This window comes from Macrosteles quadrilineatus, unplaced genomic scaffold (genome assembly GCF_028750875.1).
Source record: "Macrosteles quadrilineatus isolate MER2022 unplaced genomic scaffold, UCM_ALF_1.0 Scaffold_10__1_contigs__length_6754688, whole genome shotgun sequence".
NCBI lineage: Eukaryota > Metazoa > Arthropoda > Insecta > Hemiptera > Cicadellidae > Macrosteles > Macrosteles quadrilineatus.
The window spans coordinates 5,166,817-5,289,018 of NW_026542603.1; the positions used below are offsets into that span (position 1 = coordinate 5,166,817).

The following is a 122,202-nucleotide window of genomic DNA, read 5'->3' on the forward strand; positions in this document are numbered from 1 at the left end:
TTGAGTTGTCATGTATTTCGTAAATTAAAATTTAACTTCTTAAATTATAACCATGGGATTCATTTTAAATGGGTTTTATACTTCTTAAAATACTGTTTCCACAAATTACAGGAGTTTTTAACGATTTGCTCAGAATGTTCATACAACAACTATTCACTGGATATTTAAAAAAATATAATAACCAATAAGTTCAAACCAAATTAAGGACAATAAAAATCTTATTTTTTCCACTTGAGACTCTGATACAATTACACTATTGATTTTGTAGGATTATGTTTATAGCATTGTTATAATTATAAATTAAAACTTCAATTGCGTGAAAACTTTCAAATATCCACTAGATCTCGATGTAATGAAATAATTACAAACCAATACCCGTTGCTCGAAATCAAGGAACCAAAAAACGTATCTCTAACTATCCATTTTATCATACCAACCATTAGACCTTTCAATTGTGAATGACTAGTTAAAAATGTTTACCATTTTCAGAGTTCCTTTGAGAGTACCTACTTCAATGCTAGTTTTTATTTAAGATGTGTAAAGCTCAAACGTATTATCTTACTACGACTATTTTTGAGGGGGGTTGGTGTAACATTATGGATTAGCCAATACAATACTATACAATACTATTTTGCATGTGTATTTTATCCTTAAAAGTACAAAACTTGTATTTTTCCCAACATAATTTATGCACACCTTTTTCATTTTTGTATGTTTTTGTGACATCAATAAAACAAGCCTCCGCTGTGTCAATGTCCGGCAGTATTGAGTCGGTGACTATTTTACAGCCCACTCTGTGAACAAAATAAATTGTTAAATTAATTTGTAGACTACATAAATAAACACCACTTGCCAGGTTTTCCAAATACTTCCACTATTATAGTTATCGCATAGCTTGTATTGAGGGAGTTATCATATATAATGAAATTTCTCATGTAGGAGACCAAGGTGTCCTTTTTATACAGGTTGTCACGCAAGTAAACGGCCAAACTCCGGGAAATGGCCCTGAGGGTCGATAAATAGAGAAACCCAAAATAATTTGTTTTCATAATCACTTCGTTAACTATATTACCGCCATTTTCTGTTGTTTTCATACACAGATTTTATATTTACATTCTTTCAACATCTCTTTATGAACTCAGTACGTAAGTTTAAGTAGAACAGACCGAGTTGAAAAACCTAAATTAATCCGATTCCAAAATTGTAAAAATTGTCCCATTTCATTTTTATAATTTAATTTACTAGAAAATGTCAAGAACACTGTTATTAGCATTTTGAATGTTCTATCAAACGTGACCAAGTAAAAAGTCCCTCGCTAAATCACTATCATCGTGTCTTAGTCAACTACAATCGCATAAGGTTGAAATGAAATTTGTTATATGTAGGTTATCTTACCCATACTGAGTTGGTCGCAGTTTCATAAACTGTTTTTCACCCCCAGGATCTTCCTTCATATGCAGAAGCTCTCCGTTGAGCGTAGCGTAAACCATCGCCGTGTCGAACATCTGACCAATGTTTCCTTGGCGGACAGCTTCGACTGACGTAGGTCCACAGATTGACTTTCCTGTAACTACAATGAAAAGGTTTTGTCTCTAGTTTCTAGCACGGAATATTTTTTCCACATATTATTTCAGGCTAGGAGTGGGTCGTGGCATTATCACTTAGATAAAATCCATTGGTGATTGGCGGGATTTGAACCCTGAGTGTTGGGGACTAAAGTCCCGCACTCTACCACTACACCAGCTCGCTCCCCACATATGAAACTGAAAATGTTTACATTTACTTTACTCGCTTCAACAATTTGTCACTACCATCGAGTGAAGTAAATTATTATGCCTTATATTATACATCATCAGGTCCAAAACGCAAAGCTGCTTTAGTTCCTTGAAGGGAAGCAATTTTGGCGCATCTGGTGACATTTCCATAAACTGCATGACGTTGAGGATCTGATCAAGCCTGAAGAGCTGACTAAAATTCGATACGGTTTGTCACACAGTACGATACGTTGTTCACTCATCACCCTGTATAGCTGGCTGCCTTTTATAGTCAGTGGTCGTACATAACTTGATATTTTGATAATGCACTTCTGATTACGAGATAGAACATGTAACTACACAGGATCGTTTGACTGAAGAACAGGTTAAACAAGTCTTTACTTTGCTTACTTTAACCACCTAGAGGTTATTTTATCACACAATTAATTATTCAACGTGTTTCATACTGGGGAACAAAAATGCTTCCAAACCTCAAACATGCCTTCATGTGTATGAAATAAAAATACAGTAGCTTACTTAAATTTCAACAATAGTATATCATGTTCGCTCACCATTAGGATCTATCACCTGCCAGCCATTATGACCTTCCGTCAGGTCAGGTCTGGCCATCCACGCTTCCACCCACACATGGAAGCCCCAGGGGAGATTGTTACTTAGGGGTTGGTCTAACCATTCCCCCTCATCACTCACGTATCTCACTAGAGTCAGAGATCCGTGGGCAGAGATGTAGCTAGTGACTGGTCGACTAGGGATACCAAGGGCTCTAAACACTGAAATGTGGAGGGTTTGTCTTTCAGTTACTAAAACAATAGTCCACAAATCTGCAAGAAAGTGACATTTGCTGTGCAATGAGAAATAAGGAATAAGTTTCTCATTTATAGAGTGTGATTCTTACAGTGTGATTTGGGGATGTTAGGTGTTGTCGTATATTCGGAACATCTTTGTTATTTGTCTTTGTTGATGACCGATCGTTGTTCACTGTTGTTCATTGTTGGAGACAGACCAATGATCGTTTTCTTTAAGTCACACCTCAGGATCTTTGAGATCCAGTGATATATCATTGAGTGAACATATCAGAATTGCAATATGCCTAAGACTTATGGTGGTGTATTAGCTAACTTATTTAATCTGAGGTTTGGGTTAAAGAATTTTTCAGATTAGGTTTCTTTAGTGGCGGTTTCAAGAAGGGGCTAAAGCCCCTTCCCCCATTAAAACCTGCAAAAATAAAGGTAACCAAAACTTTTCTACCTAAAAATGGAGGTTATTGGATACGGTTCTACACGTTTAAAATGCCTTTATAAAATCAACCTAACTGAATTAATATGGCAAATTCTCCATGGGAGGACTCCGATACCCCCTATTTTCCTGGTGAGGGTAGAGGTAGGTCTTAGAACCGCCACTGAGTTTAATGAATATTTAGGAGGAAGGGTCATCGTTTTTACATAACTGATTAGATGGATTTATTTACTTTAGATACCTGTGACTGCCACTGATGAACAAACCCAGGTTTGACCAAAGTGCGACGTGTCCGTCTCCTTCAACCATCTCTCCAAAACTGCCACGGAACCGGTGCACGCTGCCGAGCTTCTACTTGACACGCTCGACGTCTGCTTCTCAATCTTAGCTCTCAACTGAAAATTTAAAACAATAGAATATATCCCCGCCGCAGCAAACCTGCAGACTAAGTGAATTTACATTTTCCTGTTAAAATTTGTTTAAATATTCCCTTTTAATGTTTTATTAATTCGCTATTCAATAAAATTGTGTTTTATGGGGACTTACTTCTGTTTGTAAACAAAAGCAGAATCTATTCACTATACAACCTTAGAAGTCGAAATGAAAACACATTTCAATATGTTTACAAGTAAGTCCCAACGATTAGTCTAACCAACAACTGGAAATGTTTACAGCCAGAAAGTAATCTTCTGTTTGTAATAAAAAAGGGGATTGTAACATTCAAGATTTTACGGTTGTAAACCCAAAGCTGTTTTGGTTAGGCTTGTTGTTCTTTTTCAGACGAATTTGCTAATAAACTTTACTAGGACTTTAAATCTCCAACTGAGCCGGGATTAAAACCAAAATTACACTTAAAATTTCGTTGTTGATTAGTGAACAGCCATCTCTTTTGACATACCTTATTATAAATTCAAAATATTAATAACTATAAAAACCATCCAGACGAAATAGATAATTATTGGTTATTATGTTATGTTTAACTCAAATTAAATAAACTACAAAACTTTAGAATAAATATTTTAAACACATAATATATACGAATTCAAATGTATTGTTTGTTTGTATTATGCTAATATTTATCAATACATGTTTCAATATATTGTAAATTGTTACAACACAATTCGAGTATTGTCTATATAATCTTGGGCTTGGGTAGGTTTATGGATATTAGGGGAATGACAAGGGCCTCATTGAACCCAAACCTAGAGATAAAACAATTTTATGTGATGCAACAAAGTGATTTCATTTTTTTAAATAAACTTTTAAATGTTTCTTTTGTTTCGATGGATTTTAAACTAGTTTTTTACTTATATAAAATCATCATCCTGAATTTGCTTACAGTAATGGTTTATAAGACTTTGGTCTAAAAGGTTCTTTTGAAGAACTTTAATACGTTTGTTTTGTTATAGAGATCATTCATTGATTATATTTAACTTTTGTCAATTAAATACATTTTTTGAAATAAATAAATTCATTTGCTCTACGTCAGATAGAAGACAAGAACAGGGGTTGAATCGTTCCCTTACAAAAAACGTAATGAATAAAATGGCTTAGACAAATACAAATTTAAAAAAAAATATTTGTGCGTAGCATATAACCCAAAGTCTCCTTTTGTGTTGTTATGATTTTAATTCCGATTGTAAAACAACTGTTTGTAGAATATAACCTTGAAAGTACGTAGTACAATTTTTCCAGCATATTCCTATTTAAATCAAATTCAAATTACCTCCATATACTCACGAGCGTAATAATAACATCACTATCAAAGCGTCGGTGCCACTTACGAACCATACGCAGCTAATAACTGGGCCACGTGACCTGTTTCTTATTTCAATTCCTCAGAATCATCCAGATATTTTATTTTAATAATCATTGGTCCTAAAAATAAATTTCGCTTCGACTCTCTTACACTTCTCACCGCAGTACCAATGGCCCTTGCTACTTCCACGACATTTCCTCTCCTGGAGTGCTCCAAGGACGACTCCTCCAGCAGCAGCATGGCTACTGGAAGGACGACATCGTCGTACTGTCCGAACACCCAGGGGTGGGCTATAGGGTGACGATGGGTCCCGGTCCAAACCCTGCCATAGTCGCTAGAAACAAACTGTTCCCTGGCATCCCCGTCCAGAAACACTCCATCATCTGGGAAAAGGAAATATAATAAAATGGTGTAAATAGTTGTTTAATTAAAGTTGTGTATTCTCATTGACATTGTTAACCAATGGTGTTATACTGTACACCGAATTCCAAATCCTATGTCAGAGCTGTGGCCAATTTTGGAATAAAATGGTTGAGTTTTAATTTGGTCTTTGTGGTTGTACGTGATTGGTATTGTGATCATTTTTTTGTAAGGGAACGGTCCAGACCCTGGTCCAATCTAACGTTGAACTTTTGTTAGATCATCATTGATAGCCCAACGACATCTGGTATCTGGGTCAGGTAACGATATCGCCTAGCATCGAACCAACAAACTTTAGATTTTAAGGTGAGCACTATATACACTCGGATATCCAGACGGTTGAGACACCTGCAGATTGCTCTGATGAATACTGTGAATACGCCAATATTTAACGAAGCCAAACCTAAAGGACAACACATTGTAAATGAACTGTAGTCAATTTTAAGTCATATAATATTACAGTAACAAAAACTAAAGGTGGGAATATAGTAGTAGTACACTCTGTGACTCGATAATCATTCAAATTATAATTTTTTACTTGGTTGAGCTGGACTATATAGATGGAACTTCGACTTTTTAAGTCAATGATAGTACAATAGGCCTATGTATTAGATAAATACTAAATATTATATTACAAACATGCATGAAAATCTGTTTGCTAGTTAGTTAGAAATTCTACCTGGACACCAAGGATTGAAGAGGATGTAGATATATTTCTCTATGTTAAACTCTTTGGTTTCAGAACGAGTAGTGTCTACTTTGGAGGTGACAATATTGCAATGCCAAATTCCAACAGGACACTTCACTGGGATCCTTACCTTGAATAAAAATTGTATTATAAGGTCATATTAAAAATTATTAAATTTAATAATGAAAACAATGAACCGTCTGAAAGTTTTCAAAACTAGATTAAAGAAAGTAATTTGATTGTGATATTTCGCAAACAAGTAAGCAAGAGAGAGAGAGAGAGATTAAACCATGATGATTCTATGAAAGATTTCAAATATACTGCAAAACAAGTTAACTATTCTGTCATAGGTAAGGTTGAAAAATGGAGAGAACCTAAATTGCTTGCAAATTAGAAATATAAAACTGCACTGTTGTTTAATATGTATAACCTACGTCTGGGACAGTATAATTTGCTAAATAAATCTTTTGGAAGTAAATTATTTATTGAATCTATCTATTATTTATTATATTAAGCTGAAAATTTGTTAACCAGCCAACTATCAGTTCAGTGAATGAAAAATAGAAAGCAAAATTTTTAACTTATAACGTTACTGGTTAAGTTTTTAATCATTTTACGTCTTTTAATCTATCTATTAGAGGTGGTGTCTGTCTGGGCAACTGTCACGACTAAAATACTAAACCGATACAGCCAAAATTAAGCACAAAGATGGTCCACATATCTAGGAATGCCCTAGGCCTATTCACTTCCCTGAGTTCCTCTCGGGCTACGCCCCTTGGATTTCCAAAGTTTTGAGGTGAGGTTTTGAAAAGTAAATATTAATTGGTCTCCATGGAAGCTTGGGCAAATAATGAACAATGTTTGCCTTTCCGATGACATTAAAATGTAGGTAATCAATTAGCACTGCCAAATGCTCATTTCAGAAAGCTGATCCAAGGAAATTAAACATATTTCACACAGCAATGTGGTGGGATTATTTAATCTAAAACTTTATTATAGATTATGACTATTCTAAATCTATTTCAATGATAATGAAACTGATTTTTCTTCCCGTTGCTAGTAATATTTCAAATTGAATTTAGGGATGAAATAAATAACGAAATACCTGGAAAATGGTGACGTTTGAGTCCTGCCGATGAACTCGGGCATCCCATGAGGATTTATTGGCAGCTACTTCCGGTTTGGAAGAAACCGAGATCACGTGCCGCGTCCCACAGATGATTTCCGGTCTTGGTCCTTAATAGAAAAGTTACACTTTATTTCATGTCGAGTTTGGATTTATAGAATGTAGTTCTCTGCTGTAATTGTTAAATTGTATCTAAGAAATCTTAAAGAATAACCTTACGCTAAATGATTTTAAACCTGATTACGTTGTTTCTAATCAGTTATAATTAGGTCTAGCCTGAAGTAAAGAAAGGTTCTGGACCAAAGCCTAGCGTCCTAGCATGTGAAGGTATAGGACTTGAGTAATATTAGAAGTGTTTTAAGTAATACTGTTAATATACAGTTAATACTGTTCGATGAAATGGCGACCATACATAGTAGGTATTTTAAGCCAAGTATGAATGGAGATGAGTGTGGGATGAGTGGCGCGATCTTGTAGTCTTGTTAGTGACTAATTGAGACGGAGTGCGACTAAATCTTCCTTACCTAGTTCAAAGACGAAGCTCACCATGTCCTTCGCCGTGTCCAAGGGACGACAGAACCTCACCGCTAGATAGAAGGGTAGGCCGCGACGCAGCACGGGGACGCCCGGGAGGTCGGCGACGATGAGGAAGCGGTCAGTATGATGAGCCGCAGCGTTGTCCAGAGCGTAAAGATCTGTCACCTCTATGGTCAGGGTTCCATCGTCGTGAACTAAATGAGTAAACATACTATGAATGCGTCCAACTCACGTTTTAGTTTTGTTTGGGAGATTGCAGTAGGTCTACTTAAACAACCAATTAAACGTATGCTTTGTTAGATCAGCTGTGTCTAATGTTTATAAAACATGTGGCTTTACAGTATATTATTCGTAGGGAAAACGAGATGAAGGATCACTGCTTGTCAAACCCTAGTTTTGAAAGATAAATCGTGAACCGGAGTTCAACAATGGATAAATTATTATGTATCATTTATCCATTATTAAGCTGTATCCATTTATTATGTATCCATTTGGTAATTGATAGATTAATTAACTGTCACAAATACAACTCGTGAATAGTAGTTTTATGTGAAAAGTTGGTAAGTAGATCGTGGTAGGAAGTATATAATTTCCAAAGTATCACAAATTTTAAAATGTATGGACTTCAAGTTCATTGATAAAATTGACTAACTACATACATAATACTATATACATTACTATATACATAAAAAAAATATATTCAGACCCGAAACAAGCGTGACGTGAAAAAAGTCGTTTTCTTCGGGGTAAGTTTCAAACATGACGCAATTAAGCATTTGAATGAAATTATCAATACTCAAGATTACAAGATACTCAAGATAACTGTTATCAAAGTTTAACTTTTTTAAATCATATATACAGTATAGATTTTTCTACAGATCACAACCAGTATGCTTGGTTTAGAGATTTGCTTCTATGCAATATCATGAACTTCTTTAATACAAGGCCGCAGCAAGCAAAAAGTGGCAACGCTGGAGTCCCGGCCTACCGAAACAGCTGTTGCACTAGTTTATAATGGAACGTCTGTGCCGTGTTGATGTAAACGCCTTGTATAGAATTAGCTATGACAATATTGTACTTCAATAATTAGCCTTGGAATAGAGATTGTTTCCTAATGATTTGCAACAACATGACTACCTTCAACATGTGACAACTTGTCATTTCTTCTTCTTCTCTCGTAGTCCAAGACGAGCTTAGCTTTCATTTTCAGGTGATATTTAGTCATCCCATCTCCTGTGTGTTGTTCTTCCATCATACACCTGGCTGTGAACATATTATACCTCGGAGTATTAAATAATAAATCATTGGACATAAAACATGGAAGGGTTTCTTGTGTTTAATTCCTTTTTTTATTGTATAGGAACCTTGTGGGGTTGTCAGATTCGTAGATACTAAAGGGGTTTAATATTAAATAAGAAACGCACCAGATGGGACATATATTGTGCAATAGAAAATGTTTTGATAAAAAAAACATGGGTCTTCGTAGTTGTATAATTTGTATATATATATAACGATATATCACTAAATAGACGTTACATATACATCTGAAAGGTTTAAAGATTTTAAATAAATAGGTGATCTACTATAATGCCACTTTGGCCAAAATCCGTTACATGCCCACAACGAAAGGCAAGACCAACCTTATTATTTTTTTTCCAATTTCACTTCTAAAATCTTAAATAATGAGCATTAAATTTTGTTGTACTTTTGTTATTTCTGTTAACTTAACTTTTTAATCATACAAATAGTTCAGTATTGCTTAGACAGCTAGAATTGAATACAACCTAATTTAAATAATTTTAAGTTGTTTATGATATACACCTTTTTCAGACTGTTGAAAAACGTCCATCATCACGATTTTGGTACAGTACCGGTAGTAAATTATAATCTCAAAAATAAATATTTCTTGAAAATAAACTGTTCTTCCTTTTTTATTGTAAATTGTTGTTATCCGCCTTGAAATACGATACGTATTAGTGTACGATATATAGTTGGAATAGTATAACCATAACCTACAGTTATGTGAGCATAGTCCCAAGCCATGATATATGCGATGGTACATCCGGTTAAACTGTGTTGCGCTCCTCAGCTTCCGTGTGTATTGTTTGGATGTGATACATAACCTAATATCAACAGATTATTGATACAGTATTTCACTAGGCCTTTGGTTAGTATCATCATCAAATCACAGCTTATACAACCCTAATATAGGATATTTTAGTAATTTGTATACCATTCGTAGCCCGTGTATTACTTAGTGTTACAAAAAAGTGTCATTTCTGTGCAGGTAAAATCCAAGTCAAGCGTTTGTGAGACGTTAATGCACAAAACGTTTGCCTTCTTAGTAATTTCATTTCATTTCAAAATTATAAATTTTTCGTTTTATTGAGTTTAAAATAATATTTCTCTTAAGAATACTAACTCATGATAAATTAGGTACCGTAGACCTCCTGACTCTATAACGTAATGTAACAATTTTTCTTTTAGAGGTATGTTTTATGAGTATTTAACCGCAGAACACGAAATTGAATAAGCAAACTCTAAGCGTAAACTAATACTAAAGTAGGACGTTTCTGGCGTGGCACGTTATTTCTAATTCCATACTGTATTGAAATTTATATGTTTTCAAAATAGTCTCTCTGGCCTTAAACGAGTTTTGTGTTTCTCTATTATGAAGTCTGATTACTTTTGTGGAACAAACATAATAATCAATTTGTTCACGTTTGTTTGCGGGGAATATTATGTTTAGCCATTGATATGAGACATAACCCATGATTAAATTGTAAAACTTAATTTTATATTGGCTAGCTTTATTTTTACTGATTGTAATCATCCATCTCTATTAGAGATCAATGATTGTAATTTGTAGTACGTTATTGATTTGTGCGTGGTTCACTAAAGCTATTTCCTTGAATCCTGAATTTTTCCAATCATTCTAGTATCCATCTAAATTATGCTTAAGCTTATTTTTCCAACATATTTTCATACGAAAAATAAATTACTAATAAGCCTACGACAACGTGTATATACGCAAAAACATGATAAACATAAAAAATAGTATTTTAAATCGATGGAGTTTACTGTAATCTTTATTATTTATTTAGCAGTATACACTGTTAATGCATGAAGTACCGTTACGGTACAGCATTAAACTTCAAACAGAACTTGCAGAATGCATAGTCAATGTTATCATTTATCAGTTCGAATGAAAACTGGTAGTGTTTTATTGCTGATTAATTGTTAAGCTTTAAAGTTAGAATTTAGTGAGCCCTAAGTTATGATATTGAATTTGAAATGTGCAAGTACATTTAGACGTATTCGGTATTCCCACGAATACTAGAAGTATTCGTGCGTATTTATAACATCTGAAGCCTGTTTGACGCGTGTTTCATGTATTTTACGTTTGAATGCGTTGATGTCAACGTAAACAGATATATTTATCTCCTTTATAAGATGTATTTTACTTGTTACTTTTTATATAATACAAAGGGAAATAATGGTACTCTATGCAAGCAGGATAGTTATGTTTGGTTGTACTAATCTAAAGGGTCATACAACAGTAAGGATGAATACAAAGGTTCGTTAAATTTTGTCGAGTTAGTTTTAAAATCTGTGAAATAATAATAAATAAACTTTAATACGCATTCAACATAAATTCAACGAGATGTTGCGGATGTGCCTACAAATTATCATAAACTGTTTCAAAATGAATCTAACGGGGTGTAAACATATTCCCTTAGAAATTAACGGTTTATCGTCCTTATGGGTCATCTAAGGACAGTTTAAAGAATAACCAAACAATTCCTGTAGTAGGGTCTCTTCGCAGTCTCAAGAACAGTTGATTAATTGTGTAAATATACCTTATGGTTGCCAATTTCTTTTAAAATATTGATGTGAGCCAATGAGCCCGATCTGTTTCTGATGATGTAGCTTTTGACATGTGGCGAAGTGTACACCAGACTCACATAAACATTCTTCGAGAACCTGGCAAAAAGATAAATCAACATAAATCTAGTTTGATTTTTGTAGACGGCGTCTTGTTGTTTATTGTTTGTTCCAATATTAGTCCTGTCCGGTTAGGTAGCACGGTGTGTTTTGTTGTTTGACAACTGTTTTGAGCTATTTAGTATTTACAGCTTTAAAACTATAAACCAATCTGTTTTTAAGTTATTTCGCATACTCTGATATTAGCGCCAAATGGAAGAACACAGATACTATCCCTAAAATATTAGAGTAATATGTGTAGTCTACATCAGCGTACTTACACGAAACGCACGTAAACACTTCTAAATTAACAATGTAATGACAGATCTTACATTTTACAAAGTCAATGGTACAATTCAAACACATTTAGTTAACATACAAATTTTGATCCGGTGAACATTCAAACGGCACGAACCCTCAAATTTTACCAACCTGAACAAGGCTTCAAATTCATCAATTGGATGGAAGTCCACTAGCACTTCTGACAAAATGAGATTCCAAATTACGTCACGACCAAATCAAACAAGCTCTTACCTCGGTATACCTGTTCCTGCGTCACTCGCAAACTACGTTGAACAAGACACAGAGGTGTCTGGCATCAACGCAAGGATGGGGATGTCACGGCTGAAGAACTCCTGTGTCATCTGATACTGCATTGTTGCGATTCTGCACTTGACAAGCAGAGATTACATGCAATAGTAGGCCTAGCGTTTGCTGAGTATAAACATTGACTTTGGATAATGGATGTGATGTAGCTTTCTCGCCCTATTGTAAGATGTGAAACCTGTTTATAAGCGTGAAGCGAATTTCCCTAGGGAAGAAGCTGTTATCGTAGGTGGCGCGCAAGAAGTAGATCCTGGGACGGTTTACTTCCCCCAGACGCCACAAACACTATTTCATGAAATTTGTATAATTTTTATATACAGGGTGTTGAAAATGTCTGGAACCAACATTATATCTGGTGAGTGGTTAAAGAAAAACAACTGATATTTTGTGTACTGATATACTATGGTTTTACCTATCTTTTGGTGCCTTATGAAATTTTTTACCACTTATAGGGAACGTCCTGTGGAGGATGCAGTAAAAAGCTTTAATGGAAGCCTATAGTAAATGATACATCATTTTAAAGGCCATTTTTTTCTGAGTAAGGAGCCACAAGTTTCATCTCAAAAGGACCACCCTAGCAAAAATGGCGACTGTTTGAAGTTTTTGAAAATAATTGAAAGCTTAATTGGTATTTCTGTTAAAAATAAGTTTAGTAAAACGCCATTTTCGCTAGGATGGCCCTTTTGAGATGAAACTTGTGGCTCCTTACTCAGAAAAAAATTGCCTTTAAAATTATGTATCATTTAACATAGGCTTCCATTAAAACTTTTTACTGCTTCCTCCACAGGACGTTCCCTATAAGTGGGTTTTTAAATTTCAAACAGTCGCCATTTTTGCTAGGGTAGTCCTTTTGAGATGAAACTTGTGGCTCTTAACTCAGAAAAAAATGACCTTTAAAATGATGTATCATTTACCATAGGCTTCCATTAAAACTTTTTACTGCATCCTCCACAGGACGTTCCCTATAAGTGGTAAAAAATTTCATAAGGCACCAAAAGGTAGGTAAAACCATAGTATATCCGTACACAAAATATCAGTTGTTTTTCTTTAACCACTCACCAGATATAATGTTGGTTCCAGACATTTTCAACACCCTGTATGTCCATGAACATGATAACTAGAGTTAATTTGGTCAGATTCTGATCAAAATGGCATGAGCATTTAGGGTTGGATATGAGATCGTGAACCAGCAAGATCGGGTAGAATTATTGGTTACAGGAAAAATTATAATAACAGTAGTCCATATATTTAAAGTTACTATCTTATTCTTATGGATAAAAAGTGAACTGTTATAGTATGCATGTTTACTGATATATTTGACCACATTTGGCAAATTAATTTATTTCATACTGTACGTTTATTCTGTTTATTTTTCACTGCAGGCTTTCTGGCGTCACTGAATTCAACTATTTATCATCAAGTTTGTATTTTACTTTTTACTATTTCATTGGCTGAATATGTATGTTTATTTTGTATAAACATCAGATTGCTTGAACTAATTCAATCTAATGGCACTAATGGTGGTAGTGTTGTATAATTAGATGAACCTATACAAGATTAAATTTTTAATGATTACAACAAATTTGCATACACGTTTATTTTAATATTTGAAAACATTGTCCCCCAGTCAAAGTTTGTTATTTTTTAAATTTTTTAAAGGACCAACGATTAAGATCAGTTGGATTAGTTTTTCATCATCAAAAGATGTTAAAAACTTGTATCGAGATATAGTCAGTAAACTACAGACCACATGGTGATCACTAGCCAGAAAGTTATATGACAATTGTATATAGTAATCTATATAATTTTTACCAGTAGTTTATAGTAGGGCCTACTAAAAAGCTACATAAGGTTGTATCCGTAGTATCATTAGAATGCATAGTCCTATTTGTAATTGATTAGTAGGCTACACAGCCATAACAATATTTTATATTTTTTACCTTCTTACATTCTAGATGGAAATAAGTTACAGAAAAACAATCATTTTTAAATGTATTCTTTTGTGTTCATAATACAAACAAAACTGTAGTTGTAGATTGTTTTGTGTAATAGTAACTCGAGGAGAAGTAACTTTGCTAGTATTCAGTTGGGAACGGAGCTCCTATAAATTGTTAAACACGTGCATATTTCCAGCTTGAATGTTTGATGCTTTGTCACGTCACGTCACTGTCGCTCCCGGGATAAGGAGGTGAGTTACAAGATGTCGGATGAATAGATCAGTGATACCAACTTTGAGCGGCAAACTTCCCAGCCAAGCATTTGTGAGGACTTGAGATATATTTTGACTCGAAACAAATTTTGCATTCGCGAATGTCTTGCAAGACCTATAACATCCACGACCACTTATCTGGCTTTTTCGTTATAGAGAACCAAGGGAAAATAAAGCTGTTTTGACAACGTGTATGACTTTGGCATTTGTTAAATTTGGTTTGGATGTGTAAATTAACATTTATTTGATGGCGTTTAGGCACCAGTCTGATCAGAGCATTCTCATTTTCTAAGCGAAGAGATATTCTAACCCCTAAACATATTTGTTTTGTTTAGCCTACTTTAAACTGTTTTTTGTATTCGAAAGTTATTTTTCTATTATCCACATATAATAACAAATTTCTACCTTTTTAACCGACTTCCCCACTACCAACAAAAGGGGGAGGTTCTCAATTTGTCTGTGGCGATGTTTTTTTTCTATGTATGTTCACCAATTTCTCTGTCATTCTTTTACCGATCAGCGTGGTTCCACCACCAAAATAACCAGGAGAGTTTCTATTTGGTACCATATATAGCATTATGTTTAAGAAAAATATTTGTTTGGTGAAAAATGCTGAAAACCTCAAATATTCAACATTTATTTAGTTTATATTTTTGCAGAGAAGGCAAATAATAATAATAACATTCCTACAGCTGTTAGTTAAAACCGTTTAAATGAAGCTACAGACAGTTTCTTCATGAAACAGTTGCTTCATATTGATAAATAAACTATTTCTTGCCATGGAGCCTAAAAGTTACATTGAAAATATGCTTTTTGTTTTGGTTCCTATAAAAAAGGTTTTTAAACGTTTGACCTGATTTGTGTATGATTCTGTTTTGAGTATTGAATGTTCTGACTTATAAAAACATAGTGAATAGCTGTATGATATTGACAATTTAAGGTGTATTGTGAAAACCAACGCATTCGTAAAATAGGTCCAAATATAAATTAGATGCAATTATTCCTTAAACGACGTAAGAGGTGTAGGATTGCATAATCGTCAATCGTCTTAAGTGTTAAATATTTAAATTACTAAACATGCATTTGAAGATGTGGAATGTTTATTAATATTCTTCACTGTCAATAATATTATGCCTGGTTCGGAAATGGGAAGCTGATTTGAAATTTCGACTACATCTTGAGCAAACAAAACTACCTAAGACAAGCCCCTTACACCACTTTTAGCTGAACCAATCTTTCATATACGTATTTTTCAAAGGTAATATACGTTATAACAACCAATTTTCTACTTTTAAGAGATCTTTTAGTAGTGCTGGTGGCTGAGGAATAACTTTCTTATTGTTCCAAAAGGCTTGAGACCTTACTGCATTAGTTTTATAATGTAGAAGTACACCAATTTCAGGAAACGATGATATCTGGCATTTCGATGTCTCTAGGAAAGACATTTAGTTTTTCATTGGGCCTAATGTAATAGGGAACTCTTTGTTTTTTTGTTTTTTAAGGAAAATCCAAAAATGTTAATTTTTATACCCATTGATTATTTAACCTGAACAGGTGACTCAAGCAGTTTAAAAATAATGATTGTTCTGTGGCACTTTTGATTGTTTCAAACAGTTTTGCTTATCAAAAAACTTCAAGTAATTAATATATAACAAATTATACAGTCACTAAAAATCATGAAATAATTTATTTTTGTAAAAAATACAACCGACTTCAAATGCTCTAAAAAGAATGAAATAATTTCAATAAAGTAAACTTTTGTATTATTCAAGCTCACGTATTTCAAGTTGGCACGGCTCTAACTGCAAATACGAATAAAATAAAAGATATTGAGAGTGTATTTTGAAAATCTATAAATTGTAGCTGGATAGCATAAATATATAAAAATACCCCCGCCGCAGCAAACCTGCAGACTAAGCGAATTTCCATTTGCCTGATTGGATTTACACTAAAATGTCTCCTTAAAAATATCACATTTATTCCCTATTTAAATCGAATCAGTTTAACACATACTTAGGTTTGCTGCAACAGGGAGGGTTAAAGTGTTTTTATGTAAAATGTTAATAGTTAGTAAGAAATAAAAACATTTTCCAAATTTGGGCAAAATATGTTAATAAATAAGCAAACTACAACAGTTTACTTATCCTCCATAAGAATAACATGGGAATTTTAAATTTACAATTTTTTTGAATTTTCTCCGTAACCATTAGGCGCATTATAACGCTTCAATATACTAAATTATATGTTTTTTTAAGCTCTACAAAATAGTTTGGAAAGAAATTGCAAAAATTTAAGTTTTTTGGGTCAAAAATGGGAAAACCCCATTTTTACCCCATAAAAGCCCCCATTAACCCCCGTTCCCATGGCCCGATCATGCTGGTTCGCGAACTCGTTCGAATAAACGTAGGTTTACACGTTTGTACCAAATTTCATCAAAATCGGATCATTTTTGCTCGAGTTATCGCGCTAACGGACACATATATATATATATAAATATATATATAAATATATATATATATATATATATATATATGAATTTGAACGGTTGCTGTTTTTGGCCTCTAGGGACCTCAAAACGAAAAAAAAAATCGGTCCCGGGTCCAGGTCTTACCATGAGTACTACGGTAATAGCTTATTCCCTATATGGGAAATTCGCTAAAACATACTGAACTGTTTTGTTTATATAATCAAAGGAAGTATTTTCTTGTATTTTATGTTTACTTCAGAATGATTGCATAGTGAAAATAGCACACACAATGACACAAATGTTCTATATGAATAGGAAAATAATTTATTTTGATATTATGATAGGGAAAAGAAGCTAGTTTAAAATTAAAACGTTACTTTTCCAAGTTAGAAACATGTAAATACATTAATCTTTTTAAAGATATTCGTTAATACCACTATAAGATTATAATTACCTTTAGTTATAGATAGTCATCTGCAATGTGGACATCCTCTTTAAATTTTGTATAAAAAATCATCATAGAGCCGCGCCGACTTAAAATACGTGAGCTTGACTAATACAAAAGTTTACTTTATTGAAATTATTTCATTCTTTTTAGAGCATTTGAAGTCGGTTGTATAATTTACAAAAATAAATTATTGTGCAATACATTTGTTTAATTAAAACAATCTAGTTTTTACTGTTTAAGTTTTGGTTTCACAACACTCCAAGATGTAAATGGCCTCCAGTCGGAACCTATACCAACTTGGACAGTGGAAGAACGTGTGTCTTTAAACAGCAAATACGGTCTCAATAATTTCTTGGACACGACGTTTAACTTCCTATTTTTTGTCGGTCGAATTCAGCAGGTAGGCTAGTCCATATATTCATTAGTCAGTTTGGAATAACCAGCTTCAGGGTACAAAGAGTGAAACTGTCTTGCATTGTGGTTTTTATTGTGGTTTACCATGCATATGTTGCGTTATCATTGTGGCATGCAAGTTTCAAGTTTTTACTGGAAACAAAAAGATGTTTCACCATTATTCAAGACCACTTCAAGACAGTTTCTAGGTCTATAGCTAAATTATTGTCATAATCTGAATACAATTTTACGGTATTTACAAATGCAGAAAAGAACACTCATCTGGCCTACCACTAAAGTTTGTTAGTTGTTGGTGGCAAAGAGAGGTTGATTGAATAGCTTTTTTGACTGGATCTGCTAGTAATTGTACAGCCGTGGTCATAGTTGTTGATAAACACTGGTGAACTGTCGGTTCATTATCATTCAGCCACTTTACGACTTTACTCTCAGATTCTCTCTCCTCTCTTTTAGATATTAAGCGTTGGTCTAGCTCTTACCTCAGATCCGCAGACTTGACTACCATTTGCCGATAGTGATTTCATGGAAGCCCTTATTTCCAGCATTTGTTTACGTCGCTCTAGCTCCCTCTCATCTCTCAGCCGTTGTCGCTCCGCATTTCCTTCTCCAGCCGTTTTCGCTCCATTTCCTTCTCCAGCTCCAGCCATTGTCGCTCCATTTCCTTCTTCTCCATCAGTCTTTCCAGCTCGTTTTCTTAATTTTATCGTTCCAGTTTTTGTATTTCCTCCACATTTTCACGTTCTATACCCATTTGTTTCCCGTTGCTTGATATTGCGGATTTACTTGTTTTCCTTGAACTAATAGAAGTAATGCTGGTTTAACTCAATGATATTCATTGAGTGTCATTGTTTCCATTTATATAAACTTTCTTTGATTATTTGTCAGTATCATTATTTTCATTCTGATCAGGGGTATACTTTTCTGGAGGTTTAAATTTTTATTACTTTTTCTGTAAGACATGGTCCTTTTTTGTTTCAGCACAAAATTTAAGTTGTCAATTAATTATCCTAGTCAAATAAAAAGTCATTTTTTCAGTACAACATGTCATAAGTTACTTTATTTACCATTTTGTTTAACAATATTCAAAAACATGTGATACCTTTACAAATGATTTATACAACAAAAAAATTAATCAATAAACATACATAATTAGTCATTAACAACGTTCCCCACTCGTTGCGGAACGATGCTTTCGACCCTTCTCCCTAAGGAAGATGGTGACCTCTAGTGGTGTCAGACCTAAGCCTTTTACGACGTGCATAACCCGGTCTAATTTCAGTTGGTCAAATTAAATGTTGCTTATAGAGATGAGCCCTAGTGGAAGAGATCAATATATATCAATACAAAAATTGTATATTGATACGTATTGATACGTATGTGTATTTGGGCCAATACACATCAATACACAAAACACATCAATACACATCAATACATATCAATACAAGTAAATAGGATCCGAGTCATTAGCTTAATTGAAAATAATTTGTAGCTTGTTAAAAAACAATTTTTAATTTGTATCAACACATTAAATCACATCTACTATGCACTAAAAATAAAATAAAAATGAAAAAGTAATAAAATTCTTGGCAAAAGTCTCCTGACCATCCCGAGATTTGAACCTGAGACTCCAGCATGGTAGCCAATTGACTAAGCCATTACGCCACGCACACTTCATGTCTGTCTAAGTAATGATAGCGAGAAGCTGTGTTAGGCCTCATAATTTAACTTAAAAAAGATTTTTCAATGGCATTTGTGTCATTTCAAGCATGTATCTATGCTTTAACATGTTTCAAAACTGTTTTATTACCAGTTCAAACTGATTTCTTGCTACTTGGGTGATGTGAATAGTGTCAATACAATTTATTTTTATTGATTTCTAGAAATAAGGAATTCAATAATGAATTTGTAAGTGAATTTTATCCCTAACAATAACCCATTAAGAAAGAAATTGTTAAAAGTTGTCGAAAGCTGTATTACAATTGTTGTATAACAATTTTAAATCATTTTGATTTAAACTTCATACTACAACAATGTTGATATAAGATTGAAACAATTTTAAAAAAGTTTAACAATAAGTTTTTTGCAGTTGAAAAATAGTAGTTTACGCAACGATTGCGTTAAGTGAGTCTTTACGACACGAGTAGAAAATTTAAGGCACGAGCCTTGGCTCGTGCCTTAAAAACTTCTACGAGTGTCGTAAAGACTAATAACGCGAGTTGCGTACACTACTTTACCTACGACGGTTTTTTAATTACTATCAATCTGGATTTAATTACAGGGTGGGGCAGGGAAATATCCCTACTTTTAAGATGGTACTGTGAGTAGTGGGGGTGTGCTGGAGGAATGGGGTTAGGCTCAAATGAAGCTTTTGTTTTGGGAATTTCTAAAAATATCACTATCAGTAGTAGATATGGCTTGTTCGAGTGACCAATGTGCTTTTTCACTCGAGATGTATTTTTTTCAAAATTCTGTCTATTGTTGCTGTGCAGCTACCATTGGCTGTCGGGTTATCGGGTGGCCTGTCGCAAAGCTGTTACAATTTGGTGTGGGTGAATTACTTTCGTGTATGTGGTGGTGTATTGCGAAGTTTATTTGGAACTCAAAGAACGGTCCGGAGTCCTGAAAACATTGACCTTGTCAGAAGATCGATTTTGAAGTCTCCTCGAAGTTCTCCTTGTAAGCATGCATCCGCGCTGGCGTTGTCTAATCGTACTGTGCCTCGTATTCTCCATGAGGACTTACACCTCCATCTATACAAGAGGGTAGTTGTCATGAACTCACACAAAGGGACTGGCAACAACGAATGCAGTCATGTGAAATCTTAATTGCGGGACTACCTCATGCTGCTCGGGTTTTGTTTAGTGACGAGGCACACTTCCATTTTCCTGGAGCGGGTAAATAAGCAGAATGTGCTCTATTGGAGTGATGCTAAGCCTAGGATAGTTCAAGGGAAGACCCTAGATGCCTTGAAGGATGCAATTCACCTTGAATGTTGCCTCTTTCCACAACAAATGCTTCACAAAGTTATAATGAACTCCAGAACCAGAATACAGTAATGCATTTAAGATTAGGGACACAACTTGCAGGATATGCTGTTTAAAACCAAGTAAAGTTATATTAAAATAAACTCCCAGATGTAACCTTTTAATCTCAATAAAAAGTTTGGCTCTAACATTTTTGGTTGTCTTTTAATTTACCTTTAAAATTAGGGATACTTCCCTGCCCCACCCTGTACTAACAATCACTAATGATAACTTTTTAGAGAGGTTATGTTTTCGTGTATTGTCATTGCCACTGAAAGTGATGCAACGACTTGTTGTAATCAGGTGATTTCCTGTAATTACGTGTTTGTTAAACTTCGTTAAATATTACATTGCTAGCAGCATTCTTACCATAAATAATATTGTATCAGGTACAATTCGGCAAATATTACATTTATTTTTGGACTTCCACCAACTTAATTAAGAATACGCGAGTATCAACATGAACAAGTCGGGCCAACAATTAAATTGGTCAACTGATCAGCTGATCAGCTGATTAGTTGACGTTCGCAGCACTACAATTTTGATTCTTTTCTCTCAATACTTGAACCTCATTGGTCCGTTACCTGTGTGGATATGAGAAAACTATGCGGATATGAAATGAAACTATGCGGATATGAAAGTAAACAGCTGTAAAGTGAAACTTTTCAATTCTAAGAACTGGACTGAAATGTCTACTTTAAAAAACGGTCGTAGGTAATAGTATATTACGTTACTAGTCCTGAAAATAAGTGTTTACCGGACGAGTGTGGTCGTTCCCGTGCGAGACGAAGTCGAGTACGGGATTACCATACGAGTCCGGTACACACATTTTGGACGAGTTACGTACGATAGTTTACGCCATATACTACTAAATCCGTACAAATCCTTATTTCCACCAACTAAAGGACTAAAAATCACTAGTCATAACCTCCAAGAGAGGTTATGTTTTTGTTTATAACTACTCACTGCCACCTAAGTACAGTATAATCAGCTGATTGGTGTCCGGCAAAACTCATTGCAGCACAGTAGTACGCAATGAAACCCCATTTGAATAAGCTGGCGGCAAACAGCTGTTTTCTGGACTAATTCCTTGCGTGGAAAGTTCGTCAAAATAATGTAGTGTGGCGTAAAATAAGTTTCAATACGAGCTGTAACTGTTTTACAACAATTTTAAAATTGTTTTACAATCAGTTTTTTGAAGTTTAAGAAAATTAGTTTTAATACAAGTTGTAACTGTTTTACCACAATTTTAAAATGATATATTTTTAAATTATATTGAGTTTTAGGTACCTCAGCTAACGTCTATGACCTAAAACTAGAGTTTTTCCTTTTTTCAAAAAATAACATTTTTATTACCGGTACTGTTTATTTAACCACTTTACATTGATATTTTGTATAATCCATAATGCTCATATGTGATACATTTTAGAGATATTTTGAAATTTATTTACCCGTATTGATGTCTATTGATTTATATTTACATCTAACATATTTAAAAAATATTCTCTATTGATATCAATGAACGATTTGTTTGCTCTAATGATCTATATTGATATATTTTATGTTTATAGATGTCTAGTGATATGTATTGACTAAGTTTTCAGTGATGTCTATTTGTTTGTATTTACTTGTAATGATATCCATGAACATCTATTGATATCACTAAGCATCTAGTGATATCAATAGATTTTTTCTATTGATTTCTATTGATGTCTTCCACTAGGGAGGGCTGTGACGTGATAGGTGTACACAACTAAAACGGTCCTCTCCGGCATATCGAATTTAAAAAGGCTGACTTAGGCACTTATTGACAGCGTTTCACAGATCTAGGCCGAGGGTCAAATCTTGCGTGCCACTGGAAGTGACATCCATAATCTGCGGCCTATCTTTATTTTTGTACACAGTGAATCTGCAGCACAGATATAAATGAGCCTCAACGCTGGAACGCAGAATGCATACAACACACCGCCCATCTCGCTGAGTTTCAGACATTCTTGACATATCTATATAGCTTAACAAGAAGCACGACTCTGTGGCCGAAATAGTTGTTGCTCTTCCACTCAAAATGTTTGTTCAAAATGGTTGTTGTTCATGACTGCTCTTTGTGATATCACGTTAATTGTTTACCTCATTCTTTTCCAAATCTTTACTGCCGGGAGTGGATCCAACTTTTTAAACAGTTTCCCGGCAGTACCTAGAAAACAAAGAGGTCTGACGACGGCATATCTCGGTCACCTTACCATTGCTGATCAGCATCAAACCCTTCCCATGGAGATTTAAATCTCCTTTGGACAGGCTGGTGTTGTACCTAGAAATCACACAAATAGGTTATGAAAATTTTAGTTGATAAAATTTCTTAGATTGTGGGATTATTAGCGGCGGCATGGGTTCAGGATCAAATTTCAGGGTAAATGATGGTTCGGAAACAGCCAGGAACTGGTATAACCTCAGGGACACAACACCCACCCCAGCCCTTCTAGACCCAACCTACGTTTGGGTTTACGTTTCGACGACGAGTGACCGAAGGGAACGTATATATGGGCGTCGATACGAGAAGACCGATCTCTCCAACCATGTCGCACTTCCTGATCATGGACCGAAGTTGCTAAGCTCCTCACGACTCACTTAGAGTATCCTTCGGCAATGCAAAGCAAGACATGCGTCAACCGATACTCATCAACATTGGCGCTATACCAGGGAGGGACTCTTAGCTATGAGCATCGGGTCACCCATGCTCATGGTTTAACCTTTTACGACAGACCGGAAAAAAGATTGGAAAAGAGACAAACCTATTCTAACCCGGGGAACTGCCACGGCCGCCTTTAACTACAGGCCGCGGCCTTCGAACTGGCAACGTCGCAAGTGGTGTTGTAACAGCTGTTTTTGTTTGGAAGCAGCTAATGGTATTTGTGTATTTACGAAAGATTGGTTACTGGACTATGACAATATTGACTCTGCTTAAAAATTTACAGAGATATAGATTTTAGTTCATATTGTTTCCATTTTCAATTCTGTGGGTTTTATTTTCAATATTTTAATAAATTTATGTTCATAAATTTAAATTTAAATCAATAAAGTGCGAATTAATGAGCTGATGTCACCTGTCTGCCATGTTATCTTATGGGACGTCTGTCGCTGAACAACACCACTTGCGACGTTGCCAATTCTACCAAATTCTACTAGTGGGAATTGCACGGGGGGCCTTTAAAGTCTAAAGAATCCAAAATGTCGTCCATGGAAGTTTACATGGTACTGTTCCCCTATGAACAGTGTCAAAAATATAAATAAATAGCGTACAAACGAATAAAAATTATTACTTTGGGATTTAGTATTATTAATAACCACACTTTACATAGTACGGTAAAGAGTTCTAGTGAATATCTCTATGTCTTGTGCAATAGCTACCTACTTTCCTCGACAATTCTGATTGGTGTTGGTGATCACACATCTGTCATTTTAAAATTGTCGTCTGCACTCTCCCTAGTCTTCTGTAACCAGTGCAATGTTTTGTTGATATTCTGAATACTGCATTGTTTCTGATCGCTAATTTTTTTAATTTTGTGGTAAATATTGCAATGTAACAATTTTCATCACTTAAAAAGTATTATTTATAAATTAAAGTTTTTGATGCTGGGTTGGTTACGTGATAAAATCTATAAACGTCTTAGTGAATCTAGACAAGCAACTCGTCGTACATCAGTGGTTGGCTCTGACAGAAATGATTCTAATCCAGACTCTGGTAATCTTAGCTCGCCGACTCCCCCGTTAAATATGGACGTTACAGACACAAATAGAATAACGTTGCACATAATATATTTGGGTGAAATATGGGTTGTTAATATTGACCACAATAAAATGCTCTCTGATCTACTAAAAATGGCATTAGGCCATTTCTTAGATCTAGCAAGTTTATTGGGTGAAGAAGAATCAACTTCAAAGTTCAAGTTCATATCAGTCTCAAAGAAAAAGGTTTTGAACCTCCAGTGTTCAATAGTGGATGAAGGGCTTACAAACTATGGTAAGAACTAGGCCTATGCAAATTATTTCAATTTTTAAAGTAGCCTATCGGTACCTTAGTAGGCCTAAGACTCCAGATGAGATTTGGTTGTATGTCACAGGCATTGATTGTGTTACCGGTATATTGATGGTCTAAAGTTGTGTTGGGAAAACAAAACACAGGGGATACACGTCTGGTAACCGGACAGCCGGAGGCGTCCGGCAGTTATTATGTTGTATCCTAACCTAACTAACCAAACTTGCTGATAATGGAAAAATCGAATGAAGGTTAAATTGTGTTCATAAAATAAAATTATAAATGCCTCAAAGTCTAAGTTTAACAAAATATTAAGAGATTAGAGTTAAGAAGAAATGGCATTCTAAGCAAAATCTTTGACAAAAGTTAAACTTAGTGTCACCGATGGGATTCGATCTGGATAACTATTGTACATCAGCCAAGTACTCTATCCACTACACCACGAACACTGATGGCTGCACTTCTTATCATTGCGGTAATGGTGTTACGGGCCCCCACAACCCGGTGACGTCACTGCCGGACGCCTAATCCACGTCCGGTTACTGGACGCGTACCTCTACGAAAACAAAACCCCAGGGTTAGGAATGCCTAAACTAGGCCCTAGTTCAAATTAACCAGATTGGCCCCCGCCAATCAGGTAGAACATCCCCTCTATGGGGGCAAACTCGTGAACATCTCCTGCAATCATGGGTACAATCATCATCGTCACCCATGACCGTGGCAAATTAGGCCTATTAATTTTATAAAATTAAAATTACATTTTTGTTATAAAAATATTAAGTAGCCTATTATTGTTCAAGAGGCTGTGACCTAATCGGTCTAATGGTAATTCTGGCAATCTTTAATTGCATAGGTTAACTCATAACGTATCAGCAGGCCCCTAACTTAAAACCAACATACGGTATGAGAGGTTAAATTTTTTTCTAAATTTGTCAAATGTTCTCTAATTACTGGTACCTACATCTATGAAAATTGTGTGTTTCATCTAAATAGGGCCTAGGGGTTATTTATCAGTAGCCTACATAGGGTGTGTACGGACGTCCCCGAAAAGTCGCTGATTTTACTAGGGGGTGCAGGAAGTCACTGAGAAGTAACATATTTTCATTTTAAGATCTCAAAAGTCACACAAAAATCGGGCCTAACTAAAATAAAGTTTCAGAAACATGCCTTTTGTTTTGCCTTGCTACGGGCAACAATTAAATTTTTAGGCTAGGCCGTAGTGTAGAATTATAGAGCGAGCTTATTTTGGCAGCAGGCAACCAGCTCTAAATCATTATGGCACATTATTTATATTATTTTAGGTACCGTACGCAAAATATTATATTCCCGACTATCTCATGTGTAAGTCACTGTATACTGTTCAAGTATTGTCTTATTGGTACTAAAGATTGTGGGTTTCAAAATCGTCCCCCCCCCCCCCCACGCCTTAAAATCACTGCAATTTAGGCCTACTGTAGTTTGATCTATTGGTAGACACCCTACTACAACTCCTTAACCTCAAGACCTACATTTAATTTATTTCTTACATTGGTAGCACCAATTAATGTGCCGATTGCATGTACATGCTTGAAGGAAAATTAACTTCTCGTTTTCTACAATGGAGTAAGATGCTTTGTGTAGCTTTGTTTCGCAAGGCAAATACATAGGCTATCATATTTAATAAATTTACAAGAGATTGCATTCAGAATCAGTCTAATTGATCGTTGATCTGTTTTAGATGAAATATTGCTGACGGAAAGAATATCTATAGGTTCATCAGTCTCAGCCAAGTTAACAATACATGATATCAAAGGTCCAACAGTACAAGACATATTTGCAGCCACTGCCAATCTTCCAAAAAAGAATACAATTCAAGTTGTACCTGCTTTGGAGTGTCAGGACAGTGTACGTATTGTCTTTGAATTTTTTAGTTGATAATTGCACCTCGCTGCTTGACTAATCTCTAAGAGGTATTGGTATTGTATAGGTATGCAGTAGAATTTCTTAGAAGTTGAAAGATGTTCAAATGTACAAATTTGGTACATTGTGGACTAAGGTGTAGGCCTAGTTAAAATTTTCAAAATGTTAAGTTGTTTACTCAGTGTAATTCTTAAGTGTTATTAAGCACTAGGGAAAAAATTGAAGATGTAGACAAACTGGCAGTATCAACTCTGAAAAAGCCGCTAAATCTTCTGCTTCTGATGCAACAATTCTGAAACGGTCATTTCACCAATTAATTTTAGTTTAATATAATTGATTCTAGGGAAGATCTTGACTCGATATCAAGTTCAGGGAGGGATTTTTAATCCCTCTCAAGAGATTTCTTGAGTAATTTGAATCTAAAACTACCAATTCATAAAGGTATCTCTGCCTGCTACACTGCTCAAGGTAATGTTTTTTAAATCAGAATAAATCACCACAAAAACATAATCTTATTTGATTTTGAAATTTTCCAGTTTCAGGTTGAAATCCGAAAGGTATTGTATTCATTAGTAGAAGCTTCAGCTAAAATTTTAGCTCAAACACCTGATGCTAAAGTCATATTTTCTGGCATAGCTGCTAGAATTGACGCCAAATATAAGAAAGAAATAGATGAGAACGCAATCAAATATTTAGTGGATCTGGGATTCACTGAGGTTCAAGCGAGATATGCCTTGCGTTTAAAAAGGTAGGTATATTATTTTTTTTGTTTTTTTTAAGCTATAAGAAACTATTCATTAAAAATTATATGATAAAAATCGTACACATTTTACAGTAGGTTAGTGATTAATAACGGATTATTATCCTCATATTTGTGGCGTAGCTAGGGTCCCACTCAGTCACAATGTCCCAAACCCTCTTTTGTTAGCGACATGGACTATTAGGAATTATCAATGAGGTGTTATATCTGTCCAACAAAGAGATAGCAGTGCGATCAATGGTACAAATTTCAACCCGGGCAGGTCTGGTACTTGCAAACCATGTGTAGTGGTACGTATCTGTGGCATCTTTACTGCATGTGTAGTCCCAAGAATTTTTCAATGGATTGTTTAAAATGTTGGACATGATGAAAGACATTGGTTTAATGAAATCAATTAAAAATCCATGGGGGCTAGGTGATAATCAAAATACACCCATTAAATTTCATATGTATTGGTGATGAATGTTTTGGTTTTAAAACAGTTCTTACGACAACCTTAATCCGAATCTTCTTTGTTCAAGGAACCGTCAAGTGGAAGCGATGGAGTGGCTGCTGGAGAACAGCCACCGAGTGAAGGACATTCCGGACGAAGACAACTCCAAGCTGGACCCGGAAGAAGAGAGTGATAACCCGGTGGCTATCATAGAGCGATTGTTGCGTAACATGTTGGACTTCCAGCGACGCCACTTTGAGCCCAACAGTAGAGCGGTAGAAGCACTCACTGCTATGGGGTTTAGCCAGGACGATGTGATAGAGGCACTCAGGGCTACCAACAACAACCAGGTGGCTGCTGTAAGTAAACATGTTTTTTTTTTTTAATTATTGATTTTAATTATATACTCTTGATTCTAAATTCTAATCCAGCTGCAGCGAGGACGTACAAGCAACATGGTTGGAATTGGAAGATGAATAAACATTGTCAAACTTGTTAAAAATCATTAAATTAATACAGGGTGTCTACCAACCGGGAAATCCGGGAAAACCGGGAATTGTACTTAAATCTTTACTGGCCATGAAATGTACAGGAATTGTCCTTAAATTCCAGACTATGTCCTTAAATTTTTAATGGGCCATAATTTTATTGATCGCTAGTTGGTTAGGAGCACATAAAAGGTTTATCAGATGTTTGTTTACATTTTCATAATTTATTACTAGAGTAATTATGCAATAAAAATCCCATTAGCAATCTCAAACCCATTAATATTTTATCACGACAATCAAGTGTCAAGTCAAGTACTTCCAAGAACTGTTGACTCAGCAGCTAACTCATAAAAGTTGTATCACTTTTATTCCTTTACAACTTCTTTTTTTATTACTAGGGTAAAATTATTATTAGATCCCAAACCTATTTTATCTTGAAAATAATAGCTTTATAATGTGTTAAATTCCACTTCTTACTTGTACTTTCGACTTGAAGATTCAATTTGACTGTTTATGGTTTTATATTAAACATGTAAATAATCTACAGTCTTATTTTGTAAGTTTACTCCTTTTTTATGGACATTTTATCTTTCAATTGACAAAACCACAAGCATTGTTGTTTGCATTAATATTTTATCACTATGTAGGCCTGCTTGGTTTCAAATTATGTCATTGCATTTTCTGTATCTTTGTCTTATATTGTTGGCTATTCAGGTTTTGTTTCCCATATATTTATTTATTGAGTTGTATGCTTTAAGCAATCTAAATCTTATGAACTAGAATGATGATAGTGACTTAGCTGCTATTATAACCTCATTATTTGTTACTCAGTTTATATAGGCCCTCCTAAATAATTAGGTCCAGGCCTGGGTATTTTGATTCTTGAAAGAGCTGTAAAATATATTAAGAAAATGTAATTGAGTCTAAGATAAACAACTAATGATTGCTATGTGTCGATATTAACTTTGCAAATGAAAATACAATAATCTTACTCTGTGCTTATTGCTTATTAATAGCCGCTAACCATACCTTGATTTTGTACTAAGAATTGAGTAACAGTATGCATTAAAAATTTTTTTTCAAAAGTAGTCGAGAACCTAACGTTGTGCCAGGGCAAATCATGCCAAATTAATCGTCCTGGATCGGATAAGCTATGTTACTGCATGAAGTTTACGTGACCGATGGAGATATTTGTCGCTATCGCAGGAGACAATGATTGCATTTCTCTGTTACACTATAAAAGCTTTACCTAAAGTATAGGTAGGCCTATGTTTGGTTACTTTCAATAAATTTCTATTTTGAAATTTTTAACTCTTATCTATTATTGTTTACTTTTCTCTCTGGTAACTACAGTGAATAACAAGATTAACAGTTTGACAAATCAGGAAAATTATCCGGTAGGCCTAATGACACCGACAAAGGTTACGGCAAAGTGTCCTTAAATGTACGGGAATTGTCCATGAATTTTTTATCCAGAATGTAGCAGACACCCTGTAATAAAGTTCCTCTATTATCTAACCTATAAATTAATCGTCCATTGATATGACAAAGATTTTTCCAATTAAAAGTTATAACAACTTACAGAAACGATATTGCTGTAATTGTAAATTTAAGATGAAGCAATACCCATCCACATTCAGCCTCTGGTCTCTGTTTGTACTGCGACTAAGACAAGAACATGGATAGGTGAGTTTGACAAACTGTATTGTATGCAATAGGAATTGTTACTTTGATGCACGTATAATGCTATTTTACAGTGACGATTGGATAACTGAACATCGCATCAACAAAACTCTACTGCATAGCTGGTTTTTACTTTCTCCCCCTATTCAGAGTATATGAAGAAAGTCTTGTTTTTTAGAACATTTTTTAATTTGAGATTGTAAGAAAAATATGTGTTGTTTTGGAAGTTATATCTGTAAGTGTCGATATGTAAATAGAGCTACAGATAATACCTATGGTCCGATTTTGGCCAAATTTGGTTTGTTCATCTTGTTGGTATCTCGGGGCATTTTTTGTTGTTATTTTATCGGTGATTTTCCCATAAAATAACGGAAAGTTGGACTTTCACAAAAACGGCTTGAACAATTTTAGGTAAAATTGAGTACGTTATAGGCTAGTCCTTTTAGCTCTAAAGAAAATGGCACAACCCCCTATGCTGAAAAAGTTAAAGAGATCAAAATTTAAAGCAATTTTTGTGATTTTACCCATAACATTATCATATTTGTTACTATCACTGCTTACCTGTTATAAACGTTTTTAACAAGCTAATGGGAGGAAGTACCTATGTGCTCATGCTGATACCATTTATTTTTCATATGTTGTATGCCTAACTCTTAATATTTTTTAAGCAAAGTTTAACAGAGAGCACAACCCCTATGTTGTAGTGTCAGTGGTTGTGTGGTGAGAGAGAGGACAGCATTGCTGCTACATCTCCTGGTCTAGACAAGGACGGCCCAATGTACAAGGCTTTGATGACCAATCCAACTGTTCAACTTGGACTGTACAACCCCAAAGTCTTATTAGGTAAGTAATGAAATAGCACCATTATTTTATCAAACTGATATTGATATTTTTGTATACAACTGCTTTGAATTTTAAATCTTCATGCCTGGTATTGCAGTTAATAAAAATAAAGCTTGAAAAATTTCAAGGCTGGAAAACTTTGGAAAAATATGAGCTTGGTTGGGCTCATACGTGATTGCCGCTTGAGAACTGTAGATGGGTGCACAAAGCTTCCACTAAGTGCAACCATACATTTAGAGAGTGCCAATGACTGCTCGTAATACATACAAGATTTCACCTACCACCATAATTAACTTATCATAACACACAGATCAACTTTTTAGTTGTATATAAAATTACATGTAGTTTATGTTTGCTTTTTCTGTCGTTTTGTATATAACTAGACCGTTAGGCCTACTATTAGACATGAAAACTATACTAGCATACAAAACCATGAATAATTAACTATTTGACTGGTTTTGTGTAGTTTAATAACTGGAACAACCAAGCACTTTCATAGGTGCATTACCAGATGTTAGTAAGTTATTTTATTGAAAGGCACGAAATCAGCTGATTTAGTTAGCGCCTAGCGGGAATTAATAAAGCTGTAATGAGCTATTGTGTGTAGTGTTTACTGGCGTGGCAATGTGATCATTTCCATGTAGGGGTAGAAAAATTGTATATTTTGACTTATTATACTCATTTTTAATGAACTCAGGGATTCTATATCTAATAATTTGGTACCAAATTTTACTCTAGAAGTCACTCCTTTGTTTACGAAACCAATTTGTTAAGGTCACTAACCCATAAGAGTCTCCTGGTTAATGGCTTCTTTTTAGATAAGTCCATTTTTATTTCAATATTTATCAATTACCTTAATGGTTGCCTGAGTTGAATTGATCTTGTAGAAATGTACATTTTTTGTCACAATTACACCTATATTGTCACAATTAGTATAAGCGCACATGCTTTGTAAAGACAATTTATTACATATTTCTTTAGTAGGTTTGGTGTAAGAAGACCTTGAGAATGCAGCACCATGCGGCAAAACACATACCTATAGGTCCAGAACATAAATTAAGAACTCAAGCAGTCATTGAGGTTAAATATTTATCAATACTGGGTACACAAATAACATTCCTTTCTTTTCACAGCGTTCCTCAGTATCCTAGACAACTTTTCAAGCGCCAACCTGTGGCTGAACGATGTTGACACTTCTGTGGTGTTAGGTCAGGTGTTCAAGACATATCACTCAGAGAAACACATGATTATTGTCAATCAACAAATTGAACTGATGAAGAGAGCCAACGCTTCTTGACTCAGTTGTTGCATTTTTTGTTCAGGCTGTGATTTAATTTAATAAATTTAGTTACACAGTAGGCCTATTCGTTATTGAAAAACCCTCCACTCTTTAGAATTTAACATAAAAAACAAGTAAAAGTGAGATTAAGTAAGGTATTTTTTTTTAACTACTTTAATTTTATTACCATAAAAACGTTCAACATGAATTTTTTTACAAGTGCTGATTACACAATAAAATCCAAAATTAAATGTACATAATTTATAATTTCTAAAGTCCACAATTAATCAATACAAATAATTTACAACACAGGATTTCCCTTATACTTAAAAAATATATATCAACAAAATATCAAACAACATATACAAACTTTTTTGCCCTTAATTTTTTTGTTCTAAGATTTAGATTTTGATGCCAAAATACTTAAAATAGTACAGAGCTTTGGGGAAGGCATACGCAGGATAGGGTGTTGAGTATGCTAATTATTTTATTTAAAAAGTTATCTTATATTTTAAAAGACTTTGTTTTTCTTTTCCGAGTTTGTTTGGTTCTTCTACCTGACCGATTTTCATGATTGAAGTCTCAAATTTAATAAATATTTATGCACGCCCAAATTTTAATAGCAATGATTTGTTTGATGGAAAACAGTTTTGTTTTAGAAAGACATACAGCACTAACACTGATTGAATTTATTTATGATGTTACAGAGGCTTTGGGCGGGTCTGAAACAACTGCTAGTGTTTTCTGTCCAAAGTCTTTGATTTTCTGGATCATTCAATGTTGCTTTTAAAGACTATGGTATAAAGTGAAATTGTTTTTCTCTATTGGACTCTGATTTGCAGAATAGAAATTATAGAACAATAGTGACAAACAATTGTGTAAAACATATGTCAAACTAGAATTCATCCAATTATGGTGTACCTCAAGGGTCAATATTGGGTCCTCTATTGTTTCCTGGTATTTATTAAATGACCTCCCAAAAGCTATTGGCAGAGATTTAATATTATTTGCTGATGATACAACAGCAATCATAAGAGAGAACTCAGTAAATAACTTACTTCAATGGAAAACACTTTGGAGTTTAGACTATATGAAAAATTGGTTTTCAGACAATGGCTTAAAAATAAATATTGACCAAACTCTTTGAAAAACAGTGTAATTTTTTATAAAATTCCAAATATAGGCCTAGTAAAATCTCATTCATTTTTTGGTGTATTACTAGACGCTCATTTCTTTAATTTATAAATTGTGTAACCCAGGCTACATGTATCTCAGTTTATTATGGATACATTTAATCCATATTAAGGTATGTAGTCATACTGGAGGTCAAATCCCCACTAACTTTACAAAAAAATCTTTAGAATCTTAACTAAGTTAAGGAGTGAAAACTTGTTTTAGAAATCTTAGAATTCACACCATTTTCGGATTATACATAAATGAAATTCTAAATTGGGTCCATAACACCAAAGAGAGTTTGTCAGATAAATATAACTTTACACATTAATAATTACAATACAAGGAATAAATTATAACTTCAGATTACCGCATTAGGAACAGCCCTCAATATATGAGACTAGGATTGGAAATAGAGTTACCCTTGTATCTATAAAATTTAAATGTTACTCAATTCAAAAACCAAATAAAAGATAAAATAATTTATAAAGCATACTATTCACTGGGAGAATATTTGTAGAATCCTATTGTGTAGTCAAAAATTCATTATATCCTACTTGTACTATTGAGTTTATTTTAATTATATCAACTACTCATTTTATTTTATTTTTAGTAAATGCTCAATATGACAAAACGAAAACACCTGTTCTTATGTATGAATTGTACTATATAAAGAACGTTTTGTGTAAATTAATTAAATAAATATGTCTATGCCTGTCAGATTTCACATCAAGCATCTGCATATATTTACAGTCCCACTCGTCTTAAAACGTAAACAAAATTTGCTCCCCCATGTATTTCTTATGGGAGTTAAATTTGGTTTTTCTTTACCGAGTTTGTTTGGCTTTTCTACCCGACAGATTTTTATGATTGAGGTCTGAAATTGAAGGTATGCACGCATAGATTTCACATCAAGCATCGGCATATATTTATCTACTGCATCACTCGACCAAAAAACATAAATCTAATTTGATTTATTCTTGAATTCTTTTTTCAATTTAAGATGTATTTCACCAGATTTTGGTCTAAGAACCTTCAGTGAATTACCGGTTTTCATTTCAGCTATTATTTATTCAAATCAGACTAGTTTCAAGCAAACGCAAGGTGAACAAGCCACATAAAAATAATTGTATTTATAAGGGAATTGTATGATTAAAAATCAATAGCTCCAGTTAGTACTGCTTATGTTTTTTTAGATGTTTTAGACTCAAAACTATCAGTAAATTATAGGCTCTAATTTGAGCTGTTGGTTGTTTAAATCAGTTAAGTTCAAGATACTGTATTACTCAATCAAAAATCATAAATTTGATTATTTCTCGTATATGATATTTATTTCAACACTGTGGAACAGCATAAGTCCTCTAAATCAAATCAAATCAAAATATTCTTTATTTGTAGTTTCATTAAGAAAATACAATGGTGTCATTAAAAAAAATTATTTATGACCTTTAGTAATTACTCTATATTAAAGACATCAGGAGTTGCAACAGAACATGATGGTGTTTAATCCAGTAAATTTGTATTTAAATTTACTCATAGCGAGGAAGTTTTGGGGTAGTTTTGATTTTTTCCATTTCTTATGTATTTTGGGGTGCTGAATCCGAATCTGAGGTTTGCCAACAAAAATTCTTGACGCAACATTGACAAAAATGAGAAAAATATGGAAAAAATTGTATTTTTTGTAATATTTAGCTTATAACTCAAAAACTATCAACTTTTTGTTATTAGTCTATGTTATAAAAATTAAAGTACACGAAATTTGCTACAAAATGCACCCCTAATGTGGTAATCTCCGATTAACCGTTTAGGCTCCAGAGCTATTTGAAAATTGGAACATTTTGTGTTAGTTTTTAAATTTCTCCAATTATTCTGTCAATGACATATATTCATTGTATACACCAGGCAAAGGTCTTATATACATCCAAAGTGTTAAAATTGATTAATTTTGTGTTACTGAACCGTTGACTTTTTATTTAGTGTACAGAAAAGTTACACGAACTGTTGCCGTTTAAATTATCCTCGCTCAGAGGGTTGTAATGAGGCAGGTTCTGGCAAACGTTTCGATGCACTATTTGTGAGCATTCTAGCTTGTTCATCTGGACAATTAAAAAAAGGTTAAAAGTAAAAAAAAATTACACATAATAATAAGTGGTACCAAAATCAAAACTATCAAAATTAAATAACACCAATCTATTAATCAATATGTAATATCGTATTCACCTGATGACGTGATTTTAGATATACGTAAATAATAAAATGTTATGTAGGCATATACTGTTGATAAGCATTTATATTGTGTGTAGATTTAACAAGTTAATAAATAAAGGAATGTGCGTTTGGTACTATACTTACTTTCTTACTCACTTAGACTCTAGCATCACAGCCCATTGTACATCCTCAATCGTATTGGCACCCACCCATTATAAAATTGTCTGTGTAAAATTTCAAGACCGATGCAAGGCTTAGAATGATTGGCACTGTTACCATAGGCCAATACTAATTTTTTCACCCCCATTCATTCACCCGAATGTAAATGTAAACTCTAAGCGAGTTATGTCCACAAAGCTGCTTGAGTTGGGGGCAGTGAGGCAACGTTGGATTTAGTTTTCTAGCCAAAATTTGTATTGACTATCTTAAGTCAATTAACCCTTACCACTCTCATGTAGGCCTATGCCCTACGCCCTTGGACCTACAATCTATCAAATCTACACACAATGTAAATGCTTAGCAACAGTATATGCCTACATAACATTTTATTATTTACTGTATATCTTAATATCACGTCATCAGGTGCATAAGATATTACATGATTAATAGATTGGTGTTATTTAATTTTGATAGTTTTAATTTTGGTACCACTTATTATTATGTGTAATTTTTTTTTTACTTTTAACCTTTTTTTAATTGTCCAGATGAACAAGCTAGAATTCTCACAAATAGTGCATCGAAACGTTTGCCAGAACCTGCCTCATTACAACCCTCTGAGCGAGGATAATTTAAACGGCAACAGTTCGTGTAACTTTTCTGTACACTAAATAAAAAGTCAACGGTTCAGTAACACAAAATTAATCAATTTCAACACTTTGGATTTATATAAGACCTTTGCCTGGGCATATACAATGAATATATGTCATTGACAGAATAATTGGAGAAATTTAAAAACTAACACAAAATGTTCCAATTTTCAAATAGCTCTGGAGCCTAAACGGTTAATCGGAGATTACCACATTAGGGGTACATTTTGTAGCAAATATTGTGTACTTTAATTTTTATAATATAGACTAATAACAAAAAGTTGATAGTTTTTGAGTTATAAGCTAAATATTACAAAAAATATAATTTTTTCCATATTTTTCTCATTTTTGTCAATGTTGCGTCAAGAATTTTTATTGGCAAACCTCAGATTCGGATTCAGCACCCCAAAATACATAAGAAATGGAAAAAATCAAAACTACCCCAAAACTTTCCTGGTAAAAACACAAATTAACTGAATTAGTTGTGCCATTTTAAGTTAGCCAATTCCCAGTTATAGGGAAGGTTAGAATATAAGTTCCATTATACAGACCACAGATTTTGGAACAGAAACTGTATGGATCATTAACATAAACAAATGACATAACTGGCCCGAAAGTAAAGATGTTTTTGTTATTATATTATTTAAATGGAACTGTCAAAAACCGCACAAACCAGCTTTTACAGCAATTAGTATAGAGATTCGGGCAAGTGACCTCATTTGTTATGATCCATACTTTTTCTATTCTAATATCCGTGATACATAGTACAGACTGTATCCAAAGTAAGTGGGACCACAAATGCATGGATATCAGTTATTAATCAATGAAAACCGTTAAATATCCCTTTGAAATTGTGTTAACTTTGAGCAAAACCTCCCTAAATTACACAATAAGGGGTTTTCTGACTCTAGAACCAGTAGGTCATCTTCATACTGCCCCGAGAGTCTAATGGTGTCTCCATAATGCTGGCTTGTCTAACGAGCCGCGGCGGACGACGGCCCAGTAGAGCACTTTCCTTGTCTGGCGTAGACAGTGAGAGACTCATAGCTGGTCTGTAGGTCTGGGACTGTAGTTCCACCTCTACAGGGGCGTCCAGGTCCTCATAAGAGGTGTTGATAGAGTTTGGCCTGTGAAATGGATTTGTCATTTATAGGAAATAAACTGACAGCAATCTGATGCATACTTTCTCCCATTAGCTTGTCAACAACCTTTGAAATGGGTAAGCAGTGGGAGTAACTATGATATTTTATAAGGGAAAATTCCAAAAGCTGCAATAACTTTTGAACCGTAATTTATTTTCAGCAATGGGGGATCGTACTATTTTGTTTAGAATTATAAGGATCATAACACACTGTAATTTTCATTAAAACCGGCTTTTTTCTATAATCCGATTTTTTTATTATTTTATGGGGAAATAACATAAGTTACAATAACTTTTGGAACGTAATTTTTACGGAAATGGAATTTGTACCATTTTGTTTAAAATTTAGAGGACTATAGCATACGAGATTTTTATCAAAATCTTTCGGGCCATTCCAGAAAATCCAATTTTTCCGTTATTGTTAGGGTTTTTATGGAAAAATCAGCATTAAAAATCTAAATTTCAAAAAAATGAAAACAAGTATGGAGATACCGATACCATGGGTTAACCTAACCTACATACCAATTTCATCAAAATCGGACTACAGGTGTGGTCTGTAGCTCTGTACATATCCACACACACACATACATCACTTCGAAAACCACTTTTTTGGGCTCAAGGGGACCCTAAACGGATATATCCACTCAAAACTGAAACACAAAAATTTTGACGAAAACTCTCCATAGGTAATATATAAGGGGAGAAAGTAAAAATAGAAGGAAGAAATTTAAGAATTTACTTCCTTGGAGTTTAATCAGATACCAGCTAAAAATACAGTACAATGGATACAACGGAAATATCTAATACTATAAACCTAAACAAGGTACGATACGTTGGGGAAAAAATTTAAACTGATTGTGATATATAACATTTACAATTAACAAAGAAAAATAAACTGTAAAATTTCTTATTAACTAAGTATTCTCTCAAATAAAGCTTAAATTTGTACACATCATTTTCACCTTTTAGCGAATTTCCCATGTAGGGCATAAGCTTTTACCATGGGTGTCATAGTAAGACCTGGATTTTGGACCGTTTTACTTTATCGTTTTAAGGTCCCCCAAGGCTTAAAACTCCATACGTTAAAATTCATGAATATTTAAGTGAAAATCCAATGAGGACAAAAATACCCTAAAGGTTTCTGCATGGTAACCAGACAATAAACAGATATTACTACACATTCAGATTACAATATGAAGAGACCAAAAGCAACTTACTGTAGTGGTATACATCTTAAACAATCAGTCAGTGTCCAGTCTTTGCCAAACTCTTCTCCCTCCTCCACAGTTTGAGGCAGTCTATGATGTAATGTCTCTGGCAGTCTCAGACTTGTGATGCCTCCCACTACTGACACAGCTCCCATGATAACCAACGGCAACACTAGGTGTTCTGAACCCTACAACACAGTTTGAGGCAGTCTATGATGTAATGTCTCTGGCAGTCTCAGACTTGTAATGCCTCCCACTACTGACACAGCTCCCATGATAACCAACGGCAACACTAGGTGTTCTGAACCCTACAACACAGTTTGAGGCAGTCTATGATGTAATGTCTCTGGCAGTCTCAGACTTGTAATGCCTCCCACTACTGACACAGCTCCCATGATAACCAACGGCAACACTAGGTGTTCTGAACCCTACAACACAGTTTGAGGCAGTCTATGATGTAATGTCTCTGGCAGTCTCAGACTTGTGATGCCTCCCACTACTGACACAGCTCCCATGATAACCAACGGCAACACTAGGTGTTCTGAACCCTACAACACAGTTTGAGGCAGTCTATGATGTAATGTCTCTGGCAGTCTCAGACTTGTAATGCCTCCCACTACTGACACAGCTCCCATGATAACCAACGGCAACACTAGGTGTTCTGAACCCTACAACACAGTTTGAGGCAGTCTATGATGTAATGTCTCTGGCAGTCTCAGACTTGTGATGCCTCCCACTACTGACACAGCTCCCATGATAACCAACGGCAACACTAGGTGTTCTGAACCCTACAACACAGTTTGAGGCAGTCTATGATGTAATGTCTCTGGCAGTCTCAGACTTGTAATGCCTCCCACTACTGACACAGCTCCCATGATAACCAACGGCAACACTAGGTGTTCTGAACCCTACAACACAGTTTGAGGCAGTCTATGATGTAATGTCTCTGGCAGTCTCAGACTTGTAATGCCTCCCACTACTGACACAGCTCCCATGATAACCAACGGCAACACTAGGTGTTCTGAACCCTACAACACAGTTTGAGGCAGTCTATGATGTAATGTCTCTGGCAGTCTCAGACTTGTGATGCCTCCCACTACTGACACAGCTCCCATGATAACCAACGGCAACACTAGGTGTTCTGAACCCTACAACACAGTTTGAGGCAGTCTATGATGTAATGTCTCTGGCAGTCTCAGACTTGTAATGCCTCCCACTACTGACACAGCTCCCATGATAACCAACGGCAACACTAGGTGTTCTGAACCCTACAACACAGTTTGAGGCAGTCTATGATGTAATGTCTCTGGCAGTCTCAGACTTGTGATGCCTCCCACTACTGACACAGCTCCCATGATAACCAACGGCAACACTAGGTGTTCTGAACCCTACAACACAGTTTGAGGCAGTCTATGATGTAATGTCTCTGGCAGTCTCAGACTTGTAATGCCTCCCACTACTGACACAGCTCCCATGATAACCAACGGCAACACTAGGTGTTCTGAACCCTACAACACAGTTTGAGGCAGTCTATGATGTAATGTCTCTGACAGTCTCAGACTTGTGATGCCTCCCACTACTGACACAGCTCCCATGATAACCAACGGCAACACTAGGTGTTCTGAACCCTACAACACAGTTTGAGGCAGTCTATGATGTAATGTCTCCGGCAGTCTCAGACTTGTGATGCCTCCCACTACTGACACAGCTCCCATGATAACCAACGGCAACACTAGGTGTTCTGAACCCTACAACACAGTTTGAGGCAGTCTATGATGTAAAGTCTCTGGGGAAGATTTATGTTAAACTAGTTGTGTGCCTGTTCTATGTAAGTATCTTGTAGTCAGTGGAAACTTTCTTATATTCAGAACAGCAGTTTGTTTGCGTATTAAGTGTGAATTTGTTCAGATATGCAGGCAAAGATATTACCGTATTGGAATACACATAGACCTTCGCAAATAATGTCTGACAGTTTCAACCCAAAACAAATGCTGGAAATAAATCGTATTAGTCTATATTTTAAAACCAATGATTAAACCAAAAAAAAAACTTTTATAGCTTTATATATCTTTGAGGCCCTGAGGTAGGCCTATAATTGAAAGCTACTTTCCACACTGGTTAAAAGTAGTTGAAATACTACCCCAACCTCACCATTGTACACTTAATTCCGGTTGACATTTTCATTAACAAAGGTGCTCTTGTCTTTTCCGCGAAACACTGAGAAATATGGACACTGATGCGTTACCAACAGACACACACACACAAAAATACTGAATCGAATAAGGACACTTGCTACAATTTAACTAAAGCAAAGTACATTTAAAATTAGTATTAAAAATCTTTTTTAGTGTCATCAAATTTTACCATATCGTATTTACTTATCGTACAATAATAATGCCTTCTGTAATAACAATTTGATTAGTCGAAAGGTGACCCAAAATGGTGTCAAAATGACTGCATACTATATGAAATGAAGTACTAAAGACGATTTAGGTCGGTAATTTACAACATTCAGTCTACAAACTATTGATGTGTAAACAACGTAAAGCATGAAAATGATGGTTTACTAAAAAAAACGTTTCACTCAAATGTGTTAACAACATTTTCATAGTATAAATTAACATTTTGGATTCCAGACAGAAAACTCAAAGCTTATATAGTAAGACATCTATTAAATTTACTATAACTGTAAGGAATAAGGTGCAACACCAACGGTAACTAAATTGTAAATAGTGATGCGTTGGTACCTAAAAATGATTCTCGCTACCACCGGTTCTAAGTAAAAGAACCAGAACCAAAAAAAAAAAAAATTACAGTTAAGAACTATAGTACTTCTGACTAATTAAATGCGTTAATCAAGTCACAAGTTATCCCTCCCTCCCTTGGTTTTTCGACTTTTGCTCAAAACGTTATTGGAAATCAAAGTTATGTCCCATTATTGCATTATTTGTAAACCACTTATAATTAAAAATATCGGCGACAGTTTGAAGAATCAACCTTTATCCCAGCAACGGTTTGTTATTTAATAGATGACATATTCTCTAAACAATTGGGGTTTTGGACGTTTGTAATTTTATTTCCTTAGTAGGTAGGCCATGTTGTCTAGGGAAAAGTACCAGCATCAAGAATCATCGTTGAAATGTGGATATGAATAATTGGATAGCCTACGTACCCAAGAGATGGGATAGCCAAGAGATAGGCCTATTGGCAGTTCGGTCCAGCAATTGCATTACAATAGCGGTGAGTAGAAACCATAAGTGACACATGGGAAAAGCGAGTTTAGTAGCATCCGTAAACCTTTGTTACGATCACAACGAAATTGAAAAGATCTTTCGAGACCGCAGAAAATCCCCGATCTCCCACTGCAGTGATTTTTTACTTTACACTTTGCACAACAGCCGTCATTGAAGTGCCTTCAATGAGTGGAAACCTCGTTTGTAAGTGTAAGTATTGGTGACGATGATTTAAAAAGTGTAAGTTTCCAAGCCCTAAACAACACTGATCACGGTCTTTTTCACGGTTATCAAAACTTAAGTACGATTTGATAAATAATACCAAATCTCCGGTTCCCGACCTGGATGATACTCAACACATAATTGCACTTGTGATTAATTAAATCTGTTATGTAAGGCACAACGTTTTTATATCTCACTTGGTTTGGATTCGCTTATAAAACGTGTTTGGAAATGGTTGCTGTATTTGTATGTAAACAACATTATTTCATGTAAACATGTCAATGACAGCTAGAAAAAATATCCAAACATCTGTTCATAGATGACGTAATGTGGTAAACATTGGGAGAAAACTTGACAAAAATTGCACAAAATTGGGTTTTTGATGGTTCATTATTTTATTTCCAAAGTAGTTTAGTTGGCCATATTTCAATAGCCAAAGACACTCTCACCAATCCAGTAAATACAGAAAAATGATTTGAATCGTAATCGGTAACTCTAGTTTTCTCGGAGTAGGCCGCGTAAATTGACATTTTTGTGTTACAGACAGACAGACAGAAATTGAGATAAAAGACTCGTTTCGGCTTTCTTAGGCTATAAAACTTAAAAATAACCAAAAACTTGGTGTTAAGGCAGTTAATTGATGTACCTATGAAAAACTAAAAATGTAAGGAAAATGTTTTTGGGTTGTTAAATTATATTAAAACGTTCGCTACCAATCACCACATATATGCGACGCTGCGGTCATGTCACTGACCAAGGTATACATTTCAATATTACACATCTAGACTGGGTGTCACTCGGTTCACAGTACACACAGACCAGGGGCCAGTGATGCAGCAAAGTAAAAAACAGTTTTGCCAACTATCATATGACGTCACTAATCATCATATCCACAGACCAAGTGACGCACATATGCAACAGACATCTCTGTAGACCACTGCAGAAAATTCAGGGCCTTCAAATAGACCATTACAAAGATATAAGCTTCTTAATAACATTGGTACACCGGCGCAAGAATGCGACGTCAGTCTATTTTAATGTGACCAGCCGTCGCATTTGTGCGTCGCTTGTCCATATGAATGAAAAATATTGAACTATTGTGGTAGCGAACGTGTTAAATTAAATAAAGCAATTGAGACCAATTTATTTACACATTACTTATAATCTAAATCTTCAACAAACCAAATAAGTGATGAATGGGATGATGATCAACCCAAGGCCACTGATGTAGGCAGAAAAGCCAATCCCCACCCCTCTCAGCTGTGTGGGGTAAAGCTCTCCAGTGAATGGGTAAATGATTAGGAATGATGCTGATATTGCGAACTTTGACATCAAAAACAGGACCAATGTCTCAGTCACTGCCTCTGGAAACAAGTTTAATATTCTGTAAGTCATCGGTATAAATAAGGAGGTTTTGTGTTGGATCTTGGATCCTAGGATAAGTCAGTTGGTTTTGTTTGTTAGTTCTTTTTTTTTTTTTTTTTTTTTTTTAAGAGGTTGGCGGCCTCTTTTAACCTTGCATTTGCCCGTCCATATAGACTAAGCGCCCGTGCGTGGATCGTTTACAGCAAAGCAAGGAGTGAGCCGGTACAGTACAAAGGTGAACTGTACTGATAAAATGTTATCGGCAGTGACCAGGATCCGAACCCACGACACTACTGCCTTGGGCCCGAAGTCCGCGACGCTACCGACTGAGCCACCGACTCACTAAACTGTTTTTGGGGCTTTAATAAAAGTTCATAGTTTCATTTGTTTTCTTTTGAACACGACAGCCAAACAAGATAGTACAAATCTGAAAGCGCTGTGTTCTTTGCTTCATCCTTTAATTTTATTATTCTAGCCAAATTCCATTCCTATGCATTAGTCTCACATTAGCAAAAAACGATGTGAATGAATATTGATGGTCTGTGAAGTATATGAATCGCAGTTTGTGATTAATGTTCTGTTATCTGTGGTTGAAGGGGTCAATCGCTATTTAAGTCCATTGTCAGTCGACGGATATGAATATAATTAAGTGTTTGAATACACAATATTTTCACAATGTATGGAGGGAGCTCTGTGGCAATTGTAAACATTTGCATGATGTAGGCCGTCTGCGGACATTCTATAGTCTCTTCGTAAGCAGTTCGAGAAGTGTATGTGACCAAACAAAAGATTACCAAACTCATAGGTAACATCTTCATAAGACTGTCAAGGACAACGATCATTAATCACTGTCTTGATGCTAACTAAGGAACACCCACTGCCAGCCTCGTTGTGCAGATGTTTTCACCCTTATACAAAATCTTAAAACAACTTTTGCACATTTCCTATTTCTAAACACATTTCTACATACAAATCTTTCAACTGGCAACAGATTTCGATAGGGGTTGACTCTTTCTTCACAGAGAACCAATCACAGAGCACAACTCATACTTTTGGCAAAGCAATAAATTACCCTAACATTGTTTTCGGCTACATTGACCAGACTAACCATCGCATAGCTAGAAAAGTAGTGGGAGAAGCAAGGAATATAGCCAGGTCTCAGATTTGAACTAGTTTGATTAGCCGGGAAGGGTAATCGAGATGGAGACTTTAATTTACAGACAGTCCCCAGCCCTCCTATTTTAAAAGGTTTCACTCACCAGGAGGAAGAAGAACAGTAATGATGCAACATATTCCACTGGCTATCATACATATAACGAGAGGCCAACGTCTCCCCCAGCGGTCCATGACTACCCAGCATGCCAAGTAGCTTGGGATCTCTACCAGAGAGGAGAGTAAAAAGCTGAGATACTGATCACTACCCAGGGCTGGTCCATAGTAGCTCAAGCCTACGTACACCATCTCATTGGCAAACCTACAATAGACGGATGTCAATTAAAAGGTTGTCAGTTTAAAACAGACAAAACAAATAAATATTACCTATCAGCAATCTGACACATATATTAGAACAATCATTAACTGGTACACTCTCCTTTACTTCAATTTTTAAACAAGTTTAACCAGTAACATTACTTGGAGAAGTCTAGTAAAAAAAAACATACACACAGTTCTTCAACAAACTTCCTGACAATCTTAATCAGGGTTGGCATAATCCCTTGAATATATAAAGTTTTTCAAAGTATATTTTATCCACTATAAGCTCAAGCACTATGTGATAGTTACCAGTTGAGAGTGATGAGGATGGTTTTCAGTCGCATGTTGGGTGTTCTGAACAGTGCAGAAACTCCAGGACCAGTCTCCAGCCTCTTCATCTCACTACGAGTACGTTGTAACATCATACGTTGCTGTCAAACAAAATTTGAAACTTTGCTCATCATAGTGTGATAAACATTGCAACATCATATGTTGCTTTCAAACGAAATTGGAAACTTTGCTCATCATTGTATAGTAGATAATCGTTGCAACATCATACGTTGCTGTCAAACAAAATTGGAAACTTTGCTCATCATTGTGTAGTAGATAAACGTTGCAACATTATACGTTGCTGTCAAACAAAATTGGAAACTTTGCTCATCATTGTGTGTGTAGTAGATAAACGTTGCAACACTATACGTTGCTGTCAAACAGAATTTGAAACTTTACTCATCATTGTGTGTAGTAGATAAACGTTGCAACACCATACGTTGCTGTCAAACAGAATTGGAAACTTTGCTCATCATTGTGTGATAAACATTGCAACATCATATGTTGCTTTCAAACAGAATTTGAAACTTTACTCATCATTGTGTGTAATAGATAAACATTGGAACATCATACGTTGCTGCAAACAGAATTGGAAACTTTGCTCATCATTGTGTGATAAACGTTGCAACATCAGACGTTGCTGTCAAACAGAATTGGAAACTTTGCTTATCATTGTGTAGTAGATAAACGTTGCAGCATCATACCTTGCTGTCAAACAGAATTGGAAACTTTGCTTATCATCTAATTAAACTATCACCAAAATTCCATAAGAAGTGAACTTTGAAAAAACTGTTCTATATTGCAATTGTGAAAACCAAACTACCAAACGTGAAGATCAGAGGAGGTTGAAGACAGCATAAGAGTGTAAACAAGAAGAGTAAATCAGTTGATTGTTAAATATTAATGTATGCGTTTTTCTGAGTATTTTGTTTTTGAGTCTTTGTTTATTTATTTTTTTGTGTTTTTAAAATTGTCAGTCTTCAAAATATGACTACAATAGACATGTGTTCTTGTACAATTGGGTGTTAAAACTAGTTGTTTGATACAATTTTATTTAACAATTGCTTAATCTTAGGTATTCACGCCATTTAAAAAATCGCTAGCTGACATTACACTAACCGTCATGTTATGTTTATTGATCAAATTCAAGCGTGAGCAAGTATTGGTTTTTGTCAATATATTAATTCTGAATCTGAATATAATATACCTTTAATTTAAGTTTAAAAGAATCTGGCAACTCCTTTTGGTTGACGGCTGCAAGAGTTTCCAGTATTTTGGAGGCTTCTTCTAACCTCCCTTTAGCCAAGAGCCATCTTGGAGACTCAGGTAGAAACCTGCAACAGCGTAAACTTGTGTAGGATAGACATAATTGGCTAAAATATACAAATTGGGTAGAATAGACAAAATTGTGTATGCTAGACATATTCTGTTGTGTGCTGTGACACAGTAGTAATGTCTTTTTTTTTTGCTAGAGTACACTTTATTTAATGAATACTTTTTCTACTGTCTCAAATCCTGTGAGGATGGACTCGTTCTTTTAAGTTCTGTGTGATGTCTTCTTTTGATTGAACTGGCTTTGGTTGTCGTCGCTGACATTCTCACAACCGCATAAATAAACGTAAACATATTTCTGAGGCGGTTTTGGCAAAGCCTCAATAAACAAACCCAACATGTGTGGTTAGTTAGTTAGTGGTTAGTACATTAGCTCCTCTAATAAATCGTCGAGTGTAATTAAACGTTGTTGAGTGTAATTAAACGTTGAGTGTAATTAAAAGTCTCATGAAGTATTATACAAATATTTTGTGCCGAAGGGAAACAAAGTCCTGTAATTTACCTGGGTCAGCAAGAATGTCCCTTTACTTTTTGGTGCCAAAACTCAAATTTTGGGAAGACCGCAATAGTATATTACGTTACTAGTCCTGAAAATAAGTGTTTGCCTTACAAGTGTGGTCGTTCCCGTGCAAGACGAAGTCGAGTACGGGATTGCCATACGAGTCCGGTAAACACATTTTGGACGAGTGACATACGATAGTTTACTAAATCTGTACAAATCCTTATATATTACCACCAACTAAAGGACTAAAAATCACTAGTCATAACCTCTAGGAGAGGTTATGTTTTTGTTTATAACCATTCATTGCCACCTAAATACAGTATAATCAGCTGATTGGTGTCCGGTAAAACTCATTACAGTACAGTAGTACGCAATGAAACCCCATTTGAATAAGCTGGCGGCAAACAGCTGTTTTTTGGACTAAATCCTTACGTGGGAAGTTCGTCAAAATAATGTAGTGTGGCGTAAAATAAATAGCTTGTGAGCACAGCCTATTATTGGTATCTTATTAATAAAATTTTCAAGTTCCCTACAATATGTTTAACAATTACATGACTTACTCTTACTATTATATATTTTCTATTTGCATTCCTCAACAATCATATGTTACTAGAGAACCCGTGCGGCTCGATGAGCCGCATAGTATGAAACATAACGCCGAGGAAAACGATATACTTAAATTTGAGTAATTCTAGTTACATCTTAGAGTTGTTTAAACACTTGTTAGAAACTAATTTAAAATATCTGTATTTGCGTCGTAAATGTCCACGTACATTATTTCTGCTCTCAGTTTTAACTGATAACTAATGAATGCTAAACGATCTCAATTTGAGTTAACATAATGCTACAAAGTTTTTCCAGCAGTGAGAATTGAAGAAAACTGTTGCCTTACTGATAACTTGTGTTAACTAATTTAAGTTGGGTCATTTTATTTCTTTGATTTGAGACTTCCCTCTAATCAAACGAATTTTCTCCGTAGAAATTCCTGTAAAGTGAGGTGATATCAACCATTTCATGTGCTCCATTTTTTACCCAAAAACTCTGGGTTACCAGCTGGACAGCCATAATCTGTTTTGAATAGGCTAAGGCAGCAAAACCATTGAAAGGTGGTTAACGTATTTTAACTTGTTGTCTGTCAGTCACAGTATACGCCCCGCATATCAGAACGTTCTCACGTTGTTCAGTGCAGTTTCTCTTAATACCTGTCCAAAAGTTTTGAAATTATGGATTCATTTGTCAAAATAGGATGGATAACTCTTGTAGCTATAAGATTTGGATAGCAATTTTCATTTTCTCTTTTTGAACAGCGTGTGTATTTGCCTCTCCTGAATCATTAAAATAAACTTGACCGTAACTACGATTGTTGAATACATAAACACTAATTCCTTCACTTATGTTTGGTCTAATATTGCCACTAAAGCTTTCAATAGCAAATTTTGAAACTTCGTATTTTTGACTTAAATGTCTGGATTGTGTTGGTGAATTCAGTCAAACAACTTAGTTTGTCCGAGGAACTGGAAACATAACCTAGAAGTAAACAATCCATTTGTGTTTTTTCTCAATTGAAGTAGAGCGAGTAATACAAAAGTTAACAATAAAAACATAAGGTCCGCCAAGATTTGGTATAATCTTACTACTTGAACTTATCATAGTCAAGCATCATTATAGTTTCTAATAAATGTTTTGAAATATCTCGATCTGTCAGTGTCAGAAGTAAAAAATTCTTGCATGCAATCATTTCATCTGACATTAGGCAAGTTTACTTTACCACCGTGACAACCCTATGTGCTTTGTATATTTTATCACTTTCAAAGTAAGTTGCATAGCAGAGCTGGCAAATATTATTCATCTCACCAAGTGAATGTGTATCTGGATGGTTATACCAGGCCTCTCTTTTTCTACTCTCCTCATACGCATAAGATACCATATTATTAATTGTCTCATCCTCCCGTTTTCAATGTTTCTTCTTTGAACTTGAGGCATTTTCTGTTCTTCCAACTAAACTGATTAACTGTTTAACTTGGCCTTAACCTACATGACAAACATTAATATTTACTCCCAAAAAGCTAATGAGTTTTCCTACAGTTACCTAACAATGTACATGTTCTCTCACTGATTTGAGAAAGCAAAGTGGCCAATTCGCTCATCAGTGAGACAATGTTAACATTGTCTCAATCTAATTACTTTGTCTCACTCCAGATTTGCAACGTGAAGGCACGAAATAGTGAGCGCGTAACATGCAGGCAACGTCGTATGCGCGCGAAATACGTTGGCAGCACTGGCTGTAAATCAGCTGGTCAGCTGTTGTACTGTTGTATTTGTCACTTCACGTTAAATGTTATATTAAAAGTTCACTTCTGTGTAAAAATAGGTTATGTTTCTTCACCAATTTATTTGTTTTATGGTAACTGTAGGAAAAGTATAATGTGCAACTCGAGTTCAAAGTACAATTGCCTCACTCGAGAAACCATTCCTCACTCGCCTACGGCTCGTGAGTAAGGATTTCTCTCGAGTGAGTCAATTGCTTACTTTTCTCACTAGTTGCACAAATAACTATTCTTTTGATAAACAGGTGTTTTTGTTTTTAAATTTGTTTTATGTATTCCTTATGGGAAAACCCCGACCTTTGAGAAGGTCTCACGCCCTTAAGAGTGTGAATTTTAAAATTCTAAAACCTTATTGCACTACTACATATTGAGACAAATCTTTTGACACCTTAAACGTTGAAATTGGTCCACAAATAAGGGAGGAGTTGCGTTAACAAAAAACTGCTTCACGTATTACCTATATATATAGATTTTAAATATTTATTATTCCTGATGTTTTTACGGTATTTACTCAGGGGAGGTATAGATGAGCTTCCGATGACAGCTGTGGGCTTCTCATTAGCTGAGGGAACACCATTACCGTAACAATACGGTTTGCAGCCATCGGCCTCGTTGGTCTAGTGGTTAGCGTGCCGGGCTGATTCGCTGAAAGTCCCGGGTTCGAATCCCGCTGGTGGCACTTACTTTTTGACTAAGATTTTTTCATTATCAGCATGTTTGGTTGGTTTGGTTCGGTTATGACAGTTTAATTTTATTATTAAGTCATTATAAAATTTTAATTGAGCAATTTCTAGTTTTATTTAATGAATAGAATTATTTTTCTATTAATAAACTTTTTTATATTATTTCATTATTAGCAAGTTTGGTTAGTTCGGTTAGGTTATGATAGTAATTTTGTAATAAAAAAAATTATAAAATTGAATTTGAGGCATTAATAATTTTATTTTACGAACAGAACTATTTTTGCGATTAGTAAACCTTCATTGCCAAAATGCTCTCTACTACAGCGCTGTTCACGGAGGAATTTTGAACTAATGCCTCAATCGTACCTCCCCTAAGTCAGACCCTGTTTTTACCATTGTGATTATCAAAACATTGTTCTCAATACAAGACTCATTTACAACATCATCTTGAAATAATTTATTCTATACTAATTATCTAATACTTCTTCAAGTATTTTAAAGTGGCGACGAGGATGGGATGGGCAAGATAGACCGGGAACAATTTAAACTATTTCTACAAACACTTACAATGGCTCTTCAAGGTATGTTTGATTCACAACCATCAAAGAATTTAACACTGATTTCAAATTTTGACCAGTTTGACAGTACTCAAGAAACGTTTTTTAATTCAAAGAGAGATTTGAAAACTACTTAAAGTTGAAAAACGTTTTCTCAGACAAAGATCTCTGTGCCCAGATATTTATTAACAGTCTAGGCTCTTCTGGCTACGACTTGTTGTCTACCTTATCGCTAGCAAAGAAGGTAAATGAGCTGAAGTATGAAGAGCTTACTGCCCTAATGACAAATCACTTTCCTGCTCAAAATGAAATTGTAGAACAACATAAATTCTTTTCTCGGCTACAAAAGTCTATGAGTCAATTTCCAGTTATGACACGTCCCTCAAAAAGCAAATTTCGACTTTTAACGCTTCTGTTTCTGACCTATTCCTCAGGGCACAATTCATACGAGGAATTAGGGATTCTTCCATAAGGGAGAACCTTCTTCAACAGAAGGATCTAACTTTTGACTCTGCTGTAACACGAGCTTTAGCAATTAAAGCTTCAAAGCTGAATTCCAATGCCATATACGAGTTTTCGCAGCAGTCACAACCGTCTTACAGCAACGTAAGTGTCAACAAGTTGGCAGGACATTCGAAAAGGCAACTATCGTCAGCTAGATTCAGCCATCATTCTTCAGGTGAGAGCAGCAGTCGTTCGTCAGACAACAGCAGCTCCATATCTTCTGTGACACAACGAGGAGATTATCGGTGCAAAGGACAAGTCAACTTGACTGCTCTTGGCTTGGATGGCGTTTGTCTTCGGTGTGGCAAGAAAAATCACTTGTCACCTCAATGCAGGCTACACAGGTCTCAAGTCCGCTGTAATGACTGTAACAAAAAGGGCCACATTTCGAAGGTATGTATCAAGTCCCTACTGTCTAAACAAAGTGGTTAAAAATCAATCAAACACTTAAATCAAGATAATGATAACCAGTCCTTGGATGTTGATGATATTTAGGTCAAATTGGAAACATTCATGACATACACCAGTCAGACACTGATAAGTTTATAACGACAGTTCTTTTTAATGACCGGCCCCAAAAGTTTGAGGTTGATTCAGGTTGCACCCACACTCTACTTCCTAGAGGAGATTTAAATCGTTAAAACATTTCAATGGACACTATAACCCCAACATCTGTCAAATTTCGCTCTTACACAGGGGAGCTACTTTCTCCGCTGTGCATTTCTTCAGTTAGAGTGAAAAACAATGGGACATCAACCGTCAAACAGTTATTTGTTGTTACTGACGGATACAGTCCTCTTTTGGGTCGAACATGGATACGGCACTTGCAAATCAACCTAAGTAAGAAGAAATCAGAAAAGGATCAAAATCATCCACAGAAGATACATGTGTCAGAAAAAAATAGCTGGAAAAAGTCTACCACCAAAACGAAAGAATTTAGTGAAAACATTGAAAATGCAGATTTGACATTTTTTCCTCCGTTCAACACTACCAGTTATTCGTCTACCAGTCATTCATCCACCAATCATTCATCCACCAGTCATGCATCAAGCAATCATCAACCAGACACAAGTACATCTGTATATTATCGACCAACACCTTCACGGCGACATTCATCAAGACAGATCAAACGATATACGCCTTGAACACTTCCTCAGTGCGGAAGAATCAGTTATATATTTTCTATTTGTATTCCTCAACAATCATATGTTATTTTAAATATTTATTATTCCTGATGTTTTTACTATTGTGACTATCAAAACATTGTCTCAATACAAGACTCATTTACAACACCATCTTGAAATAATTTATTCTATACTAATCATCTAATACTACTTCAAGTATTTTAAACTTACCACCAGTATATGTAGTACAGGAGGAACGGTAGAGACGTTACAATAGAGAGATGGACCCAGTCCCTCACCAGATATGTGACCCCAGCCAACAGAACCAGACCCAGGGTGTAGAAGAGGCAAGTCATGACAGTGACAAAGGAACGATAGTTAGGTCCAACCAGCTCCAGAGCTGTAAAAAACTTAGTCAGGCAAAGCCGTAATACTAAACAATCCCTAAACTGAGTGTATTATTCTTACAAAATTACTAGTTAGTGAGATACACAACCTATGCCTTGCAGGAGATCCCGGTGCAAATAAGCAACCCTTGAACTGCTGGACTGCCGAGATCGCGGAATTGCGTCGAGCAGCATTGAGAGCCAGAAGACTTGCGACCAGGGCCAGAGGACCCGTAGATAGACGTCATAAGTCTGATGCTTACAAGGTGGCTAGGAGGTCTCTTCGTCGAGCCGTCAACCAGAGCAAGTGCAGTTGCTGGGAGACATTAAGGGACAATGTCAAGTCCAACCCGTGGAGCCTTGGTTAAAAACTTGTAACCAAGAAACTTGGCAACCGCTCTCCACCTTCCGTCATGGACAGGGCCACTATGGAGAGGATAGTCCAGGGGCTTTTCCCGGCTCACATGTTGCGTCCACTGCGGGATTTCGGAAGAGTGGACGACGTCCCACTTTTCAGTCTTGAAGAGATGGAGGCGGCCGTCCTATCCTTGAAGAACAATAAGGCTCCTGGACCCGATGGGGTACTCGGCAAAGTCCTCAAGAAGGTTTTGACAACTAACCCCTTGACCCTTTTAAGCATGTTCAACGCCTGCCTGGTCGAATGGATTTTCCCCTCGTGCTTAAAAACAGCTAGGCTTGTGCTTGTTGGGGAGGGGAAGGGAGACCCAGACCTGCCATCCTCTTACAGACCTCTGTGTATGTTGGATACGGCTGGCAATGTCCTTGGGAAGCTGAATTCAGCCGTAGTTGCTGTGGGGGACTTGTCCCCTCGTCAGTATGGATTCAGTATGGGACATACTACGGTCGACGCTATTAAGGAGGTGAAGCAAGTGTTGTGCTGTTCATAACTCTCGACGTGCGAAACGCATTTAATTCCGCGAGGTGGTGTGATATGCTGGACAATCTTGAGAACACCTTCCACGTTCCAGCATACCTCATGCGCATCATAGAGGACTATCTCCGGTTCCGCCTCCTCATGTATGACACTACAGAAGGCCCGCGGACGATGAGTGTCACATCTGGTGCTGCCTAAGGTTCCATACTTGGCTCAGACTTCTGAAATGTCGCTTATGAAAGCCTTCTGAAGTCAGAAATGCCTGAGGAAACTCCTGCTCGCTTTGAGCAAAACCAAGATGGAAAAAAAATTTAACGGGAAAAAAGGACACCATTTAAGGGATTATTTTCCCTTACAATACAAAATGTCTACTTCTTTTAATCTATGATAACACATAGGTACAATGCTGATCAAGAAGTTATTTAGTGGCTTACCCAAAACGACGTCTTACAATCACTACTCGACTACAACAGACAGACAGACAGCCAGTCCTGGTCCCTTCGTTCGTGGATGACGATTTTGCATGGAATTATGGGTCGTCAGCTGATCAATGTTTTTGCCCGGGATTTGAATTTGAAGCCTAAATTCCTTCAAATTTGGTACAACAGGAAAATACCCAAAATATTATACATCTGTAAAATATAGTGAAAGAATAAAACTTTAAGCTGTTAGTTTTAAACATTTTAATGTTGCTGACACAGCACAACTTACAGATTATGAAGGGTATCTGATACACGGCCGGGATCGTAAGGCCCACTACTGCTCTACAGAAGGCCCACAGCCAGAAGTCTGGCATAAATGCACTTGTCAGGTTACCAAAGATGAGCGTCGCAAGACAAATAAAGAATGACAACCTCCTTCCAAACCTGCAAAAATTAAAATATAGTTTCTTTTAGAGCAATTTGAGCCAATACTATATTTTTACCTTTCTTGTAATTTTATGGCTTTTATCGAAAAATAGTCACAAATCCTAGTCAAGTTAATAAATAGACAATATAGATCGAGATCCTAATGTGAAAGCTCTTTTCACTTTATTTACATTATTTGGAATTAATTATTTAATTGATGATTGACTTTCTTAAAAGTGTACACTGGAATTGCAGCAACATTTTGATAATTTTTTTTACATCAAAATAATATATTATAAAACTCCTATCTAAAAAACTTAAATTATTAACATTTTTTTTAAAAATCAAGAAAATAAATATTTATTTTTTGGAAAGTTTTGAGACTTGAGCTTCCCAAATTAGGTTCCATTATCCAAATATTAAATTAACTAGAAAAACGGTGAGTGTGAACAAATATAAAATCCCGAGATTAGACTCTTAAATCCAACAGATACTTCTTGAATTTAAACCCTTTCTAGAGATTCTGTGAGTTCTACATGTTGCTAAAGAGAAGAAAGGGATTTGAAACTTAGTACACCTTACTGTATGTTTATTCATTATCATAAATGACTACTGATTCAACAACACATACAAAACTCTGTAGCCTCTAGTAATCAAGAGTCAACTTAAATAGTAATCCTATTAATTAAATCCTTAACAAAAGCCGAAAGACTAGTTTCCTACGAAGATATCTATCCATTAAAAAAAGTCCATAACTTGTAAAAATCACCCATATTTTGTAGCCATCATGGCCACCCAAAAAGCCAATGTTAAAATTTAAAAACTTTGAGTTACTTTTAAATTATAGGCCTTTTCAAAAATTGAAATTGGTTTTGTCCAAACCTTCCAAACATTTGTCAAAACAACCTTAAGTTTGGCTAAAATTACTAAAATACGTTCAGCTGTTATTGAGTTTTAGTGTTAGAAAGTTTGCACTGAAGTCGATCCCAAAGAGCTTCGCTCCGCTCACAAATAAAATACTTATAAATAGTAATGGAGACCAAAACATTAACATTGCTGACCTTCAGTTACCTGTCGTTTATTATCCCAAACATGTAAACTCCTATTGGGCCTCCAGCGTTGAGCGCAACCAAGCCGTATGTAGGGTAGATGTCGTATTGGCAAACTAGCTCGTACTGGAAAATATGTAAATATTGCCGATCAGAGAAAGCTTAAAATTTCAAAAACTAATATCAGACAACATCGTTTTCCAATCAAAATTACTAAACTACAATGGGTTTTATTCCTTTTATTTAAAAATTGAATAAGAGATCTACCTTCTTGATCTCGTCTAGTGATTCTTATACCTCCTCTAACAGTGGACGACAAACGTTTCTACGACCATGTCACCAATGATAGCGGCTAAGTTCACGCAAGAGCTTTCAGACCATGCAGGTTAATTTCTAGTAAGATTTTTAAGCAGCATTGCTTTAATTGAAACTTTTGTATTGTATGTTAAAAGTAGGCACTAAAAAGTATAGTTTGAATTTTGTATTTTCATTTTCACCACAATCAATCAATCAATTATTGAGATGGGGACGCCACCTAGGTGCGTATTTTAACCCAAATATGAGTGAAGGATGAGTGTAGAATGGTGTGTGATGACCTGTGTAGCTTTGTTACTGACTAAGATCAGCTGTTTCATTAGTCAGGATCATTTATTTAAAGCCCAATGATCAGGAACAGCTGGGTCCAGTTTCGAACCATCAAAAAGCTACTAACTTTTCTCAGGATCGAACCGGCGACCTTTTGATTACTAGGCGAGCGCTATAACCACTCAGCTGACCCAGCCAGTCACATTACGATGTTTCAGCCGTTTTACAAACTTTAATTGGAGGCTGAAAGCTACGTATTGCTGTCCATATATGCCAGGGATGGGATATGCATATGCCAGCTGTTATCGTAATTTAGGGACCCGAGCAGGTTTTTACGGCCCTAGAGCCAAAAATCTGCTGTTCACATTTTTACTTCAAACATTAATCTATACTGTATTTAATACACAAGCTGTATCCATATGCACTGCAATGGACTTGTTTTATTGTCACCGCTGCTTAGCTACTATTTATTATTATTTTTACTGATTCCTATAAATATTTATTCACATAACTTTGAAGCAGTTGTGTTGAGTGTTAGTGTATTTTGTATATATTTTGTCAATTTTGTCTAGTGTAGTCAAAAATAGCGTTTGTACCACGGGCAGAAAGGGTTTTGCAGATATTGATCGTTTTAAGTTCAAGACGAAGTAAAAATTGATCTCAAGCCGGCAAAACCTCATTTTCGGCCCTAGGTACGAAATATAGGTACAATTTTAACAGGTGTTTTTTTACTTGCAACAAAGCACAGTGTTTAATGTTTTAACTCTTTTGAAATGAAGTACATTTTGATTTCTATGCTGATATACTCACATCAATAACAATAGAGGAGGAGATGACGGAAGTGTCAAATTCCCAGCCTTGGTCGCAACTGACGACAGGCCAGCTGACATTAGCAGAGAGGCTGTCTATGTCAAAGTCCGACAGCAACTGGGTCCAGTTGACATTGTATCTTTGACACTTGCTGTACGATGTCACATTATCTGAGTCTTCCTACAGCCAAACATGTATGTATCAAATTGAAATGTTTATCACACTATCATTGTAGCTCTATCAACTCTCTTATGAGTGATTCTGTTCCGAAGGATGTAGATTGTAGAAGTAAAGTTCAGCTTCAAACTTAGATGACAAATAGGAGTCAAACATATAAATTTAGTCACTAAATTCTCGGTCTTCCGGTGAGAGCCGCATCAAATAGGTATTTACACTTTGCACACACGTTTAGAGTTGAATACCCATTCTACACGGCTTAGGCCAAAAAACTGAGAATTTAGTGATATGACACCAACCACATAAACCTATGAGTAAAGATTTAAAGTTTGTGTTAAAATGAATGCGAATAGCATAGACCATTGTATCTTTGACTATAAAGATACATTACCATGCCATTCCAATACATTAAGTTAGCCATATCAATTCCACGTTACAATTAGCCTGTTAGTGAATTTCCCATAAGGTAAATATTAGCATATTTCCCATTTGGAAAAAAATTTTGAAATTTCCCATATAGGGAATATTACCGAATTACCCATATAGGGGAAATTGGTAAATTTACCATAGAGGGAATAAGCTATTAGTGTTGTAGGTCTCATAGTAAGATCTGGACCCAGGACTGATTGACTTTTATCATAGACAAAAAGAATGAAATATAGACCGTCAGCTGTGCTGCGGTTACCATTGGTTCTGGCGCACACCGCTGGGATCGCCACGGTAGTTACAGCGTACGCGCTACGTAAACTGCAGCGGTGTGCGCCGGAACTTATGGTAACCATGGTAACCGCAGCACGGCTGACAGTCTATATTTCATTCTTTTTGTCTATGCTTTTATACAGGTTTGAAACTGGTCTCAGCTGTAATTAATTATTGAAATTTAAATAAACAGCATGGTTAAAAAACAGCTGGTCTGACTTATTAACAAAGCTAGACACAATACATTTATACATTACTTGCTGAGTACCCTCCTTTGTACGGGGTTGCTTATAAGTATAAAATGCTTATTGCAGTTATACTCGTGCTTTGTGTTTGCAATGGGAGAGGACACAGTTTGAGAAAATTTGATTCTTTTAATTTATGGTATACTATAGTATAACACATCTACCATAGCCATAATAATGTTATACCACTGCACCTAAACAATAGAAAAAATTTAATTACCATATACTTGCACAATATCACAATATATTTATAAATCAAAAACAGAAGCATAACTGTTAGTAAACAATCCTACTTTGACAGTTCCCATTGTGTATCACATTTTCACAGCATAGACAAAAATAATTAAATATAGACCGTCGGCTGTGCTGCGGTTACCATTGGTTCTGGCGCACACCACTAGGAGCGCCATGTAGTTACGGCCTACTCACTACATAACTACACGGCGCTGCCAGCGGTGTGCGCCAGAACCTATGGTAACCACTGCACGGCTGACAGTCTATTTTAATTCTTTTTGTCTATGATCACAGCTTTTTGCTGCTGCTTGGTTCAAATTAGCTGTCAAAAATGCAAAAAAACCCTCCACCACCTAATATATAAACTGCGTCACCGCTGCCATACACTTTATATTGGTAGAATGTGTTTTCATTTATATAAACAGTAAAAACCCCAATGTACCATTTTTAAAACAATAAAAGTGCCTGATTTGATATTTTTTAGTTAAATTATTATTATTAAGCCTCTTAAAATACAGAAGTCTAAGGCTATCTCATTTACTAAAAGCACACTTCTTTGTACTTACAAACAAATCCCTTTAAACCCATGAAGTTAAGTCACAATTAATTATAGTTTTTATGTTTTTAAAATTATACAATTTTGACATTGGTAGTTTCGTGGAATGGTAACCTCGATTTTCTGGTATTGCTATGATATATTTAATTCAGCTTCAATTTCTTAATAAAAACGGTATTTTGTCAAAATAGTCGCGCTCAACATTGCCACAGTAAATTGTAAGTCAAGGAACATATTTAGGGATATTTAAGAACATTAGGGAATTCGGCTGAATTTGCCTAAAAATCATGCAACTCTTTATAAACTCATTGACGGTAGGACACAGAATAACCAATCAAAATCAATAGCTTTTATAAAGAAGTATGTGATCTTTTTACAAAGCTACCACACTATAGTGACATATTATTTTCTATTATTTATTTCATTGTCTTTGTTTCTACGGTATAAATTTTATATAGCATCCAATGATGAAAAACCATAAAGTTATTTTTTTGATTTAACATTTAATTGCTGCGTTTGCATAATACAAGGGTAGGTGAACGAGATTATTGAAAGACATAATGGGATTACAGTCAGGTAAGGTTTCTCGGGGTCGCTGGTCTCTGATAAACACCTGACATTGGATATGTCAGCTGTCCGGACTGTTGATCTAGCATTTATTTTAATCCTGACACATTTCAAAAAAGGAAATTGTGGTTAGCAATTTGTTTTTAGAATAGGGTTCTCAAAAGGTTGGAATAAAATCTAATATTGAACATTGTTATTGTGTCAAATAGAACGATTGAAGTTATGGTAGTCTAGGTTTTCTGGTATCGTGTAAAGTTATTGTTTAGCATACAATACTTGCATAGACTAACCAACACAAGTAGACTTCCCATCCCATTGTACATTTTGAAGCTCGTTTTTCGTGTCTAATTCATGTCCGGTAACACTGATTGCTACAAAACAACTGATTGGACAAAATTTTGTTTCTATTATTTTTGAGTTAATTTCATGATTTTAGTGCTTTACTGTTTTGTTTTATAACTAGAAGATGCGTTATTGTTTACGATTATATCATTTTATTTGGTTAATTGACTGAAATAATAGAGTTTATTGTTTTTATATTCATATGAGGGGGCCTTTTACAAAACACTCATTTTGAAAGGGTTTAAAACATGTCTTCAAAGCAAAACAAATAATGAAATACCCTTTTCCCTTAAAAAATATATTCATACATAGCTTAAAAGACATCAAACCTAAGAAAACACTGTAAAAAGAATATGAATATTTAAGATAATTTTTAACTACCTATCAATAACATCATTTTTAATGTTTTTGTAAGGGAATGGCCCAAACACTGTTCTTACTATCTTAATGTCAACCTTTTTGCTAGATAGCATAGTATGGTATTAAACATACTGTCTACTAATTTAGAGTATATAAAGTATGTCGATTGTACAGTATATCTACCTACACTACACTATAAAGAGTTATGCTGTACTCAGTGGGGGTCCCAAGGGGGGCTATAGGAGCTAAAGCCCCCCCCCCTCAATTATTGGACACTGGAAAAATTAGTTTGAACATATATTTCGTCCTAAAAACTTAACGGAAGTTTTAGGACACAGTTCTAGACGTTAAAATTGCTTAACAAAGCCACCACAAGGCTTAAAAAAAATTTCCGAGGGAGTACCCCTGGACCTCCCTTGGGAAACCCCCTGGAAGCCCCCCCGACTGTACTAATTCGATACTTGGGCTATCGATAATTTGGTTGCGATATTTTAGTGGTCACAACTGCAATTCCGATACAATATCAATACCAAGCACAAAAGAATTTGTGGTTTCGCAACGTCCCTAAACGTTAATAGATTCCAACCTCTAAAAAACAAGAAAAGACAAATACCTACAATACACGTAGCACGTAGACTTACAGTGATTGGGATGGCGAGTTGTTTCCTCAGTTGAACATCATATTCCATCAACTCGGGCACCAGACACCAGTGGTCGGGAGTGTCTGCCATGAACAGCTGGTTGAAAGCGCAGAAACCACACGGTACACAAGCTGGTAGACACACCAGCCAGACCAGCAGCTTCTGGTATCTGCCAAACTCTCCCACTTGGGGCAACAAATCGTCCAAGTCCATGCCATCCTGGATTCAACTCAAGGTAAAAGCTTGGTAGGACTTCAAGGTGATATAAAATATGTAGAACCCATACTTCAATTGGTAAGGAATTATTACATTTATTTGTACTTATTTTGGTGTCTTTCCAGAGGAAATAAAAAATAAATAAATAAATAAATCTATGATGACAAACAAACTTAGTCTGTGCTTTCTACAATAAATAACCCCAGAGATAAAAAAAGATTATTCACTTTAAACAAAGGAGTCTAAAACACGACCAACTCAAAAGTACCACATGGATTATTTGGATTTTATATTTCTTTATTTACGACATAGCCTTCATTTTGACATACGGTACCTACCGACCATTCTATGTATATATTTAGGAATTTCATCTTCAAACATCACCTCTTATCTTTTCTTTACTACAGATTTCAATGAATGGTTATGTTGTGTCGAGTTTGTTTTCGATAGGAAACGGTTTATATCAGTTTTGATTCTGTTCTTTACCAAGGGACGTAAAAAGCTCTGTTGTATCCATTAGAGCTTTTTAACTCATTAAGCCCTTAAGATTCGTCACCTCATAAACCATAAACCATCCTAAAAAGAACTCTATTCATGTTGATGAGAAACCTAAGCAGGGTCAAAGATGGGTTGTAGCTCACTTGGTCACCTACACTATCAAAGCGAAGTTGGATGACTCCGGTCAAACTGTCATTAACTACGCAATAGTCTGAAATCCTTTCAATCTGACTAAGAAGAAATTTCCCTTACAAGTTACCTTTGCCATGACTTTAAGGTATATGGGCAGACGCTAACGAAGGAAGGATTGCACTTGCACGTGCTAGACCCAATTGTTTACATTTTATGTGTCTTTGTCAAGGGTGCGTTTTTTTCAGTGAAAACTAAAAACAATCAAAGCCATCTACACAAAAATCGTACATGGCCATATAATTACTTGAAACATAGTGTTCAAAGAGGTTCTGTAAACATTTAAAAACAACATTTAAAAAAATTATAAAACAAAAAAACATTATAAAAAATTTTAAAAATAGAAAACATTTAAAAACTACCAGTGGTCAAGAGGTGATGCTTTGATATTAAATAGGTAAGCTTTTGAGGATTTGATAAGGAACCCAGTTCAAGGTGTATTAAGTAAAGAGCATGCACCAAAGACAACAAACTTCGATGGATTTCTGGTTAATATCATCTGCACATCTGTTCTTGATTATTGGGCTTTAAATAAATTATTGGGGCAAAGAAAATCAGTTTTTAAGTTCCGCAACACAACATAGTTTTGTGTCTATCAATTACTCTCACAACAAGTTATATTCACATGACAATACATTTTTGTAGAGGTTAAAGGAGCCAAAATACATTTTTGAAATTAAATGAGAGTTCTGCACATATTCACATCGGTGTGAATTTTGGCAGTTAACTGTTGATGCTGTTAAATGTATTGAACTATTTCGCAGTTGATTGGTTTGTCGTTTTATTGCTAGAGTATCCTTGATCCAGATCATAATTTGTCTTGAGAAGTATGGACTTGCCATCAAAAAGGTTAGCATTTTTATACATATTTATCTGTGCCGTACAAGAGCTAGGCATTAGTATGGATACCACAATATTTCTCAAATATAGCGTGTTGCCGAAAACAATATAGACTGCTTTGTTAATATTCCTAATTTTTTATATACAAAATGCTGTAAATCTTTTATTGAATTTCTTAACTAAAATACAAAATCGTAGAATAGTGGTATTTTCAAACTATAACACGGACCATTTAAAAAAAATTTTCAGACAAAATGTCACACCCAAGCATGTTTAATGGAGGACCTTTTATTAAAAATTTAACAAGTACAAGGGACAAACTTGGGATATTGTAAGATTGTGTTAATTTGCAGAACTTTTCACATCAGTAGTACTAATGCTAGCTAGATGGTACAGAGCTCACATGTTGTTGTTGTTTGCGAATGTGTAGCTGAGGTTCCTCTTTGCTGGTCATTCCCGGGCTGACTGCCGAGGAAGCCTTTCAACATCAACATCCCCTACTTACTCTCCCCTTCCTTCCACTATGGTTTACTTACAGCCAATAGTTTTAAAATGAATGAAAAACACGAAGAGCTTATACAGGGTGATTGATATAAGTGTACAAGCTGTTTTATTCAAAAACTTTAAGAGATATCAAAATAAGTTAAGTGGCAAGTGCCTTAGATTTTTTATTTTAAAAATTGTAGTCGTCAAAAAAAGTATTTTAGCCGCCTTTTTTCCAATATGGCCGCCAACTTTGATTTTTCTTATGGAACACCCTGTTTCAAAGATAATAATGGTTAAAGTTTATAAATTTCGGCATGAGAAAGAGTTTCGATAAAGGTCTAAGCAAGCATGCCAGCTGTTTTACTCAAAAAATATTTGAAATGTCACAACTTTAACCATTATTATCTTTGAAACAGTTAGGTTTATGAAAAAAAAACAGAGGAGTAAAATTGTCTAAAAATTACATTTTCTACCGGAATACATCATAAAATACATCATAAAATAAATTCCATAATAAAAATCAACGTTGGCGGCCATATTGGAAAAATGGCGGCTAAAATATTTTTTTTGACTTGACTAAAATCTATGTAATGTTTGCTTGTTTGATTGTCCTTTATGGACTCCGAAACCGTTCGACAGATTGTAATTAAACTTTCAGGCATTATTAAGCATTATTCAAGGATGGTTTGTGTGAAGTTTGGTACAAATCCGTCAAAAGGGCTCCGCCCCAGTGGCTCTGGAGTTTCCCATGTTAACCTTATGAGTACTCATATTGAAATGGAATTAAAGAATCTTAACAGCTGGTTCAACCACAATTTGATTCTGTGATATTCAATAGCATTAAAAAGTTAATAGGTTTACCAACAGGGTGCAGCACTATTATTTTTTTTTTATTTATGACAACAGCTAATTTGCAACCAAAACGCGAGTGAGTGTAGCGAATGAGCTAACCTGAAGGTAAGTGAGCGCAGCGATCGAGCTCCAACCTAAAGGTGAGTAAGCGTAGCAAACGAACTTCAACCAGGACGTGATTGAGCAATGCAAACGAGCTCATCTTGAAAATGAACGAGCATTGACATAAAACCATATTAGGACAGGACGACGTCTGTCGGGCCAGCTAGTTTTCAAAATAAAAATCCAAGGCACTTAGCATTGAACTTTTTTTGATATCTCTTATAGTTTTTGAATAAAACAGCTGGCACACTTGTATCAATCACTCTGTATATTCACAAGATCGTTTTTAAATGTATAAAATTACCATGGGTTCAAATCAATTGTATTGTTGTAACGTAACTTGGAACAAATAAGTCTGTAGTATATTGTAAAAAGTGATTATAGTTATTTGTTGCTCAGGACTCCATTCTTGGCCCTTATATATTTATATATGTTAATTATCCATGCTATTCATATGAACAACTTTTGTTAGGTGCCTCTCTAACAAGCCTCGTTGACTAAGAAATTTCAACTTCTTGAGGACATGTAATAAAAAGCCTTTACCATAAGTGTGGTAAAAACTAAAAACTATTTTAGTTTCTGGCATCCAATGTGAATGGAGAAATCATTCTATATACAAATTCAATTTCAATTAATTTACAAAGTAATTTAACTACCTAGGAATTGATACTCACTGATTCACAACTTAATTGGCAAAAACAAAAACAAAAAAAAGGCAATGCTTCAGCAACATTTATTCTTACGGTAATTAGCCTAGGATAGGCGTACTAAAGTCATAGCAGTATGTCCAGGGGCGTGCCTACCGGGGGGGACGGGCGGCACCGGACCCTCCCCCCCAGGGATAAACATTTTTTAATATAAAATTCCTAAAATAAAAATACAAATAGTATGATATTTAGCACTTTTTTGTTTTTGTAGATAGCCTAAATCAGCAATATTAAACAGGGATTTACCAAAATATTCCCAGGGAAACCGGTAACCCGCTTGGCACCCAGGAAAGGCCCTAGCCCCCCCCCCCCCTAGGACAAAATCCTGGGCACGCCACTGAGTATGTCATGGGTATTTTTATAATTTGTTATTGTAATTCATATTTTAATAGCTTGTGATAATTTATACGCTTTATTATATTTTGTGCCCTTTGATCAATATATATCTCAGCTCTTGACACCATACAGGCACACAGGGAGTAAATAACTACACACCATACTTTGTAGATTCTGCATCTTTATTTCCATACAACTATGTATTTTTTTAACACAAACAGTTTTGTTTCATTTAAAAATAATTTTGCTAGATTTTAACAAAGTAAAGGTCTTTTTAAACAATAAAATTCAAAAACATACTTAATAGACGAGGGAATGAAACTTAAACGATTACCTTTTGGTGGGGACGAAAGCAAGCTAGAGCAGGGAGCTACGGGATTGGGTCGCCACCGGATACGGATATGACCAGCTGAACTGTCATGGCACTGGACTCGCTCACTCATTCACTCACTCATACACACTCACAATGGTCAACAATAACAGACATACGTACTTACAAACATCATTGATACAATGCAATTATAACTTCCATACCTTTGGAAGTGTTTAGAACACACTTCGGCTGGCATAGACTACACACATACGAGGGACGCATTATCACACTATCAGGAATAAATCAAGTATTCGGGCGATGGATCGCCGATCACAGTGTAATTTTAATGGTAGCTCAGGTCAGCTTAACCTATTACTAATTACCTAACGCATTCTAAGTTAGTCTTATCGGTTTATCAAAATATAACCGTCCTAAATTGATTCTTAATATACATATGATTAGTCCAATCGTATATAAATAAAAGTACAAAACATATTAAAATTTCAAAAAGTATAAAATTAAAAATTCGTTCATTAACCAAATGGTAAGGACAAATATAAACGCAACGGGAAACATTTTTGTACCGGCAATGACTAAAAGGAATACAATGAGTCCGCGTAAGAACTTTATACTAACCTATCAATCACAGTAACATTTGTGGCATTTGTCAAAATTTATTAAATAAGATAACCTAGTGTTTAAGTCGTTTAGCTTATTTACCTCCGAATAAAATAAGTGGCTTAAGTATATTTAGACAATAAACCTGCTACGGAAATGAATTTAAATTCGACAAGTAATAACATTTACAATAGAAATGGTTCAAAACGAGGTTAAAACATGGAACAATTTTAATAAGGAAACAAACTACAATAGACATGACTGAGTTAAGAAGTCTTCTAAAGACTAGGTCGCGATTGCAGTCAAAACAACTTTGATTATTGCTTTAAACTAAACAGTCTAATTTGGACAATCCTACTTAAAAATTAAATTCACACTAAACGACGTGCGAAAATCTTTGGTTGAGGAAGCAACAAATTAACCTGAGCTATAAACCAAGGCACTTCAGTCGAATGTAACAAATGTTTTTTATCAGAAGAGTGAAGCACCTGTTGTAGTCGGAATGCATCGTCATCTCTCAGTAACCAATTGTAACACTGGATATGTTAGACGTTTTGCCGGATACAGAGCTGACCGAATTAATTTTCCTGAAGATATAAACAAGGATAGGGAGTCCGCCCCTCTTATCACACGCATACGTTCGTACGCACAACACTGTCGTCACTTCACACTTCACTTGCACTTCACTGGTCGGAAACTGCTGCCTGCTCCAACCAGAGTTGTGTGGGGTTTTTATGCAGAAGACAACCAAAAAGTAGGAATACAACGACAGTCGGTCCGTTTCTACATTCTAGGTTGGATCTGCAAAGAGGGAAAACTTCTTTAAGATAAAAATTCTACAAATTTAGCTAACACAGATATTTTGGTATTTTTTTCTTTTGACTGTATGTGATTTTGTAAAATAATCAAAAAATTGTAAGAGCTCTTTAATAATGCTATTTTCCCCACTTGTTTTGATTATTGAGAATGCAACGTGATATTTTAACAGTACAAAAGCTGGAAATTTATCTTTTTATTTTTAAAATCAATTTGAAATAGAAAGGATTCAAAAATATGAATCAGACAGCATTTTTATAAGCAGTGGCAACTTTTCCCATTCAGTCATCAACTGTATCATTTTCACCTCGTTTCAACCACGCTCCTTCCACCAGTCATACTGCAATCGCTAAAATCTCACAATATTGTTAATATTTTGTAAGATTCTCTGCAACAAAGGTACATTCACAGCCTAAGTTACTCAACTTTCTCCTCAATATCACCCAAGTTATATATTTGTACAACATAGATCATCAGTTTAGTTAAATAGTGAAAATAAAAAAAATAGTCACTGGAACACTGAATAAAAAAATAACCATGTACATTGTACAATAAGGAGCTTTGGTTTGGGTTTATGTAAATGTTGGACCTGCAATTTGGTCTTCTGATATCACAGCTCATAATTGGTTGGCTCTAAAAAAAATAGGAAAGTACTTTGCTTTGCTCTAATTTGTTTAGTATTATTAAGTAACTTGAAGTAGTTGTCCAAAACCGCTTTCAAACACTACTTGTTGTACTTTCAAACAATTTGCTTTTCATAGTTAAACTCAACTCAAACAAAAAAAAAAAAAAAAAAAAAAAAAAAAAACTCAATCAAATCATTCAAAACTTCAATTAAAAACTTTGATTTATCTGAATGAAATGTTTTATATTTATCTTAATAGTTTATGTTATATTATTATATAAATTAATATTTGTTAAATGATTGTCGAGTTTGTTGCTTTAGACTGTCCCAAACTATACAACAATTATAAAATGAGGTTGAAAAGTCATAATTAGTTATTGTCCCTTGTTCATTGTTAACAACTCGTGTGTACTTGGTAGTAACTATGATTTAAGTGCTTCTAATTGCCAGGAAAAAATTCAACAATCAAGCACCAAGTTAAAAGAATTTAAGTGTTGTTCTTTCAGCTAGCCATTGTATTAAACAGCTCTACAAATTAAAAAAAAGTGAAAAAGCCTTTTGCAAAAAGTAAAACAATTATTCATGTTTCATTTTATAAAACAATAGCTCTACAATAGCTTTAATCAGAGCTAGTTAAATTGCAATAGACTTTGAACAAAAAGACTTTATTTTTAAACAGAATAAATAATACAATCAATTTTTGCTGTTCAAGCCTAGTTAGCATATTTTAAATGTATAACCAACAAAATAATAAAACATAAAAACATAGAGATTCTTTGTAATTATTAATAGGTATATTTTATTATTTTACAATGGACTGATGGTCCAAAACTAACTGTTATGTGTATATTGAATTTAAAATTAACTAAAAATAAGATTATCTCTTGTTACAAGGAATTCTAAACCTTATTTACATTGTACACAATCTGTAGTTTAAAAAGTTTAATATATCCAGAAACAGATTTATGATCTTATACTCGGAATCACTCATGAGTAGAATGAGATATTTATGATAAAACAATATTACGATTGCACAATTAAAACCTAGAAATTTTAATTTTAACTATATTACAATCATGTACAACTTTTGATTAACAATTTATTTTAAAATTACTAAAACACAATCAAAAGATTTTACAGATATTATAATTTACAAATAATGTACAGATATACAATATAAATTTAGTGAAAAATATGCACATTGCAAACGGAAATATTTTTGTGGTTCAGTCTTTGACTCTCTTCAGCCTCAACTTCGCTAGGACCTAGTCTACAACAGAAACCAGGAAAATAAAGTTGTGCGTGCAACAATACATTAGCTACTCATAACTATGCGTTAACAACCTGCAGTAAACGAAAGCAGGGAATTGTGCTTTAACTTAATTGATAAATTTGTCAAATGTTTACCATATAATGTATTAATAACAGGAAGTGTTCCAAAAATATTTAGGCCTACCTATATAAAAAGTATGTAAAAACCTTGTAAAAAGACTGTACTCCACTTGAAACATTCCAAGGTGCAAACGTCATGCAAAACTAGAAGTAAGATTGAATTAACAGACAAGGACATACATTGGAGAAGGTGAAACCCCAGTCACTCTACAACGCATCGGACTTTCATCTCAGGGACCCTGCACGCTCAAATTCAATGGTCTCGCACTAGTGACACAACAACACCATCATCAAAACAACCACTGACCTATTAGTGAGATACTACAAGGGCTGTCCGTAAATTAAGGTCTCCATAATTGAGCTCCTGTAACAGCTGATTGGGCTAGCTCTAATCTGAGATCACCGTTGTGGTACTTTACTTCATCCACAACCATTCTAGATCAATCCTACCAATATGGAACTATATAGTCTAGTCATAGTATCTAAAAGGAAGTGAAGGAAAATCTGTGCTCCCGCCAAGTATCAATCATGTTCTATGGTTAAAGGTGTTAACCACTATTGAAGTCCAATTGATCGAACAGCCCCAATAATTGATAGACGTATATGAGGAAAGCGTTTGGACGTTAAAAAATATGAAGGGAGCTCGCAGGTTGTCGTATTTCATCAGTATAGTTGGAGGCAGTGACCTAGATTGAGGGAATTTTGCATGCCGATTGCAGTGTGACTGAACATATTTTAACTTTTTAAGGCAACATATTTCAGACGATTACCAAAGTGACAGAGGTGGTCTGTATAAAACTACCAAGGAAGAACAATGGTAAATCCTAGTAGTCTTGCCAACCAGTAAGCAATCATTCATAAACTTGCCTCAATGAAATCTGATCAACACCCGCAGTCAGTCCAATTTTACAAATGTGTACAGCCATCTGACAACTTTTTACGCCACATATTTTAACTTTTGAAGGCAACATATTTCAGACGAGGTTGACCCCCATTCTTCATCAAATTCATATTTGGCAGGAGCGTAAATTTTTCTACACAACATTATCACCTACTTTGATGAGACTAATATGGGTGAGATTCACTTAGAACAGTAGTGCATGAATTAAGAACTTGTCTCAGATTTGATCCAACTCAATTGGACACGACAGGAGACTTTAATTTACAGACAACCCTCGTAAAATGTTGACTTGTGATCCTCGATTCAAGATTTGATTCTGATTCCAGAAGATGAAAAGTAAATAAAAAAATGTAGCAGTTTAACACTAACTAAGAAAGATTCATAAATTATTTGCAGTCCTTCAACATTTTAAAAGTTTAGCGCGTAGTATTTATTCATAACAATCATAATAATAGATTCTCTATTCACCTAAGCTATAACTGAATCTGCAAGAGTATCAATTTTTATTCAAATAAAAAAATTTAAGACTATTTATCTTTATTCCTGGATTTTATTGCAGCCCCCTAGTTTTGGCTTTTTTTACGCCAATCGATCTAAACCTTAAAACGGCACTGTGTTTGCGTGAGATTATCACAATTTTCTGCCATCTCAGAGATTGGTTTGAACTTGGAAGTGATCACATGCAGAATATTATCACAAACATGAAAGATCACAATTTTCCTTCACAGGAGATTTTGGGATGGAACAGTCATAATATTGTATTGGTCATAATCCATGGAATTGAAGAATCAAGAATCAAACTCGGATAATTCCTAGTAATGAGTGTAGAAGGTATACAAGAAGTTATCTGATCTAATCTTTAACAGGGTTGGTACTGATTTTGGAAAATGAAATTCCCTGACTTTTCCAGGTTTTCCAGACTGATATTATACTTTTTCCAGGAAAAAGTATAATATCAGTCTAATATCAGTCAAGTATAATATCAGTCAAAATATCGAATAGTCAGAATTGAGAATTATTAGAAAAAATGTAGGCCTAAATAGTTTACTCATAAAACCAATAAGAAAAGAATTAAACATCTGGAATCTGGAAAATTAAGAGTACCAACTAACTTAACCTCACACTTTATGTTCTACTTGGCCTTGACTTGACACTAGCAGATAGACGATACGGTGCTTCTGATACTGATATATATATCGATATTTTGCTTGCGATATCATCGGCTTATATCGGAAGAAACATGTGATATAGGAAAAATAACTACCATGCTTGTACCGGAGACAAAAAGTAATACCAAACTAAACTATTAAATGTTTCAACTAACAGGATAACATTTTTTTTATAAACTCCTACAAGTGCAGTTTTTTTTAGTTTATTAAAGGTTGAATCAGTATTGAAAGGGTAAAGGTGTTGAACTTTTCAAAGACTATACTCCGGGAAATAAAAGTATTATTAATAAAGAAGGCTTGTCAGAATCTGAGTGGAAAGACAGTATAAAAATGATTGCAAATGTGGTGCCAGTGCGTGTTCTCCACAGCAGAAGTCAGGGCAATAACCGCTGCAGGCATGCCTGTGGTGAGATTGAAACCCTTGCACATGCCCTTGGCTTCTGTCCGTTTGGTGAACTTTTAAGAATCACTAGGCATCACAAAATAAGAAGTATCATAGCAAATGCCTTCCGAAAAAGGTATAACACATGGGACGTGCAAGAAGAAGTACACTGTCTTTCTTCTAAAGGAAGCACCAGAAGAGTAAATATTTTATTGATAGAAAGAGAAACTAACAAAGGCATAATTCTCGATTCAACAATTCGATTTGAAATAAACATAAATCAACCTAACGAAGTAAATGAAGAAAAGAAAAAAAAATATGATCCTACCTTTGAATATTTCAAGCAAAATTTTAAAATTTGGAAAGTTGAGGTGATTGGATTGTTTATTGGTTCAAGAGGAACATTATCAAAATTTTTTGTGAACTTTTGGAAACAATATGATTTGGACAGATCCTTTTTGAAAATTATTACTCATGAAACATTAAGAGGTTCATTGAGCATAATGAGAAATCATCTATATGGCAAACATCAAAATTAATCAGTCTTATACAATTTTATCTTGTATAATTTTTTCTGTGTCATTGGCAACCTTATTTTTTAAGGCAGATGCATTTATTTTTATAAATAAATTCTTTTCTCTTTTTATAAATTCAATGAGGAATTGTATTCAGTATCGTATTGAAATTGAAACGATGAATGTTGGCCTATCCTTCCGCGCATCCCGGTTATAGCAGTGTTTCCATACGTAGGATTATTAACTTATCCCGAAAACTTTTCAGAGCCAGCTTAGCCTTAGGACACATTCCCTTAGGGTGGTGTAATTCACGTATCGCATTTATTCCTAAACCAGGAAGGGATAGTTACACTGATCCTAAGTCATTTAGACCCATTTCTCTATCTTCTTTCTTCCTTAAGATCCTAGAAAAGTTGGTCTCAAGATATATGATGGATACAGCTCTTAGGACACATCCTTTTCATAATAATCAGCATGCGTATGTCTCAGGAAGATCATGCGAGACTGTGTTGCACCAACTTGTAAGCAAGATTGAGAAAGCTCTAGAGAGCAGTGAAGTGGCCCTGGGTGCCTTTCTCGATATTCAAGGTGCTTTTGATAATACTGGTACTCCAGCAATTCTTAATGCGGTGAGAGGAAGAGGTTTTCACGGTATAATATGTAGATGGATTGAATCCTTGCTTCACAGTAGGAAGGTTAGGCTCTCACTCCATAATGACACGATCGAGGCAAGAACTACTCGAGGATGCCCTCAGGGGGGGGGGGTTCTCTCTCCTCTCCTTTGGAATTTGGTAGCAGACGACCTTATAAGGACACTCAACAAAAGTGGGGTTTTCGCCTTAGGTTATGCTGATGATGTTGCAATCCTTGTGGTTGGAAAGTTCCACGGAACCATAACTGACCTTATGAATAGAGCTTTAAGGGTAGTGGACCGTTGGTACCAGGAAGATGGGCTCTCTATAAATCCCAGGAAAGTTGTAATAGTACCCTTCACAAGAAGGAGGAAACTGGATGGGATCGGCCCACTAAGACTGCAGGGCACTGTAATAGAGCTGCAGAATCAGGTGAAGTATCTTTGTGTAATTTTGGACAGATCACTTCACTGGGGACCACATCTTCAAAAAGTCACTGAGCGTGGCAAATGGTCCCTTATGGCATGCAGGCAGAGTAAGTGGCACATGGGGGTTACAGCCTAAACTTTTATGCACTGGCTGTATGTATCTGTTGTTCGACCCGCCCTTACATATGGTTCGCTTGTGTGGTGGCCAAAGATGGAATCTACTATAGCTGTCAAAGCTTTAGCAGGAGTTCAGAGGCTTGCTCTTATAATGATAACTGGGGCAGTAAGCAGCTGTCCTGGAGCGGCTCTTGACTGTCTGCTTGATATGCTACCTGTCGACATTTACATCAAGGTGGTAGCAAGTAAAACAGCCCAACGCCTTAGATGCGAATACTTATGGATAACCTCAGGAAACAATAAAGGGCACTCCAAAATTGTTCAGGTGGTACATAATGATGAATTGCACTTGCCTTCAGATCACATGTCCAAAAAATACTCCTTTGGAAAGCCTTTCAAAGTACTAATACCAGATAGGAAGGATTGGTCTGGCGGAAAAGGACCCATACCCACAGGTGATTTAGAATGCTATACTGATGGTTCTAAGATCAAAAATGGGGGCACTGGAGCAGGTGTGCATTGGATGAATGGAGGCACTGGCATTTGTCTTCCAATGGGGGTGTACCCAACTGTCTTTCAAGCGGAAGTCACTGCCATTCTAGTTTGTGCTCAAGAACATCTTAACAAAGATATCAGAGACAAAACAATCAATATCTATACTGATAGTCAAGCGACCTTAAAAGCATTAAACTCTTACGAATTCAACTCCAGGCTCGTGTGGGATTGTCTTGCTTCTGTGTCTGAGTTGGGTAGGAGAAATGACCTTACGCTTTGCTGGGTGCCAGGACACTCAGGCATTAAAGGAAATGAAGCTGCAGACAGATTGGCAAATACTGCCTCTGCGACTTCAATGATAGGCCCACAACCCTTCTGTGGCATCTCACGAAACAGTGCATGTTCTGCGATTGCGTCATGGGCCAAGGAAAAGCATCGCAAACGCTGGGTCGATGTTCCCCTTCTTAGGGTCAGCCAGCTTACTCTGTTTAGGCCTTCTAAAAAGGTTGCCTGTGACCTCTTGAGACTAGACAGACGAAGAATTAAATTAATTGTTGAACTGATAACTGGTCATGGAAGATTCAGGAAACATCTACAACGGATGGGCTTATATGATGGTGAACCGATCTGTAGGTACTGTGATAGGTCAGAAGAGACAGCTGATCACTTACTCTTTGATTGTAACGAGCTCTTTGACGCTAGATCGATAACTCTTGGAAATATGGCTAGAGGTAGATACCTTCCTGAGGATGAACTAATTGGGAAGCTACAGGCATTCATTGGGCGCCTTAACTTGTAGGTCAACAAGAAAGCAATTATTGCGCACCCCAAATAATTCGATTTCGGATGAAGTGCTTAAAGGTCTCTTAAAGACCTGCCCCTGTCAGATAAGATAAGATCCCGAAAACAGGATTTTTAGAGCATGAGCGGGATTTGAAGGGGATGTGGGATAAAACAGGAGTTTTGGCTATGACGTCCGTTTTTATTTACTATGCTTTTATTTTAGTGAAAAACTAACCCCAATCGAAAAAATTACCTTAACAAAATATAATAGCAATGTTAAAACAACTATTTAAACGAAATATGTCCAATTCAACACAGAATTTAACATCAAAAATCTTAAGGGATTAAACGGGATTTCTTAACCAAGTGACCGGGATTATATTCTTTTGGTCGTGTAGAAACACTGGGAGCTCGGTGCGTTCAATTAAGCCAGTAATCAGAGGGTGATGATAGAATGTCTGTCGATGTTCGATGTTTTTTATATCGATGGTAGGTTTCAGATGTTTTTGTTACATCGATGTTTTCGTCAAACTTCGATGTTTTTGACCAAGTATTGAGAAGTAGATGCAAAATGTAGCATATCTGTAAAAAATGTAGTCTTTCAAGAGAAATTCCAGATTTTTTCCAAAATTCCCTGACTTTTCCCTGACTTTTCCAGACCAACAAAATTCCCTGACATTTCCAGGTTTTCCAGGTTTTCCCTGACCGTACCAACCCTGTTTAACCAATCTTATGACACAATGAGTTACAGATCGAAACCTTAAGGTACTGAATGTAAACCAGAATGGAATAATTGAAAATATAGACACAGTCCTCTTGGAAAACTTGTTCTGACTGTTTTTGTTAAAGTTCTTTTTTTATTTATTAGTTTTTGTAGGCTAAAACTTGAATGTTTAAACTATTGTAAACAAGTTGTTGATATTTAGTAAATCAATTCGTAGCATTTTCCGAGCAAAACATTTTTATACCCAGTTAAATAGTATTAAGTTTAACAAATAAGGGTTTTGTTCTTAGGGGTTCTTTGTACAGTAGACTGCTGGCTCTATTGAGTGGTGGGAAAGATTAAACAAAGTACAAAAAGTCTGTGAACAAGCCTTTCCCATAATGGAGTGGTGTGTGTTTTTAACTGGAATGTGTATATCTTGTACTAGGTCAGTTAAGTAAAGAAAATGGATAAATCTACATCTTTAAATATTAAAGTCTTCTACTAGTTTGCCTTGTTTACAACTTTATGAGGAAAAGTTGTTATTTTCATAGGAAATTATTTGGCTTAAGAATATTTTTTGTTTGTTTATCAAGTTCAAAAAAGTCTTGATCATAGAGGAAATAGCTACTATGCTTTACATGGAGAGAATAAAGATCCAAGACATGAAAATAATTAATAATAAAATTAAAAATTTAAGATCGCTTTTTGCAATAAAGGTTTTATAGATTAAGTTTTCAAATTGAGCTTAATAATAGAAAATCGCTTGAAATAACCAATGCATTTTGCAAGACATAGGGAAGACTATTTCACTCGGTTTTCACTTCTTATTCCTTTTTTTACACATCACAATCTGATGATACATTTTAACTGATAGAACAAAAATACGTCAAATATCATTTGTAGTAATACATTTACACTTATATTGTAAATACCTCACAAGACGGTAAATATATATATAAGATGGTAAGTTGTGATCGATTTTGATTGGACACTCTAATCATCATCAGACAAAATCGGCGATTGGCACTCGTACGATGCTTTTTTAACAAGAAATTAGGTAATTTAATAACACGTATGATGCTGATCAAGGAATTATTTAATATGTTTTAATCGGTTAGGAGTTTCTTCAAAAAACTTCATCTCACTTGACTTCTTAAACAGGATTTTAACGCTCAAGGTTAGTCTTCAAATTCAACCATATGAAAGTACAACAAACACGCAAAATGCAGGTAGCATGGAAAAATATTATTTACTGTATATTCTACTGAAGAAGCTGATGAAATATGAAATTTGATGTCATTAAAAGTGGTGAAACTATTTTCTAAGCAAAGTTAGTTGTGGGTGTGTTCCTTCATCCTAATTTATTCCGAAACATGTTTTTTCCACACAAACCAACGATTTAAGTGCCAACACCAACCATAATTTACCCCCCAAGGAAGATTTTTCTTCTGCAGTCCTTTGCCCTGTCCCCTGGAGGCCAATTTGGCCCAAATTTTCTTCTGCAGTATTGTAATACTAACCAGCTAGAGGTGGCAGCTTTGAGCTTCCTCATTTCCTTGGTAGCCCAGGTGGCCAAAGTCTTGGTTTTTGAAACTCTAGATCTTCTACCCTGAGTCAGCAGTTCATTCACCGGATCAACGTCAAGCATTGCAAACAGCTTTGAACCAAATGCAGAGCAGAGGTCCCTAAAATGTTTAAAACATAACAACCATTATTAATTTTAAATTTAAAATAACAACAAACTTAGAAAGGTACAAGGTATGCAAAGTAACCAGACTAGATTGAGGGGATCAAAAGGGAAAAACTATCTTTGTGGGAAAACATACTACTATAACCCAGAATGCCAACCGCATGGTAAAAAACATTAAGTGTTTTTTTTTTTTTTTTTTTTTTTGTGGCAGCACCACCAGCTTTGCTATGCCGAGTGCATGGCAATGCTGGTGGCGCCGCCTACGAATTGACAGGCAAAGCTCTCTCAAAACACTTAATGCTTTTTACCATGCGGTTGGCATTCTGGGTTATAGTAGTATGTTTTCTGTGGGTGCAACTCAAAAAATGTGACATGACGAGCTAGTCAAATAACAAGCGATAATAATAATTTATATTTATTTACAACTGTTTTCACGCATAAACTCACAAAACCAAACCAAATACATAAATTTTACAAAATATAAATTTAGGTTATTGATTACATTCTGCTTAAAAATTCTGTATGAAATCGAGTTTTGGAGTAGCTGCTCAAATTCTGAAACCATTAACGGAATTCAAAAAAGAATTCTTAGAACTATGAGATTTTCAAAACCCAGATAATCTTGTTAATCACACGACCCCAAGAGATGATCAGAATTTTGCCACGATCGCAGAAGACGAAAATTATGCCCATATGACCACAGATGATTAGAGTTTTGCGCAATCACGGAAGACGATGGTAATGTTTCTGTGACCAAGGGAGACGATTATTTTTCTGTTACCACTGAGCAGTAATCAGGATAATGTTCTGTGACTGTGAAAGATATTCATAATTTCCAGTGATTGTGGAAAACGATGAAAATTAGACCAAACAGTTATACAAACTAGGTTTGTTTCGTTCAAGAAAAGGCTCTAGGCCAAGATTTTAATTTTCATAATAAAGAGATAACAGCTGTGCCTACACTTGAAAAACTCCTAGGAATTGAGATATTGTCTTACGTATACGTTCTATCGCCTACCTGTATTTATTCTTAGGTAAGCTAGATGTTATCCCTTCATTTTACTAAAGGTTTAGTGTACTGACCCGATCAGCCCAGCACACGCAGCAACGTTGCTATCTGCCTTATCAGTGTCACACGCGACCAGTGTGATGAACTGAATGATGAATGGTACGTGGGGCTCCAACAGCAAAATATCAGGGTTAGGCGTAGGCCCATCACCCTTCAACCCCTGAATAATGCCTGTGTATGCCTCCAATATACCTTCCCTCAACTCATTCAGATACTCCAACATGTCAAAATCAGTCTGCCAACATACATGACAATTGTATAAGCTTCTGACAATTGGAAAAAACGAAAAAACAAGGCTTCATTTCTAAGATGTTATTAGTTTTGTATTTTTGGATTCAGCAATCAAACTTGGTACTATTAATGTGTTGGCTACCAACATGAATTTTTAGTAGGGATGAACGGGTCCCGAAATTTCGTGAATTTTTCGGGAAAAAAATATTCCCGATTATCGGGACGGGATTACATTTTATTCGGGAATTTTTCGGGACGGGATTTGGTCCGATCGTCGGCGATTTTGCCGCTTTGCGAGTGACGATGACGTCGCTATTGCGAGAGATGTTAACGATAGGTCCGCGAACGCAGGAGACGAAGTCATAACAACGATCGCGCGGTGACCGCAGAGTCATACCGACGATCACCCCGTGATCGCACCGTGACCGTGGAGTCTCACCAACGATCAATTGACCGTGACCACGAGTCATACCGACAATCACCTCGTGACCGCGGAGTCCCACCGACAATCGTGCCGTGACCACGGAGTCATACCGACGATCGTGCCGTGACCTCGGAGTCATACCGACGATCATGCTGTGATCACGAGTCATACCGACGATAACCTCGTGACCGCGGAGTTCTACCGACGATCGTCCTGTGACCACGAAGTCATGCCGACGATCGTGCCGTGATTGCGGAATCATGCAGACGATCGTACCGTGATCGCGAGTCATACCGACGATCATGCTGTGACCGTGAGCCATACCGACGATCACCCCATACCGACGATCACCCCGTGACCGCGGAGTCATACCGACGATCACGCTGTGACTGCGGAGTCATACCGACGATCATTCTGTGTCCGCAAGTCATACCGACGATCACCGGCCGTGACCGCAGTCATTTTGACGATCGCACCGTACCCACGAGTCATTTCGACCGCGAGTCACAAGTTTCTATAGGTACATGTAAATTGTTATCCATTTTTTGGTTTTTATAGATCAGTTCCACAAACGGTAAAAATTGATTCCGTTTGTCTTTTTTGGTAACTGCAATACTAAAGACTTTCTTTTTATGCACAGAAAAAAATCCCGTCCCGTCCCGAAAATCAGGAAGGAAATAATAATCCCGTCCTGATCTAAAAATTTAATCCCGTCCATCCCTAATTTTAGCTAAAACTTGGGAGCATAATCCAGATTATATTGAAATACAGTGGAACCTCGTAAAAAGAAGACCTTCGATAACAAGTCACCCTTGATAACAAGTGTAATTTTTAAATCCCCTAGAATTTAATTTAATTTACCTGGAACTACATGTTATTGCAAACCTCGGGAGAAGTCAACAATGATAACACGTATCTTATTTAACAATTCCCATTGGCCATTAGTCTTGTAATCGAGGTTCTACTGTATACCCAACTTGTAAAAACCTCAAAATTATATGTCTAGCCACAAAAAATGAAAACTTTTGCTGATCAATTGGTTTTGTTAATATTTTTCTAGCACTTTTTTTTAAGGTAGAATATTACCCCTAGCCAAGATCAATAAAGAAAATAAATATAATTTTTTTTAGTTTCTCACCCTATCAACTTGTGCCTGTGAAGCCTGTACTAGAGTTTGAAGAACAACATCAAGGTATTTCTTGAACTCATGACCGATACTGAGGGCGATGTCACCAAAAACTGACAGAATCTGTGGTTTAACAGACCTATGCACTGTATTGTCCTGGAACACAATAAATAAATCAATAATTTTTACTCACCCAGAAATAAAAATTTGACAGGCAAGTTGAAAATTGCAACCTAATGGAAAAATCCTTTTGATTAAACGCTTGTAGCAATAAACACAATTTTTAACTGTGGCATAATAGAAATAATAGTTAATTGCTACTACATATAGTTGATTACTCACCCCTAGATTTTCCAGCAATAGAGTCATTATTTCATCACAGTAAGGTAAAGCTTTGTTTTTTAAAGCTCTGCAGATGTCTCCAGTCAAACCCACAGCTGAGTTGCACACCTAAACAACCATCAAGAGATTTCACATTCGAGCTTGTATTAATCATCAACCTACTAACTAACCAAAAAAAGAAAACCAGGATGTCTAAAAAATCACTGTACTGTAAATAAATATACATGACATTCTCACTCTAGTGATTTTAATGAATTCCTATACAGTGGACTCCCTCTTATCCGGACTCCCCGGGACCAGGCCAGTCAGGATAACGGGTTTTCCGGTTAAATCAACGTCCCCAAAAACTTGTTAAATGTAACCCGAATATTGGACCTAAATTTAGGAGAGCATTGTGCATTTAGACACGTGATCACTGGTCCCAAATCTTTCCCACGAGAACAGTCGTTTCAGTACAGCCCACTTCCTGCCGATCTAGTCCAGTTAAACCAACGTGCCGAGTGTAGTCCGATTAAATCGATGTCCGGTTAAAAGGTGCCCATATAAGAAGTAGTCTACTGTAATATGCTTTATATGATTTTTTGTATTTTTTTTTTTTTTTTTGTATTGATATTTAAGAAGCAATGAGTAGGTATGAGTACCCATATATTAGTACGAGTATTGGTAATGAGTAGGTTTGTTAGGAGAGAATATAAATGTATAACTGTATAGGCCTATACAGTAGACTCCCTCTTTTCAGGACACCTTTTAACCGGACATCGGTTTAACCGGACTACACTCGGCGGAAATGACATCTCTTTAACCGGACAATTTTCATTGGTTTAACCGGATTAGATCGGCAGGAAGTGGGCGGTGCTTAAACAGCTGTTCTCTTGGGAAATATTTGAGACCACCAGTGATCACGTGTCTAAATACAATGCTCTCATAAATTAAGGTACAATATCACAGTAAACGGTCCGTTTTAAGGAGATTTTGGGGACGTCAGTTTAACCGGAAAAACCGTTATCCGGACTGGCCTCGGTCCCTAAGAGGGAGTCTACTGTACTAGTATATTTCATAACAAAGGCGTAAAGTGACTCTTTTCGACCATAGTTCAAGTTTCACAGCCGAGGTTGAAAATGGGCGAGAGTTAAAAAGACAAATTTGCTGTACTTTTGTTGCCATAATGTACCATTATTTACTAAATTAAAAAAAGATAATACTTTTTATGGAAAAAGAATCTCTCAAAACGACTTGAAATTGTTTTCAAATTTGCTATTGCAAACAATTCTGTTTAATAAGTGATTCAATCACTTAGTCTATTGCGATTGTGTTACTACTAACAATATGTCGAGTTATAAAAAAAAGAATGTGACAATAAGCTACAATCGATTTAAAACACTTTTGATAGATGCCATTGCTTTTAATCGAAATTTACAACCCAGTTAACAGCTCAATTTTCCTCCTTAGGGACTAAAAAAGCGTTTTACTCCTTAGAGAGAAGAGGAGCTACTTTAGGACCCTAAGGCATGAGTTAAAAACCACTGCTTTTCCTGCAGTATGAAGAAAACATTTTATCCGTGTAAAATACGCTATATACCGTAAGTCTAATTTATAAAGATCATTAGACCTATATCACTCTCCAATATTGTTTCTAATTTTTGAAAATAAAAAAGACATAGGCCTATCTATTCATTTTAATTTCCATACACTATTCTTCATTTGTCAGAACAAATGATTTGGCCACATCTTTTTTAAACAAAGATTTCCGAGTAGGAACAGTTGCTGTCTTTACCTGGTATTCAGCGTGGTTCTTCAGACCCAGACACAGGAATGGTTTGAAGGCGTCCATGTACTTAAGGAACCCTTCTCCCAGCACCTCCACCAGGGTAGACACAGCCATGATGGCGTCTTCCTGAACACCCCCTGACTTGCATGTGTTTGAGTTGAACATTTGCAGCAGAGCAGTCATGATGGCGTCAGAAATCTGCGGTGCGTCGTCTGGCGTCACTTTGCGAAGTACGCTCTGAATGACAATTACAGTTTGACTTATTAACATTTTGTTTAAGCGATCTCTAGCCTAGTACCTTTTCAAGCTATAACTGCTCCTGGTAAATATGCCAGGAAGTTTGTTTGAAAACCATTGATTTAAGAATTGAACAATCAAATGGAACCGTCATTGTTAGTTTGGTTGAAACTTTTTTGATATATTGTTCAAGTCATCAGCAGGCCAGTGGAGTACATAAGCTGCATTGTGCAAGGTAAAGTTAACTACGATCGATAGGCTTCAGAATGGTGATGTCATAATCAAATTTCATAACCAACTTAAAAAAGTTTTGTTTTAAGAATCAATCAATGAGTTTTAAGAAGAATCAAAACCAATGTTGATGAAACAAGTAATTTGTTTTATTAACTGCAACAGGTAGGTTTTTTTAACTTCTAATACAACGACTTGTGTACAATGCGGTTTCATATCGATATTGTTTGAACTCAAATCATGTTTTAATTTATCTTATACTCATGTTTATGTCAGGGTCAGGAGTCCAATTTCATTAAATTGTGAAAGCAGAGTAAACATAAATTATTACCTGTATTTATTCACAACCTTAAGTAGGTAAATAAAATGTATTACTTTTAAGTATCAAAATTCAAGATTCGGGATTATAATTTTAGTTTGATTTTTTAGATTGTCTGGTTTGGTTCGATGATGTGTATGCGTACCTGTAGAGTGGCACACAATAGACTCTGCAAGTCGTTGTATTGCGCTCGGTCTGTGTTGCTCTGTATGTGGTTCTCCATCTGCAACACCTGGTTGAGCCTCTCCAGTATCACCATGGTAGTACGCTGCACTGTCACATAGCAGTCGGCTGGAGAGTTCTTCACCATCTCCATCAGTGCTTCATACGCTGCTGATCTCAGATTGGCCTGCAGACATGCAATAAATAAGGTTTGGTTTAGGAATTAAGACTATATAGGCCATGATTGTGATTTGTAGAAGGAATGGAAAAGAAATATTTTTTGACCCAAGAAATATCCAAATCATAACCCTATTTACAAAACATCAACAATTTGTAAGGGAACAAACCTGAGCTCCATCAGGCCTATCCGTGGTCTCCAACAATCGTGCGATGATGAAGTCAAAGTATTCAGACAGGCAGTATGTCTCTGGTTGTGCTCCCTCCTCATTACCTTCCACAGCTTCGTAAGCAGCCTCCGCCAGTCCAGTGAAAGCCCAGCAGACGTTGGTTGCTACTCTCGGCTCCGCCTTCAGTCCATTCACGAGAGACTCTAGCAGAGGTTTCAGGTAGTTCTCGTTTATTGCCGCCTCCGGGATTATCTCACAAATCCTTCCGAACGTCCATGCGGCTGTGTCTCTCACAACCACACTAGAGTCGTACATGAGCTCTATCAGTGTCGGCATGGCTTGCTCTACTAGAGGCCGTAATGTTCCATTTTCTAATCCTCCGAGGATAGAACCTGTAAAAGAAATTGTACTGAAAGACAAAAACTCAAAACAGCAATCAAATACTAAGTGTAATTTACACGTAGAATGTGTTGTTAGTTCTGTCATTCCAGACCAACGAGTAATATCCAGAGGTTATACTGTACATTCAATTGGGCCAACATAGAAAAATGAAAGTAGCTTTTGACACAAAAACTTACCAAAAGCCATAAGTGCCGCATCTCTAAACCGCCAGTTGGGGCTCTTGATGTTTTCTTTGACAAAGGGCAGGACAAAAGGAACAATGGCATCCTCGCAGCACGTGGCTAGCAACATGAGGCACACACCCGCTGCTTTGCTGGGGTTCCAGTCATCTTCATCATCAAACTCTTCCTGTGGACAAAGGTTCAAATTTAACACCCAATCAAACAGAAAAATTCATCTAAATAACTTAATGGATGATGTGACCAATTTTTGTACAGTACTACAGAGTTTTTGATACTTAAAAAAATAATTTAAAAATATTTGTTACAAAAGTATGATGCTGACTCAACATAATGGAAGTGGAAAGAACAGTAAAAAACATTCTGCAAACAAGTACATTCTTCTAGGGCTTAAGCAGCTGTCCATTTTATTGAATGTATAAGCCCTAGGTCTACATTATGTAGGCCTACTAAGTAGTATCAAATAAATAAATTAATTGTTGATTGTTTTTTGGAGGTACAAACCTAAAAAATCTGTTGTTATTATTTTACCACAGATCAGACTTGAGCCGAAAGGAGTTTAATTTTTACCTACTTATTGCTAAAAGCCACTTAATGAATTATCATAATGTGCATCAGAATACAGGTTAAACCATACAAAATTAAATCTGGCATTGTACTGTAAAACTCAAACTATTTAAATATTTTGACAGGCCTTAAACCAGTTTTCTTACAAACCGTTGACTTCAGTGATCTTTTGCCTAGAAAAATTCCCTGTTACATATTTTATACTCCCCTACATTCACCAAGAATTGAATAGCATGTAATTTTTGACCAAATGTATAAACATCCTGAACAATTTATTTAGATGTTTTGTTTAGACAAATATGTGAATTGAATAATGAGCTATATTGCTTTCCCACTGTCACTTGAAATTTTAGAGGACAAAATCATAAACTGTTAAAAATATAGGCAGATAAAAAGATGTTTTAACTAAAATCATCGACTTATCAGTGGCATTTGTGACGTCCTAGTAACTTTTCATAGATGGATTCACTATAGACTCCTTTCCTTTACCACAATTATGTTTACCCAACTAAGTGACTGACCTGTTTGGTTAGTTTAGTCATCAACACCGGCACCAGGTACTGTAGGGCTCCCTTGGCGTAGAACTTGGAGGTACGTTGTGGCGGACGGCCTACCTCTGCGGCCTCAGTGTCCTCTATAGCTAGGTCTACTTCCTCATCACTCACGTTGGACCAGAACTCTATACCCTGCAGCGCCACCTCGTCCACATCCGACTTCATGGCTTCCAATGTTATCTGCAAGAAACGGTGTAAATTAATAAAAGTATACTTCGTTCCAAACATTTTCGACATTACTTTGAAGTCGTACAAAGACTATTTCTTTGATGAGCATTTTTTATGTCCAAAGTAGTAATTTCAAAAGTTCTAACCTATTGCATTATTTCAGAGTTTGTTTCTTGCATGTTGTTTAGACTACCACACTGTTTTCTGTGTTATTTGTCCCAGCTTTAGCTGGGTCTGTTAACTAATCTTGTATGTGTTTTAGATCAGATTCTAGATTTCAAAACATTGTGCAACCTTGTACTTTACTAAATGTGTTGCGATAATCCCTCAAACAAATTTCAAACACCACAACATTGTACATCATCATTATTAGAATTTAGAATATTATGTTACCAAAACTAGATTTTTATTTGAGGCCTTAAAAAATAGGCCTAAACCAAAATAAAATTTAGGGTGGGACCCTCTCTAATCTGGCACTGCACCACTCCGGCACTTCAGTAATCCGGCTTCTTTTGACGGGTGAGGTCTTCCGCGATCGCAGCAAAATTCTGATTATCTCCCCCGGCCGTGTAGACATTATCATCCACTCCCGCGGTCACGGAAACATCATCATCGTCTTTCGCGGTAGCAGCATCATTCTAGTTCATAAGATTTAGATTGCTTAAAGCATACAACACAATAAATAAATGGGAAATAAAAAAAATTTAAACCTGACCGCCAACAATATAAGACAAAGATACAGAAAATGCAATGACATAATTTGAAATCAAGTAGGCCTACGTAGTGACAAGAAATTAATGCAAACAACAATGCTTGTGGTTTTGTCAATTGAAAGATAAAATATCCATAAAAAGGGGTTAACTTACAAAATAAGACTGTAGTTTACATGTTACATGTACTGTAGTTACATGTTCAATATGAAACCATAAACAGTTTTATGGCCCTAGGCAATGGCCAGCGGCAAATTGAATCTTCAAGACAAGACGAAAGTACAACTAAGTAAGTGAAATTTAACAGCCATTATAAAACTATTATTTCTATGATAAAATAGGTCTGGGATCTAATAATAATTACCCTAGTAATAAATAAAGAAGTTGTAAAGGAATAAGTGATACAACTTTTATGAGCTAAGCTACTGAGTCAACAGTTCTTGGAAGTACTTGACTTGGACATTTGATTGTCGTGATAAAATATTAATGGGTTAGAGACTGATAATGGGATTTTTATTGCATAATTGCTCTAGTTATAAATTATGAAAATGTAAACAAACATCTAATAAACCTTTTATGTGCTCCTAACCAACTAGCGATCGATAAAATTATGGCCCATAAAAATTTAAGGACACAGTCTGGCATTTAAGGACAATTCCCGTACATTTCATGGCCAGTAAAAAATTAAGTACAATTCCCGGTTTTCCCGGATTTCCTGGTTGGTAGACACCCTGGGTCACGGAAATGTCATCGTCGTCTTGCACAATTGCGGCAAAGTCATGGACATCTCCCAAGGTCACGGAAACGTCATCATCCTCACGCGCGATCGTGGTAAAATCATGAACATCTCCCACGGTCATGTAGACATTATCATCGCCTCTCGCGGTCATGGAAACGTCATTGTCGTCATGTTCGATCGCGGCAAAATCATGTACGTCTCCCACGGACGTTTATGCATTATCATCGCCTCTCACGGTCACGGAAACGTCATCGTCCTCATGCGCGATCGCGACAAAATCATGGACATCTCCCGTGGACGATTAGACGTTACAGTATACAGTAGAACCTCTTTAATCCGAACTAATTGTGACCGGGGGTAGTTCGGACTATTGAATAGTTCGGATTACAGAACATACTGTTGTTTTTACATAACAATAGCTAAAACAAGGCTAAAATGGATCGTAATTGCTATGGGAAATGTTAAAAAATGCTTTACAAAGTAAAATACAGTGTTTATTTAATAAAGTAGTAAAAACAGTGAATAAACAGAACTGTACATTAAATAGCCTATACAATATAAATACTGTACTGTGTATAGAGTACACCGAGGTGTTCGGATTAGTGGACGTTCAGATTACAGGGGTTCGGATTAAAGAGGTTCTACTGTGTCAACAACTCCCAAGATTACGGAAACATTATCATTGTCATGCCCGATCGCGGTAATAATATGTCCAATCACGCAATCTTCGGAGACGTGTTTTAAGTGTTTTATTGATAACGTTCCAGTAATCTGGCTTTTTCACTAATCTGGCAGTATCACGGTCCCATATCTGCCGGATTACTGAGAGTCTACTGTATGCAGTAATGCATTGTAACTGTTTTAGTTTAAGTTGTGACTTACAGGGAAGAGTGCAGGGCCCATGTAAGGTTCCATGTAGTGGTAGTACAGAGACATTATCTTGACTAGACATTGTAAGGCGGCCACCTTGATCTGAGTGTCCGGGGACTGAGTAGCTTCACAGACCACCTCCATGATGTAGTTCCTCTCCGACTGTAAAAAAAAAACAACACAGTGTAAATAACCGGTGAAGAAAGTAGACACAATATTGAGTCTCCAAATATACAATTAATTGATAAATGTTGGCTGAACATTAAAACCAATGTCACTCGCTAAGTATCAAAGTTTTTCAACACAAGACAACTAAGGACATACAAGGATTTTGTACTGATAGGTCTAACGGCAGCTTACCTTACTGACGAAAATACATGAAAATGCACAGATATACATAGGCCTAACCCATAGGATTTTTTGAGCTACTAACTCATTTTTCAGTAGCAGAATATGTACAGGCCTACTGAAAAAGGAGTTTTACAAAAAAATTATCTGTTTATTTTAGCATGTTCATCTGTATTTTCTTCAGTAAGGTAAGCCTGCTGTAAAACCAATGATCCTATCCACTACCAAATCCTTTAAAATTCTGCCCTAAAGCCATGTTTGTTACAAAAAAAAGTCATAAACTTTAAAAGGACATAAGCTACATGAATGAGCATTAAGGTGTGATACAAGTGAAGAAGCATTTTCTTTTTTGGTTATCAATACAATGGCAGGTAATAGAGATAAAAAATGTTATGAATATATTATTTTTAATGGATTCTTTTAGTTTTGCACTGAAAAAAGTTGGTGCGATGAGAAAACGGTATTTTACCGCAGCACATTCCGGTCTGTAGCTCTATAGGATTATACATTTTGTTTAAACAGACCACAATTTTAACATCAGAAAAGATGTCTACTTTACAATGGGGTATTTGTTTAATGAGTTTAAAACCTCTGAAATTTTGAATGTCATATCATTTATGGTAACTGGCCAAGTGGACACAGCTCGATATAAAACTTTATAAATCACAAATTCCCAACACAAAAAACTTTCAAGTCTCACTAACTCACTAATCTTTTAATATGCACTACTTTCTTTGATAACACAACTATGTAGGGCCTAGTGTGATGGAAACAGAAGTAGGTATGTTGCAACCTAAGTTTCACCCGTTAGAAAAATGTAATAAATATAAATCAACATAGGCCTACATGTCATTTCATACATGTACACTTACCTCTTTGTCAAAGTTAGCACGGGTAAACTCCAGTGAGTTGAATAGCGCAGTAGTAGCAGCCAGTCGAACATGATTGCTAGGCTCCAACGACCGCATGCCGTGAATAATGGCTGTTAAAATCTGGTTGGACTGAGAAATCAGCACATCTTGCTCCTGTGAGAGGGAAAGAACGTAAGAAAATAGGCCACACAAGAACAAAATGTTTCACTGAATCTTAATTTGATGATAAGTAGGCCTATTATTCAATAATGAAGAATCAAAGCTTAGCTTAGTATATACAGAATTATTGCATTGTCTCAATAAAACTCAATAAATGTCAATACATGTGACAATTGAATGGTAATATAAATTAGGCTAATAAAATGTGTTGATAAAACTGTTCTAAGCTAAAGGAGTACTTTACAAAACTACAATTAAATAAAAGGCTTAGTTGACCAAGCATTTTCCAGTTTATAATATTAGCTAAGATAAGATAAGCTAATGTTTGATCTGTGTAATTAGGCCTATCTATATATTAATAGGCAAGCATGTTTCTTTAAAACCTTTTTTCTCAGTGTGTGTGCACGAAGGGAAAATCTACGCATACTGTTGGAAAGACATTTTCCTGTAGATGTGCAGAATCCCTTAAGCTGGGTTTTCCTAGGCGCGTAGTCGGCCAGCGGAGAGAGGAACGCGGAGAGCGGACTCAGCTTGTCTTAGGCAATTTAATGTTACTGTTTTCCTAGAAGCGGAGCGGAATGCCATGTTAATTTCAATTCCGCTCTCCGCTGTCCGCTCTCCGCTGGCCGACTCCGCGCCTAGAAAAACCCAGCTTTTATAAAAAATAAGCTAAAATGGATTTTAAATTTTGAAAAATTAACATGTGCTTTATGGGTTGCGAAATAACAACGAAATATAAACAGAAAATCAAAACAAATGGAAGAAATTCCAATCATATGTTTTATGTGTAGTGTGAAAATAGAGAATTAAACATTACATATGTTTGGTTGAGTTTTCGACCATTTGACGAAGTTCTAGACGACCTCTAGTTTAAATTAAACAGCTTGTAGCTTGCAGGCAGCGCACACTGTAAAACCTCAGGGCAACATAAAGAGGACCTTTTTCATAAAGATTATAATGGTTACCGGTAGTTGTAAATTGTTAAGTTTTTTAAATGTTGACTAAATGTTCTCTTTTTTTTTTATTTATTTTTTTTTTATTTTATTACAATGCTGCAAAACAGGATAAACCCAATTACATTGTAGCATTAATATTCGAACATCAAAATCTTGACATGCATTATAAATAATAAATATGGTAAAAGTTCATCTTGCTGAATAAATTATAATTATTAGTGTAATCACTCACAACAATACAATATATGACAAAAACGGACTAATATCAATAAATAATGTACAAATAAATATCTTAAAAAATAACATTGGCAATTATTTAAATATCTATAACAACAATAACAAATTAAATAAATAAATTTTAGGGTAGACAATTTGTGCCAGTTTGGTCATAAAACTGTACAAGCATTTATAATATGGTTGATTTGTTTTGTTAAATAGTTAAAAACAAAACAAAACAAAAACACCGTCTGCAACTTAGCGAAAATATCTTTGCAACTGTCTCTCTAGCCCATAAGAGAGTGTGTTTACTCACAATGTCTTGACAGATGTAGCCGATGGCCTCTAGTGTGGCCTCCTTCATCATCTCAGTGCTGCCTCCGCTGATGACGTTGTTGACCAACAGACTGATAAGGTCCGGCCACTGTCCAGCTGGTAGCTCGGCCACGGCCACGTACGCGACACACTGTGCCGCTGAACTTGGTCTGTTGTTCTCCGTACCCAGGGCTCCGACGATCTGTCAACATATACAAGTAACCATCAGACATTTTACTTACTGGGTCATTGGACCCTCAGGAAACAATCAGAGAAAATTCTTGGAACATTTGAAAACAAGATTCGCGCATATACCTGGACAGGTTTAGGAAGATGGCACTTGGAGAAGAAGGACGAGATTAATGTATACGAGAATTATATCAAGAACCAGACATTGAAGGAATGATAAAAACTTATTGACTAAATTGGTTGGGTCATTTGTAGGCCTACCCTATACAAGAAGTGTAATGAATTGATCAATTTAAGTGTGCGGGAAGGAAAACAAAGAGGTCTAGAAAGACCAAGAATGAGTTAGAATAACAAAGTTACTTAAGACCTGAGAAGGCTCTACTCAGCTATAAAGGTAGCAGAAGACCCAAGAATGTGGAGGCAATACGTTGGCAGAGTCAAACCAGCCTGGTTTTCAATGGAAAAAGGTGTTAAGTGATGAAGTGAAGATATGAGTTATTGAGATATATAGAGAGATTAGTTCATGGTAAATAGGCACTGTGAATAGCAAGTAATATAAAATACCCCCACAGCAGCAAACCTGCAGACTAAGTGAATTTCCATTTGCCTGATTGAATTTACGCTAAAATGTCTCCCTACCAAACATTTTTTCCCTATTTAAATAGAATTTGTTTAGCAAGTACTCTTAGGTTTGCTGCAACAGGGAGGGTTAAAAACTTTTTTTGTAAAATGTTAATAGTTTGGTAAGAAATAAATGTATTTTGATCTCAAATTTGATCAAAATATGTTCACAAGCAAACTACAACAGTTTACTTATTCTCCATAAGAAAAACATGGGAATTTTTAATTTACCATTTTTTTTATTTTCTCCGTAGCCATTAGCCGCATAATAACACTTCAATATACTAAACTATTTGTTTTTTTAAGCTCTACAAAGTGGTTTGGAAATAGATTGCTAAATTTTATGTTTTTTGGGCCAAAAATTGAAAAAACCCAAATTGAAAATTTTTTACCCAATAAAACCCCCTCATAAACCCCCGTTCCCATAGTCTGATCATGCTGGTTCGCGAATTTGTTTGAATAAGTGTAGGTTTACACGTTTATACCAAATATCATCAAAATCGGATCATTTCTGCTCGAGTTATTGTGCTAACGGACATATATAGGCCTATATACTAGCAGAGTACCCGTCCTTCGTACGGGGTTGGCATTTAAGTATAAAATGCTTATTGCAGTTATACTCAAGCTTTGCGTGTGCAATGGGTTTGATAAAATTTGCTTCTTTAAATTTATGGTATACTATAGTATTACACATCTAGGCTACCATAGCCATAATGTTCTACCACTTCATCCAAACAATAAAGAAAAATAAATTATTAAAAATTTGCATATCACAAATTAATCATGAAATTTAAAATATAACTTAACTGTAAAAAATCCTACTTTGACAGTTCTCATTGCGTATCACGGGGGGTTTTTTTTTGCTGCTTAGTTCAAATTAGCTGTTTTCATAAATGCAAAACAAAATATTAGTGCTGCACCCTGTTGGTAAATCTTATAACTTTTTGATGCTTTTGCATAGAACCAACTTTTTTAGTTGACACAGCTTACTAAATTCTTTAATTCCCTTTAAATATGAATAGGCCTACTCATAAGGTTAACATGGGGAACTACAGATCCATTGGGGCGGAGCCCGAGAGGATTTTTGAGATAAGAATATGCCTATATGTTAATCGGGATAGTGAGCCATCATCATGCCAAATGTCAGCCTAATCCGCCAAGTAGTTAATGCATGATTGAACTTCAAACAAACAAACAAACATACACACATACAAACAAACAGACAAACTTTCACATTTATAATATAAGATATATATAAAAAAATAAAATATACAAAAAAACTGCAAAGTATCCCAAATCTCATAGCCCCAAAGCCGTGTTTACACAGTCAGTTGGCAAGCAGGTTATCTGCCTAAGGTAACTTGGAATACACTTGCCTAGGCTTATATTAAATCGGTTGCAAAAATTAACTTTTTTAACAAAAGAAAGCAACTTGATTTTACAAGGGATACCACTGAAACCAAAATAATTTTAAGCTTCGTAATCTTCTCTGTCCAACTTTTAACAATGAAGACACTCATCTCTTTACTGGTTGAATACAACAAGCAAAGTTAAATAAGTCTAAAATTTATGGTAGGGCCTAATGAGCAACTAAAAAAGTGTACAATAACCTTCAAAAACGCCTAACCTATAATATATTGTTCTACGTTACTTGCTTGACTCAGCGAAACAGTTTACAATCTTCTCTCAGCAAAAAAAAAAAATCAAGTTAAGTTACTCTTAGGTCTCTGAATTGACAATCATCTCTGAATTATGTTCTTATGTGGTGAAGTATTCTAAACAAAATGCCTTACTCAAATCTATTTTTGCTTTGATGAATGATTCTTGTATTACAAGTTTAGAGACTAAAGCCATGCAACTACAAAAGCTCTTGTCTTAAAAAGGAATTGCTTAAAAATCATACTTACATTCTTTTTAATATACAGTCTGACATCTTCTGGGAATGCCAGCCATCGTTGTTGGTATTGTAGTTTGACTGTTTGGTCTTTGGAAGTGAGGGTATTTTTGAGTTGAAGACCCGCAGCCATCCTAGCAACTGGGCTGTTGCCCCCATGGTGTAACACATCGGAAAGTGTTTTGACAAATTCAGGCTGAAAATTTAAACGCAGAACATTATGTTATGCATTAGCGGTGCATGTATCAAACAAACCAAGGAATTACCCGTTATAGTGAAATAATTTAACTGTAGTCTGCTGACCAATTTCATTGGTAGCACTAGAACTCAAATTCATTACGTTGCTGCCAAGGATATGTAGGCCTAGTCAATCAAGCTACTGATTTAACACACAGCCTGTGCTAAGTCTTTATATTACAAACATTTTGGGTACTTACAAATCTGTAGCCTATACTATGCCTTTTTTAAATATGGCGCTTTATATAAATGTATTTTAAATTGTGTTCTTTAAGGTCTAATCAGGTATTTAAGTAGGTATTCTAAAGATTAAAAAGATAACATAAATAGTAGAAAATCAAGAGCAAAAATCTCTTCAAGGGACGATCCATAAAGTATTGTAAGTTAAAATACCCCCGCTGCAGCAAACCTGCAGACTAAACAAATTTCCATTTGTCTGAATTGATTTTAAATTAAATCTATGTAAATAACATTAGGTTTAAAAACAAGTACCTAGGTTTGGTGCTACACGGAGGGTAAGCGTGTTTTAAGAGATTTAATTATTATATACTAAGCTATTAAAATTTTACTAAAAATCACACTTTGTTAGTTTACCTGTAGCAGCAAACCTAGGTAGGCCTTCTCGTTAAACCTAAATGTTAATTTAATAGATTTAATTGAAAATCAATTCAGGCTAATGGAAATTCGCGTCGGCAGGTTGCTGCAGCGGGGGTATCTTTTTAAATTCCTCACAACATAGGCTACAATATTTTTAAGTTTTTGACTCTTGAGCTGTGATATTTATTTGACTTGCATGTGTAATTAGACCTACCATCTTTTAGTTTGAACTGTACTTGTAGCATTTTAAACATAGTAGAAACTAATTATTTATTTATTTTAGAACTGTCGAAAGTTTTGTAGGAACATGTTGATTGTATTTGTAGCGCTTTGTGATATTTCGTGCAGAATGTGTTGTTTAACTGACGATTCCAAATGCATTTAATGTTCAAAGGAAAATAAATATTCTTAGTCTTATAATTGTACAAATGTAGGGTAAAATCAATATCTGTATATTTTTATTTTATTAAAATTTTTAATTTTATAGTCACTACAAACATTAGGATGTGGAAGAAAATAATTCATTAGCAAAAAAATGCCAGCCGAAGCCTGTGTTACACGTCAAAAATTCATATAGGCTAGTCATTTTTGTAGAATTTTTGTTTGGGATCCTAAATTTTGAACCAGCGTTGGACACTCCAAAGTCAACTTATATTTTCCCCTCAAGTGTTTATTAAGTCATCTTACAGATAGTTACACCTCTGAGGTGGAGTTGATTACTCATACCGTCTTAATCTATGGTAAACCTACTTATCTTGTATGGGTAAGCACTTAAAAAAAAACATTACCTCTCACTTATTTCAATACACATATAAACTTACACAAACTATTACTAGGCCAGCTTGTTTTAACTTATTTAATTAAATTATCTTTGTTACTCTTTCTTTTGATACATTTAATTACATTGTATTATTATTTATATATTAAGACAATCTATTTAAAAATGAAACTACCCTATTGCACTATAAAATGTTTAAAGGGCATTAAAGATTCTTATTCTTCTTGTTTACTTGCAAAACTAAGACATTTTGGTCTACTGAATAGGCTATAGTTGGCAGAGTACATTTTCTTAAATTTAATAAGTTAATTCATTTTACAATCTATTGAACACTAAACTATATAATTACCAGATTAGTCTGAGCAGCTTGTTCCAAATAGCTCTGGGCAGCCTCCAACTCATTTTTATCTACAAAACAGAAGTTGCTGTTAGACAAAATACACTAGAACCCCTGACCGAATTTGGATTAACCGAAATGTTCTATAAAATAATATAGGGCTGTAAAATGCTTTAATAACTTCAGTTGTCTGGTTTAAAGTATTTTCTATCCCATTGTAAAATTTTTGTAGCTGAGATAAAACACTGAATTATACAGGGTGTCCCGTAAGTAAACAGCCAAACTCCGGGAAATGGTTCTATGGGTCAAAATAAAGAGAAAATCGAAAATAGCATATTTTTTTTCAAAATCGCTTTGTTAACCAGATATCCGCCATTTTTTTATTTTTTTACAAAAACATTTTTATTTTTGAATTTTTTCAACAGATTTTTATAAAACTTGGTACGTAGGTTAAAGTAGAAAAGACTAGCCTAATTTAAGAAAAAAAATTCATCTTGATTCAATGAAAAATTTCTAAATGGCGGCCATTTTAATTTTTTAAACTTAAATTACCGGTACTCAAAAACGGCTTATTATGAAGAAATGTCAAGAACACTTTTATTTAGAATTTTTAATTCCCTATCAAACGAAGATCAAATAAGAAATAGCTGAAATATTAGTTGTAAAATGGGGCAAACCTGACTAGCTTCTGCCTTATTCTACCCCATTTTACTATTAAAAATCGTAATAATTCAGCTATTTTCTATTCGATCTTTTTGAACTTGGTATCGTTTGATGGGGAATTAAAAATATGTGTTTTAACCCAAATATAAGTGAAGAATGAGTGTGACAGTTAGTAGTTAATATGTTAATAACATATGTCTTGGTGTTACGTTTTACATTTTGGATTGAGTTTTTGTTTTAAAATGAGAATACACCACCTTTAGATGTACAATAGGCCTAGTTATTTAATAATTAACCTAATGACAGTGCCGAGCAGGGTTGCTACCTTAGGGAAAAATCGGGACATGGCCCCTTTTCCCCTCGGATTAACATAGGCTTAAACGCAGGCATAAGGTACCGAAATCGGGACTGTAACGGCAGAATTGGGACGGGTGGCAACCCTGGTGCCGAGTTTTTTTTTTTCAGTTTTTGCTGAACTTGTTAGGCCTAAATGATTTTTGTTGTGGTGTATCCCAGAACCAAGCCACATTTTTCTCAGTGAGAACTTGTCGAGAAGGAACTATCAACTGAAGCATCTGGTATAAACTTTGATAAAGTACCGTAGATTGTGGATGTTAGCCTCCGGATTGCAAAATAATATTCTGTATGGTAATATGAGGAAGACAGAGCTTGATCAGTTCAAACTCAGTGAATCAGTGCTTTTCATATTCAAACCAAGTGTTGGCTGAGAGCAAAAATAGTTCAAGTTGGCCCTGAACCATGATCGTACCAAATTCAGACAGGTGATGGACGAGAATACCGAAGAAACTCATGGATCATAAGACAAGACGTAAGTCATTCAGAATCTCCCATCATGTGAACGAAAGTCAGTCGCCCAGGTTAGAATAACATTTTAACAATGACTCAGCTTCTGTTGTAAGAAGCGGCGAGAGGATTAAAAAAAAAACAAATAATTTTTACTTGTGAAGGAGGGATGACAGTCACTTAGTAGTTAATATCATCTGAATAACTTACCTATGTTAATAATTGTTCAACACATGACTTGTGTTATTGTTCACATTTTGGATTGTTTTTGTTTTAAAATGAGAGCACGCAACCTTAAGAAGTTCAGTGTAGGCCTAATTATTTAATAGGTAAAATAACTTAATCGAATGACAATGAGTGTACGGAGTGTGATGCCTTGTGCAGGTTTTATTAATTACCTACTGTAAGACCAGCTGTTTCATTAGTCATGACCATTATTTAATGAAAGCCCAATGATCAAGGGCAGCTGGGTCCAGTTTCCAACCATCAAAATGCTAACTTAAGCCTGGCCTAACTTAACTCACTTTTCTCAGGATCGAACCGGCGACCTTTTGACTACCGGTACTAGGCGAGCACTAGCCTATATCCACTAAGCTACCCAGCTATTTATTGGACTAGACTGCCAATATTGTATTGTTGCTGTGTATTGTATTGATGGAGACCTTAAGCTGTGTTTACACTATACAACTTGTTTTACAAACTTTAGTTTGTCAAACATGTTTAACTTAAGTTAACTTAAACTTAGTTTAACTTTGTTTTAAGTACCATAGTATGAAATATGAAGTGAAGCGGAAATATGAAATATGAACTTAACTAACTTAATGTTGTAAAACAAGTTGTATGCGCCATCCCAAAAACAATGATGGCTAAGAGAGCTCGCCCAAAAACTTACACAGTTATCATTAACTTAAGTTATTGCTATAAGGGGCGAGGATCGTGATCTATTATTGGCAGGCTGTTTGTGCCGTGATTTCCTGTGATAGAAAGACAAGGGCAAAGCGTCGTTGGGTGGTAGGTTTGTCACTGCAAGCTATAGGATTAACTTAAATACAGTGGCAGTGAAATGTTACGAGATTTTGAACAAGATAAAAAGAGTTGTTGGCTAGGGAATTGAGGACTGTTGGTAAAACTTTTTAAGAATGGCAAATGTAGACTTTTGTCTGGGCTATGCCTACTCATGGGAGCAAACTGATCTAGATCCCAGATAGCAAAACCGATGTGGGTAAACATGTTTGTCATTTCCGAAATGGGTAGGCTAAGTAGGGAACGCTGCAACTTAACGTAAAAAGGTACAGTTTTTTTTACTGGGCTAAGTTAAGTTCTAAGGCTAATTTACGCTAAGTTACAATTGTGTTTTTTAGATATGGTAAAAAAAGGAATTAAGTTAAAGTTTAACTTACTAACCTAATTGAATCTATAGAATATTTTCAATCGATAATAAGTTAGCGTAGCCCAGTTAACCTAAGAAACTTTACCCATAAGTTATAAGATAAGGTTGTACCAACACTATTTTAAGGTTGTACAACATCCTTATTGTAGACCTAACTTAAGTTACAACTTGAAAGTTACCGTATTGTATTTTTTTAAATGTTTTAACCCTCCGAGTGTCATGCGTCGCTGCAGCGACGCGTAACACACTTTGTGTAGTGTCAATTTTTTGCCTAAACTATTAGTGTTTGTGTAGTGAACACTGTTTACGGCGAAGGCTCTATGACTGACAAAATCGGATTGAACTGGATCGAGTTAGGTATCGTTCTTTTCATTAGATTCTAAGCTTTCTCCAGAGGTCTGTCTCTAAGCGCTTTATGTTCTCCGAGCCGATCGTAATTGTAGCAGACAGCTGACGTGCGTATTTGTAAACAGGTTAGTTAACCTCGGACCGATGACTGATGTGTTTTATTATGTTTATCATTGTTTTAGTGTTAAAAATCAAAAGTAGTGATATACGTGGTGCATTATAAGAAGATTTAAGTGATTTTGAAGGGCTGGTTGATGATCCTGAAGAAGTAGGTAGTGATATTGATGTAAATTATCAGCCAGATTCCTAGCTATGGTTAGGCTATGCATTCTTAGCTAAACGCTATGTACTGAAATCTGTTTTTTGCCCATAACTTATTTATTTGCAAATCTACTTCCTTATATTATTTATTTGTAATCCTCATAAAATTTAGAACAATGTGGCTATTTTCAAATATTTATAGGCCTATAATTTATACAAATTTTCATTGAGCGCGAACTTATTTTTTTTTCAATTTTTCCAAAATAATTTTTATTTTTACCTAAAAAAAAATTTTTGAAACACATATTCCTTAGGTTTTATGTATGATATTGAAGCCCATGATTTTCCAAACAAAATGGTATATAGAACAGTAGAATTAACATTGTTTTATAAGCTTTTCAGATCCGTTTTAATAAAATCTTGCAAATGCGCCAAAAATAGGCGGACATTAAGGCCTAAACCATGGACACTCGGAGGGTTATTCGATGATCTGTATGAACAATTGTTGACCTTTTACTGTCTTGTTTCTGATAAGCTCGATGCTTGCATAGCTACATTTTTATTTTGATCCATTATGACTGCCCAGACAAATGTTTTGTCTATTTATGTTTTACCGGTATCTAGTTTTATTTTCTTGGTTGAACTTGAACCTCATTTGTTGTTGACTTTGTCATATGCATGTACCTTGCAAATTACGGCAATAAAAAGTTTCTGATTTCTGTTAACCAATTATTAGGCCTTGGCTAAAACTTACTAGCCTAGATCTAACTTAAGTTAGGTCCCTAACTTACCAGTTAATTTGTTATACAACACAAGTTTACAAAACAAGTTGTAAAGTGTGAACAAGGCTTAAGTTAACCCTAAATCCTTACACTAAGTTTAGGCCTAACTTAGGGGCCTACTTAAAGTGTGCACAGCTCACCAGTTTATAAAAATTGATAAACTTAGGCCTTAAAACTCAATAGGAACAGTAGATTGGCCTAACTTACAGTAGCCCATCACAAAACACAACCAAATATGGAATAGGGACACATTCAATTTTACCTAGGTCTCTTGAGCCAATGGCCTTGTACAAGGTGTCATGGCATGTAGGTTTTAGGAAGCACAAACCTAGGCCTAGACGAGTCTATAATATCAATTTTATCTTACATACAACAGAATGTAGGCTAACAAAATTCAGACGCATAAACTCAGGCCGCATGATAGGACTAGACCTACCTTAGAATACTTAATTCGAACATTAAATGGCCTCTAGATAGTCTTCACCCAACCCTGATTACTCAAGTAGGAATGATATGGAAATATTTAAGTAACAAACGAATACATACCTGGAGAAACAGTTTTTTCGAGGATTTGGATTAACTGAGCTGAAGCTTCTGAAGCCATCTTAACTATCATTGCATAAATTTAACAAGAAATAGGAAATTTACACGTCCACAACACCGCAAAATTCATGGACCGGCAATGGAATTGCCTTGAAGGGACGTCATTAGTATTCCTCCGCCAAGAGCCACCTCGTTCTCGGTCTCGTGTCAAGTGCAAAATTTTAAAAATTAAAATTTGTTTCCTAAAATATTATATTAAGAAAAATATTATAGCCCAAAAGTTATATAGAGTAGTTTAACTATGGATTTATTGTACAGTATATCAGAAAAAAATATTTAATGTGATTTTATAGCTGAGTAATGCAAAATAAAAGGGATTTAAATATTACGATTGACACATGAAATAATATAAGTTTAATAACCCCTAGATTCTTTGCCTACCCTACAATCCAACAAAAATGTCAACACATTCAAAAATACAGTAAATTAAGCTATTCTATTATTTGATAAGTAATAATAAATGAAGTACTAATATGGAACTACTTTTATGGGTTGCCTCCTAAGACGGCACTTTCGCGCCATCCACTATCCCCGGGCGGAACTAAGAAAATCGGTGTCTGGCCTATTCAAAAGTCATTTTAATAGCCACAAAATTAATAGTCATAAGACACTACATATAACAACATTATTAAGTTTCTACAGCACAACAAAGCACTAAAATTAACGACGAAGGCTAGGAACCAAAAATATACAAATGCTTGAAATTAGGGTTTTTTCAATTATTATTTATTTACTTAGTATTAGTATAAATCATTCGTACTAAACAATAACTGCATTCAGATGCAGTTGTAGTAATAGAGATCGATGACGCATTGTAGGCCACCAAAAATAGAGAAGCAGGAAGCAGGTAGTGGAGGTTGAAGGTGCTCGCTCAGAAGAGCTTAGTTTGCGACATGGGGTTCGTCAAGGGTCTGTGCTTGGTCCTCTTATCTTCGTAATTCTTGTCAATGATTTAGATCTTCAGGGCCGCTCACTTTTATATGCGGATGACACTACCCTTCTGGCAAGGGACATAGAACAAATCCGTCTGGACTAAGACGGATTACTTGACGAGGCCAAGAATTGGTTTGTGAGCAACAAGTTGCAGCTCAACGAGGATATGACTCAGTGACTCATTTGCACTATGAAGATGACTGATGCGGGAGCCCCTTGAAGCTCCTTGGCTTCTGGATTGATCCGAAGATGTCGTGGGGTGAACACGCAACTCAGGTCTGTCATAGGCTTTCTAGAGTCCTCTTTTTGCTGAGGAAATTGAAAAAAAAAAATCAGTGGATGTTTTGGTATCGGCCTATTACGCCCTGTTCAACAGTCACGTCTCATATGGGCTAATATTATATGGGGACACTCTTTCAAGAGTCAGAAAGATTCTGCGGCTTTTCAGAAGAGAGCAGTGAGGCTTTCGACTTCGGTAGGCCGCCGAGACCACAAAGAGTAAGCCTCTGTTCTCCTCTCTTAACATTCTTACCATCTTTAATCAATATGTACTTGACATCGTCTGCTACGTTAAGGAGAACATTGGTGATATTTTATACAGCGTGGTGCAACATCAGCACTAGAGGAGCTATCGATCTGGATGTGCCAAGATGCAGACTAGCCAAGTCACTAAACAGCTTCCCAGTTATGGCAGTGAGACTTTTCAATAGACTCCAGTAAAGAAGGTGAACATGCCCAGTTTTGCTATAAATTTACCTTTGTGCCTACCTTGACCTATGGATGTGAATCCTGGACTTTGACCAAAAAGACTCAAAAGTAAGCTCCAAGCAATGGAGATTAGGAAAGTAGAGAACAAAACTAGAAGGGATAGGATAAGGAATGTTGCAATAAGAAACACTTTAGATGTTAAGCTCATAGCTACCACAATACAGGAACAGCAACTAAAGTGGTTTGGGCATGTTCATGGTACGCCCACAACTCGGATTCCGAAGATCATGAAAGAGGTCAAAGTCGAAGGAAAGTGCAAGAGAGGTAGACCGAGAAGGAAATTGGAGGAAGAGATAGAGGACGCTCTGTGTGAGAGGGGCAGCTCCATTCGTGATGTTTTACCACTCACTGCAGACAGAAAGTCATGGAGGCTGAGAGGCACCTTGTATCCTCGACACCAACCGGTAGAAGAGGCAGAATTAATTAAGTAAGTTGCCAATCTCTAGTATTTTTCTTAAAAAAAGTTTATGTAGGCTTATTTTTAACCTTTTTGGGGGATAATCAATAATTCTTAGTTCTAATCAATTTAAATAGCAATTCTGAAGCTTTGGGCTCAGCAAAAGCTGTCTATTCTTACACAACGATCTCTATTATTTCTTACATAGAATCATTGACTAAAGATAGAATTTAATGGAGAAGTGATTATGATGGTAGTGCCAAAGTTATAAAAATGTATGAAAACAATAAGGAATTTTAAAATGTTGTGTAAAAGTACAGGTTTAAAAAAAATCAAAATAATGTATTTGCAAGTGGGTGTAAGGAATATATATTTTTTTTTATTGTGGATTTAAGTCACAATTGTGTTGCTCTATCACCCAAAAATGTTATTAATGCTAGGTCCAGACCACCCTTAGCGGGTGTCCACGTGTTATGTTTATTCATTGCCACTAATAACTTCAAGTATAATTATCAGTTTTTATACTCTATATCTAGCATGACGAGCATGACACGCTTTTTAAATGAAGCAAAACAGGAATTGGCAGCTTGAAGAAGAAGAAGAAGAAGAAGAAGAAGCAAAGGAATCAAATCAAAGTATCATCTCATCCTCTCCATGTTTTAAGGTTATAAACTGAAACAGTCTTAATTTAAAAAGCACTACCTTTTGTGGCTAATAATGGGTTCGGCAAGATACGATAGAGCTATTACAGTATTTTCACCAGATGGACATCTTCTTCAGGTGGAGTATGCCCAAGAAGCTGTGCGCAAAGGGTCAACAGCAGTAAGTGATGCTGATTAATGATGTCCTAGGCCTAAGTACCACATAGACCTATGATCAATTATTTTTAGGACTTTAGTGTTCAAATAAAACTGTGTACTCCACCGTTACTGTCTCCAGTAAACTACACCCATACTAGTTGAGGGTACAGTTTCTTAACTGGGCTATGCTAAATTGGTGTGAACCTGGCAATAACTCCAGCCATAAGTAGTGCGCGCGGCCAAAAAAATTTATTGCTGGCCGTTTTGCGGCAAAATACGTCCGCGAGCAATATTACCGATGATGCCAACAGATAGAGGACACTTTAACGGACACGACAGTATCAATATCATGTACCTGGGGGATAAGTTAAGGGGGGTAAAACCAGCAATAAGTTGTGCGCGCGCCCGAAAAAATCTATTGCTGGCCGTATTGCGGAGAAATACGTCCGCGAGCAATATTACCGATGATGCCAACAGATAGAGACACTTTAACGGACACGACAGTATCAATATCATGAACCTGGGGGATAAGTTAAGGGGGGTAAAACCAGCAATAAGTTGTGCGCGCGCCCGAAAAAATCTATTGCTGGCCGTATTGCGGAGAAATACGTCCGCGAGCAATATTACTGATGATGCCAACAGACAGAGGACACTTTAACGGACACGACAGTATCAACATCATGTACCTGGAGGATAAAATAAGGGGGGTAAAACCAGCAATAAGTAGTGCGCGCGCCCGATAAAATCTATTGCCGGCCGTATTGCGGAAAAATACGGATTTAGAATCGAATAATTTGTTAGATAAAGAGCAGCATGGTTTTCGGCAAGGGAAGTCCACAATAACTGCTGCAGTTGAATTTATTGAAAACATAATTGATGCAGTTGATAAGGGTGAAAGGGTGGTGGGTATTTTCCTTGACCTCTCCCGTGCTTTTGACAGTGTGGCACACCCTGTTTTAATTGAAAGATTAAAATCACTGGGTATTCAAGGAAAAGAGTGTGCTTGGTTTTCCTCTTATTTATGTAATAGGCATCAGTTTGTTGAAATGAAATATCTAGATTATGGTAATTATTGTAATTATTTAAGAAGCTATGTCTGTGAAGCTCAGGTGATTAAGTATGGAGTACCTCAGGGATCCATCCTGGGTCCATTACTTTTTTTGTGTTACCTGGATGGTCTGCCTAAGAGTACCAGCTTCAGTTCGATGTCACTATATGCAGATGATGCTAATTTAATTGTTAAAGGAAATTCCAGTTCTGATATTGAGCTCTCAGCCAATTTGGACTTAATGAGTATTCAAAATTTTTTAAATCAAAATAACCTTCTATTAAATACAAGCAAATCAATGATAATAAGTTTCTCCACGAAACAAAATAAAATAGCTCTGGATCCAAAAATCAAAGTTGGCAATAACATAATAAATAAAGCAAATCAGACAAAATTTTTAGGACTTTTCATTGATCGACATCTATCTTGGAATGATCATGTTGATAATGTAGTGAAAAAGATGTCATCAGGAATATATGCACTGTGGCAAATGTCAAAAATATCTGACCTTACAGTGCTAAAAACAATATATTATTCTTTAATACACTCTCATCTGGCATACGGAATTTGTATATATGGAGCTACCTCAATATATAATTTGGACAAAATTCTGATAAAACAAAAAAAAGCAATACGAATAATGTTAGGTTTAAATAGCACAGAGAGTGTCGAAAACTTATTTAAAGATCTTAAAATTTTGACAGTTTACAGTCTTTATGTCTTAGAAACAATAAAGTATGTCAAAGAACATGAAAGTGATATATTTTTTGAATCCAAGCATCATTATAATACCCGAAATAAAATTATTTTTGATAAACATAATCTGCATTTTTATAAAAACAAAACTAAATATATGGGCACCAAATTTTTTACTCAGTTGCCAAATTTAATTAGAAATGAGCAAAATTACAATAAATTTAAAAAATTGCTGAAAGAATATCTTGTTAATAAAGCTCTCTATTCTTTTTCGGAGTTTCCTTAAGTGAGGGCTCCACTACTGGTTGCCTGGGTTTTATATATAGTTTTAAATATATTGTATTTTAGCTATATAGCATGAAAGTATGGGATTTTTAGTTATATGTGACTCTATTCTGATGCTGCAATGTATTCATACGAATAAAGTTTATTTTGACTTTGACTTTGACTACGTCCGCGAGCAATATTACCGATGATGCCAACAGATAGAGGACACTTTAACGGACACGACAGTATCAACATCATGTACCTGGGGGATAAGTTTAGGGGGGTATAACCAGCAATAAGTAGTGCGCGCGCCCGATAAAATCTATTGCCGGCCGTATTGCGGAAAAATACGTCCGCGAGCAATATTACCGATGATGCCAACAGATAGAGGACACTTTAACGGACACGACAGTATCAACATCATGTACCTGGAGGATAAGTTAGAGGGGGTAAAACCAGCAATAAGTAGTGCGCGCGCCCGATAAAATCTATTGCCGGCCGTATTGCGGAAAAATACGTCCGCGAGCAATATTACCGATGATGCCAACAGATAGAGGACACTTTAACGGACACGACAGTATCAACATCATGTACCTGGGGGATAAGTTTAGGGGGGTATAACCAGCAATAAGTAGTGCGCGCCCGATAAAATCTATTGCCGGCCGTATTGCGGAAAAATACGTCCGCGAGCAATATTACCGATGATGCCAACAGATAGAGGACACTTTAACGGACACGACAGTATCATCATCATGTACCTGGGGGATAAGTTTGGGGGGGTATAACCAGCAATAAGTAGTGCGCGCGCCCGATGAAATCTATTGCTGGCCGTATTGCGGAAAAATACGTCCGCGAGCAATATTACCGATGATGCCAACAGATAGAGGACACTTTAACGGACACGACAGTATCAACATCATGTACCTGGGGGATAAGTTTAGGGGGGTATAACCAGCAATAAGTAGTGCGCGCGCCCGATGAAATCTATTGCTGGCCGTATTGCGGAAAAATACGTCCGCGAGCAATATTACCGATGATGCCAACAGATAGAGGACACTTTAACGGACACGACAGTATCAACATCATGTACCTGGGGGATAAGTTTAGGGGGGTATAACCAGCAATAAGTAGTGCGCGCGCCCGATAAAATCTATTGCCGGCCGTATTGCGGAAAAATACGTCCGCGAGCAATATTACCGATGATGCCAACAGATAGAGGACACTTTAACGGACACGACAGTATCAACATCATGTACCTTAGGGATAAGTAAAGGGGGGTATAACCAGCAATAAGTATTGCAATAAGTAGCGGCTAAGCGACTACATAGAACATAGCTACTGTGCACTGGTTCTAGTATAACAGACAATGAATAATGGTTAGTGCAGCAATGGTATAGCAATTGTTAGTACAGTTCTGAAATACAATCAAATGAAAGCGTGTTAGTTAGTAAAGAAGCCAGCAAAAAATTACAATCACTCTAATAAATCAACTATTTTCTTTTACTCCCATAAATCAAATATCTCACAGCTGAATTGCTGCTACAGTAACTATCGGTTACCCACGGGCTCCACCCCTGTTACTACAATAGTATTAATAAAACTATTGATTGGTTAAGTTAAGATGAAATAAACAAAACAGAATACAGTAATGGTAATGCAAACAAATAATAACAGCTGAGGTATTTTTAACATTAGGTAAATGGAAAGTTCCCTTTGGAAAGCAATTACGACCTTATAGGGCAGTTTATGAAATAATGAATAATTTTGCGCAAGGTTTCTCGTCATGACGAACATTTTAAGTATATGGTTTATGGGGGTGTGACTTGTAGTTTTATCAAAAGTTCATGGGTACTTTTGACTTTATACATAGATTACAATAAACATTGACTACAAACTAAACACCACACATCATTTTAGGTAACACCGTGTTCTCACGGACCTACGCGATAACAAAACGAATTTGAAAAAACACCTTGCTGTCGACTTGACTGTCGACTCCGGCCCATCGATGTAGTTATTATACATCGATGCTCCCGCCTCGCCGTCGCCGACCCCGACTGCGACTCAGACTCACTGTCTAGTCTAGTGTCTAGTATCTCGGCTCGGCGAGCGCCGCGCACATCCAGCGCTGTACCCCGGCTGTACCCTGCGCAGGCGCGGGCGACTGATGCGCGGCCCGGCGGTGAACCACAAGATCAGCTGTTTCTGAACTAGTGTCATCTGCTAATTTGTTATGTTTACATTTTGGAACATAACTTCGGTGAATTGGGGAGGCGATTCTGCTAGTAAGGTTTTAGTTTGATTATAAATATTAACAAACTATTATAAATATTATAAATACTAACTTAGTTACTTGTATAACTGTGTGGGAAGAGGTTTAACACCAGAAAACCTAGTACAGTATATATTAGGAACGGCAATGCCTCTCCTCCAAACTTCACGTTATCTGCCCACATATACTGCCACATATATACCCACAGATACTGTCGTGTTCGTTAAAGTGTCCTCTATCTGTTGGCATCATTGGTAATATTGCTCGCGGACGTATTTTTCCGCAATACGGCCAGCAATAGATTTCATCGGGCGCGCGCACTACTTATTGCTGGTTATACCCCCCTAAACTTATCCCCCAGGTACATGATATTGATACTGTCGTGTCCGTTAAAGTGTCCTCTATCTGTTGGCATCATCGGTAATATTGCTCGCGGACGTATTTCTGCGCAATACGGCCAGCAATAGATTTCATCGGTCGCGCGCACAACTTATTGCTGGTTTTACCCCCCCTAACTTATCCCCCAGGTACATGATATTGATACTGTCGTGTCCGTTAAAGTGTCCTCTATCTGTTGGCATCATCGGTAATATTGCTCGCGGACGTATTTCTCCGCAATACGGCCAGCAATAGATTTTATCCGGCGCGCGCACTACTTATTGCTGGTTTTAACCCCTTTATTTTATCCCCCAGGTACATGATATAGATACTGTCGTGTCCGTTAAAGTGTCCTCTATCTGTTGGAATCATCGGTTATATTGCTCGCGGACGTATTTTTCCGCAATACGGCCAGCAATAGATTTCATCGGGCGCGCGCACTACTTATTGCTGGTTTTACCCCCCTTATTTTATCCTCCAGGTACATGATGTTGATACTGTCGTGTCCGTTAAAGTGTTCTCTATCTGTTGGCATCATCGGTAATATTGTTCGCGGACGTATTTCTCCGCAATACGGCCAGCAATAGATTTTTTCGGGCGCGCGCACAACTTATTGCTGGTTTTACCCCCCTTAACTTATCCCCCAGGTACATGATATTGATACTGTCGTGTCCGTTAAAGTGTCCTCTATCTGTTGGCATCATCGGTAATATTGCTCGCGGACGTATTTTTCCGCAATACGGCCAGCAATAGATTTCATCGGGCGCGCGCACTACTTATTGCTGGTTATACCCCCCTAAACTTATCCCCCAGGTACATGATGTTGATACTGTCGTGTCCGTTAAAGTGTCCTCTATCTGTTGGCATCATCGGTAATATTGCTCGCGGACGTATTTTTCCGCAATACGGCCAGCAATAGATTTTATCGGGCGCGCGCACTACTTATTGCTGGTTATACCCCCCTAAACCTACCCCCAGGTACATGATGTTGATACTGTCGTGTCCGTTAAAGTGTCCTCTATCTGTTGGCATCATCGGTAATATTGCTCGCGGACGTATTTTTCCGCAATACGGCCGGCAATAGATTTTATCGGGCGCGCGCACTACTTATTGCTGGTTTTACCCCCCTTATTTTATCCTCCAGGTACATGATGTTGATACTGTCGTGTCCGTTAAAGTGTCCTCTATCTGTTGGCATCATCGGTAATATTGCTCGCGGACGTATTTCTCCGCAATACGGCCAGCAATAGATTTTTTGGCCGCGCGCACTACTTATGGCTGGAGTTATTGCCAGGTTCACACAAGTCTATGCTAATATCGATTGAAACTATCGATTAGATTAGTAAACCTTCATGCGATTTTTTCACCATCAGCATGTTTGGTTGGTTAGGTTAGGTTATGATGGTTTAATTTTATAATAGATATATTGGCTGCACTTTACTTGACGTCCTACACTCATTCGATTGTTTTTTTTCGATTCGATATTTTCATTCGATTGTTTCATTCCATATATCGTTTGGTTAGTTAGGTTAGGTTAACCTTACCTAACTAACCAAACGATATATCGAATGAAGCAATCGATTAATCGATATATTGATCGATATTTTCATTCGAATGAGTGTAGGACGTCAAGTAAAGTGCAGCCGATATATTTAAAAATATCGATTATTAAATCAATATTTTCAATTTGATAATTTCAATCGATTAGCATAGCCCATCTAAGAAACTGTACCCCTTCTAGTTGATATAGGGTACCAGGAATTGAACCATCTCTCCCACACCTCAGTCCGAGACGCTAACGGAGAACAAAGCTAGCAATACACCCATTTGTCTTATTTGCAGAGGTATAAGTATAAGGGTGAAAAAGGCGGTGCCTGTGACCCTGCGTTTTTCAGGGGTCCCGCGCAGTCGTATTTCAGATATTAACCCTCCAAGTGTCTCTAGTTTTGGTCTTAATGTTTGCTCATTTATTGCGCAATCGCAGGGTTTAATTAAAATGTATCTTAGAAAAACAATGTACAGTATACTGTTTTATACATCATTTTGTTTGGAAAATTATGGGCTTCAATGTAACATATAAAACATATAAAAAAAATGTTCAACAATTTTTGTGGGGTTAACATTTCTCAAAAATTATAAAATAAATGAAAAAAAATTATGTTGCGCGCTCAATTGTTATAATTTATAGGTCTACAAATATTTTAAAATAGCCACTTTGTTCAGAATTTTATGAGGATTCCAAAAATATAATAATATTTAAGGAAGTAGATTTGCAAATAAAAAAGTTGGGGGCAAAAAACAGATTTCGGTACATAGCGTTTAGCTAAGAATGCATAGCCTAACCATAGCTAGGAATCTGGCCGATAATTTACATCAATATAAATCAAAACCTACTTCTTCAGGATCATCAACCAGCCCTTCAAAATCACTTAAATCTTCTTATAATGCACCACGTAACTTATATCATTACTGTTGATTTTTAACACTAAAATAACGATAAACGTAATAAAACACATCAGTCATCGGTGCGAGGTTAACCAAGCTGTTTACAAATACGCTTGTCAGCTGTCTGCTACAATTATGATCGGCTCGAGAAAAAAAAGCGCTTAGAGACAGACCTTGGGAGAAAGCTTAGAATCTGCCAAAAAAAACGATACCTAACTCGATCAAGTTCAATCCGATTTAGTCAGTCATAGAGCCTTCGCCGTAAACAGTGTTTGTAAGTGGCAAAAGCGACACAAAACACTACACAAAGTGTGTTATGAGTCGCTTTTACGACACATAACACTCGGAGGGTTAAGAGAGGCCCGCTATTGAACTTTGCCTTAGGCCCCGCAATCTCTAGGGCCTCTACTGCTTATTTGACTTGCATTCTTACATCTCCCTTTTCTGAAAGAGGGTACCTAGTTATTATTAAGGAGAGTACATAAACTGTTGTAGTTTGCTTGTTTATAATTAGGCTACCGTACCTATATTTTAATGAAACATGGCAAATTTATTTATTTTAAACTAAGCTATTAATCCATTAATAACAATTTACTTTATTACTCTCCCTGTAGCAGCAAACCTAGGTACTCATGAAACCTTATGTTATTGAAATTGATTTAAGTTAATTGAGAATCAAATCAGGGAAATGGAAACTCACTTAATCTACAGGTTTGCTGTGGTTATTTTGGCAATTCCATGAAATGCAGAGACGGTATAGTGCAAACTGTGATTGCAAGGATAATGAATAGGTTGCTGCAGATCTCTAGAGGGAGTTGAAAACACCAAACACTGACATTTTTTTATTATTTTAGTTATTAATGGCCGACATTTTGAAACGTCTTGATCAAACTCGACCATTGATAACCTGTGCCGAGATAATGTATTCAAGTAGGCCGACTTTATATGCCAAATTTCATTAAAATCGTTTCAGGCATTTGAGTTTTATAACCAATTCATGGCGACCCAGCATCCTTTTATAGCCGCCATCTTGATGACGTCATTATGGATGACAGAGGTCCTTAAAAATTGGGGTCTGGGCGGTTTTATTTATTTATTTATTTATTTTACCTTCCAACGGTCAAGAACCAATTTACAATATGTTGTATAGATGACTTAATCTAACTTAAACATATACATACAAAAATAATTTTTTACAATGACATGCAGTAAGTAAATACAATTTGAGCAGTATCAAAATAGACGTACACAAAGCAGAACTTTTAGGTTTTAGGTTCAGGAACTTGTATAGGCCTACTAAGAAAAATATAACCACCTAAAGTTGCAGCCTCCCCGCCAGAACTGAAATTTTCTGCCACTATATGCAAACAACTATACAACCCCACTATAGATAGCATAATAATTTCCTTCTTAAATAAAACACTTTCTACTTAGACTGCAATGCTAGTTTGACCGTCCAGCTAATTATATTTCCAATGGCAGGTGGGGGTAAGAGGAGCCGACGTAGTTGTCCTTGGAGTTGAAAAAAAATCTGTTGCGAAATTGCAAGAAGAAAGGACCGTGAGGAAAATTTGTCTTTTGGATGATCATGTTGTTATGGCTTTTGCAGGTAGGTATTGTAATAGTTTTCATTTTTGACCAACCATAGACCTATTCAATGAGAAATTGACATATAAATGACCGTCAACATAAATAAATGTGGTTTCCTCTTAATTTACCAAGTCAAGTTAATGTGTTTCTTATTTAGACCTCATAAGTGAATCTGTTTTAATTTCTATGTTAGGGTAGCTAATTGGATAAGCTAAGTTACTGTACTGTATGTTTCTTTGTAAAATGCTGTCTTGTACCGAGTAGGATATTCCTTTAAACAACATAGGCCTACCACTGGATTTCAGTAATGTATATTACAATTTTGTTTTAATTCAATAAGAGCCTCTAATTAACTTAATACCATTGTATGAATGTGAAAGGTTAGTTTTATAAACAGGATTTTTCTGTTATCGTTTACAATGGAATTTGAAACACAGGTTCTTTACTGATACATAGATACATAGATGTGTACAACAGCACCTAGAGATTTCTTAAGGATTCAACTGTAGGGCTTTAATTCTCTGGCCTTTTAAAAGACTTTCTTAGTAAAAGCATCTTCTTTTGTAAACTGATATCCTAATATCTGCACAATCGTTTTTCTAAACATTTAAAATGACTAGGCCTAACTTTTTTATTGTTAATTTGTAACTTTATAAACATCTAAGTATTTTAATTGAGAAGTGATGCGTAAATACAATTCAAACATTAGTTGCCATGACGACAAGAGACCAAATGTTTCTAGTAGTCCTGAATGCATTATCGCTTTAACATTAAATTATAGGCTATCTGCACTGAAAATATAAAAAAAAAATGGCAAGTTTAAGAACATGTTGGTACTTTTCGGTTATACCGACCACACCTTGACTTTCTGATAGATGTGACAGACCATATTTTTCTTACGAACAAATAAACTTACAACCTAGCCTAAGGTACCGACAATTAACCCTGGGACTGCCCTGGCCTGATTAATACAGAATTGCTCGGTGCCCTGGCAATTTTGGCCATTTTGCAGAGGTTATTTAACAGTTCGCAGTACCTAAAGTACTGTTGATAACCTTGTCATATTCATACTTGTTTTGTTCAGAAAAGAAAGGAGATTGAAATATAAAGAATCCCTGTTGGTGGGTTGTTTGCTAAATGTGAAAAATAAAAAAAAATTCAAATGTTTTGAATAATTTTCAAAAGCAGAGGAAAACTAAAATTAGTTATTCAAAGTTAGATATAATTTTTGTACTTTACTATAATATAGGTAATAAATATTACACATAGTTTGTTTCAAATTACATATTTCTCGGTGATTTCAGAATCATATAAGATTCATGCTGAAATAATGTATATAATATAGTGGACAGCTATATAATCCTAACCTTTAAAATCTAGTAAAGCGATTAACTGTTTAATAGTATCAATTTATTCCAGGACTAACGGCGGATGCTCGAATATTGATAAATAGAGCGCAAGTGGAGTGTCAATCGCACAAACTGACAGTGGAAGATCCTGTGACATTGGAGTACATTACTCGATATATTGCAGGTGAGTCAATTTGTTATTGGTTTGACAGTTGTATAAACACACCAATGTTGATGTTACCAATATGAGTGAGTACCAAAAGAAGATATAGTCGATTTACACATACCTACTAAATGTCAATGACAGTACGCTAAAGTTTTCGAGTCACATTGGCAAAATTCACAATAGGCTTAGAAGCACTAGTGCTTTCCTTCCTCGTACGCTCTCCTGTTATCAAGACAGACACGTCCTTCTACAGCTTATTACGTCCTTGTTTACCTATTTTATTGCACATTGAGTGCAAACGAATGATTTCGTTTGGGGTAACAACAGACTTCAAACTAACTGTATTCAAACTACAAAAAAGAGCCGTAAAATGAATCTTCAACCTCAAATATAGTTAGTCTTGTGGATCCGTTTTTCGTGCAAATAATATGCTGACTGTCCCATCATTTTTTTTATCTATGTCTTAAAACAACAACAAACTAATATTTCATATTTTTGTCTGTCACCCACTACAACTTTAATTTAAGGAAAAACTTGACTTATCCATCCCACTATCCCTTACCACTTATAAAAACCAATCTTTCTCCATGTGTGTTTGTCTATTTACAGTAGACTCCCTCTTATCCGGACACCTATTAACGGGTCATCGGTTTAACCGGACTACACTCGGCGGAAATGACATCTCTTTAACCGGACAATTTTTATCAGTACAGTACATTGGTTTAACCGGACTAGATCGGCAGGAAGTGGGCTGTACTGAAACGACTGTTCTCGTGGGGAAGATTTGAGACCAGTGATCACGTGTCTAAATACAATGCTCTCCTAAATTTAAGTTGAATATCACAGTAATTGGTCCGTTTTAACGAGTTTTTGGGTATGTCGGCTTAACCGGAAAAACCGTTATCCTGACTGGCCTCGGTCCTGAGAGTCCGGATAAGAGGGAGTCTACTGTAATTCCTTTCCTGATTCAATCAAAAGTAAAAATGATTTTTAAATATCGAAGCATGGTTTGAGGGAACATTTAGTTGATAGGTAATTCTACAGTGTTTCCTCATTTTTTAATGAAATAAGTATGTAGGTACCTTTTGAAGTTTGTCTCTTTGTTTTAAGTGGTCTGATTGTACTACCTCTGTTTAGTTTTAGTAACTTTTTCCCTGTACTTACTTTACTATATTCGTGTCAATAAAAAGTTCTGATTCTGATCCATAGGCTACATTTCAATGAGTAGGACGAGTTGTTAGCTTAGTGGTTGTTGCAAACTTAGGTGTAAGAGGGACTTGTTTTTTTTCCCGTTCTAGGGAACTACTTTCCCATAAAGTGTTTGAGTTTCTTCCATATAAAATTCTGCTGTTTTGACCCTTGAAAAAAAGAAAAAAATTTGAGCACTATCTAACATAAAGTACGACACTGTTTGTTTATAGGGTTAACATTTTATACACCAAACAAAACGATTCCATTTTTTAATGAAAGAAAAAATATCTTGTGCAGTGTTAGAACATTTGATCTTTCAAATACAAGCTTATTAAACCTTATTCAATTTCACTATTTACGAATAAGAGGTAATCAGAATTAAATATTGATCAGTAAAATGATAATGAAATGTATGAACCTTTGTTAATGTGTTAGTTACCAAATTACTAAACTGTTTTAACTTTACAGGATTAAAGCAGAAATACACCCAAAGTAACGGGAGACGACCGTTTGGCATTTCTTGTCTGATTGCTGGATTTGACTACGACGGCAAACCTCATCTCTACCAAACTGAGCCTTCTGGCATCTACTATGAGTGGAAGGTAGATTAATTATGCTATGTCTCAATGTAACTATGGTTTTACTAGACTGTACCAAACCCCATGGGGAAACTGAAAGATTTCTGATTTATTTAGTTACTGTACCTTCTTTTGTAGCCTTTGTTTTTTCAGCTATCCTTGTATTTTCTCCAATACATTTTGCCAAGGAGTTTCGCAGCAGTTGCCATCATCAGCAGCATCTGCAGTAGGATGTTCTTTTTACACTATTAGGCCTACACAGAATTATGTGGCATATTGTTCAATAAGTCTGTGGCGCAGCATCCTCACGAGGGTGCATAGGGTCGTGGGCACAGACGTGCGAAGAACACTTGTGATTGTGCACAATGTTTGTTTTAATTCTCTGTCCTACTGTCTTTACCTAATGAATGTTGTACTGCTTAGTTCTGTATATTTATTGTAAAAAGAACATGCTACAATCTCCTCAGAAGATGTCACACTGATGCTCCTTGGTGAAATATTAAAGAAAATACAAGAATTTGTGCAAGAACAAAGACTACAAGACAAAGTACTGTAACTAAATAAACATTAAGGGTATATGAGGGGATTCTCGTTTGGATATGAATATTAGAGAATTAAGTATTGGCTTTGAGAATAAAAATTTCTGATTTAGACTATCACTACTACCATAAGCATTCTTCAATCCGTATATTATATATTTTCAAAACTGTGTCGTAGGCTAATGCGACTGGTCGAAGTGCCAAGACTGTGAGGGAGTTTCTAGAGAAGCACTGGACAGTGGATGATGTCGCAACAGAGAAAGGCACTGTAAAGCTGGCCATCAAAGCCTTGCTGGAGGTGGTCCAGTCAGGACGCAAGAACCTGGAGATAGCTGTGATGCGGAGAGGCCAGCCTATGCAGGTAACAGACTTTGGTGGTTCGATTCAATTTCAATAATCTTCATTCTTTGAGTAGCCTCAACCATTATCATACACGCATCATCATACACGTCATTATATACGTTGGTGACTGGTGCAAATAAAATTTGTGCATTTAAGTCTTATAAACTATTTCCTTTTGTATTCCTACTAATTTGTGTGTAAAATTATAAAAAACTTAATGATAATCTATGGTGTCCCTTGAAGAGGTTGCTGTTTCTGGATTAATTTTCTAAACATGTTGAATATGCTGCAAACTTTCAACACCACAGCTGCAATAAACATATGTACAAAAAACTACCCCCGTTCCACATGATTCCAACCAATCAGAACAAAATGGCGGAATTATGGTGCGTTTTAGCGAATTTCCCTTTGAGGAAGTAACTATTACCGTAGGTCTCATAGTAAGTCCATGGCCCGGGACCGATTTTCTTTTTCATTTTGATGTCCCCAGAGGCCAAAAACATAATTTCTTTCAAATTATATATATCTATCTATATATATGTGTAAGGCGGTGATAAATTTGAACGAGTTTGCAAACCAGTATGATCGGACCATGGGAATGGGGTTTGACGGGGGTTTAATGGATTAAAAATGGGATTTATCAATTTTTCTCCAGACCTTTTTAAAGAGCTTAAAAAACAAATAATTTGGTATATCAAAGTGTTTTTGTACGGTGATTGGATACAATAAAAATTCCAAAAATTGTTAAATTTAAAATTCCCATGTTATACTTATGGAGAATATTGTGTAAAATGTATTTGGCTTGTTTATGAATATATATTTTGATCAAACTTGGCGGATTTATTTATTTCATACTAAGCTATTGATATTTTAACTAAAAAAAAACACACTTTATTAGTTTCCCTGTAGCAGCTAACCTAGGTAGGCTACTTGTTAAAACGTTCAGTGCGGCAGGCATTCCAACAGGCGCTCGCCAATGGCGGCGAGGCCCAGGCAAAGTCCCAGCGCGGTACCATAACAGCGAACGCAATTGGCATTCAAATATTTCAATCTGACAAATAATAAAAGAGCAGTGGTGATTGTACTGCACTAGCCCGAGATTGGACGTAGTTCCCTAAAACACCCAAAGGTAGCAGCACTGCTTGGATCTGTGAGTTGCTTTGTAATATGGCTTGAAGAGAAAAAATCCCCGAAACCAGAACAAAAGCATTGTCAGACGGGATTTTACGGGAAGTTTTAGTACCAACCTACACCAAAATAAAGCTCACATTCTAAGCTAAAGGCTAGCAACGATTTTAACATTCCCCGGCAATTTGGCTGAGCTCATACTGAACTAATGTAGTGGGGGTTGCGCAACTACATCAATTGATGTAGTGAGCACTGAACGTGTTAAACAATAAACATAAAGGTTAATTTAATAGATTAATTGAAAATCAATCCAGGTAAATGGAAATTTGCTTAGTCGGCAGGTTTGCTGCAGCAAGGGTATTTGTTAAGTAATTTAATTTCTAAAATCATTTGAAATCAGTTCTCGGTTGTTTTACAGTGTTATGCGAGTAAGTAAAATTAAAGTAATCAAAGAGATAGGATAGTGGTGCTCATAGGCTAGTCAAAATACGGTCCAACATCAAACTTAAGGTAATAGAAATAAAATATATGGGATTTTGTCAACAAAGGTATACATAACATCATACTAAAAATATAAATCGAGAAAAATCAAAGTGATGGAAAGCCGCCATTTTGGAAAAAAACTTTGTCATATTGGATTTATGTGAGCTTTTAGTAAAACAGCAATAGTTTGACAACTAACTCTTACTAAACAAATCTTACGAAAAAAATTTTTGAAATTTGGTATTGTTTTAATTTAAAGCTGTCTTATTTAAACGATACAATATTTAATTAAATGGTATAAAAGTTGGTATTATCTTAAAGTAGACTTAATGAGGAGATTAAGACAAACCGCAGATTTTTAAGACGCTTAGTTGTCAAACTATTGCAGTTTTACTAAAAGCTCACATAAATCCAATATGGCGGATGTTTTTTTTTTTTTTTTTTTTTTTCAAAAATGGTAGCTTTCCGCCTAATTGATTTTTCTTGCTTTTAGTATGATGGTATGGACACCTTTGTTGACAAAATCCCACATATTTCATTTCTATTCTTAAGTTTGATGTTGTGCTTATTTTGACTCTAGATTGACTAGCCTATCAGTTGCTAACAGGGACTTGCGAGTTTGTTGGAGAATATTAATGGTCCTATGGTGTAAATATTTTATATCAATAATATTTGGGTGTATTTTAATAAATAAAAAAAAAATAATTTTGTTTAAAATTCAAATTTTTGATTGTCTTTTTAAAAACTGTTGGTAAATGACATAGTACATGGTCAACACAGTACGGTACACACACAGCAATAACTTGATAAGCCTGTTTACTATTAGAAAATTTACTCAGGCAATATTTTCTTACTGAGTTACTAAATAAAATTTATTGTGTTTTGTTATATTAGGTTTGTACGCCTAGATTGTAAATTTTTGTTTCTTTGTAGATGTTGAACGCTGATGAAATTGAGGAATACGTCACAGAAATCGAAAAAGAGAAGGAAGAGGAAGCCGAAAAGAAGAAGCAGAAGAAATAATTGTTCACAAACTTAATTTTACATTACGCTGTTCCAATACATTTTCTATAATATTCAATTAAGAAGTTTTTCCTTACTATTCCTTTAACACTGAAAAGTAAGTTATTATTAGCATTGAGTATACACATACTAGAGTAGACACTTGATGGGGGCTATTGCTACCTGAACAGCCCTGTTGCAGAGTTGTTTTAGCAGCCCGTGCTACGCCACCGAAATAGGTAAAAACTATTAGCATTAACTTTTAACATTGTTTATACATAATGTAATTAGTTATTTCAAAACGCAAATTCACCTAATTGGATTTACAATGCCTTATTCTTGAAGAACTGAGAAAACCTGTAACAATATTCCCCACCTCTATCCCTTCTCAGAGTTGTGATTATCTACCAGATTTTTTTATTGGAATATTCCAACTCTTGATAAATTTTCTTTTGAAATAAAAGTTGTATCGGTGAAATAATCTAGGAACATAAAAATGTGCAGTACGGTACTTAGAATTAGCCAATACTTGTGGCCTAAATAACTGGTAGTGCAACTACAATGCTATTTAGTTTAAAAGGTAATTGGTAGCTTTTGCCATAGGCTTTCAAACACTATTAGGGAGCATGTTTAATCCATGCATTTGCCAAGCAAAATCTCGTTTTTGGGATAAAAATGCCAGAAACACTGCCAGTACAGTACACAAAAAAATATCACCAGCAGCACTCAACAAGAAGTGCAACTAGTGATTTTATGTTTTAGAGAATTTCCCTATAGGAAAGTAGCTACAGTATTACCGTAGGTCTCATGGTAAGACCTGGGCCCGAGTCCAATTTGCTTTTTTTCATTTTGGAGTATTTTTTGTCTGTTTTTGATTAAATTTGGCTTGAAGCTGTAGGGCAGGGTAAACTTGAATGAGTTCGCGAACCAGCATGATCGGACTATGGGAACGGTGTTTTATTGGGTAAAAATTGGTTTTTCTAATTTTTGACCCTTAAACAAAAAAAATTTCTAATTTCTCTTGGTTCCATTTTTTAGAGCTTAAAAAACAAATAATTTAGTACATTGAAGGATTTTTTACGATTATTGGTCATGGAAAAATTCAAAAAATCTTAAATTTATAATTACCATGCTATTCTTATGCAGAATAAATAAATAAACTGTTGTAGTTTACTTGTTTACACATATATTTTGATCAAACTTGCAAATTAACTTATTTTATACTAAGCTATTGATATTCTACTAAAAACCCACTATATTAGTTTCCCTGTAGCAGCAGACCTAGGTACTTGTTAAACATATTGTTATTTAAATAGATTTAATTGAAAATCCAATCGGGCAAATGGAAATTCCCTTAGTCTGCAGGTTTGCTGCGGCGGGGGTATTTTTTATGTTGGCTGCCAATGAAATAAATAAATATCCAGATCAATTATCCATTGTGGCTATTCTTGAAGAATGGACTAGCCAACAAGTTTGTTTGATCTATGATTTGTACCTTGGACAATAACCATTGACTATTGGTTACTGAAGTATTATTTCTGTCTGTATTTGTATCGATAGTCAAATATATAACTTAATCAATTAATTGATGTTTGTGGAATTAATTACTTCATTGTCACAAGTCCTTATGTTTCTAAAAAATAAAACAGCACCTAAAGGACACAATTTTTTTATTTGTTTATTTGGTGATTATGTACATGAATACATAAAATTAACAAATGGATGGCAGCAGAAACAATGTCCAATTACACAGTGTAATAATTGATTATCACAAATTTGCATTAATAATAACTTTTTTTAATTTACAATCTGTTCAAGTTGAACAATAATCAAATGATATAAATAATAATACAACATTAACTTGAAGAACATGAGCTAGTGATTGACCACTGTCAACACTAGCTAACAAAGAGAATTTTGATAACACTTAGCATATCTGAATGGGAGGTCCAATATTGTATGTCGCTTCAGTCTTAAATGGTGACGTGATTGTCCAATAGATTAAGTGCAAGATGATTTGAATGATTTTCTAATTTTACAATGTATTTTTCACTAGATTTTGTAATTCTTCTTTAACTGTTAGAATTTGAAGATCATTATGATGTGTTCTGTTGGTAACAAACCAAGGTGCGTTGACAATTTTACGTAATAATTTTGATTGGTAACGTTGAATAATTTCAATGTTAGAGGTACTTGCTGATCCCCAAAGCTTAATCCCATAAGTCCACATTGGTTTTAGAACTGTTTTGTACAGTAACAATTTATTTTGTGTACTAAGTTTTGATTTAGATCCAAGAAGCCAATTAAGTTAAGTTGTTTTTAAATTTAGATGTTGTCTTTTAGTCCAGATATGTTCCTTCCAATTAAGCTTTGCATTAAGTGCATGCCCAAGTATTTTATTTCTGTTACTTGAGGGAGGCGAATATTGTTCATGGATACTGGAGAACATGTAGCCTGATTTAAGGTAAAAGTAATGTGTGCTGATTTATTTTCATTAATTTTGAACCTCCATGTTTTAAACCAATGTGAAATTTCATCCATGTTTAGCTGTAAATTTGCTGTAGTTTGAGCCGGATTGTCGTGGACAGATAAAATCGCCATGTCATCCGCTAATGTAGCAACCATAGTGTTTACACTTTCTGGCAGGTCCGATGTATGGAGAATATACAAGAATGGTCAAGTACGCTTCCTTGGGGGATTCCTGATTCTATAGGGTAAAGGTCAGTTAAGTAATTTTGATGTTTAATTTGGAAAGTTCTGTTGGTAAGATATGATTTTAAAATAGGAAATACTGAATGGGGTGGTAACTTCTTAATTTTGAATAGTAAGCCAGAGTGCCATACTTTGTCAAATGCCTGACTGACATCAAGGAAAGCAGCCGAACAAAATTGTTTGTTTTCCATACAGTTTCAAATTGTATGAACAACCCTATGGACTTGTTCTACGGTGCCATGTCTCCGTCTAAATCCAAATTGGTGTCCTGGAATGACGTCAACTCTTCTTCAAAAAGAGCTTGTAGTCTTTTGAGGAACAATTTATCAAACAACTTAGACACCATAGGTAAGAGACTTATAGGTCTGTAGGAAGTGATTTCATGAGGAGGTTTTTTCTGGTTTTGGTATAACAATTAATTGGGCTTTCTTATATTGATTTGGTATGTGGTCTAGTCTCAATATAGAATTAAAGAGAAATGTAATAAAAATAATTCCTTTCCTCGGCAGTTCTTTAAAAATTTTCCCAGTGATAGAATCGTAACCAGGAGATTTTTTTTGGATTTAGCGATTTGTCAATAGTTGCCTTGATTTCTATAGGTCTGAATTTTTCCAGAGGAAAGCCAAATTGAAGTGGAGAGTCCAAGAACTCTATTATTTCTTCTTCATTACTAACCACACCTACATTTGGCTTGAAAACATTGGAAAAGTAATCACCGAAAGCTTCAGATTTTTCTATATCACTCTTAGCCCAGCTTCCATCCAATTTACGAATTGGTGGGATTGAAATTTGGGATTGCTTCAGCCTTTTTGCAACTTTCCATAAAGAGTAATCCGTAGTTTTCGTAGGCGACAAAGATTGAGTATATTCTTCAAACCATCGGTTTTTTGTGTCGTACAATAATCTTTTCAAATTCTGTACTGCAAGGTTAAAGTTGGTTTTTATCATTTGGGTTTATTTATTTTTACTTTCTCCCCCTATACCATATGGAGAAACTATTGTTTTCGTCAAAATTTTTGAGTTTGAATTTTGAGTGAATATATTCGTTTTGGGTCCCCCTGGACCCAAAAAAGTGGTTTTCAAAGTGATGTCTGTGTGTGTGAGTGTATGTCTGTGTGTGTACAGAGCTAGGGACTACACCTGTGGTCCGATTTCGATGAAATTTGGTATGTAGGTTCTAATCCATGGTATCTCCAGCGTTTTTTTATTTATTTGATATTTTGGTTTTTAATGGGGATTTCTCATAAAATCACATAAAAACCGGAAAAATCGAATTTTCTCAAAAATAGCCCAAACGATTTTAATAAAAATGTAGTATGTTGTAGCCCTTTAAGTTCTGAACAAAATGGTACAGATCCCATTTCTGTAAAAATTACGGTTCAAAAGTTATTGTAAATTATGTTATTTTCCCATAAAAACCCCATAAAACAACAAAAAAAAGGATTTTAGAAAAAAATCTGGTTTTGATTTAACATAGTATGTTATGGCCCTTACAATTTTGATAGCTTTTTTAATTTTTTTATAAATTTTTATTTTTAACGGAGATTTTCCCATAAAACCCCCAAAAAATAACGGAAAAATGGGATTTTCACAAAAATGGCCCAAACGATTTTGATAAAAATTTAGTATGTTATAGTCCTTTATATTCTGAACAAAATTTTACAAATCCCATTTCCGTATAACTCTCACCGCTTACACATGATAAAGGTTGTTGACAAACTTATGGGACAAAGTATGTGTCAGAATGCTGATACCGTTTATTTTATTTTTATTTTCTCTCAACGGTTTACACCAGTTTGCAAAAAA

The 122,202-nt window shown here is 35.7% G+C and overlaps 6 protein-coding genes across 7 annotated transcripts in view; 3 read left to right on the forward strand and 3 right to left on the reverse strand.

Annotated features, from left to right (window-relative positions):
- Positions 1 to 18,313, reverse strand: part of LOC129004679 (hemocyte protein-glutamine gamma-glutamyltransferase-like) — a 21,473-nt gene extending 3,160 nt beyond the window's left edge. Inside the window, exons 1-11 of the mRNA XM_054433238.1 lie at positions 18,146 to 18,313; positions 12,060 to 12,117; positions 8,679 to 8,804; positions 7,529 to 7,735; positions 6,984 to 7,114; positions 5,870 to 6,008; positions 4,930 to 5,153; positions 3,253 to 3,406; positions 2,327 to 2,545; positions 1,396 to 1,570; positions 697 to 794 (exon numbers count right to left, since the gene is read on the reverse strand). Coding sequence (XP_054289213.1) covers positions 697 to 794; positions 1,396 to 1,570; positions 2,327 to 2,545; positions 3,253 to 3,406; positions 4,930 to 5,153; positions 5,870 to 6,008; positions 6,984 to 7,114; positions 7,529 to 7,735; positions 8,679 to 8,804; positions 12,060 to 12,117; positions 18,146 to 18,313 — 1,699 coding nt within the window. The remainder of the gene's footprint in view (positions 1 to 696; positions 795 to 1,395; positions 1,571 to 2,326; positions 2,546 to 3,252; positions 3,407 to 4,929; positions 5,154 to 5,869; positions 6,009 to 6,983; positions 7,115 to 7,528; positions 7,736 to 8,678; positions 8,805 to 12,059; positions 12,118 to 18,145) is intronic.
- A 5,866-nt stretch (positions 18,314 to 24,179) lies between these two features.
- On the forward strand, positions 24,180 to 32,186 carry LOC129004667 (ubiquitin-associated domain-containing protein 1-like). Its single transcript, XM_054433223.1, has 6 exons — positions 24,180 to 24,707; positions 26,440 to 26,606; positions 27,158 to 27,369; positions 27,903 to 28,173; positions 30,690 to 30,828; positions 31,962 to 32,186. Exons 1-6 carry the CDS (start codon positions 24,317 to 24,319, stop codon positions 32,123 to 32,125), a joined length of 1,344 nt encoding a protein of 447 aa, XP_054289198.1. The 5' UTR covers positions 24,180 to 24,316; the 3' UTR covers positions 32,126 to 32,186.
- Positions 32,187 to 36,915: 4,729 nt separating this feature from the next.
- On the reverse strand, positions 36,916 to 62,885 carry LOC129004685 (carcinine transporter-like). Its single transcript, XM_054433247.1, has 12 exons — positions 62,836 to 62,885; positions 60,690 to 60,908; positions 56,869 to 57,048; positions 55,496 to 55,599; positions 54,288 to 54,442; positions 52,527 to 52,695; positions 46,474 to 46,600; positions 45,246 to 45,367; positions 44,723 to 44,937; positions 43,281 to 43,462; positions 38,653 to 38,831; positions 36,916 to 37,421 (listed from the first exon to the last, which is right to left on the reverse strand). The coding sequence occupies exons 2-12, from the start codon at positions 60,900 to 60,902 to the stop codon at positions 37,202 to 37,204; spliced, it is 1,866 nt and encodes a 621-aa protein (XP_054289222.1). The 5' UTR covers positions 60,903 to 60,908; positions 62,836 to 62,885; the 3' UTR covers positions 36,916 to 37,201.
- A 2,193-nt stretch (positions 62,886 to 65,078) lies between these two features.
- LOC129004612 (importin subunit beta-1-like) lies at positions 65,079 to 99,416 on the reverse strand. 2 transcript variants are annotated; one of them, XM_054433144.1, is made up of 16 exons: positions 99,256 to 99,415; positions 94,474 to 94,532; positions 92,526 to 92,708; positions 89,810 to 90,010; positions 88,163 to 88,315; positions 86,955 to 87,104; positions 84,423 to 84,635; positions 83,332 to 83,503; positions 82,754 to 83,145; positions 82,390 to 82,593; positions 81,464 to 81,694; positions 79,690 to 79,797; positions 79,360 to 79,503; positions 77,581 to 77,801; positions 76,328 to 76,492; positions 65,079 to 66,647 (listed from the first exon to the last, which is right to left on the reverse strand). In XM_054433144.1, coding segments are annotated over exons 1-16 (2,667 nt in total). In that variant the 5' UTR covers positions 99,326 to 99,415; the 3' UTR covers positions 65,079 to 66,646. The 2 variants fall into 2 exon arrangements, with proteins under 2 accessions (XP_054289119.1, XP_054289120.1); XM_054433145.1 differs by lacking the exon at positions 65,079 to 66,647 and adding an exon at positions 68,072 to 68,557 and having other exon boundaries at positions 99,256 to 99,416.
- A 1,659-nt stretch (positions 99,417 to 101,075) lies between these two features.
- Positions 101,076 to 101,444, forward strand: LOC129004680 (uncharacterized). Its single transcript, XM_054433240.1, has one exon. The coding sequence runs from the start codon at positions 101,076 to 101,078 to the stop codon at positions 101,442 to 101,444; it is 369 nt and encodes a 122-aa protein (XP_054289215.1).
- Positions 101,445 to 102,050: 606 nt separating this feature from the next.
- LOC129004644 (proteasome subunit alpha type-7-like) lies at positions 102,051 to 117,763 on the forward strand. Its single transcript, XM_054433196.1, has 6 exons — positions 102,051 to 102,232; positions 110,799 to 110,925; positions 112,326 to 112,439; positions 114,081 to 114,214; positions 114,908 to 115,090; positions 117,616 to 117,763. Exons 1-6 carry the CDS (start codon positions 102,128 to 102,130, stop codon positions 117,703 to 117,705), a joined length of 753 nt encoding a protein of 250 aa, XP_054289171.1. The 5' UTR covers positions 102,051 to 102,127; the 3' UTR covers positions 117,706 to 117,763.
- The last annotated feature ends 4,439 nt before the right edge of the window (positions 117,764 to 122,202 follow it).

Coding starts and splice junctions, on each gene's coding strand:
- LOC129004667 (XM_054433223.1), top strand. CDS start 24,317: ATGCTGGGTTGGTTACGTGATAAAATCTATAAACGTCTTAGTGAATCT. Junction 24,708..26,439: donor TGAAGGGCTTACAAACTATG/GTAAGAACTAGG, acceptor GATCTGTTTTAG/ATGAAATATTGCTGACGGAA. Junction 27,370..27,902: donor TATGCCTTGCGTTTAAAAAG/GTAGGTATATTA, acceptor TCTTTGTTCAAG/GAACCGTCAAGTGGAAGCGA.
- LOC129004685 (XM_054433247.1), bottom strand. CDS start 60,902: ATGGACTTGGACGATTTGTTGCCCCAAGTGGGAGAGTTTGGCAGATAC. Junction 46,601..52,526: donor CTGTACTACATATACTGGTG/GTAAGTTTAAAA, acceptor ACGCTGTTGCAG/GTTTCTACCTGAGTCTCCAA. Junction 38,832..43,280: donor TCCCATTCATCACTTATTTG/GTTTGTTGAAGA, acceptor ACTGTGTTGTAG/GGTTCAGAACACCTAGTGTT.
- LOC129004612 (XM_054433144.1), bottom strand. CDS start 99,325: ATGATAGTTAAGATGGCTTCAGAAGCTTCAGCTCAGTTAATCCAAATC. Junction 81,695..82,389: donor TATTGTGTGCCACTCTACAG/GTACGCATACAC, acceptor ATTGTCATTCAG/AGCGTACTTCGCAAAGTGAC. Junction 76,493..77,580: donor GCGTGTGCTGGGCTGATCGG/GTCAGTACACTA, acceptor TAAACATTTTAG/GGACCTCTGCTCTGCATTTG.
- LOC129004680 (XM_054433240.1), top strand. CDS start 101,076: ATGGAGATTAGGAAAGTAGAGAACAAAACTAGAAGGGATAGGATAAGG.
- LOC129004644 (XM_054433196.1), top strand. CDS start 102,128: ATGGGTTCGGCAAGATACGATAGAGCTATTACAGTATTTTCACCAGAT. Junction 110,926..112,325: donor TGTTGTTATGGCTTTTGCAG/GTAGGTATTGTA, acceptor AATTTATTCCAG/GACTAACGGCGGATGCTCGA. Junction 112,440..114,080: donor CATTACTCGATATATTGCAG/GTGAGTCAATTT, acceptor TTAACTTTACAG/GATTAAAGCAGAAATACACC.